Source organism: Choloepus didactylus, chromosome 15, assembly GCF_015220235.1.
Source record: "Choloepus didactylus isolate mChoDid1 chromosome 15, mChoDid1.pri, whole genome shotgun sequence".
Taxonomy (NCBI): Eukaryota; Metazoa; Chordata; class Mammalia; order Pilosa; family Megalonychidae; genus Choloepus; species Choloepus didactylus.
In genome coordinates this window covers 45152847-45297025 of record NC_051321.1, presented here as the reverse complement: position 1 = coordinate 45297025, position 144179 = coordinate 45152847, and the positions used below count along the sequence as shown (strand labels likewise).

Below are 144179 nucleotides of genomic sequence, written 5' to 3'. Positions count from 1 at the left end.
AACTCTCAAATATGAGGAAGACATATGAGAAGTCAATACTGCAGAAATTTTTCTACAATCTGTAAAGACCTGAGAAATTGAACTATATTCACAGAATTTGTACATGAAATCATGGCAACACATCAACATTAACAGTAATAGCACTGTATTTACAAGAATTCTCTGAAGTATCCATTAAAGTTTTGTTAGTAGGGATTGTTTATACAGTCATAAACCTTAAACGATTCCAAGCAAGTCCTCACTTGTATGGCATGGTACTGACAACTAGTACAATTGAGTCCTTCATCAAATACTAAGTGTGTTTGGAGTGGTGCATAACTTTCCACCTGTTCCAACAAGTGATGCACTTTCTTTTATTCCAATTTGATTAATTAGCAAAAGCTTTCCCACTCAAGTGGAGCAGATCTTAGAATTCAGATATGTATGAATAATTCTTTGTTTCTGAAAAATTTGAATATCAGACCCTAACTAATAGAGCAGAAACTTCTGTGTCATGTTGGAAAAGAACCTAATTTTCTCTACTCTTCTTTATGATGGACAATGAAACAGATTCAGTTAATGATTAGTGAAGGAGAAAATTGAAGCACACATGCCTCCATTATCTGGTACTACAGGTGGGGTTTAGAGCTAAATTTTCATCACTGTCTCCTTAGGCATCCATTTCTACCTTGCTTAAGGTAGTAGTTGAATAGTTTGTCAGTTTGTGTCCAACTATATACCAACTAATCAGATAATTGAGATGAAATGGACAAATTCCTGTAAACACACAACTTACCTAAACTGACTCAAGAAAGAAATAGAAGATCTCAACACACCAAGAACAAGTAAAGAGGTTGAAACAGTAACCAAAACCCTCCCCAAAAGAAAGGTCCAGGACCAGCTGGCATCACTGGTGAATTCTACCAAACTTACAAAGAAGAGTTAACACCAATCCTGCCCAAACTTTTCCAAAAAATTGAAGAGGAGAAATCTCTTCTTAACTCATTTCATGAGGTTAGCATTACTCTGATACCAAAGCCAGATAAAGACATCACAAGAAAAGAAAATTACAGAACAGTTTTCCCTTATGAACATAACTGCAAACAACCTTAATATAATACTGGCAAACTCAATCCAAAAGCACATTAAAAGAATTATATGCTATGATTAAATGGGATTTATCCCAGGAATGCAAGGGTGGTTCAACATAAAAAATCAAGCAATATAATACACCACATTAATAGGATGAAGGAAGAATTCACATGATCATCTCAACTGATGTAAAAGAAAAAAAAAGGCATTTGATAAAATCCAACTCACTTTCATGATTAAAACACTCAGAAAAATAGGAAAAGAAGGGAACTTCCTGAGCATGATAAAGGCATTTCTGTAAAACCCACAGCTAACATTGTACTCTTTGGTAAAAGACTGAAAGCTTTTCCCTTAAGATTATTAAAAAGACAAGGGTGCTCATTTACACCATTACTATTCACCACAAGCAAGAAAAAGAAACAAAAGGTATGCAGATTTGAAACAAGTAAAACTATCTCTATTCATAGATGGCATGATCCTATATAGAGAAAATCCTCAAGAATCCAGAAAAAAATTAATAGAGCTAATAAATTAATTCAGCAAAGTCTTAAGGTAAAAGATTAACATGCAAAAATAAGTTGTGTTTCTATACACCATTAATGAGTATCCTAAATGGAACTTAAGCAAATAATTCATTTACAATAGCATCTACAATAATAAAATATCTAGGAATAAATTTAATCATGGAGGTGAAGGACTTGCACACTGAAAACTACAAAACCCTGTTGAAAGAAATTAACAAAGATTTAATAAATGGCAAGACATTCTGTGTTTATGGACTGGAACACTTAATATTGTTAAAATACCAACACTATCCCCAAATGATCTACAGCTTCAACTCAATCCCATTAAATTCTAGCAGCCTTCTTTGCATAAATGGAAAAGCTGATCCTCAAACTCATATAGTCTCACAAGGGGACCTGAATAGCCAAATTAATCTTGATAAAAAACAAAGTTGGAAGTCTCACATTTCCTAATTTAAAACTTACTACAAAGCCACAGTAATCAAAACAGTGTTGTACAGGCATAAATACAGACATATAGACCAATGAATTAGAATTGAGAGTCCAGAAATGAAACCACACATCTATGGCCAACTTATTTTCAACAAGGTTGCCAAGTACATTAAATGGGGGAAAGAATGGTCCCTTCAACAAACAGTGCTGGTAAAATTGAATGTCCACATGCAAAAGAATGAAGTTGACCCCTACCTCACACCATATACAATAGTTAACTCAAAAGAGATCAAGTACCTAAACATAAGAGCTAAAACCATAAAACTCTTAGAAGAAAACATAGGGGAAGACTTTCACAACCTTGGACTTGGCAGGGATTTCTTAAATATGACACTAAAGACATGGGTAACAAAAGAAAAAACATAGATAAAATGATTTCATCAAAATTAAAACCTTTGGGCATCAAAGGACATTATCAAGAAATCCACAAAATAGGAGGAAATGGTTGCAAACCATATACCTGATAAATGTTTAATTTCTAAAATCTATAAAGAATTCCTACAACTCCAAGACAAAAAGACAAACAACCCAATTAAAACATGGGCAAAGGACTTGAATAGACATTTCTCAAAAAAAAAAAAAAAAGACATGCAAATGACCAATAAGCTTGAAAAGATGCTTAACATCATTAGCCATCAGAGAAATGCAAATCAAAACCACTATAAGATACCACTTCACATTCACTGGGATAGCTATTATTTTAAAACACATACACACAACCAGTCAAAAGACTAATGCAAAGTATTAATAATAGGGTGGTACATGGGAACTCTTATTTTATGCATGATTTTTCTGTAAAACTCCAACTTTTCTACTTTAAAAAAACAAAAACAAACAAACAAACAAACAAAAAAACAGCCAAACTCCTTCTGACCTCAGGAGTGGAGAGTCATCTTCTCGATTTAGTTGACTCACTCACACCCCTACATACTCCACTGTTGACACGGCCTTTTCACAAACATTGCTTCATGTGACCCTACTAGTCAAGCTGTGGGTTGGGAAGGCAGATATTAGTATTGGTTTTTGTCCGTCAGGATCCTGGCTCCACATCTGAGCCACTAGTTTGAAAATGTTGCTGAACCCTCTGAACAGCAACAGTTGAAACAACCCCAGTTAAACCATGAAGGATTTGGTCAAACTGGTTATTCGGCATCAGCAGACCACTATTTCCCAACCTGTCAGTGCATCATGGCATTTGATGTGTCAGGAAAACGCCCTGGGAGTGTGTCACAGTTCCGAGTTTCCTCATTTCCACGGGCTTCCTGTCTGTCCCCTCTCTAGCTTCTAACTGTCACTGCAACCATATTGCTTTCTTCAGCCAGATGCCAAAGGCAAAACTTCAGAAGTTCCTAATCAGAAAGGAGTCCTTGGGAAGAGGGGAAGCTCACCTAACTAGGTAAGATCGAGACTTAACCCAACCGCGAGGCAAGATGGAGTGGCAGGCAAGTGTAGAGATATCACAGTGAGGCTGCCGGGGCTCCCTTCCAGGCTCTGTGAACTTGAGCAGGTCTTAAAACTCTCTAAGCTTTTGTTTGTTTGTTAATAACACAGGGATAATACAGTACTACTCTGAGGAGTTTCTGTGAGGTTTAAATAACAGACAGGAAGCATTTAGAACAGTGTCTGGCACAAGGTAAGCACTCCATAGATATTAGCAATTATTGGTTGCAAAGACTTAAAACTTATCTAGCAGTTACAGATATACAGTCATCTTCCACCCTACAGCAAATGTGTAGGAAGTTATTTAACTCCAAAAACAAATTCTGAATTCTGGAAGCCAGTCATTTGTCAGTTACAGTAAAGGCTTTGTAGTGCTAGTCTCCTGCTCATTCTTAGAATAAGAAAAACAATGAAAGCATTTATTAAGAGCTTGCCCCATGTTGAGGGCTTTACATATATTATGCCACTTCATCCTACTATAAAACTGTGAGGTAGGTTATATTATTACTCTAATTTTACCCACAAGTAAACCAAGAGACAAAGCTATGTGCTCAAAGTCAAAAAGCTTGTTCATTGTGAGGCTGGACTTCAAACTCAGGCCGTTGGACTGTAGCTCTCAGATGGTGAGCACGCAGCACTGTGCTCTCGTGGGCCAGCCTTTGAAGGGACGTGCTTATAATCCTTGGGAAGAGGAAGACTGCACGTTTTCATGTACCAATGTAGCCTTTGGGTGTTCACATGAGAAATAGATACGTCACTAGAAGCTGATCAAAAGCTTATGGGTCTGAAGTTTGATGTGTTCATTAATCTTGTTTTTTGTGTCTGGTCACTGGTCTAGCTTAGGGGATAACCCTACCCTGCCGCTTTGCCATGGTATGGAAACTTCTCATCTGAACCTTTAGGTGTTCTGGCAACTCACAGGTGAGCAAAGACTTTAAGTAATTAAAAAACTTAGAGTAAAATAAGACATAAAAAAATGAGCCCCTGTACTACATAAATTCATTTTATTTTAAGGACTGGACTATGTTAAGACATTTTCTACATGGACAAATAGAATAATAGTGCTCCACTTTTGCTTACTGAATTTTTTCCCTTCCACAATTAATCAGCTTTCACGGGGTGTTATTCAAGTTTTTGTTAGGTCTCTATTTTCATTTCATTAATCAACTTTGATGGATAAAATTAATCTGTGATTATTAAATGTTTTATGCCAGGCATTCCCAGGATGTGGCTGCTTCTAGCAACAACGTGCTTGATTTGTGGAACTTTAAATGTTGATGGATTATTTGATTTTCAAAAGGAAGTGAATCCTGAAGTGTGGATGAATATTGTAAGTCATGGAAAATTCCAAAAAGCAACAAATAAAGCAGGATGAATTGGTGGTAAGATTATCAAAGGTTCTGGTATAGCAGAACATTTCTGATAAGAAAACAGGTAAAACATAGGTGGTTTTTAACGTCTCTACAAAATTCAAGCTACATATATCTGCTCTTTTGGCAAGATAAGTAATACAGTCTAGTAATTAAAAAACAGAATTCCCTTCTTTTGAATTAATATTTTAAGAATATTAAGCCATTTGAATGACATATATGAATGTCCTTTACTGGTCTATGGTTTTATTATCTTTAAAACCAAAGTGGTCTCAAAAGACAATTGTCACGAGATTCCAGATTTGTCAGAAGGAATGGGCCAGTACTAAATATTCTTCCCACCGAAAATATATATGTATATACTTGCCACTAATTGACATTTTCAAATATTTATTTTTATAGAAACTTTATGCAGTAAATTAATTTTACAGTTACCTGGGGCTGCAGATTTCAGATAATTCATCCCAATAAAGTTTGTTCTATTTCCATTTGATGTCCTTTAGAGAAGAGGTTTAGCTAATGCCTATATTTTTTTGCTGGACAGAGTGAAATTATAACCTATAATGGCTACCCCAGTGAGGAGTATGATGTCATCACTGAAGATGGGTACATACTTAGTGTCAACAGAATTCCCCATGGACAAAGAGATTCTGGGAACACAGGTACAAGATGAGTGTCTCTAGAGTAGGAGAATTGAATATGCCTGAAGTTCACTGCTGGCTGTTCAGCAAGGGAGTCACTGATTCATCAAAATTGGTTTGGATTATTGGATTAGTCTTTAAAGGGTTAACAAGGAGGCTCACCCATTCCCCTTGAATTCTCTGAAGACATGCAGGAACCTAAAAATACAAAGGGCAAGACTGATCTTGCTGACTACAATCAGGCGGCTCATTCGGGTGTAAATGCAAAGGTGGAGCCTACATTTTGTTAGCTCATGACTGATTTCTCCTGTGAAAAATACCATGTCTCCGGAGAGTGGATTTCCTCACTATTGGAAAGAGATTTACTGGGTTGTAAGAAGTTGGCTGCGGTGTACCCCAAAAGAGCCTCCCCTGCCTGCACTAGAATCAGTGGGCTTCCTCTGCAGGAGGACACATCAAATTAAATAACTGACATTTCTGAAACTTTTTCCGGGAATGAAAAATTTTAATTCATGTACGCTTTAACCCAAGGGACAGATGGATTGTGTCATGAAAGACCATGGTGGTAATAAGTCCTGGACTGTAGAATGAGAAGGAGCCAGCCATACAAAAGCAGGGAAATGACATTCCTTAGAAAGGAAACAATAACTGCAAAGCCTCTGAGGAGGGAAAAATGAATGAGCAAAATATCTGCAAAGGCTTGAGTCGCAAATCATTTTCTGGCAACTGCCTGCCATGTACATGCTGCATCTTCTCTTCCACACGCCACCCTCAATGCAGCTAAAACCATGGTGTTCAACAGTCTCTCCTCCTTAGAAAGAAATTGATAGTAATTCAAGAGTTTCAGAATGAAAAATAGGATAGGGTGAGAATGAGGTTCCTATATAAAATATGGGAAACCTGGTTAAATTTGAATTTCAGATAAGCAATGACAAATTTATACTAAAGAGTTATTTATTGCTTATCTGAAATTCAAATTTAACTGGGCATCCTGGAGTTTTTTGTCCGGTTTGATCTATTGCTAAATCTGGCCAGACCAGGCATGGGAGATGGGGGTTGTAAAATATAACTGGAGAAAGCTTTTATAGGAAAGGTTTTGCTTAAGGAAGGAAAGTTTTAGAAGTATTTGGAATTAAAAACCATTTGCTAAGTGCACTGTTCTAAAAGTTTTCACATGAATTAAATCAGTTAAACCTCCCAGCAACCTCATGAGGTGGATGTTATTCATAGTCAACATTTTACATGTTGAAACTGAAGCCCAACAGGTCCTCGACTGGCCCTACTTCACTCCAACAGCAAGTTACAGAGCTGGGCTTCAAACCCAGGGAAACTGGCTCCGGAGCTCCTGTTCTTAACCTTTGAATAATAGTGCGTTTTCTGGACCTTCCACCCAGCTTTCTTCTTATCTCCCCAAATGTTGTTTCCCTCAGAAAGTTGGGCGTTGGTAAAGGGATGCTAAGCTGATTTTATGCTTAACACTTTCAGATGCTCTCCAGTGGGGAGAACCTGGGAATGTGGATAGAACTTGGTGACAAACTAGTCAGTGCCCATTTATGCTCACCTCCTTTTCCTCTCTGGAAGAGATACAGGATTCCATTAAACATGATAATGTCTGTTTCTTTGTAAGTCAAGCATATATCGTGTATAACATATGCCAATATATAATATATGTACACACACACACATACCGTAGAGTAGAGCAGTTACAAACACGTGCTTTGGCATGAAAACAGAACGCAGAATGAGGTTTGAGTTCCTGCTCTATACCTGGCTAGCTGGGCGACCTTGGAAAAATTATTAACTATCTTAAGCTTCAGTTTCCACATCTGTAAAATGAGGATCCTCAAAACAGCAGCTACTTTATGGAGCTATTCTAAAACTTTAATGAGATAATGCATACAAATCAGTTGGCATAGCATCAAGTACAAAGAATGTGCTCACACCTTTTTAAAGTTATGTGATTATAATTCTCTACATTACTGACAGAGGGAAAAAGTGAACACTGCTTTTTTGCTTTTGCTTTTTTTCTGTGTGTGTGTGTGTGTGTGTATGTGTGTGTGTTTCTATCATGTTCATATTTATCATAAATTATTCTCTCACTCTCTCCTTTTTCTCTCTCTCTCGTTCCAGATTCCCGGCCGGTTGTGTACTTGCAGCATGCTCTGTTTACAGACAGTGCCTCTTGGCTTGAGAACTATGCCAATGGCAGCCTTGGATTCCTTCTAGCAGATGCAGGTTACGACGTATGGATGGGAAACAGTCGGGGGAACACTTGGTCAAGAAGACACAGAACACTCTCAGTGACCGAAGAAGAATTCTGGGCTTTTAGGTAAACTGTATCTAAAAGAATGCAAGACAATCTCTTCACAAATTATAGTGTTGATAATATTAATAATAATCTGAGTCTTGGCGTCATATAGCTCCTTGTAGTTTCCACCAACATCTCGAAGGAGAGAAACAGCAAGAAACCCTGATTATCACTGATTCTCCCACAGTCAAATTTTACCATTTTAACAAGATCATTTGAACACTCAATTCCATATAATCACATTATAAATTTGCCACAAGGAATGTCTTAGGAAATTCTGTGTGACCAAGGCCTGCATTCATTCAAGAACATTTATTGGGTGCCTATTTCTGCACCATTCCAGGCACTGAGCATTCAACAGTGAACAAGACAAAGTCCCCACCCTCATGAAGTTTATGTTGTAAAAGTAATGTGTTTGCAAGTTTTCTCTCCTGAGCAGCCAATCAATTTTGCAAAGATGGTGTGTATTGTACTGTATTTTTTGCAAAGAAACCATGATTGAGACTATACAGAATACCATTTTCAGGCAAACGCCAATATGAGGTTTTAAAAATCTTGTTAATGGGCAATGGAGAGGAATCTTTCGATATATTGACTCTTTTAGTGAGTGTTTTCTGCTAGCATCAGAGGCCAGGCCAATGCCCCCAGTGGACTTCCCTTCCTTGGGTGAAAGTTCCCTGTTTGTTGGCAAGCCAGCTGCTAGAACACAGTGTACATACCTGTCATGTTAATGAAATATTCAGCACCCACTGACAGGTTGAGAGGAGAGAAAGAAAGAATAAATTGTTAGAGTTGAGCTCTGGGGCAGGGGTAAGCATCAGGAAATATTTTGTATCACCTGTGCTTGGCTGAGTGTTTGGAGCTTGCTTACTTTAAGGCAATACAACAATTCTCTTATCCTTGCAAGTATCAATCTAAAAATTTCCTCACATGAGTTTTTTATAACCAGGTCTCTGACCCATGGGATACCTGACTTGACTAAATGTTATGGAGAGCCCTTTCTGTCTTTTCTATTAATGCAAGCTGCAATGGTTCTACAGGGTTTTGATATACATTGAATATATCTCTATATGGACTGAAATATTAATAACAGCAACATTGAATTGAGTGTCTACTGGCAGCCAGAGGCATTTCTTTCATACTAGCCAATCCTATGACAACCCTGCAAGCCAGGCACTATCACATTCCTTACAAGGATAAGAAAACTAAGGCTCAAAGCATTTAAGTAACTTACCGAAGACCACTCAGCTGATAAATGGTAGATCCATGATTTACAACCAGTCCTGTTTCCAACGCTGAGTATTAAATAGCCTTCAGAGTCTTGATGTCTCTTGGGGAAGTCAGATGTGGAGGCATGCAAGCTAGATGGAGAAAGTAGAGAAAATGAAATGTAAGGCAAGAGAATGATGAAAGGGGTGATAAGACTGAACTTAGGACACATGTCTTAAACATCCATTCCTGTTATTAGAAAATAAAGCATATAAATGCAGCAAACTGAAACTATAATAGCCCACATTTAATCAGATAAATAATGAAATATATACTGAATAAGTGGACAGCACAGAATTCTGAGTGCAAAAAAGAAGAGTGAGCAAGCACTCAGGGTTTTAAACTTAGTGGGAAGTATTGATTAACATCTGTTTATTTTGCAGTTTTGATGAAATGGCCAAATATGATCTCCCAGGGATAGTAGACTTCATTGTAAATAAAACTGGTCAGGAGAAGTTGTATTTCATTGGACATTCACTTGGCACTACAATAGGTATGTTTAGAAGGGCAAATGTTATCAGAGTCATGCAAGGGTTCACCTTTAAATTGGAGTAGAGTAACTGTTATCTATAGTACTTTTAATTCTCTAACCTGTGAGGGGCAGATACCCTAGTGCCCTGAGCAGCGAGACAGATACGTAAGTGCCCTAAGTGGGATACCCAGAGACTGTGACTATGTAGAGCAAACTTTCCCTAGTCTGTGGTCACAGAAGCCCATTTGTAATGGTGATGGAAATTCCCAGGAAAAACATAGACCCAAATCCAAAGAAATAATTCCAAAGAGCAAGTCTCTAGAGCCTGTCTGAAAAAGTAAAGCCTAGTGCCAAGCAATATTCCTGGGGAATAGTAAATATACATAAATAATACCTTCCTCACAACCTCCATGTGATTTAAAAAATAAATAAAAGGGAGAAGTTTATACTTATATTTGAATAAATTGAGAAGATATGGTTGTATATTGTTTGTGGATTGGAAGACGAAAGCTCACTATAATAAGTCAACTGGGCTTATCTATTTAGCACGTGATTTAATATTTATGTAAAAGCAGTTAAATATAAGCACCAATGGAGAAATTTTTTATAAAGTTTGAGACCCTGTCTTTGGAAATTTACTTTTTAATGATTGCCTAGAGCTTTGGGGAAGAATTCAATAATCTAGTTCCAAGTGAAAATTAAAAGGAACCCATACTAATAAAAAATGAATTTGCTATTGATTTTCCACTAACATTTTCCATTTTAGGGGATTGCTCCTTGTGGAATTGCACTGTTTTAGTTTAGGTAGAACTGTGCAAGAGACAATAAATATGTTTATAATGTTCCCATTATCACCATTATCATTATTTGCAAACATATATTGATCCATGCTTTATATTGATTCTCAGGCAGCTTATAAGCTTGAAACAGGGAGCATCAGAGAACATATACTATGTTCTCTATATCAACTGAGTATCAACTGACTAATAGGAGACCCCAAAAAATGCCACTAACAGCCAAATAATTATCCCATAGTAGCTAACACTTATTGAGTATTTACTATGCATGAGACTGTGTGTTCAGGGCCTTTCACACACTATCTCCCCCTAATCTTCAGATTAGAAAAGGAAACAGAAGTTCAGAGAAATTGAGTTGCCCAAGATCCCTTAGTGTCTAAGAGTCGAGAGCATAGATTCAAACCAGGTCAGTATGATTTCCCTGATGGGGTGCTTGAACACTGTGCAAAAACAGTGCAAAAACTACACGGGGGAAGAAAAGCTTGAGTTGGGTCCAGAAAAATGGGCAGGGCTTAGATGTGCGCTTATATCGTGCAAAGAAAACATGGAGAATTGAATCATCAGTGTTCTGCATTGCAATTGGAGTATGACGCTTTTCAATGAACACTCTTGGTATTTTGCGCAGGGCAATTTTTTTTTTTATTTGGGAAGGGCCCACCCCACTCTTCGTAGAACATTTAGCATCCTGGGCTGCAGCCCACTAAATATCAATGGAGATTCCCAGTCAGTGTGATCCTCCAAAAACCCACCTCCACACACTTCTAAACACCCCTGGGAGCAGTGCTATGCCTGGTTTAGAGTCTTTGTATTGTCAACCAATCATTTCAGTTTCTTTTTTCTGGCCAGGTCTCTTAATTTTCACAAGAATTTCAGCAAAAAGTCTCTCCTAATGATCTCTCTCTCTCTCTCTCTCTCTCTCACGCACACACACACACACACACACACTCTCTCTCTCTCTAGTGGAGGCCCCTAAAGGCCCATCGGGGAACTAAAATACAGACCCTCCCCGTAGTTTCTCCTGTTTGTGCTGCCCTCCTCCCTCACCCTCCCAAGGCCATTTAAATGGCCTGCGCTGCTATTGATGAAAGGATAGCACAGATGGGGACGCTGGTCTTCACTGTGACCCAGGGCAAGCCCCTCCCCTCTTGGAAATGAGGAAGGGTCTGTGGGGTTGGTAAGCATCTGTGAAGCACTGGAAGCAGTAAGCTCTGATCCATGGCGAAAAAAAAAACCTGTGGAATAACTGGATGATCAGAAAGAACTATTTGATTCCCCTCCATTGAACTTCCGGAAGCTCTAGGACTCATCCTGGCATCTCTGAGTTGGGGTAAAAGGACAATAGTACCAGTTTACCCCATGACAGGGAATGAGACTGCCTACAGTGCACCCTCCATTTCTCCAGCCAGGTTAAATTGTCCATAAAGGGAATAAGAGAAAATTGGGACCTAGAAGGAGAGAAGACTAAAGGTAGCTTATCTCTGCTCGGATAGTTTCCCAACTCACCCTCAAGATCAGGGCAAGAAAAGGATAACACCAAAGCAGATCCCCACTATTGTTACTAAAAACATTGTATGAATATTTCCAATTTTTACGAGATTGTCTTGTCTCCTGTTCCCTCAGGGTTTGCAGCCTTTTCCACCATTCCTGAACTGGCACAAAGAATCAAAATGAATTTTGCCTTGGGTCCTACGGTCTCATTCAAATATCCCACAAGCTTTTTTACCAGTTTTTTCCTACTTCCAAATTCTTTAATCAAGGTAAGCGCCTCCTTTTGCCAAAATTTGAGTGTCCCATTCTGGACTATAGATCCTTATTGCATTAGAATTTATTACAAAGTAAAGGTAGGAAATTGAGGTGAAATTGATAGAAATCAGTCTGTGAGTATATGCTTGTGTGTGGTGCCTGTGTGAGTGCACATCTGTACAATGGTACCCACAACTCGCATCTTCAATTTACCATATTCAGTCATTAATGTGAATTTCTAGCTGGAATGAGGACCACATCGGTATAGGGTATTTTCATAAGTTTTCTTGTGGCATTCAGTTGGGCAGGTCAGTGGATTTACAATACCAAAAACGGAAGACTCTTTTGGAGTTACACATGACTGCTAATGTCCCTGACCTGGATGTTAGAGAAGCCTGAAAGATATACCCCTTCCCATTTGGGAGCTTGCTCTAATTTACCTAAGCTCAGATTCCAAAGCCTGAAGGTCTTGCAGTTCAATTATTCATTCAAATATTTACCAGCTATTTTCCAAGGATTGGAAAAATTCTTTGGCTGCCAATTGTAAATTTATTCACTGAGAGGTATTTTTTTTCCTGTTTGTTTCTGTTTCTTTTAAAATGGCATTGCCACTGTGAATACAGTATTTTACCAAAATTGCTCATTCAATTTGGAGTGAAGGATAAATTGAGTTGGAGCTAAAATAAAAGTCAAGGAGACCAGCTGGGTTCACAGTGATTCATATATAATAAGATGAGGCCCTGGCTATGGGTGGTGGTGGTCGGAATGGAAAAATACACAAGGGAGAATTTCCATAGGACCTGATGATTGATTTGATACTTGTTTTATTGTTTTGCTTACTGTAAGCACAATGAGGTAACTTCCCTTTTGTGTGGCTAATAATTCTATTTCAAAGTGTGTTGCCATTGGTAAGTTTTGAATGCTTCCTACGCTTGGGCAGGTTTGATCAGGCCAATGTGCTAAATTAAATTCAGAGACAGACGCACCTATCTTGAAATAAGCCAGTTTTGTATATGTATTGTTCTGCCTACGTAGTTCAGGGCTGAAGCAAAGAATGCCCCTGGCTTCTTTCAGTTTCTATTCCCCTACTGCCAAATTTCTTGCCCCTAATTCCCCTTCCCATTCCCACACTTTCTTTTTCAGAACTTCCACTGCCCCCAGAAGATCCAGAGATTTAGAGATGCCCACCCTCTCTTACTTGCCAAAATCACAGAATTTTTAACCACGCTGCCTTCCAGCATAACATCAGATCTTTTCTGCTCAGTGGCTCCTAACTTCTGTGCACCATTCTCTACTTTTTAGCAAGAGAGTTAGCTTATTTGAGACACTAGTATAAAGCCAAAGTGCTGATGGGTAATAGGGAAAAGCCTGATTTTCCTTCCTATTCAAGGCAATATCTGACATTAAGGAGAAACTTTTTTTGAGAAATAAGAAATATTCGCCATCTCTGATTGGATAGAATGCAGGGGCGCTTCAACACGGAAAAGTGAATTTAGGATTTGTGAGGGGCCTTACAGCAATTTTCTTATAAATAATGTGTGTTCATCTTCCTCTTTTGGAGATGGATTCATCAGTCACATTCCCTGACTGTCTCGGTCTCCAAGACTGAAACATCAAACCCAAACATATCCCCAAGTATGGTTCATACCTGGGATAAAGGGAATTTCAAGAAGTCTGAAGATGGTCCTTGAAAAGATAATTGTTGTTACTTCTACAGGCTCTTTTTGGTACCAAAGGTGTCCTTTTAGAATATAAGAAAGAGGAGTCACCTTCTGCCAAAATTTGCAACAATAAAATACTCCGGGTAATCTGTAGTGAATTTCTGTCCTTATGGGCTGGATCCAACAAGAAAAATATGAATATGGTATGTATAATGATTATGGGATTATTTGATAATTTAAGAAATTTCAGCTTTCCTTTGATTCATTTTGATGCATTTTTATACTGCCTGTTTCCATATGACATTCTAAACTCTCAAAAGCAGAGATTCATTATGCATAGAGGAGCAGATATATAACAAATCTGAATCTCATTAATTCAGTTCTCCATGACTGTGGGAACTGGAGAGGGAAGTAGGAAGTTTCACCCTTCCATCCCTGGTCAAATTTAGGAGAATGGTAGTTCCATAATGGATAGTATTTTCACATGTTCACAATCAACCACCACTTAGCTATAGTTAATTTGCATTTATAAATAATAGAATGAATTTTAAAAAAACTAGAAAAGGAAAGAAGCACATGCAAGCACTGAACTTATTTCATGTGTGCCTTCACTTTTGAGTGATTTTGGCCTCAAACAAAACTCACCACTTAATCTAGACTATCAGGACAGAATGGAAGGGAGATGGAATCTACTTCTTGTGAAAAAGGTGGAGTCCTGTTTCCTGTTACGTGGAATTTAAAAAAAAAGAATAAAGAGGAGGAGGAGAATAGTTTACATTCACAGTCTATTGTGGCTGAGTAGTTTTCTCTGCCATTTTCCAAAGGCCAGCCAATGAGACTTACAGTGAGGCCCCAAGGAGATAGCTGTTCTTCACTAGCCAAGCTCACCCCCATTCTTTAAGAGGCTAAGTTGTGTTAGACCGAAAGCCAATGAAGAATCGTTATTCAAGTCTGCTTGCTAAAAGCAGATTTTTAATAGTTTCCCTTGAGTGGTTTCATTATATTCTGAGACAAAGAATTACAACTGCTACTATATCACTACAATTTTTCCTCTGTATAATGTTTACCAAGAGTGAAGTACAGTGCATATGCAATTGATTAGTTTTTTTCTTTTGTTTTTCTTTCACAATATCTTATTTTAGCCTCACAAGAGCCCAGCAAGTTGGTAGTGTAATTTTTAGTATATTTATTAAACAGCTGAAAAAACAGACACTCTGAGTTGTTAAACAACATGTCCAAAGACATAAAGCATACAATTAACAAAGTTAGGGTCTGACATCCTGGTCTTCTGATCTACTGGTCTTTAACTGTGCACCTGCACGTGCACGCACATACACGCACTCACATGCAGCACAGTTCCTAGTTGCTTTTCTCCTTGATGTCCACTGCTGCTCCTTCTACTTCAAAATCAGCAAATTGCCCCACAGCTTCGGAGCTGGTGAAGGTTTGCTCTCAAGCCACCCATCCCACTAGCTAGCCCATAATTCACTCATATCCAGTGTCTGATCTGAACATATCTCGAAATGAATCTGTGGTACCATTTTCAAGAACTCAGTATTTATTTACTAGTTCCTAGCATACTCATTCTCTGCTCCTTACAGATATCATTTATTTCATTGGTGATTCTTGCTGTAAAATGTGTGATTTTTTTATTTTCCTTCAGAGTCGAATGGATGTGTATATGTCACATGCTCCCACTGGTTCATCAGTACAGAACATCTTGCATATAAAACAGGTAGAGTCTTTGTTATGGAAAACCATTTCAGTCCTTATTTTCAAGATACATGAAAACACAGAATTGATCCTGTAAACATGCATACTCTAAGAAACTTAGCAGCTAGCTTCCATTTTGTCCTTGGTCACCATCTTTATGCCATGATTTCCCTGGATTTTAAGAAAAAGAACAGGGTACGGTGCAGACTCAGTCGGTAAAACAAATGAATCCCATCTTAAACCAGCCTTGTAAAATAGACCCTGAGCTGAAACAAGAGGTAAGCTGGAGAAGTCCCAGGAGAGCTGAGGCTTCTCCAGAAAGAGAACCATCTGGGATTTCACTTCCTCCTAATGAGTCTTCGTTTTCCATTATCCTTTGCTTCCAACCAAAGGAGGCCATTGCTTCTCCCCCGCTGTTGGACCCATTTTTCTAGTGGTAAAAAGATATTTACATCCTTCTGGTGATTCAGAAGTCTTATTTTATTCCCAGCGCACAGTATTTTTCTAAGGTTTGCTGTTAGCACTTATGATTCTTAACCCTGTCAAAAGACAAATCAGCATTTTATTTGGGACACCAAAAGTTTTGCTGCAGCAAAGACACCTGATCACGTGTCAAAGTGGAAGTAGTTTTGCTCTTCTAGGGATGGCAACAATTTCTATAGCCATAAAAAGGAAGTTGGCTTGATTCCTGTTGACTGGACAGGGATTAGTTCATCTTACTGGGGTGGGTTTAGGGCAGGTAGATTTTATTTTGTATTGGGTTGTACTGGTCAAATGCAAGGGACTAGGGGCTTGATTGGCTATGTGGGTTAGCCACCTTGGTGGGGATTTCAAATTTCAAAAGATATCAAAAGGAAACTCAAGAGGGAGCTCAAAGAAGAAGTAGGGCACTGGACTGGGGGCTCTAGGAGTTCCCCAGGGCTTTCTCTATATAATGTTATCAACCTTATTTATTTCAGCTTTATGGGTCTAATGAATTCAGAGCTTATGACTGGGGAAGTGAAGTCAAGAACATGTATCATTATAATCAGGTGAGCTATGCTATGTGACCCCTAGATAGTGGTTTGGGTAAACTATAATAAATTGAGAGGGAGATGAATCCTACCTGGCAATTAGTGGCATTTGCACTGGAGCTTTAAAAAAAAAAAAAAACTAGTCTAATTTTAATCTTTATTCATAGCAGAAAATTTAGAAAAAAAAAAGAAGCACATACAAAGGAAATTAAATTATTTGTAATCCCTGAGATAACCAGGTGTAGTAATATTTTGGTGTATTTATTCCAATCTTTTCAGTATCATACTGCTTTCACATAACTTTTAATGTTGCTCTTTCATTTACACTTTTATCAAGAGATAACCAATGTTACTGCTGAGGTGTTTTTTAACACAAATGTTAATGGCTGAATAATAATGGAAAATGCTTCATAAAAATCTTGACTACAAGTTTGATTGGTCACTGTCAAGGTATCCCTGAAGATTGAGACAGTGATCAAACAAGAGAGAGGGGTAGCAACTGACAAGATAGGATTTAACAAAAGATTATGAATACTGAATCTTTATATAAATATTTTTTTAAGTTTCTAGGGTACTAGAATAGTTAGAAGAAAATAACTGACATGATGGAACTGCAATATATAACATGCTTTGAAATTTGCTCTATAGTTACTTGTTAAATTATACTTTGAAAGTTATCACATTTCTGTAAATATGTTATATTTCACAATAAGAAAATAACTGAAATTGTGGAACTGTAGCCCATAAGAGTCTTTGAAATTTGCTCTGTAACTACTTGTTGAATCATACTTTGAAAGTAATTACCTTTCTGTATATATATGTTATACTTCACAATAAGAAAATAACTGAAACGGTGGAACTGTAACCCACAACATTCTTTGAAATTTGGTCTCTAACTACTTGTTAAATCATACTTTGAAAAATTATAACTTTTCTGTATATATGCTATATTTCACAATAAAAAAAATGTAAAAAAAAGAGAGAGAAAAAGTGAATACACATTTCTTGATACCAATGGAAAAAAATCAGGATTCCCCATTAAAGTTAAGAGTTATTATCCACTCTTGAAGAGTTGAGTCTTAAAGTATTTTTGGTTTTTTGCCTGTGACTTTATGCACCAAATTTATAGATTCATTCAGCCCCGGACTTCTAATCATTCCTATTGTCACCATTTCTGTTCCCACAGGCAGGGGGCTGGGATCCTACACATTGACTAAGCACATTAAATTACATTCTCCCAATGCATTTATTGGGAGAGAGTGCCAACATCCTCAGGATTTATCACCTATTCGCTGGTCCAAACCTGTTTTGTGGCTGATTTTTATTACACACACACACCCCAAAGTAAAATAACTAATTGCTACAATTTGCCCTCTCCTCAAGTTTCCAGTCCCATTTCGGTTCTCACTTTTTATGTTTTATTGAAAATAAGAGTATTGACTCTTATAAATTCCATGTGGACAGGGATTTCCCTTGGTAATGTTCATAGATATTTTCTCATCCAGAAAAATACCTGGCACTTATGGGCACTCAATATATTTGTTGAATAAAGAAATGTCTTATCTTTCCTCTTAACTACTTCAAAATGTGATCCCTGATTTTCCTTCCCTTTTATGATTACTTCCTTTTTCTTCTTCATGGGTTATGTTTCCTCCGACCACTCTCAAATTGTTGGCATTCCAATCCGGGCAGATTCTTCACCGCTCTCCCTGTTTCTTTTTTGGAAAAACTAGCCATCCATATAGCTTCAATTATCCCCTTCTGTGGACCACCCATTCTATTTGTCTAGATGTTTTCAGCACCTACCTCCAATCTACACCTTCAAGTCATCCAACTGAAGCCAATCCATTCTTCCTAAGACAGAGCTCTGAAAAGTGATCGTGCTTTGCCCTCAAAACTTCTGAAAGATGTCCAAAGACCTCAGTCTGGCATTCACACCTTGACTTTTTGCCTCCAACCTTACATCCTATCATGCTGCCTCACACATTTTGTTCTCTGGGCATTCCAGACAGTTTGCCATTCCTGACCATTGCCTTTATGCTCTTCTGCCTCTTAAGAAGACGTCCCACCCCAATCCCTGCCCGTCAAAATCCAACCATCCTTCAAGAGCCATTTCAGATGACTTCTATTCTTATAAAGCCTCCAGCTGGAAATAATTTCTTCTCTTTACTTTCATTGTGCTTTGGGAGTGTTTTATAGCATTTAACAAGCCCTGCACTGTATACAAATGTTTAGCTATCCTGTCTTGCTCACTCTTTTGCAAGCTCCTTGAAGGTAGGGACCACTGCATGCTTTCTTCTTATCTCCCACGGTGCCTAACCGAGCTACGGTCATAGACAATCATTTAGCAACCTTTCTATTGGAATTTGGTTATTGCTATAAAGACCTTTCTCTCATGAATGCTTTTTCTTTTTTCTTTTTGTGGTATTCATATATTCATTATTCTTCTTGTTGACTCAGTGAATATATCTTCGACATGTTTCCATTTCCATTCCATCTCAAGCTCCAGGAAAATCTAACTTACTAACAGTCAGCAGTGTGTGCTGCAGGTGCCTCTCAGATATGTGCTGTGTCGCCAGGTATCATGTGTGCTAACAGCTTACACCATGGTACCAAATATCTCACTGGAGTCACTTCATATTGCTGTCGAGGTGAATTTTTTTTTTTAATTCATTTTATTGAGATCTATTCACATACCATGCAGTCATACAAAACAAATTGTACATTCAATTGTTCACAGTACGACTACATAGCTGTGCATTCATCACCAAAATCAATCCCTGACACCTTCCTTACCACACACACAAAAATAACAGGAATAATAATTAAAGTGAAAAAGAATGAATGCTCTTTCTTTCCTCTTCCATAGAGTCGTCCCCCACGGTATGACTTGACTGCCATGAAAGTGCCTACTGCTATTTGGGCTGGTGGACAAGATGCCCTTATAACACCCCAGGATGTGGCCAGGATACTCCCCTGTATCAAGAACCTCAGTTATTTCGACCTATTACCAGATTGGAATCACTGTGATTTCATCTGGGGACTTGATGCTGCTCAACGGGTATACAGTAAAATCATAGCTTTGATGAAGGCACATCCCTAAACGCCACACATTTACCTCTCAGTTAAAAAGTTGCTTCCCAGGCCACAAAAGGCTCTAGGAAAAATACTAATCAGCATAAGGTTGCCCCCAGCACCCTCCACCTGTTTGCCATTGGTAAGGGTCTCCTTTTTCTCCAAGGAATGTACACATCTGAAGTCTTAGAATCTCATCCCCCCAGTCAGGGCGAAGCCCTAATTTTCATTCAAGATGAGCTAGTAACTCTTCTTTGCTAAATGCTCAATTGGGAGAGTAGTTTAAAAACGCCTTTTCTTTCTTAGTTGAAGTACGAATACACACATTTCAACAGTGGCTTCATGCAAAAGAAGACACCCACCCCCTTTGTCAAAGGATTGAAGATATTTGCAGGAATACTGGGCTAGACAGGAGGACCCTGTCAGGCAGCCATTTGGGAATGTAATTTGGGTGGTCCGTCACCTGGTGACTTACTTGAAATCACAGTTAGGACAATCGTCATTATGGTCACTAAAACAAGTTACCATAGCCCACATCAACAAGCTGAAAAGACACAAGCTAAAAGAAATCAACATAATGGGAAGCTAATAAAATTTAAGTATTCCAGGAGCTTGCTTATCCTACTGTTACAAGTCAGAAAGAGACAAAATTGGGGATGACTAGGGTAAGCTGAATTAGTAATTTCTAAAATCATTCACTATTGGCCACTGTCTTTAAAAAGTATCTTTGAAAGATAAATTAATAAAGCTGTTGAAATACAGTGCACTGACGCTCATTGACAGAAGGCAACAATCTTGACTTAAATTACAATATATGAGAAATAATTTCCTCTTGTTTTGCTCTAAAGATAAAGTGAACTGATAAGCCTTTATGTCTTCATTATCAAAGTAGAATTTATACTACTGCATTTGTACCCAAATAACATTCAAAACAGCTACCAGAAAACCTAATCTGTAACCAGCAAGGGAAGCACTGGGCATAGCCAACATTTCAGTCTGGACATTGATTCTAGAGTTTACGGTAAAGTTCAAAGAGTAGCATGGAACACTGTCCAGTTTGAAGACGACTGGAATTTGTGTGTCAGTTCCTCCATTCCTCAATGGTGTGAACTTGAACAATCTTTAAACTTCTATGAAGATGTAATTACTGAAAAAAAGTTTATGACTCCCACAGAATTATACCCAAATGATGCACATACATACTTTCAACAGTTTATTTTAACTTAAAACAGGTAAATGTAAATTAGCTCACCATTATTTGAATGTAGGACCAAGTTTTTTTGTATCTTTTTATTTTTATATATAGATTACCTGTTTGGATACAATGTAATTGTTCTTCAAGAAATAATTCATGATTCGCCATATTCAATTTTTAATTTTAGTAACTTTGAAATAGAGTGAGAACTAAGAAACACTTGGGAAACAATGCCTTGTGCAAATCTTTCTGTATATTTCTTCATTAGAGAAGTTGTGGGTTTATGAACAATCATGCATAAAATACAGGATTCCCATATACTGCCCTATTATTAATAACTTGCATTGGTGTGGGACATTTATTATAACTGAAGAAAGCTCATTTTTATAATTGTACTATTAACTATAATCCATGGCTTAATTTAGGGTTAACTGTTAATCCATTCCATGGATTTTTAAAAATTTTGTATTGTCACTATATATACAACCTAACATTTCCTTTTTTAACCACGTTCAGATACATATTTCAGTACTCTTAATTACTGTTCTCGAAATTGTGCTAACCATCACCACCATCCATTACCAAAACATTTCCATCATTCTAAATAGGAACCCTGCACATTTGAAGCCTTTACTTCCCATTCCCTATCCCACACCATTCCCTGGTTACCTATATTTTAGATTCTGATTCTGTGAGTTTGCTTATTCTAATGATTTCACATCAGTGAGATCATACAATATTTGTCCTTTTGTGTCTGGTTTGTTTCACTCAATGTGATGTCTCCAAGGTTCATGTTGATACATGTATCAGGACTTCATTCCTTTTTATGGCTGAATAATATTCCATTGTATATATATACCACATTTTGTTTGTCCATTCATTGGTTGATGGACACTTGAGTTGCTTCCATCTTTTAGCAATTGTGAATAATGCTGCTATGAACATCAGTGTGAAAATATCCATTTGAGTCCCTGCTTTCTATTCTTTAGGGTATATACCTCTTGGTGGGATTGCCAGGTCATATGGCAATTCTACACTTAACTTTCTGAGGAATTGCCAAACTGTCTTCCACAGTGACTGCACTATTTTACACTGGCACCAGCAATGAATGAGTGTTCCTATTCCTCCCCATCCTTTCCAACACTTGCAATTTTCTGTTTTTCTAATAGCAGCCATTCTATTCTGAAATAGTATTTTATGTGAAATGGTATCTTGTAGTTTTGATTTGCATTTCCCTGATGGCTAATGATGTTGAGCATCTTTTCATGTGCTTTCTGGCCATTTGTATACCTGCTTTAGAGAGGTGTCTATTCAAATCTTTTGTCCATTTTTTAATTGGGTTGTTTGTCTTTCTGTTGTTAAGTTGAACGATTTCTTTATATAATCTTGATTTAAAATATATATTGGATATGTGGTTGCCAAATATTTTCTCTCATCTTATAGGCTGTCATTTTACTTTCATGATAAAGTCCTTTGATGCACAAAACTTTTCAATTTTCATGAGGTCCCATTTATCTGTTTTTTCTTTTGTTGCTTATGGTTTGGGTGTAAAGTCTAAGAAAGTGTTGTGTAATGCAAGGTCCTGAAGATGCTTCCCTGTGTTTTCCTCTAGGAGTCTGGTAGTTTTGGCTCCTATATTTAGGTCTTTTCATCCATTTTGAGTTGATTTTTGTAAAAGGTGTGATTGTGAGGTAGGATCCCTCCTTTTTTTTTTTTTCCTTTGGTAAATGGAGATCCAGTTTTCTCAGCACCATTTCTTGAAGAGACTATTCTTTCCCAATTGAGTGGTCTTTTCTGCCTTGTCAAAAATCAGTTGGCAATAAAAGTGGGGGCTGATTCTGAGCTGTCAGTTGATTCCATTGGTCTATATGTCTGTCCTTGGGCCAATACCATGCTGTCTTGATTCAGTGTGGCTTTGTAATAAGTTTTAAGATCTCGGAAATGTGAGTCTTCCAACTTCATTCTTCTTTTTCAATATGGCTTTGGCTATGCGGGGACCCTTATTCTTCCATATAAATTTGATTGGCTTTTCCATATCTGCAAAGAAAGTTGTAGGAATTTTGATTGGGATTGAATTGAATCTATACATCGCTTTGGGTTGGATTGACATCTTAACTATATTTAATCTTGCAATCCATGAACACAGAATGTTCTTTCATTTATTTGTCTTCTTTGATTTCTTTTAGCAGTGTTTTGTAGTTTTCTGTGTACAAGACTTTACATCCTTGGTTAGATTTATTCCTAGATATTTCATTCTTTTAGTTGCTATTGTAAATGGAATTTTTCTCTTAATTTCCTCTTATGATTGTTCATTGCTTGTGTATGGAAATACTACTGATTTGGGGTGTGCTGATCTTTTACCCACTACTTTGCTGAATTCATGTATTAGCTCTAGGAACTTTGTTGTGGATTTTTCAGAATTTCCTGTATATAGGATCATGTCATCTGCAAATAGGGAAAAATTTACTTCTTCCTTTCCAATTTGGATGCTTTTTACTTATTTTAATTGTCTAATTGCTCTAGTAAGAACTTCCAGTACAATAAGAACTTCCAGTACAATGTTGAGTAACAGCGGGCATCCTTGTCTTTTACCTGATCATAGAGGGAAAGCTTTAAGCCTTTCATCATTGAGTATGATGCTAGCAGTGGGTTTTCCATAGATGCCTTTTATCATGTTGAGGAATTTGCCTTCTATTCCTAGTATTTTAAATGGTTTTATGAAGAAGCGGTGCTGGATTTTGTCAAATGCCTTTTCTACATCAATTGAGATGATCACATGATTATTTGCCTTCATTCCATTAATGTGGTGTATTACATTAATTGATATTCTTATGCTGAACCACCCTTGCATATCAGAAATAAATCCTACTTCATCATGGTTTATAATTCTCTTAAAATGCTGTTGGATTTGGTTTGCTAGTATTTTGTTGAGAATTTTTGCATCTATACTCTTTAGAAATATTGATCTGTAATTTCTTATCTTGTGGTATCTTTATCTGGCTTTGGTAAGAGGGTGATGTTGGTCTCATAGAATGAGTTAGGGAATGTTCCCTTCTCTTCAGTTTTTTTGAAAGCATTTAGGAAGAGTGGACTAAAGTCTTCTTGGAATATTTGGTAAAATACCCCTATGAAGCCATCTGGTCCTGGGTTTTTCTTTGTTGGGCGGTTTTTCATTCAATCTCTTTATTAGTAATTGGTTTGTTGAGATCTTCTATTTCTTCTTGAGTCAGTGTATGTAGTTTCTGTGTTTCTAAGAATTTGTCCATTTCACCTAGGTTCTCTAATTTATTGGTGTACAGTTGTTCAAAGTATCCTCTTACAGTCCTTTTTATTTCAGTAGTAATATCCTCTTTTTAATTTCTGTTTTTCATTATTTGTATTCTCTCTTTCTTTCTTTGTCAGTTTAGCTAAAAGTTTGTCAATTTTATTGACCTTTTCTAAGAACCAACTTTTGGTTTTGTTGATTCTCTGTATTGTTAATATTTTCTCCATTTCATTTATTTCTGCTCTAATCTTGGTTATTTCCTTCTTTCTGCTCACTTTGGGTTTAGTCTGCTCTTCTTTTTCTAGTTCTTCCAGCTTTGATCTTAGGTCTCTGATTTGATGTCTTTCTTTTTAATGTAAGCATTGGAGCTATAATTTCCCTCTCAGCACTGCTTTTGCTGTGTCCCATAAGTTTTGGTATTTTGTGTTTTCAATTTCATTCATCTCAAGATATTTTCTAATTCCCTTGTGATTTTTCTCTTTAACCCACTGGTTGTTTAAGAGTACATTATTTAATTTCCACATATTAGTGAGTTTTCCATTTCTCCCTCTGCTATTGATTTCAAGTTTCATTGCATTATGGTTGGAGAAGATACATTGTATGATTTCAGTATTTAATTTATTGAGACTTGTTTTGTGACCTAACATATGATCCATCATAGAGAATGATCCATGTGCACTTGAGAAGAATGTATATTCTGTTGTTGTTGAGTGAAGTGTTCTATATATGTCTGTTAGGCCTAGTTGGTTTAGAGTATTGTTCAAGTCTTGTATTTCCTTGTTGATCTCCTGACTAAATGTTCTATCCATAAATGAAAGTGATGTATTAAAATCTCCTACTATTAATGTAGAACCATCCATTTCTCCCTTCAAATCTTTCAGATTTTCAAATATTTTAGAGCCCTGCTCTTAGGTGCATATATTTTTAATTGCTGCATCTTCTTGTTGAATTGACCCCTTTATCAATATATAATGATTGTCTTTGTCACTTATAATTGTTTTTTGACTTAAAGTCTGTTTTTTCTGATATTAGTATTTATAATAGCTACCCTGGTTCTCTTTTGGTTATTACTTGCATGGTATATTTTTCCATCCTTTCACTTTCAGCCTATTTGTGCCTTTGAAATTAAGGTGAGTCTCTTGCAGTCAGCATATGGTTGGGTCATGCTTTTTTATCCATTCTGCCAATCTGCCTTTTGACTAGAGAGTTTAATCAATTTACATTTAAAGTCACTACTGACAATGCAAAACTTTATTTTGCCATTTTTCTGTTTAGCCTTTTAAGTCATAACTTTTTCATCCCTAATTCTGCTGTTAATGCCTACTTTTATATTTATTTGATTCTTTTTGTATTGTACCATATTGAGCTCTGATATATTTTTCATATATTTTCCTTGTGGTTACTCTGGGATTAAAATTTAACATCCTAAATATACAACAGTCATATTTAGTTTGATACCAACTTGACTTCAATAGCATAGACATATTCTTTTCCTGTACCTCTCACCACCTCCCCACATTTTTTGTAATCATTACCACTTATATCTTTGAACACTGTATGTCCAAAACCATAGACTTATCATTACTTTTTATGCATTTTCGTTTTGGCATCTGTAGGAAGTAAGGAGTGGAATTACATACCACTACACTATGTAATTACAATTTTTGTAGTGAATTACAATACACTACAAAAATTCTGGCATTTATAATTACCTAAATGGATACCTTTACCGCAGGTCTTCGTTTCTTTACACTGCTTTGAACCACTGTCTAGCGTCCTTTCCTTTCAGTCTGAAGAACTCTTTTTAGCACAGCTTGTAGGACAGGTGTAGTGGTGATGAACTCCCTCAGCTTTTGATTAAACAGGAATGTCTTAATCATTCCCTCATTTTTGAAAGAAAGTTCTCACCAGATATAAAATTCTTGGCTGACAGTTGTTGTCTTTCAGCACTGTAAGTGTTTCAACCCGCTGCCTTTTTGCCTCCATGGTTTCTGTTGAGAAATCATCACTCAATCTTGTACATAACATGTCATTTTTCTCTTGCAGCTTTTAGAAGTCTCTCCTCCTCCTTTTCACTTTACAGTGTGATCAATATATGACAGGGTATATTTTTCTTCATGTTTATCATGTTTGGTGTTCTCTGGGCTTCTTCATGAGCATATTCATGTCTTTTGTTAAGTTTGGAAAGTTCTCTGTCATTGATTTTTTAATATTCCTTCTGCTGCTTTCTCTCTTTCCTCTCCTTCTGGGGACTCCCATAGTGCATATATTGGTGCACTTGATGGTGCCTCAGAGGTTATGTGTTAGGCTACTTTCACTTTTTATAATTCTCTTTTCTTTTTGTTCCTCAGCCTAACTCATTCATTTCAATTATCTGCCTTTGAGTTCACTTGTGTTTTTTTTGTTTTTGTTTTGTTTTTGTTGTTGTTTGTTTGTTTGTTTGCCAGCTCTAATCTGCTCTTGGAACCTTCCTGGGAATTTTTCATTTCAGTGATTCTGTTTGGTTCCTTTTTAAAATGCCTATCTCTTTACTAAGATTATCATATTGCTCATTCATTTTTTCCCTGATATCCTTTAGCTTTTTATTTATTTTCTTTCACCTCCTTGAGCAGTTTTAAGAGTATTTTTTAAAAATCTTTGTTCAATATATCCTCATTCTGATCTTCTTTGTTGGTGTTTTCTGGATTTTTATCCTCTTCCTTTGGATGGACCATCATTTCCTGTTTCTATGTGTGTCCTGTACATTTTAATATTTAAAATGTTAACTCTGGGATTTATTCCCTAAGATGTCTGTTTTTTGATTTTGTAACCAGCTGGTGAAAAGACAGAGACTTTCTTGAGCTTCAGTCTCCTTTCAGTGTAGGTGAATGCAATGTCCAGGGTTCTCCCTGTCTTTTCTGGGACTGCTTCTGGGCCTGTGGTTGTGCTTGTTAGTTGTTTTGGAGTCCCTTGTTTACAGGAGTTTGGGTGTGCCCTCTATGTCCCAGGAGGCAGACCTCCCTCTCCCAGGGTGCTTAAAGCAGGCAAGCCCCAGACTGCTTGCCTGTATTGTTTCTTATTCTCTTTTCATTGTGTCAAGCTGTTTTCACCCAGAGGGAAAATTCTGGGAGGGGGAGCATGCTGGAAAGATGTTTCTCAAGTCAGTCCTTCCCAGCCAAGACAGAGCCAGGGACCCACAAAGCAGGTGCAGAGTGGCTGCAAAGTGCCCTGGGGAGGGGATCAGGAAGGGCACCACGGGGTCCGTCCAAGGGATCCTTCCACGGCTCCCACAGTTGAGCTTTCTTGACCCGCCCAGCAAATGCAGCCTTTCAACTGACCGTCCACAGCCTCCAGGAAGTGTAGCATCTTTAAGTCCCTGCCACTGCCTTTTTCCAGGGCAGGTTGGAACAATGGCCACCCTCAGAGCCAGGCCCCCAGAGATCCCAAGTAGCTAATCAAAAGCCATTATCAGTGGCCAGCTGTGCCCACCCCTGGTCTTGGGGAAGAGGATTTTTATGTCCCTTTCTGTCACCAGTGAGCTAGCCAAGTGCTGGACCCCATAGCAGCCTGTCATGAGAGTGGAGAATAGGTGCCAGTAACGGCCATATGGAGGGTACAGTTTACTGTATTTACCATTATTTATCAGTGACTTCCTCCTGCTCTCCCCTGGATGCTGTACAGTGTTCTATAATGGCCTCTGGAGTTTCAAAACAATTGTTTCAGACCTTCCTGCCTGTTCAAGATTGTTTTGGTAGAGGACTGAGTCCTAGAGCTTCCTACTCTGCCATCTTCCCCCAATCTGCCAAATCCTTCTGCATTTTTATAATTTCTATTTACAAAGACTAGACTATCTAATTTGACCACAGTTATTAGCCACAAACTTTTCTTCGAGTCTCTCCAAAGAACACAATGTACTTTTCATACAAGTGATACTTTTTTTTTGGTCTCATTTGATCAAATTTACACAAAACTAATTTAATAATTTAACTGCACAAGAAGGCCAGCTAAACCCGGCCATGCACCTAGGCCTCTGCTTGCTTCACATCTGATAACATGGCTTTGGCTAAAGCAGTTCACATATCAAGCCCAACTTCAGCAGGGTGGGATATTATACTTCACAGGCAGTGACAGGTACTGCCAAATTTTACAGCAAAGGATGTGGATATATAGTCCTATTACAGAGGAGTTAATAATTGGGGAAAATAATCCATTCTACCACACAAATACATAAAATTGAAAAGATCAAAAGGGAATATAATAAAAAGTAAGTCTTCTTCCCCTGACTCCTGATCCTACATTTTCCCCTTCAATGACAATTAAGTCTTTTCCTGTCAGCCTGTAGCACTCCCTTTAGTATTTCTTGTAGTGCCGGTTTCTTATCCACAAACTCTCTCAGTGTCTGTTTGTCTGAAAATGTTTTAATCTCTCCCTCATTTTTGAAGGAAAGTTTTGCTGGATATAGAATTCTTGGTTGGCAGTTTTTCTCTTTCAGTATCTTAAATATATCATGCCACTGTCTTCTTGCCTCCATGGTTTCTGCAGAGAAATCTGTACATAGTCTTATTGACCTTCCCTTGTATGTGATGGATTGCTTTTCTCTTGCTGCTTTCAGAATCCTCTCTTTGTCTTTGACATTGGACAATCTGACCAGTAAGTGTCTTGGAGTAGGTCTATTGGGATCTATTCTATTTGGGGTACGTTGTACTTCTTGAGTCTCTAATTTTCTGTCTTTTATAAGAGTTGGGAAATTTTCAGTGAATATGTCTTCTATTACTCTTTCTGCCCCTTTTCCCCTCTCTTCTCCTTCTGGAATACCCATAACATGTATATTTGTGTGTTTCATGTTGTCACTCAGCTCCCTAAGACCCTGCTCATATTTTTCCATTTTTTTCACCATCTGTTCTTTTGTGTGTGTGAATTCGAATGACCTGTCTTCCAGTTCACTGATCCTTTCTTCTGCCTGTTCAAATCTACTGTTGTGTCCCTCCATTGTGTTTTTCATCTCCTCCACTGTGGCCTTCATTCCCATGAGTTCTGCCATTTGTTTTTTTAAGTTTATGAATTCTTCTTTATGGTCAGCCAGTGTCTTCTTTATATCCTTCAGCTCTTTTGCTATATCTTCCTTCATTTCATCAAATTTATTTAGCATTAGTTGCCTCCACTCCTGTGTCTCAGCTGAGCTATTAGTCTGTTCCTTTGGCTGGTCCATGTTTTCATGTTTGCTGGTATGGCTTGTTATCTTAAGTTGTCTAGGCATCTGATTCTCTTGATTAGTTTATTTTGGAGATTGTTTTCTGTCTTTTACCTAGTGGTTTTCTTGTTGGTTGGCTTTGTTCTCTGGCCTCTGTTATTCAGTTCAACTTATTCTAGACCTCTAACTTAGGTTCTATTTAGTTGATCAGAATTTTTCCCCTCTTGTTTTTTCTGTTTCTTGCTCTGCCTCTATGTAACCTTTTTGTGAGTGGGTCTCCTCAGATATGGTTGACCCTAGTCAGATTTTCCCAGTCTAGTGAGGCCCAGGTCTCATTGGGAGGGTATGGAGTTTTCCTGAGAATGAGACCCTCCTATGAGGCCTTTAGAATTGGTGCTTTTCCTCTCCTGTCCAGCAGGTGGCACTGGCCAGCCCGCAGCTCCCCCAACAGTGTAAGGAGGTATGGAGCCTTTAGTTCTCCTGGTGACTCTGATCCTGTCAGGGGCGTGGCTGACTGAAGCTGGAATCTGAATTCCAGCCCCTGGGGTCTGAATTCCCAGAAGGAGGACTGCCAGTTGAGCTGGGCCTCCCTCCACTCTCCCAATCCTCAGAACTCCAGTTGTCTCTCAGGGGCACTATTCCCTTCTCCTCTCTCCTCTTTGGGGCCTCTCCAGGTAGATTCCTTGGTCAGCCTGAGTTGCCAATTAAAGACGGGGCTGGAGGCCTTCAGTAGTGAATACGGAATTCAGAGACACTGTGGGTACTCTGTCTCCCCTCAAGCCCAGCCTAGTCCCTCAACCTGGGCTTTCCAATAGAAAATAACCACATATATTACTTTTAGATTTAAAAAAAAAAAAAAAAAAAAAGTAGAAAAGAAATCAAGAAAAAGAAAAAAGGAAAAAAAAAAAAAAAGAGTCTCTTTTAAAAGTCTTTCCCTAGCCTGGAAGTTTTGTCAGTGTCAGAATAGAGCATTTAAAGATATGCTTTGGGTTATTGTCTGATAATTACTCTCCAACCGCTTCTGTTCCACCCCTGCCCGGGGCTATTGAAATGCAAAAAGATAAGGGATCAGTGAGAAGCCAGAAGGGACAAAATGTAAGGGAAAAAAAATGGCTTTTTTGGAGTCTGGGAACGGGTGCCCGCTTTTACGTGCCCCCACTTCTTGGAGCCCAGCCCTTCTTTAGCACCCCAGCTCTCAAAGTTAGTTAATTAATTTGTTAATTAATTCTGCAGTTGAGGCTGGGTTGAGCCTCCCTTCTTGCCCTCAGCAGATTGCTGTTTTTTGGTTTTTTTTTCCCCCCTTTCAGGGAGCCGGCAGCAAGACAGTCTGTGAGGTCTGGGTGGGGAGGGGCGCCAGACCCCTGGTCCGGGGAACTTACAATGTTCGCTGCGATCCCAGCTTTTCCTCCAATTCCAAACTTGTGTCCAATGTGTGACTGGTTACTGGAGACCCCAAAAACACTGTTTCATATAGTTCTTGGGTAATTGCCAGCTGCTCTAGGGGAGAGACGAAATTCTGCTCCTCACCACTCCACCATCTTCAATGACAATTAAGTCTTACTAAAGTTTTTGTGTTTCTCCTTCTACAGATTATACCATGCGTTTTCAAATAGAACCATATGTACTTATTTCATTTTTCACCAAATGTAGCATAGTGTACATACTTTTCCACATCTTGCTTTGGTCACTCAATATATCTTGTGGTCTATTCCATATCAGCTCATAATGGAGCTTGACTAAAAGCTATATGGAATTCCATTATTAACAGAGATTTAAATGAAATGTAATCTTTTGCAATTACAAACAGCACTGCAAGAACTATGCTGTACAAATATCATTTTGCACTTTGTATAACTATCATTTATACTTACGAGGTTAAATACCCTGAAGTAGAATTGCAGGTTGAAAGAGCACATGCGGTTTTAATTTTTGAATGAAAATATGTTTAACTTTGCTGTGTGACAGTCTTTTGTTTGAGCCATGCAGCTGCCTTAGGAACTGAGCAAATGAACAAACACAGAAATAATATGTCTGCTGAGACTCAAATCATACTAGTGACCACTGGTAAAAACATTTTTTTTTTTTGTAATGTCCGCAAACGTATTAAGTTTTCTAGTAGAAAGGATCAAGCAGGCTTTTTTGCTCTCCCTAAATTAGGCCCAATTTCCATGATACCATGTCTCCTACAAGAGCCAAAGAATGGAAAGTTATTGCTGTGTCCATCCCAGAATGGGAGAAATGAGCAAAAAGTGATGATAATCCCATAAAATGTCTGGCAAATGCCTGGTAGTTCAAGACAGTCACACTCTGGTCTCAGGCACAGCATCCTCAGTAAAATAGAACCTTTGCATCTCAATATATGTTGTAACTTGATTATGGGTTTCAGTTTGAAGACAGTAAATTAAAACATTAATATAATACTGCCATAATAAGAACTCTCCCAATTCACAATTGGAATAATTAGAAATTTATTACTTCTAAATTTAAACCCTCGAAAGTTTAGGGCTCCATTCTAGAAAATCTCAAAGTATTATAACATCCTGTTTTCTCAGCTTGCACATAGCTGGTGCTCAAAAATTATTTGTTAAAGTAAAAAGACAACCTACAGAATGGGAGAAAATATTTGGAAACCATACATCTTATAAGGGTTTTATATCCAGAATATATTCAGAACTTCTACAACTCAACCACAAAAAATTCACACTACCCAATTAAAAAATGGGAAAAATACTTGAATAGACATTTCTCCAAAGAGGAAATACAAATGGCCAATAAGATCCTGAAAAGATGCTCAAAGTCATTAGCCTTCTGGGAAATGCAAATCAAATACACAATCAGATACCATCTCGCAACTGCTAAATGGCAACTATTTAAAAAAAAACAACAGAAAATAACAAATGTTGGAGAGGATGTGGTCAAATAGGAACACTAATCTATTGTTGGTGGGGATGTAGAAAATAATATGGTGATTCCTCAGAAAGGTAAGTATAGAATTACCATATGACCCAGCAATCCCACTTCCACTTATATACCCAAAATAAAGCAGGGACTCAAACAGACAGTTGCACATCGATGTTCATTGTGGCATTATTCACAATCAAAAGATGGAAGCAACATAAGTGTCCATCAACCAATGAATGGATAAACAAAATGTGGTATATAATGCAATGGAATATTATTTGGCTGTAAAAAGGAATGAGGTTCTGATGTATGCTATAACATGGATAAACCTTAAAGACATCATGTTGAGTGAAGTAAGACACAAAAGGACAAAAACGTATGATCTCACTTCTATGAAATAAGTAGAATATGCATATTTATAAAGTCAAAAACAGGAAAACAGGTTATTAGAGGCTGAATGGGGGAAGAGAATGGGTAGTTAATGTTTAATTGTATGGAGTTTCTGTTTGAAGTGATGGAAAAGTTTTGGCAGTGCATGATGGGGTAGAGACACAACTTTGAGTATGTAATTAACATCACTGAAATGAACATTCAAAAAGGGAATAAAAGGGAAATTTTAGGTTGTATATGTTACCACACACACACACATACACACCCATAGAACTGTACAACATAAAGAGTGAACCCTAATGTAAACAGTGGGCTAATGTTAATAGCATACTTTTAATAAGATTGTTTCATGAATTGTAAAAAGATACCACACTAATGCAAAATGTTAAAAATAGGGAAAACTGTGGGTGAGAGAGGGATATATGGGAATTCTTTGCTTTTTGCATGATGTTTCCACAAACCTACAACTGCTCTAATGAATAAAAAAAGAATAAACTACTAATTCATGCAACATGGATGAATCTTAAAATAATTTTGCTGACTAAAAGAAACCAGACTAAATATTATATACTGTATTATTCCATTCATATAAAACTCTAGACAATGCAAACTAATAGAACTGCCTGGGGATGAGGTAGGGGGAGAGGTGGGAAAGAGGAATTACAAAGGGGCAAGAGGGAACTTGGGAGTATGGATATGTTCATCATCTTGTTTGTGGTGGTGGTTTCACAAATGTATATGTGAACAAATTGTACACTTTAAATACGTGCAGATTATTGTATGTCAGTTACACCCCAATAAAGCTGTTTTTTTAAAAAACAATTGTTATCAGAAAAAAGTGTTGAAGAACAAAATAAATTATTAATAAGAGCTCTAATATTAGAAAGATTACTGAATTCAATATACAAATGCTTCAGAAGCAGAAAATCTACTGGTTAAATAATTAATTATCCCAATTAATAATGTTATCTTAAAGTACAATGGCCATGAAAGGTCAGAGAGATTTATAATGGATTTGCTTTTCTGAGCTAATTCAATTATCTTTTATTTACCTTTGGAGGTATCTTTGCATGGGACCACCTACAAAGCCTTGTGAACAATGACATAGATTAGGCAAAAAAAAAAAAAAAATAGGTAATTTGTTGCCCATTTGGGTTTTATATCTAATTAAATTAAATTAGAAATTTCAGTATATAGAGTGGGGTATGAAAAGTCAAACTTCAAAAGAGAGTTGAGATTCCTTTAAGTTATATGGATTCTCACAGCAATGGGAATCGAGGGGAGGATCTATAACAGCTTTGTGAAAGTTTCTTGACTACCCTGGGCATGTACTAGTTATTTCTTCCTCTCTGGTTATTTTAAACATAAGAAATCTCCTAAGATTCTTCCAGCCAAGCAGTATCCTCCTGTAATCTGTATCCATAATAGAATGCATAGATAAAATCATCCTTACTACAAACAGAAATCAAATGTATGGCATCTGTAGATCAATTTCATTTTATAATCATAGGGAGGCTTCATTAGTTGGCATTCAGCGCCCATTTTATAGGCTCATTCCTCTTTGAGGTGTCTGAATATTTCATGAAAACCTGACAAATGGGAACATGGTAAGATCAAACTAGAGATGGAAACAAAGACGAGACTAGGTAGCAACTGAATGTCTATGTTAAGGATTTTCTTCCACAGCCACCAAAGTATTTTACCCAAATGAAACTCCTTGATGTATTTTTGAAATGCTCTCTCTGGCTGCTGTATAGAGAATAGACTGTAAATAATAAACAAAGGATTCTAGGCAAATTTGTAAGTCTGACCAAATCTCCTAACTCAGGCTGCTCTACACCCTCAGTGTTCTCCAAGAGGGATGATCCTTGGGTTATCTGGAGCCAGTTCAGTAACACTAGCCCTGTTCTGCAGGCAAATCCACAAGCTGCTGTCCACTGCGGTCATTCTTCCCTCAAAGCCAGCATTCATCAACTGAATGGATATGCACTTCTCCAGTGGCCTTTATGAAAACTATGCAGTAATATGGCAACATAGCCATGATACAATATTGTATGAAGAGAAGCAAAATAAAAATGGTACAATTATACAGATATATATAATGATTATATAACTTTATAAAAGATTTGTGTGTAATGAAAACTGAAAGACAATATAAAATGAAAACTAGTTGTGTCAAGATATTCACCTAAAGAGTGATTTATTTTATAATCTTTATTTTTTGTGTTGGATTGATATAATTGTTACAACAAACTGGTAAAGAAAACAACTCAAATATTAATTTTAGATGCATGTGGAATTATATGTAATGCTTGCCTTTGTTTGCAGGGAACACAGGGGTAATGTAATTATCCTTCAAGGAAAATCTCCCAAATGATGCTTTCTTTGTATTAGAAAATGTAGTTGATATATGCCTGCTATATCAAAGGGCAATACTGATATGAGTGCTTGCAGAGGGCTACTTGACAATTAAAAAACAAACAAACAAAACTCTCTTTGACAAGAAACATTCATTTAAAAAATCTAATTAAGAAGTAACCAGTGCTTTTTTAAAACTAAGACACATTACTGTACAGTGGGTGAAAGAATTCGCTTTTCATTAAATGGTGCTGGGTCTATTGGATATCCATATTTTTAAAAGTGATTTCTGATCTCCTACTTCATACTATGCATGGAAATCATAGATCATAAGCCTAAATTTGAAAGGTAAAATGATACTTTTAAAAGGTAACATAGGAAAATAGCCTCATAACTTGGGATAGTTTTCAATATGACACAACTAATTAGTAAATTATACTACATTAAAATTAAGAACTTCAATTCATCAAAAGAAAATGTAAGTTAAAATATTAAAGTGACATGTAAGCCACAGATTGGAAGAAATATATGTATTTTTCCAAGACATTTATCCAGAATATATAAATAAGTCCATCTAATCAATTAGAAAATAAGACAGCCAATATAATAGAAAATGGGCAAAATATTTGTATATCCTCATAAAGGAAGATATCCTCTTGGAAAATAGGGAAAGTGCCCAACTTCATTTTTAATCAGAAAAATGTAAATTCAAATACAATATGATATCATTGCACATTCACCAGAATGGTTAAAATAAAAATGTCCAACAAGTATAAATTGGTACGACCACTTAGGATTATGTACTTGATATTGTTTTTTTACACTCAGACTAATACCCTTGAGATTCCTTCAAGTTGTTTCATGTATCAAATTTGTTCCTTTTTATTGCTGAGTATGGATTATCAGAGTTTGTTTAACCATTCACCCACTGAAGGACATTTGGGTGGTTTCCAAGTTTCGGTTTTCTTTTAACTTTTTAGTGTTTAGCAAGGTGACTTGAAAATAGAAAACATTCAATTCAGATTTCTAAATTTGAATTAATTACTAGTCCCACCAAAAACCAAATCTTCTGTGCTGACACTTTCTCTGTTATATAAACTGCTCAAAAGGGAAAGATCAGTTTCTCTACAAACTTCCAGTGACCTGATTACACACTCCTTCTTTCATACCTTAATCTGACATTTAGAGATTGCAAAACACTGATATGGTTCTCTTTACATTTTAAAGTTCTACTGTGGTTAACAAGTACTTTGGGGTAGGGTAAAATTGGATCACTGGTATCCACACCCTAACAGATTATGAAATATTTCCTCCAGCCAGTATCAAGGTGTGGCAGTGCTTTAGCCCATCAAAACCACCATCAACATCATCACATCTCCTACACAGCCAACACAAATGAAAATAATAATAGTGATGATGATGATGACGATGATGTGTACGGTCATCTTTTAAAATCTTTTGTAAGATATAAATAAAAGCATCAATAAATATTTTTCTATTTTTATTGATATAAACACAAGAAACTAAATTCTGTAAAAACAGTATGCTTTCTATGGAATACAGCTTCAGAAGAGTCCCATGGTTCCCCTATATCCCTTTTCCAACCAAAACACCCCTAAACTCTTCCAATGGAGGAATTCTGGAGCCAAGCCTTCCTTTCTTCTGTATATACTACCCTTGTTTGCCATTTTTAATTTGTGTGTGAATTGTTTTCCTCACTAAAACAAGTCAATTGCCCTGAGAAAGTTAGTTTATGCTGAATATTGTGTGCCCTTAATAAGCTTCATAAAAATAAGCACATTTCTTTTAAACACCCCCAGGTCCTGTCCCCCATCCCCAAGAACAGATCACTGAGTCTATGTGATAGGTAATGAACACCTGCCATTGACTGTGTCAAAACAAGTGTTCAAGGGTGTGGGGTGGAGAAGCTCTGAACTTTGAAAACAGAAGCCAGTCAATCAGCATTGGGGTGGGGCAAAAGAAAAATTACTAGCTCCACAAGACTTGTCACAAGTGAAAATGGAACCTGAGAATGTTTATGTTTTAATCAAATATTTTTTCATATTACAAAAATAACACGTGTCTGATGTATTAGCAAAATGCAAATATAAAATTGTTTCAATACCAAATAACTTCTTTAAATGGTTATATTTTTTGGATTGGCCACATGAATATTTCCACAGTTCTTTATACTTATCTCATTTTAACTTTTTTTCCCATTTTTTTAGCATACTATATATCTTAATCATTTGATATATGTTTCAAGAAAATTTTCAAGGAAGATTTGTTGAATGTTGCTTTTGGTTGTCTGAAAATGTCTTCATATTGTTTTAACACAAAGGGTCAAAATGTAACCGAGAAATTAGGATTTGAGGATTGATTATGGTTACTGAATCATTATATAGATAATTCCTTTTTACTTTCTGGTATATTACATAGACAGAGGGAAACACCTGAAACCTGAACTGTAATTCAGCTGCCTTGATCTCTGATAATGATTGTATAGCCTTTATCTTGTGCCCTAGTGACTGTAAAAATCTTGTGACTAACCTTCACTGGTACCCACTTATCCAGTTTTTCAATTTTGGAGTCTTGTGATCACATAAAGATAGCCCTTAATGTTTATTAATTAAGGACCTTGAGTTAGCCCAGAACTAACCCACCCCAAGTCCAAGGCTATCTTGATAAAGGACACTGGATCTAACCAAAATGGGCTCACCTGACATGAGCAGTAGCTTAGACTTTAACTTGAGTCACCTATACCTCATTATAATACTAAAAATCACGCCCATCATCATATTAAGGCCACCATTTTCTTACATACATTCTGTGACTAAGCATGTGATCAGTCTGCACATGCTCAATAACTAGAACATTTCTAATTACGTCATCTGGGGCCATAGTACTCACTATCCTAAAACCTGCCCACCTTTTGATGCCTTAAAACTGTCTGAATCACTATAGTTCAGGGAGACAGATTTTGGACTGATTGGCTTCATGCCTAGCAATAAACTATTTCTCTCTTTGAAACCCTGGTGTCTCAGGAATTAGTCATTTGAGTGCATCAGGCAAAAGGATCCACCGCTTTGGTCCCATAACAAAAACATCTTGGGTCAAAACATTTTTCCTCCCACAAACTTCTGAAGACATATTTCCATTGTGTTCTGGAATTAACCATTACAAAAGAGAGGTCTGAAATGACCTTGTTTGTATATACATGTAGGTAACCTGTAGTTGTTTTTTTAAGTTATTTCTCTGCTAACATGCTTGTTTTTTGGTTGTTGTTTTGTCTAATCCCTATAATACAAAATTTTTAGCAAGTATATACATGCAAAGGTCTCTGATTTTGATTTTGCAATGAGTTTTTTCAGTCTGCATTTATAAATTTTCAACTCAAAAAGTTTTCTTCTATCAAGCTTTTGAATATTGGTGTGTCTAATCCTTTGCTCTACTCCCTTGTTCTATTCTTGTCAAGAAACCTCATTTATCCATTCATTGTTTCCTAAATTTTTGGTATCTTCTCTCATTGTTTTTAATCTCTTAGTCTTTTCCACTGACTTATGGCCTTGGTAAGCAGGTTTGTTCTCAGGATTCACTAATGTACTTTCCTGCAATTCTAGCAATTCGCTATTTGTTTTTAAATTTCTTGCAATTTTTCATTATCTCATCCATCCTCCCTGGTCACACATGCTGTTGTCTTTATATCATGAAAAATTTCAGAGCTACAAAACCATATAGAGAATAATACAATGAACACCTATACCTACCCAGGTTTGGAAATAAAACATTACAAATAGAGTTTCTGACTCTCTTTATATCGATTTGGAATATTATGTTTTTCTAGGATTTTTTCAGTCTATTACATCTGAATTTATTTATATTCCTATCTATCCATATCATATGTGTGGATGTGTGTAAATGCATATATATATAATATATATGTGTATATATATATGTGTATAACATATATAATATTGCATTAATGAAATGCACCTTCATTTTTATCCTCCCCCCCCCCTTTGTTTTCATGGCATAGTCTTTCATATCAGTATATTTTTATTTTCTGATATTTTCTTCTGGGTCCCACAGAAAATCTTGGAATTAGCTCATCTGAAAAGCGAGAACACTTCCCCCAAGTTGCAAGCATTTTTATCTGCTGCATCTCAGACATGGCCAGTCTTAAGTGTCAATTTTATCCTTCTTAAGTGACCTTTGGGAATCAACCACTTTCCCACCATGGCCTGGTAACCATATTTCTCAATTTATTCCACCTGCTTCCCTCCCTCTCCAGCATAGGACAAACATGGGACTAGGAGTCAGATATCATGATTTCTAAAATAAAGGCTCTAGAGCTGTTTAGTTTACTTGATTTTTTGGAGGATTATTTTCTTTTGTTTTACCTTGAGCAAGTCACTTTCTCTTTCTGGGCCTCAATTTTCTCATCTATAAAAGGAAAGAGTTGGATTGGATGATCTTTTCCTCTCTAAACATTTTTGAATGTAGTCTATATACCACTCTGTTGAATACAGTAGCTGCTAGCCACATATGGCTATATAAATTTAAATTTTTATTAATCAAAAATTAAATTAAATTAGAAATTCAATCCCTCAGTCTAGCCACCTTTCAAGTGCTCAGTAGCCAGGTGTAGCTAGAGGTTATTGCATTCGACAGCACACATACAGAATATTTCCATCAGCACAGAAAGGCCTATTGGTCATTACTGGATGAGCACTTAGGAAGGAGCTACTGGCTGAGAATGGGTGAACTCTAGTAGAAGCAGGATTCATTTAAATAGACCTCAGTTAGCTCAATTAGTTCCAGGCTGGGAGAAGCACTTGTTGGCACATAAGGGCCACTGAGATCAGGTTATTGCAGGGGAAGCTTACCAACATTGCAACCAGACAGCACTGGAATAAGAGATCTCCTACATACATGCTATGTGATCTCAAGCAAGTAACTGAGCCTCTCTGAGACTCAGTTTACACTTCTGTGAAATGGGAATAAATAACAAAACCAGCCTCATAGCTTTAGCACTAGTGATATGAAGCCCCAAGCATAGTGCCTGGGGGGCAAGTAGCTGGTACTCAGGAAATCTTCCTAGTACTGAGGATGCCTTTGCTAAAAGGTTGGCAAAGACAAGACTCCCTCACCCCAAATGCTCCTGGGAGAAATTCCTGGTAAAGTCTCCAGTGAAATGCTACCTTCACCATGAAGAATTCCTTGATCCTCCCCATTCTCACTCTGTCCTCTCCTCACCCATCCTGTCTACTCCCAAGCTGAAAGGATCATCTCTCTGTCTGAACTCAGTACTTCTTGTGGGCCTAGCCTATTTCTACCTTGAATTGCCCTGATCTGTCTGTAGTCCTCTACCAGAGAGAGGCCGCCTGAGTGCAGGGACTTACCCTTACCTTTCAGCAAGCCTGGCTAGGAGATTTGTCCATAGTCAATGCCCAGTAAACGATGCCCACAGATTTTCCATAGGCGATCTGCATTTTTCATGAAGGAGAAGGAAGGAATTTCTCACTGTCTTGTTGGCTCACCCTCTACCCATGTGCAGGACCAACTGTCAAAAGAAGGAAGAATGGAAACTGGGTCACCTTCCCCAAGGGAGTTCTCACGCATAGCTAAGTGCTAGAAAGAAAGATATAACCCAAAGCTAGACTTTCTCCTTGATTGACCCAAAAGGTTGAAATGTGATAGGGAGACTGTGGTAGGATGAATAATGGTCCCCCCAAAATGTGATTAAGTTGAGGATCTTGAGATGGGAAGCTTCTCTTGGATTGTCTGGGTGAGTGCAATGCAAGCCAAGGGTCCTCATCAGAGGGAAGCGAGAGTCAGGAAAAGGAGATGTGACAGTGGAACCAGAGGCTGGAGTGATACCCGGTGAGCCAAGGAACGCAGGTGGCCTCTAGAAGCTGGAAAAGGCGTGGAAACAGATTCTTCCCCTGATGCCTCAAGAGAACACAGCTCAGCCTATATTCGGATTTTAGACTTCTGACCTCTAGAAGTGTAAGAGAATAAATCTGTAGTTTTAAGTGACTAAATTAGTGGTAATTTGTTACAGCAGCAATAGGAAACTAATATAGAGATTAATTCTCACTCATAGGTTTTGATGTTATTTAATCCCATACCCATGTACCACCTAAAATCTCCTATGGCCCCACAGTACACACACCACTCAAGGGGAAACAGTGCCTAATGAACTCCACTTGGCTGACAGGAAAAATGAAATCCAGAGATTAAAGCAACTGCAGAAGAATTTAAGCCCGAGGCAGGGAAGCTTGTTGCTGGGGTGACGGCTGATTATAGGGGAAGCTCCGTGTGGTCAGTGTCCTGCTTCCTTTACTAATTCGACCTCCTTTTGTACTGTAGCATCCTAGCTTGGGAGACATCATCACTCCATCAGTCCTCCTTCAGCAAATGGATTCTGCACTGAGGTAGGTCATCCCTAAGGTTCTTTCTGCTTCTAAACTGCTCTGCTTTTCTCTTAGATTAAAACAGCCATGAGAATAAAAATGTTCTAAAATTGATTGTGGTGATAAATGCACAACTATGTGATGACACTGTGAAAAACTGATTGTAAACTTTGGATGGATTGTATGGTGTGTGAAAATGTCTTAATAAAATTGCATTTTAAAAAAAGGAAAAAAATAGGGGGTATTTTCTTAAATTAAAAAATACGTATATTGTGTTTTTGTTTACTTACAAAAGTAAGAGCTGTTTATTATAGGCATCTTGGAAAATAGAGAGAAAGAAAGGAAAAGAAAAAATAAATAACCAATATACCTACCACCCAGAGAAAACCACTTGATTAATATTTTAGTATATTTCTCTCTCATCACATTTTCTATTCATGTTGGTTTATAATTGAAAAATAACCCAATAAATACTATTTAGTAGCCTTCATTTTTTCCCCTTAAAATATATTATAAACACTTTCGTATTATCTATAACTCTACATATATTTTTGTAATGGCAGAAAAGTTCATCTGTTGTAAGGATGAACTAGAATTTATGTAACTATTTCACTCACATAGCTATTTAAATTGCTTCCAATTTTTCACTCTTTTCCTTATATGTAAATATGTTTGTTCACTGCTGATGGCTCTTAGAAATAAATTTCTGAATTACGAATATTTAAAAATTCTGATACATATTGCCAAACTGCTCATCAGAGTTGTAACAATTTATATTAAACAAATGAATTTAATAAAGGGAGTTGATTGCAAGTTTGAGTGAATAAAAAAGAAGGAAGGGAATGTTAGTCACTTTTGAGAGAGAGAAGAATCCTTTTATTTCATATTTCATGTGATAGCAAGAGAACGAGCTTACTTTCCCCTCGACTTGGCCATCTACTGCAGAAAAGAGATGGCAGAAAGAGAAGCTCTGGAAATGGAGCAACTTCTTAAGGGGGAAAAAAAGTGAGCGATTTTTTTCCGAGGGGCATTAAGATGAACTTAAAAACATTTGTAGTGTCAGTGGTTTCACAGTGTAGTGAGGGTGTAGTGGATGGACAAAAGGTAGATCTTTTCCAAGTCTTTGGCTAATTCAGAAAAATTGAATGGTACCCAATCAGCCAAATAGAATTGATGATTTAACCAATGTGGGCTATCAATCTGTATAGCCTTAAAGTAGATTTCTGCTTTGGCTGTCTACACGTATTGTAAGGTGAAGACTCCAAATTACTCACTTGCTAAGTGTTGCGATAGCAACCCCCACAGTTGCCCCAGCAGTAAGCACTAGACCTGCCTGAACTCTGCAGGAGACCCAGCCCTGCAGACTGTAACCACCAAAGAGCATGGTTTATTGTTGGGATTATGCCTGTCCCAGGTCTTCATAAATTTTAACTGAAAAATGAGGTAGATTTATTTTCAATCTTCTCCACCTCAAGCTCAAAGTTGATATTAATCCCAAGAGTAATAATAATAACAAATAGCAACATCATATTAAGTAACTTCTACGTGCCAGGCACTTCGCTGTGCACCTCACACATATATTTTACTAGGTTTTACAACACTGCAAGGAAGGTGTTGTCATTATTATTATCAATTTATAGGTAAGCAAACCGAAAATCAGAAAATTGTCCAAGGGCAAGCTGGTGAGAGGCAGAGCTGAGATTTGAACCCAGATCTGTGAGACTCCATTATTCTCTATTGTCTCTTCGAGGTTGGACTCCCTACTAAGCATCCCAGTGGCTTTAGGCTTCAGTTAATATAGACCCATAGCCAAACTCACACACTCCTGTACTTTCACCTCAAAAGGTCCTGGGAAACATTTTTAAAAATTAGAAATCTGATGACAGCTATAGTCCTTTCTGATCCCCAACTGTTACATCCTTCTTTAGGTATGTTTCAGGTTTGAAAGAGCAGAAAAAAAATTATTCTTCTATCTACTTAGGGCCATTGTTTTACAAGGTGTTTCTAAAGTTTCTGTATTTTTTTTTATTTCTTTTTATCTGTCTTGTTTGCTGTGTTTTAATATGATTATGGATAGGCTGCACTTTCCCAGTGGAAAAGATATTCTGGGCATATCCAGACCAGCAAATAAACATCCCACAGCAGGCACCAGCATAGGCTTCTGGGAATGGTTAAAGTCAACTTCGGCCCCAGGATCAGGTCGGCAACCAGCTGTTGATTTGAATGCCAAAAAGGAGAGGCAACTTCCCAATACAGAGACACCTCCATTTAACTATTTTAAAGGACAGGAGTGGATGCTGCTAAGATGTCTCCTGAATGCCAATGAGGAGATAGAAGCAGTATCTCTTTATCTTGCTTCCTCTCTCTTCTGTTCTCTCTTTTTTCATTCCCTACCACTCTTGGCAAGCCTTAGCCCTCATTCTGCTGATGCTGATCTTAAACATTTGGGCAAGTCATTTCCCTTTTCTGATCCTGAGATTCCTCCTCTGTAAAATAAGAGAAAAAGTAGCTTATCTCTTTGCCAGACTCAAAGTGTTATATTGCTATAAATGTGATCACTTTAAAACTCAGGGCAGGAAGAAAGCACGATTAAAGACCCTGTATTTCTGCACCCCACCACATAGGGAAATAAAGTGCTTGCTTTACTTCAGAGCCTTTGGGGAACACCTCCCACCTTTTAGTTCCTCTCTCCTTTCTTAAAGGTTTGTGAGGCTTTGTGCTTTTCTCTGGCTGACCACAAACACTAACTTCACAAGCCACCAAAGCCTGACACTCCCTCAAGTGCTCCAGGTCTAAAATAATCCCCAGTCACTTCTCCACTACCTCAGTCAAAAGTTCCCGTAACTCAGAGTGACGATATAAGCAGATACTAGCTACTTTTTTGTAAAGGGCCCAGAATATAACGTCAGAACAGAGAAGGATTAATGAAACCATCTTTCCCAGTAATTTTAAAACATTTTTAGAGGCAAAAGTCTTTTCAAACAAAAGGATAACACAAAGCCCCAAATACATTAGAAAAACAACTACCATTATTGGCCATATAAAATTCAAATTTACAACATTCACACAACATGAAGCAAAGTTTTAAGAATGAAGCTACTTTGGTGAGCCCCAAAATTAAAAATGGGGTTAAAAGGGTTAAAAGTGACAGTACATTAGCTATCTCATATCAATCTCAGCTTACACTTTAGTGCTCTATTTTGTTTGGATTACGGTATGAAAAAAATCTGCACAGATAAGTAATTGAATTCATAAGTGTTTTTAGACAATTAAAAATCTTAAAGAAATTCAATTCTCTTCAATTATAAGATAGCTGAGAAGGCTTTTTGCTAATATTCCAGAACAAGTTAATGAGTATATGGTTGCTAATGGTTTGAAACTTGATATACAATATATACATTTGACATTATGAGTTAGGCAAAGTTATATAAATCGGAAAATTATTTTTTAAAACAAAATTTAAGTCATGTTTGCAGGTTTTTTGAAGCCATTCCATAGAAACCAGACTGCCACGTAACACTGTTTGAAAACTACTGATCTGATTCAGACTGAATTGTATAGATTCAGAGGTCTAGAAAGTGACAGTGACGCCCATAAGAACAGTCAACTTGCTACGGAGGAACCAAAGCCCATACCCCCGACTCCACGTCATTTGAATGCCTTATTAACCAAATCCATTTGTTCTTACTGGAACTTCAGACCTTATGACCAAGCAACAGAAGGAAATTTCTCATGATTAGGGAAAGAGAGAAGTTTGGGGGAAAAGGAATTGATTTAGGAAGCCCGTAACTTACCTGCCTTCTTGGGTAATTTGATCCTACACCTGATTACTATTGGGTTCATTTCTCTGCATAAATTTACTCACAAATCTTAGGTAGTTTACACTTCAGCATTTACACTTCTTTGCCTGCTGCTTTATAACAAGTTTAAAAGTTCCAAGACCCTCCTTTTTTCCAATCCTCTTCTCAAATTGCTGCAAGCCTGCAATCAATAGCCCAGGTCTGCTGCCCCAGAAGCTATTAACTCAGAAGGATCTCCCAGGAGATTCTCCATTCATGGCTATTTGGAGACAATTTTGATGCCCTATTTCTCTCTTCTGGGCAAGTGCACATGAACTAGCATCACCCTTTGGTCCACAGTCACGTTACCTTGTCATGCTTTACAACACCGATGACAGACTGACTGTATACAGATGTCACCAAACCTCTGCAGTTAGAAAGGACCTTAGAGATGCTCTGATCTCTGCCCTTAGCTTTATTTCACCATAATGCACTCCACCAGGGAGTAACTAGCTAGCTCTCTGGAAAAAAAAACTTTTTTTTTATTAGTTCCTCCATCATAAGCATCTCCTTTCAGAGTTTGCAAACACATACTTAATTTTGTTAATTCATTTCAAATTTCTTTCTTCTTTAGCACATCTTTCAGGAAACTATTTTGATAATAAATATAGTGAATCTATTAAAAGAAGAAAAATTGGGCATGCCAAGATATAAAGACTTCGAGATAATCATTTGTTTTTTCCTAACTGCTAAGCGTCTTTAAGAAAATTACTTTGCTATCGCTGAAGCAATGTTGGAAGTTAATTCCTTCACTGCTGTTCTCATATCTCTTTTACTTCTAGGGTTGAGTGACTCTGAATGCTAAACATCTCAATAACCCATGGAAAGTTCGGTCTATCATCAGGGAATCTGCAAAATGCCTCCACAGATGGCATAAGGTGATTCACTGCATTTCCCACTTGGCATCATGCCGATAGAATCCATGTGATCTTATTCTCTATATTTTGCTATATTTGTTTGCTAAATGCAAGCTGGTTTTATGATGATTAATTAATGTTTAAATCCACTTTGAAAGGAAAGAAAACAGAGCCAACATAAACTATCATTACCAGTCATAGAAATGAGTAACCTGCATTTTTGTTTTTTCAAGCCCTGTAGTTTCTCCTTATATATTTGAAAGCCTCAAAGAAGCCATGGTTATTCTGAATCATCATTTTACTACATTTTTCATGCTGGCAATACAGGAAAATCATTAACCCTAGAATGCCCCAGTTTTATTTCTCTGTCTGGAACCAATTTCCTCTCTGGGGAAGGGTCAAGCTAGGACAATTTGCCTTATAAGGACTAAAGTGTCTCTCCCTGCAGGCAGGGGTCCGTGAGGGCTTTGCAGCAGTGGCCCCCAAAATCCAGCTCATCCTCAGAATCATTTCATTCACTTCATAAAATTACAAATGCCTGGGCTGCAACCCTGGAGACTCTGCTTTAGTAGGTCTGGGGTAGAGCCTGAAAGCAGTACCATCAATCAGGTGATTCTGATGATTCTGATTTTCCTGAAGATAAGATGAGCAGTAAAGTCAGGTTTGAAAACTTCAGCCCCACCTGGCCTGATTAAAACCCGTGCTTTGAAAAGAACACACAATTAACATATGCATTTGTTGTCCAGGAGATTAAACAGAACACACAATTAACATATGCATTTGTTCTCCAGGGGATTAAACAGAACACACAATTAACATATGCATTTGTTGTCCAGGAGATTAAACAGAACACACAATTAACATATGCATTTGTTCTCCAGGGGATTAAACAGAACACACAATTAACATATGCATTTGTTGTCCAGGGGATTAAACATTCTGTTCCAGAGTGGGTAAGTATAAAATATTTCATGTCTTGGGGAGCAAGGAGCAATGAACTGACATTGCTTCCAAGATGGTAAATGAGAAAAGTTCACGTTTTTCTCACCTGGAAAACAGACAGCTACTAAAGCAAGATGACAAGCCCATAGGCAAACAAGTTTTGGAGGATTCATCAACAGATACTGAGAGCCCAGATTTTTAAAAACTGATTTAAGGAACATGTTCATAGAACTTTTCTAAGAGAGATATATTTATTTTCCCTCAGGCCCTTGTTAAGATACTGTGATGATGCCAGACCACAGTTTCTCAACCTCGGCGCTACTTACATTTTGGGTCGGATCAGAAAAGTCTTTGTTGTGGGAGGCTGCCCGGCACATTGTAGGATGTTTAGCAGCACCACTATCTTCCACCACTAGATGCCAGTAGTGCCCCCCATTGGTGACAACCGAAAATGTCTCCAGACATTCCCAAACATTCCCTGGGAGGCAAAATCGTTCCCAATTGTGAGCCGTGTCTCTAATAAAATCATGTGATCTTCTGGGGCTTCAGGTTTTTGTAATGTAAGAAGAGAGGGTAAAAGTGGCCTTCATATCAGTGAAACCAGAAAGGACTATATAATAAGTGATCCTGGTAAAATTAAACATCTATTTAGAAAAAAATAATTCAGATTCAATGCCACCCGATACTGAAAATTAAATTTCAAATGGTCTAGAGTTCTAAATAAAATAATTATAAAAATATTGGGAAAAAATAGAATATTTTTTTATAACCCTGGTAGTAAGGAAGACCCGCCTAAGAAAACAGAAAATCCAGAAGCTTAAAATGAAAACCTCAATAGATTCAAGTCCAAAACATTTTAACAATTTTGTATGATGAAATAATAATTAAAGAAAGCCTCCTAATCAAAATTTTTAAAGGAAAAGAGAGAAAATGTTTGCAATATGTATAACAAACTGAAGATTGAAATGCATTAAAAAGGAAATACCCAGACAAATCATTAAAAATTAAAAAAAAAAAAAAAAACACCCAAAAGAAAGCAGGCTAATAATTTGAAAAGACACTTCTTAAGGAAAATCAGATGACCAAAATACACTTAACATTTCTCAATCACATTATACTCAGGAAAACGCAAATTAAAATATGAGATATCATTTCAATCCCATCAGTTTGGCAAAATGAAAAAGATTTATGAAATGCAGAATTGGTGAAGGAAGGTGTGAAGAAATAGTTATGATCTATTGTCAGAAGTTACATTGGTTCAATCTTTTTGGAGGCAATTTAGGAGGAACTATCAAAATGTAGACTGTGCATAGCCTTTCACCTAGTATCCACATCTATAAATCTATCCTGTAGAAATACTATCATATGTGCACAGAATACGTATGTACAAGGGTAGTTGCTACAATATTCCTTGTAATAGCTAAACATTGCACTCAAACCATCCAACAGCAAGTTAATGGTTGATCATATCTTGATACATCCATAGCATGTTTTATGCAGTAGATAACTAGAATGATACAGATTTAAAATAGTAACATGGAATGGCCTTTTAGATGGCAGAAAGAGCTATATATAAATAGGTGTGTGTGTATATATATATATACACATATGCTTTATAATTCATTTATGTAAATGAGTTTACATACAGTTGTGCCTATGTAATTATGTGTATATATAAACATAGAAAAATGCCTGGAAGTATACACATCAAACTATTATCAGGAATTAATTCCAGGAGGAAAAGTAAGATGTACACCTTATTCTATGTGCTTTGTAGTGTTTGACATTTTATCACAAAAGCATATTCTGTGTATTACATAATTTTTAAATAAAAGTGACAAGGTTGCACTAAATGATTTATGAAGTCTGTGATTTCAGGTCTAACACACTATGATTTAATTGAACCTGGTTTAGAAACAAATTGGAAATTTGAAGCTACCAAGCCATGTCCACACCACTGGTTCCTTCGAGAAGGAAAACGAAAAGAAATTTGGATTCTTTAAGCACCTACTAAAAGCTTGCTCCATTTGTATACAATTTCATATTTATCCTCATAGCATCTGATTTTAATATTAAATGAAATGAGGCTCTGAGATTAAGTGGTCTGACCAAGATCAAATGCCAGGGAGAGACAGAGCCAGGATTGACACCTAATTCGGTCTGTGGGGGGTGTGAATGCTGCCTGCTGTCTGCTGCAGATATTTCTTAGTGTCACCAACTGAAGGAGAAACTCAGGTTTATGTTGTAAGCTTCAGGGCAGGCAGTGGTAGGGCCTGGTGGGGGAGCATCTGTCTAAGGGCGTAACTCTCGGAACATGCATGAAAGGAAATTGCTGCTATGCAGTGAGCGCTCACTCTGCATAAGGCACTGCTTTCACAGCCCTCATTGAACCCTCTCAGCAGCCCTGGAGAGAAGGGACCCTCCCTACTCACATCTTGAAATTGAGGACCCTGACGTTCAGGGAATGTAAAAAAGTTGCCCAGACTCACATATATAGCAAGAAACGAACTCCCTGTCTGATTCTACAGACTAGCTTCTTAATTACAATATTCAATGAAAAGTGGAAAAGTTATTTGCTGCTAGCTAGATTTTGGAAAGAAAGAAATAGATACTGTAAGATCTTAATTGTTAAAGCAATGCCTAGGCCAATACTAGTCATCAGAGATGAGGTTACTTGTTTGTGTGCTTACACTGAGGAATGATTTATAATATTTCAGTGCTGGAGTAGCCTCTGAAGAAACCATCACATGTTTATGAATGTAGCCGAGATACCAATTGGAGTCTACATGTGAATCATACATGTGCAGGCAAAGTGGGAGGACAAACAGGGAGGGCAGGTACACCAAAACCCCACTTGCCTGAAGACATCAAGCCTCCTGTGAGATAACTCACATGGCGTGAAAAGGAGTGGGGCACGTGCTTGACTCAGTACAAAAGTTTTGATTATTTGAGCAAAGAGTGATTCCGACAAGAGCACTGGCTCTGCCTTCCAGATTGATTCCATGCCCAGCTGCCTCTGGACTCAGGGCTGTGGTTTATAAAACCTGAAAGCACTGTTTTAATAAAACTCACTTCAACAATGGGGGAAAGAAGCACTAACTTGAGAGCTCTCTAACCTGTGCCTCAAAGGGAAGAAGAATTTTCAACCCTGTTTGCAAAAGGGCTCCGTGCAATTTTGATATCGCAAGAGTTCCAACAATTGATTGGTGGCAGGAGAGCCAGACACACATGGCCTTTCTAACATGTGTCCATCTGGAGACAGCAGAATGCAGGGAAAGAATGGAAGTGGGAGCTAGATGCCCAACAGGAGAGGAGTTCCCAGCTGATCCAGAAGTGAAGAGCAGGCACTCAGGAGAGCAGCAGCCTGTGAACTTCCTGTGAGCAGTGAGATGCCAGACAGGTCACTTTTGTGGGACATTTCAGAGCTTCCTCAATGCCTGAATCAACAGAGGATTTGAGTCAGAACATTATTGTTAACGTGACCCAATTTGTGCCCACAGTTTGTGAGATTGAGATCATGGACAGTAAGAATGAATCCTAGAATCAGTGGCTCAGTGACTACAAGAGTAGACAGTTGCAGAAAGGGGACTAGAACTAAAGTGGGTCATTGGGGAGATAGGCAAATAAAGAGGAAGTATTAGAGTCTCATTCTGGAGACTAGAACTTTGCAATTTGAATCAGGCAGACAGGAAGAGTAGTTACCAGATGAATAGCAAAAATTCCTTCCCTGAATAGAACATTCTCAGAGACAGACTCATTCAGAAGGCCAAGCAAGGTCAGATTTAAATAGAAGGCAATGGCAGTAGAGTGACCAGACAGAGGGGACTGTATCTCCAGATGTGGCAAGATGGTCAGCAGCCTTCTGATCCCGCTCTGGCAAATAGGCACTAAACAAACTTTGATTCACACCCAGAGATAATCAGCTGATTTTAACATGGAAGCCAGCACAGGAATGGAATCATTTTCAGGGAAGGATATCCCTAAGACAGTGGCCAAAATGCTTTAAGCCTCTATCCCAAGTAGCCTATTTCTAGTTTCCCAAATTACCTGGAAAACAAATTACCAATAAGGTTGCTTGGTGAACGTGCACATAAAGCAAGGGGAGGTGATAGCCTGGCAGGAACCATGCCAGCCTGTGGAGCAACCTGGGGATTCACCCCTTCCCAGCAAAATTCCCATCTGAAGAAGGGATTGTTCCATTCCCCAGATACATTCCCACAACTCTGTTATTCTGGTTTTGACCCAGTTTCTATTACACCTAAATTGTCTTACACTCTCATAAATGGTCTCACAAAATCCTTAAAACAAAATAGATTTTAATTCACTTTAATAAAAAATGTTGGAAATCAATAACAGGCAGAAGGTCAGAAAATTCACAAATATATAGAGGTTAAACAATTCTTAGACAACCAGTGGGTAAAGGAAGAAATTACAAGAGAAATTTGTAAATACTTTAAGGCAAATGACAATGAAAACACAACATATCAAAACTTATGGGCTGCAGCAAAGGCGATGCTGAGAGGGAAATTTATTGCCCTAAATGCCTATATTAAAAGAGAAGAAAGAGCAAAAATTGAGGAATTAACTGTTCACATGGAGGAACTAGAGAAAGAACAGCAAAGTAACTCCAAAGCAAACAGAATAAAAGAAGTAACAAAGATTAGAGCAGAAATAAATGAAATTGACAACAGGAAAACAACAGAGAGAATCAACAAAACCAGAGTTGTTTCTTGGAGAAAACCATTAAAATTGATGGACCATTAGCTAGGCCAACAAAGCGGGGGGGAGGGAGGGAGGGAGGGGGAGAGCACACAGATGCAAATAAATGCAATCAGAAACAGGAAAGGAAACATAACTACTGACTCCGCAGAAATAAAGGAGATAATGAGAAGATACTATGAGCAACTATATGCTAATAAACTAGACAACTTAGATGAAATGGACAACTTCCTAGAAAAGCATAAACAACCAACGTTGACTCAAGAAAAAACAAATGACCTCAACAAACCAATCACAATTAAAGAGATTAAGTCATCAAAAAGCTCCCAAAAAAGAAAAGCCCAGGACCAGATGGTTTCACATGTGAATTCTACCAAGCATCAAGAAAGAATTAGTACCAATCCTGCTCAAACTCTTTAAAAAAATTGAAGAGGAGGGAAAACTATCTAACTCATTCTATGAAGCCAACATCACCCTAATACCAAAGTCAGACAAAGATACTACAAAGAAATTCTAGACCAATCTCTTTAATGAATATAGATGCAAAAATCCTCAACAAAATACAAATTGAACCCAGCAGCACATTAAAAGAATTATACACCACAACCAGGTGGGATTTATTCCAAGTATGCAAGGCTGATTCAACACAAGAAAATCAATTAATGTAATATACCGCATCAATAAATCAAAGCAGAAGAACCACATGACCATCTCGATCAATGCAGAAAAGGCATTTGACAAAATTGAACATCCTTTCTTGAAGAAAACACTTCGAAGTATAGGAATAGAGGGAACTCTCTCAATATGATAAAGGCAGTATATGAAAAACCAGTAGCTAACATCATACTCAATGGGGAAAGACTGAAAGCTTTCTCTCTGAGATCAGGAACAAGACAGGGATACCCACTGTCACCATTGTTATTCAACATTGTGCTGGAAGTTCTAGCTAGAGCAATTAGGCAAGAAAAAGAAATAAAAGGCATCCAAGTTGGAGAGGAAGAAGTAAAACTTCCACTGTTTGCAGATGACATGGGTGCCATATGTAGAAAATTCAGAAAAATATACAGCAAAGCTACTAGAGCTAATAAATGAATATGGCAAAGTGGCAGGCAACAATATCAAGACACACAAATCAGTAGTGTTCCTATACACAAGCAATGAGCAACAGGAGTAGGAAATCAAGAAAAAAAATTTCTTTTTACAATAACAACCAAAAGAATCAAGTATTTAGGAATAAAAATCAAAGCCACAAAAGACCTATACACAGAAAACTACAAGACATTGCTAAAAAAAACAACAACAAAACAACAAAACAACAAAGCCTAAAAAAAATGGAAGAACATACCATATTCATGGATTGGAAGACTAAATATAGTTATGATGTCAATTCTACCTAAACTGATTTATAGATTCAATGCAATACCAATTAAAATCCCAACAACTTACTTTGCAGAAATAGAAAAACCAATAACCAAATTTATTTGGAAGGGCAGGGTGCCCTGAATAGCCAAAAATATCTTGAGACAGAGGAATGAAGTAAGAGGTCTCAACTACCTGACTTCAAAGCATACTACAAAGCTGCAGTACTCAAAACAGCATGGTACTGACATAAAGATAGATATACCAACCAATGCAATCGAATTGAGTATTCAAAAATAGATCCTCTCATCTACAGACAATTGATCTTTGATAAGGCAATCAAGTGAACACAACTGGGACAGAGCAGCCTCTTCAATAAATGGTATTTGGAGAACTGGATATCTATATCCAAAAGAATGAAAGAGGACTCCTATCTCACACCTTATACAAAAATTAACTCAAAATGGATCAAAGACCTAAAAATTAGCACTAAGGCCATAAGACTTTTAAAAGAAAATGTCTGGAAATAATCTCAAAGATCTTGTGATAGGAGGTAGTTCCTTAGACCTTATACCCAAAACGCAAGCAATGAAAGAAGAAACAGATAAATGGGACCTCCTCAAAATTAAACACTTTTGTATATCAAAGGACTTTGTCAGAAAAGCAAAAAGGCAGCCTACGCAATGGGAGACAATATTTGGAAACTGCATCTCACATAAGGGTTTAATATCCAGAATATATAAAGACATCCTACAACTCAACAACAGAAAGACAAACAACCCATTTAAAAATGGGCAAAAGACATGGATAGACACTTTTCTGAAGAAGAAATACAAATGGCTCAAAAACATATGAAAAGATGCTTAACTTCACTGGCTATTAGGGAAATGCAAATCAAAACCACAATGAGATATCATCTCACTTCTACTAGAATGGACATTATAAAAAAAAAAAACAAAACAAAACAGAAAATTAGAAGTGCTGGAGATGATGTGTAGAAAGAGGCACACTTACTCACTGTTGGTGGGAATGTAGAATGGTGAAGCACTCTGGAAGACAGTGTGGTGGTTCCTCAGGAAGCTAAGTATAGAATTGCCATATGATCCAGCAATTTCATTACTAGGTATATACTCAGAGGAACTGAAAGCTAAGACACAAACTGACATTTGTAAATCGATGTTTATAGCAGCATTATTCACAATTGCCAAGAGATGGAAACAGCCCAAATGTCCATCAACGGATAAGTGGATAAAAAAACTGTGGTATATACATACGATGGAATATTACACAGCTGTAAAACAGAACAAAGTCAGGGAACCTACCACAATGTGGATGAACCTTGAGGACATTATATTGAGCAAAGTTAGCCAGAAACAAAAGGACAAATACTGTATGGTCTCACTAATATGAACTAACATTAATGAGCAAACTTTGAGAGTTGAAAGCTGATAACACAGGCTACCAGGGGATAGAAAGAGGGTAGAGATCAGGCATTTGATGCTGGAGGAGTATAGAATGTTCAACAGGATTGATCGTATAGATCCAGAAATGGATAGCATAATACTGTGTGAAGGTAGCTCAATATTGTAAGTATACTGGACAAAGATGTCTGAGTAATGCTAAAAGAGGAGGGCTAGGGGCATGTATGACACCAGAAGGAAAGACAGACAATAAAGACTGGGACTGTAAAGCTTAGTGAAACCTAGAGTGGTCAATGATGGTGACTAAATGTACAAATATACAAATGTTTTTACATGTGGGAGAACAAATGAATATCAACCTTGCAAGGTGATGAAAAAGGGATAGTATTGGGGAAAAAATATAATCAATGCAAACTGGAGTGTATGGTCAACAATAACATTGTAATATGCTTCCATTAAATGTAACAAAGGCACTATACCAAAGCTAAATGTCTATGACAGAGGGATATAAGGGAATTGAAATTTTTTAAAAATGTATGTATGCCTTCTCTAAAATACTTTTTGGGGATATATGCTATGAAATTAAACCAGTAGCATTAGAGATATATTCTTAAACTTGTTGGACAAGTTGTCCCTCTGCTCTTCTAATTAAATCTGTCCTCTTTAGCATGCATTAGATCAACAATGATGGGAATGTTCTGATTAGTCCAGAGAAGGACCCAGGGCTGCCCCACCACACCCCTCCAGCCAGCCCAGAGTGTGTGAGGCTGACTCACGTGGGCAGATGCCTTCTCATGAGACATTCTGGTTTCAGGTTCAGCAACCTCATGGGCCACATACATGCCAAGAGTCTACAAACTGGTGTGGCTGCTTTGAGCTTGGTTCTGAAGAACTGATGTAAAAGTGAAGAACAATTTTATTTTAAATAATGATTTTTTTCTTCAATTCTAACATATTCCTTAATAGAAATGGTAACAAGCCTACCCTCCTGGTCTGCTAAATTATAAGCAGGCTAAAGAAATGCTCATATCTCCACATGGTCAACTGAACTAGGACATTCAGTTCATGCAAATAATTAGACAACAACTCTTTATTTTAGCTATTGCAGGCAGTTTCATCACCAGGTATCCATCTAGTCAATCTGTCAGCAATTAATGGGTGATTACAGCCCAAAATGAAATTTTTGTTCGTCTATTTAGTTGAACTAGATAGAAATGGCCTAAAGCATAGAAGATACATTTTATTCCAATTAATGTTCTCACCCATCACTAAAAATAGAAAATGTCCTTAAAAGTTTTGACACTGATCTTCCACCAAAAGACAGTGATCAGTGAAGACCCAGAATGTGACTACATAAACTTGCAATGTTTTCTGCAACTCCCTATCTTGCTACCTATCAAAGAAAGAATAAACTTAAATAATAATAATAACAACAACGAGATTTTCCTTGTGGTCCTTCCCATCTGGTGGACTGTATCATACATGCATCACTCCAGCTTGCATCTATGGAAGTTCTACACACCTAGAAGTTGAAGGATTGGTGACTACATGTTGTATGAGAGAGGAGTGGGAGGAGCCAGATGGTATTGGGACATCCTGGGCCCTGTTTCCAGGCTACTCTGTGTTCTTCCACTCCTATTACTTAAACCTGGTTAATTCGCTTCATATTTTGGAGAAGGAATTGAAACTGGAAAATATATTAAAGAGGTTTTAAAGCTACAGATCCTTCTTCTCACTTTAGAATTAGGTGTTATTCTGCCAGGAAAAAAATAAATGCCGATGTTGGACCATGTCAGAAATCTTTTCAAGACAGTGGATTCTTTCCCACAGGATGGAGATGTGGCTTCTGATTCTGCTGGCACATTTGTTGCAAAGAAATGTGAATTCGGGACAAATGCCTACTAAAGCTGTGGACCCGGAAGCATTCATGAATATTGTAAGTTTTGATTTTCAATAATATTTTCTGAAAATGAAGTGCCTTACATGTTAATGTTTGCATCTGTGTATTATCTGCATTATGTATTATATTTCTAGATGGTGATGATTCATGCTAGCAGAGCATCATGACAAAGTAGCACATTGTACTGGAAAGAATGCTCAAGTGAGCGTCAGTAGACCTAGGTTCTCCTTTAAAAAATTCAAAAAACTTTGGCAAATGACTCAGTCCCCATGGGCTGTGAGCATAATTTATCTTTTCCTGGAACTCTTGTGTTCATCCTTATGAACAGAGAACTCATTGAGGTCTTTTGGGCCAAGCTGAGATGCACATGATTGTTTCCATTTTGTCTGTGCTTTTCATTCTTTTTTCACTTTCTCCTCTATTGTTAAGGTATAAGTCCCAACTTATTTCTCCCAGGGTGCCTGCTTCCCATAGCATTCTGTGTCTTTATATCGTACTCTTTTTATCCTCTTCTGGACTGGTAAATGTCCAGAATAGCAATAATAGGACCCTGAGTGAAAACTAGAGAGGGTATCCTGTGAGCAAAATGCATAAATGATGCAGCATCTCCTTAGGTCTCCCGGAGAATTTTTTTTTTTTTTTTTTTTTTTGGCTTACCTTCAGAGTCTTAGTTGGGTTTTCATAATGGCTGCTGCCACATATTGACACCTGTTTCAAACCAAACGTTTTAATGACAGCTGCATGCATACTATTTAGTTTCATTTCATCCTCACTGCCCTATGCAGTAGATATGATCATCCCCCTTTTTCAAATAAAGGAACTGAGAATTAAAGAGGTTAAGCAACTGAAACTAGGCCATACCACTAGTACACAGTAGAGCTACCATTTAAATCCAGGTTGGCCTGAACCCAAAGCCCATAATTGTAAACACTATGCAATAAACCCTTCCGGGTAAGTAGGAAGAGAGACTACCTTCAGATGAGTAAGATGATTGTGTGCAATTCTCATCAGCTCTGTAGACTTAACTAATACAGAAAGGACTCTCACATGCATTTATACTGATTTAAGACCCTTTTTACAGAAGCCTTCTTGTATGGGTCCTAAAACTCTGACAGGCAATAGAAATGTTATAAACTACATCATGCCAAATATCAGGTTTCTTTGATCATTCCAATGATTGACTGTTTTTTGATGGTTTGTCCAGATAGTCACTAGATTCAAACAGATCTGTAGAGGCAATCCTTCCGGCCCTTTCATGCCACACACAAATTCCTCTGGGTCCTTGGGTGGAGAGATGTATTTAACTGCAGACAGAGCCAGTTGCCCAGGCCTCACCCACTGGGTGTGCTAAGCACCCACACACTCTTGGGGTTTCAGGAGGCCTAAGACTCAAATCCTTTAAATTGGGCTCTGTCACTGAGTAGTTATGCCTACAGAGGAAAATAAAATAGGAGATTCATACAGCTGTTGGTGTAAATTCAACAAAATAAAATAAATGTGGTTCAGAGCCTCAACTGGCTTGACAATGCATGCTGATTTATATGGATGTGCTCTATCTTCTTTGGTATACAACTGACTTCATTCATGTATTTTTCTAGCAAACACTTATTGAGCACCTACTAGGACCCTGATTTTGTGTTATGCACTGAGGTTACAGAGAGAACTAAGAGTATCAAAGAACTTGACTTCATGGAGTTTACAATACAGTAAGAAAGATGGATACTTAATTAGTAATTATAAGACTAATGAGGTCAAAGATGAGAACATGAAACAGGGGAACCTATGCAGGTAGCTTAGGAAAGCTTTTCTGAGAAAAGATTTTTTTTTTTTTTTTTAAATATGACATCTGACAGATGAATAGGAGTTATTTGAGAAAGCAGGGCTGCCTTGGTGGGGGAAGGTGACATTTGAGAAGAATGTTCCAGGCAAAGAGAACTGAATGTGGGATGACTCTGGGCAGCTAAGATGCCATATTCAAAGAGATGAAAGTTGTCCACATTAGCTGGTTTTCTAAACATTGATTTTTTTTTTCTTACTGCAAAAATTATACATGTTCATCATAGAAAATCTGAAAAATGCAAAAGTTTACCAAGAAAAGGACAAAATCACCAACACACTGAGCACCCAAAACTAACCATTGATAATTTTGTCATATGTACTATGTCTGTCTTCTAAATTTATCTGTCTTTCATTATCTTTTAAAGGTAGGGGGTGCCATTCCTAATTTACTGTTCTATAACTCTTTTTCTACTTGATCATATATATATCAGAAAGAATTTCCCATGGCTTTAAATTATCTACAACATCATTTTAACTGCCTGTGTCCTATCGCATTTTCTGGACACATATTTTTCCCAAGGTAGATTCTCTGGGGAGCAGACTCTCTCTGGGGAGGCAAAGTTCACGTGCATGATGTTTACAGGGAACCCTTGGAAACAACAGCTGTGGACTGGTAGGCAAAGAAACAGGAGGGGCAAAGGGAGACATTGATCTGCAATGCAGGCTCAGAAAGAGCCCTTGGCAAACCTCATGGGGAGCCCTGGAGCAAGAAGCCCTTCAGGGTTGTCCCAAGTGGGACTGAGATGACCAGACCTATATCTGCCACACAGAGCAGTCACTTGATGTGGCAGGAAAGGATGTGACCTCAGGGGAGGCAGCTCTCTGCAACTGAGGCCATCCTGAAGGAATGAGAGATGAGGGCTCTTGCCAACAGCACTGCCAGTAGATGGGACAAGTCCTTCATTGGAGAGGGATCTGAATGGTACCTCTCAGAATCCACCAAAATATTTATTTAACCAACCCCCATAATAATTTTTTACAATTATAAATATTGCTGGAAAAAAACATCTTACAGATATGTTTCAATGCTTATCTCTGATTTTTTTCCTTAGGTTAAATTTTCAGGAATGTACAATGGGATTAAAAGTTATAATAGTTTTTAAATATAGATAGATAAACTGCCCTCTAAAATGGTTATGCACATTTGAAAGCCCTTAAGTAATACCTTACCCTTTAAAATGTAATACTTTGGGGCCTACATTTTTATGTCCACAAATGTATACTACTATTAATATTCATAAACCTTCCTGTCAAGTGTTGTCCATTGACCATCTGCTACATATAGAAGGTGGTTACCGTGGCTGCAGATCTTTCCCTTCTGGGATGTTCATGCCCTATCCTTACCACCTTGGCTTTTTTGGGTAACTCCTACTCAACCCTCAAAGCCCAATTCAAATTATCCTTCTTCTATGAAACCATGTCTGACTAGCCCTGCTTACATTGCTTTCTCTGGTCAGAATTCCTTTGCTCCTTCCTCCAATCACCTGCTTCATGCCTGTCATTAAACCTTGTCAGATGCCTTCTAGTCTCGTGTTTTGTATTCTTATCTTATTTCACCAAATGGTCTTTGACAGTGTTCTTGAAGGCTGGTCCTGGGACCACCAGCATCAGCAACACGTGGGAACTTGTTAGAATCACTAATTCTGGCTCCACCCGAGACCTACTGCAACAAGATCTCTGAGGGTGGGATCAGCAATTTGCATTTTAACAAGCTCTCCAAATAATTCTGATGCATGCTGAAGTTTGAGAATCATGGGTCTCTCAAGTCTTTAAGTATACAATGGTGGTATACCTCCGCCCCACCAAAACACGCACATAAGCACACTGCATGCCATAAGACTTTGTTAACTGATTTTATTATAGTATTAGATCATGCCTATTGAGTGCCTACTATGTGCCAGCAATATAATTAGTGTTATATGTGCATTATCATGTTACATTTCCTTGTGACGACCCCATGAAGCATGAATCATTTACAGATGAATGAACTGAATCGCAGGGACGAGTTAACTGAATTTCCCAAGATCACACAGCTAGTTTGTGTATTAGTGTTTGAGCCAGGATTATGATCACATCATGGGACTCCAAGGCCTTTCAGTTAACCACTATGCTATATTGCCCATATTCTACAATGGACATATAGGCACTTGGTCTTCTACTCTCTTGCTGTTTTTAAAAGAGAGGTAATAAAAATATTCCCTCCTTCTCCAGGTGATGACCATGATGGGAAGGAGCAGTGAGAATATTTAGATGATCTCTGCAGCTTCATGTTTTTCAAAGAGTTTCTACATGTGTAAACTCTATAGAATAGGGATTCTTAAACAGGGGTCCTTTAATAGGCAACAAAGAATCTGAAACCCCTGAAATTGTCTGCAAAATATGTGTGTGTCTATATGTGTATTCATTCTTATACTTCTCCTCAAATTCTCTAAGGAATCCTTGAGTCTGTAGTCATATAACTGGAGACCCTTAGGGAATGCATGGCTCAAGAGTTCCCAAATATCAGACAGGTGCCCTACTAACTGCATTAGAATTAGCTGACCCCACTTCCCGAAGTGGGCCTGGAACCTGCATGTTTAAGTGCTCCAGATGATTCTTACCCAGGTTTTGGAATGAGGGTTCTCATCCAGTTGTTCTCAAACTTTAGAGTGTATCAGAATTCCCTTAAAAGCTTGTTAAAAGGCAAGTTGCTGGACCCCATCCTCAGAGTTCCTGAATCAGAAGGTCTGGAGTAGAGCCTAGTAATTTGCATTTCTAGCAAGTTCCCAAAGACATTGATGTTGTTGGTCCAAAGTCTGTACTTGGAAAACTACTGTTCTAGTACAATCTCCATGTTAAAAATTAAGAAATTGAGGCCTGGAACGGGTTGACTGATTTTTCCAAGATAACATGATTAGCTAGGAGAAAGCAGACTTTCTCCTCTACATCTTGCAGCATCAAAGAATCTACTCTTCACCTTTAGATCATTGAGAATATGGCGCATAGAGCTGAACTCAAGAGAAATTATGCTTTCTCCACAGAGTGAAATCATCCAACATCAAGGTTATCCCTGTGAGGAGTATGAGGTCTTGACTGAAGATGGCTATATCCTTTCTCTGAACAGAATTCCTCAAGGCCTAGTGCAACCTAAGAAGACAGGTATGGTTTACTCTATGTCATCCCAACAAGGCAGCCTTCCCTGAAGCAATGATTTCTTGGTGATTTGAGGATGTAGAAGAGAGTCTGCGTACTTGATACAGACAGGGACTCAGTGCTGGGGCCAAGGAATGGCTTCAGACCCCCCAGCAATCGCCTCTACCCCCACTCCATCCATTATCTCAAATAAGCATACTGTATTTGCTTGTCAAAAACACCGTAAAAGAAAAAAAAAGTCCCTTCCTTGCCCCTCTTCTAGCACTTAATCCATGCCCCAAATGCCTCCTATATAGATATTCTAGGACATCCACTAACAGGAGCATCTTGAGCAGCCACAGCAACCCCTGCCCATGAAAAATGCAAACTCCAGTGGGGCACCTGGCACTCACCCCTGCACACCCTATAGTCACCATCCAAAAAGCATTTTAAATTTTTACAGAATTGCCTAGCCTTTGACCAAGGAATTTTAAACAATTAAGCTCTGTATATACATTTTCAATTTTTGATACATATTTTCAGAATTCATATAATCCTATTTTTCATATATGGGATTTTCGGCAAGTGAAGATTTTTTAAAAATTTACCTTCATCACTAATGAAAGCTTACACCATCTCCATTTCTATTTTGACTCTATTCCTTTTAATACTCTAGCTCCATGTTTATAGCAGCAAACACGTTCTCTGTCATGGGTACAGGAAATATAATTTTTATTGTGTTTTTACTGTATGCCAGTCACTGTGCTAAGTGCTTTATTTGCATCTGCATTATTTAATTTATGAAGAAGCTGCTACTCACAATGAAGTAACTTGCCCAGAAAGTACGTGCTAGTACTTGCTAGTATGTGTCAATACCTGCATTCAAATCAAGATCTGTCTGCCACTGTAATCCAGGTTCTTAACTAGAACCAGAAAACGCTGAGCAGGTATATAATATTGGGCTTTGGTAGTAAAGAAGCATCAGTATTTCATTTTATTCTGATTTGTACTTGTTCAGCTTTTTGAAAAATAGGTTTCTGTTTATACCAGCCACACAGCTATCTTATATATGTCCTCATGCTGTCACCTCAGTGCCTTTGAACTTACAGCTCTCCCTCCAGATCTTGATATCATCCGATATCCACACAGCTTGTCCAGGTCCTTCCACAACTACTTTGTCATAAATTCCTTCCCTGACCACCCTATTTTTGGCAACCTATTGAGTGCTAACCCCTTACCCTGCTTACTTTTTTTAATTAATAATTTTTTATTTGAGAAGATATGGGTTTACAGAGAAATCATGGAGCAAAAACAGAGTTCCCATACATTATTAACACTTTGCATTAGTGTTGTACCCTTGTTACAACTGAGGAAAGAATATTATTATAATTGGACTATTAAATATAATGTGTAGTTAACATCAAGGTTCACTGTCTTGTACAGTCCTACTGCCCTACTTTGAACTTTGAGTCTCTTGTAAACAGCATGTACTTGAGTCATGGTTTTTTATCCATTTTGCCAATCTCTGCCTTTTGACTGGAGAGTTAAACTCATTTACATTTGAAGTAACTACTGATAATGTAGGACTTTTTTCTGATATTTTCCTGTACGGTCCTTCTAAGTCGTATACCTTTTTGTCCCTCAATTCTTCTGTTAATTCCTGTTTTCAAATTTATTTGATTTTTTGTAGGGTTCCATTTTGAGTACCTTCTCATTTCCTTCTGTATGTATTTTTCATATATTTTCTTTGTGGTTACCTTGGGGCCAAAATTTAATCCTAAACCTACAACAATCATGTTTGATTTGATACCAATGTAACTTCAATAGCATACATATGCACTGCTCCCGTAGCCCTCCATCACCCACCCTTTTGTTTTTGTTGTTACAAATTATGTCTTTATATATTATATGTCCAAAACCATAGATTTATCATTACTTTTTATGCATTTGCATTTTAGAACCTGTAAGAAGTAAAAAGGTGGGTTTACCAAAAACAAACAAAAAAATTTTTAACAACTAGACTCTGTGTGTACATTTTCAATTTTTGATATATATATCCATAATTCCTATAATCCGGAACAGGGACAGGGACCCACCGTGGGAGTGCAAGCTGTCTCCACACTGTGCCGGGGAGGGCTGGGGGAGGGACCAGGAACGGCAGCGTGAGCTCCTCCTACCGTTTTAAAGCTCTGCTTTCCTACTTTGGCCCTTGCCCAGATACTGCAAACCTTTAACTGCCTTCCGGAATTTTGAGGAAGACGGTTCTGCCAGTTTTTGCTAGCTGTTCAAAGATTCTGTGGGGGAATGACCCTGGAGTGTCAGCTACCATCTTAGTCTACCAGAAGCCTACCCTGCTTACTTTTGTTTATAGCACTTACAGCCACCTGATGTGGCCTAGAAAAGTGCGCAGCACAATGTAATACTAATAAATATATATGGAGTGAATTAACGAATTTCATATAAATAGTTGAACAGCCTGGGGACACAGAAAGAACATCACAAACTTGAGGAGGTCGGGCAAGGCATCCGCTCTCCGCCTTCTCCCCACCCCATGTCAGGTGCTCATCTCTTCCAAACACTTGAGTGGATACTGCAGTTCCTAAGCAGAACCCATTCATGGGTGGAGCTTGTTTTCTCACATTCTGTTTACTTAGGCTATTGACTTATTACCCGGGAGTTCAAGGAATCAGTCTCCTCTGTGGTAGTCCTGCTGAGTGCTCCCCTAGTGGCTGATGTTGTTCCTGCAGCTCCCTTTTGCCTCTTCTTTTCAGCTCTGAAGAAAAGGGCCAGTCATGCTGTGGAAAACAGTTTGGCTGTTTCTCTGAAAATTAACTAAAGTATTATCATATGACTCGAAAATTGCACCAGAAAGTAAGTCTGTAAAGAATCAAGGGGGCATATTAAAGGGACCCAGGAGCCAGCTTGAAGGAGCTCCTATTATTTAAATCTGGGAAAATTTTAGCATCCAAGCAAATAATGGTAGTTATGAATAATTTCCAGGAATAAATTAGGAATCTGTAAGTCCATATGGTTATAAATCAATAAACAAATAATTAGAGGAGAAGGAAAAACTCTGATTCATAGTATAATACCAATTAATAAATATAGAAAGATTGATGGTGTTGTAAAGTCATCAATAGATGCTAACTTTGAATAGAAATGAAATATTTACATATCCTCAAAGTGTCTCCCCACAAATTATTTACTAATTACATAAGGAAAATATTAACTTTACAGTAGAAAAAACTAGCAGATACCACCTTAACAAAGTTAATCAAAGCTAACATCTCTAATATTGGGCAAACCAACATCAGGTGCCTTCTAGTATGAGGCACTAAGAAGGACACAACTTTACTTCTGTGGTATTCCTACCAGAAATGCATAACCTGAGTCAAATAATGAGGAAACATCACACAAACCAAACTGAAGAATGGTCTATAAAATCCCTGTCCAAAACTCTTCAAAAATGTCAAGGTCAAAAAAGACAAATTCTGAGGAATTGTTCTAGTTCATAAAGGAGACAAAGAGACCTGACAACTAAATGGTGTGCGATCATGGATTACATATAATATTTAAACTCCATTTTGTTTATCCGTTCATCTGTTGATGGACACGGATTGTTTCCATCTTTGGGCAATTGTGAATAATGCCACTGTGGATATCAGTGTGCAAATATCTGTTTTTGGTAACTCCACTTTTTACTTCTTACAGATTCTAAAATGCAAATGCATAAAAAATAATGATAAATCTATGGTTTGGGCCATAGAAAGGAATGAAGTTCTGATGCATGCTACAACCTGGATGAATCTTGATGACATCATGTTAAGTGAAATAAGCCAGACATATAAAGGACAAATATTGTATAATTCCACTGATATGAAATAATTAGAAAAAGCAAATTGATAGCATCAGAAACTAGAATATAGGTTACCAGGGGCCAGGGTGTGGGTAAGGAATGGGGAGTTAATGCTTAATTGGTACAGAATTTCTGTTCAGGGCGATGGAAAAGTTTTGGTAATGGATGGTGGTGATGGTAGCACAATTGTGAATGCAATCAACATTGCTGAATTATATATTTGAATGTGGTTAAAAGGGGACATTTTAGGTTGTATATATTTACTAGAATAAAAATTTAAAAAAAAAACAGGTCTGTTCAAAACAGTCAACCCTAATGTAAACTATAGACTGTAGGTAACATGATAATTATAATAATATTATTTCATCAAGATGCCACACTACTGCAAAGTGTTAATAATAGGGGACTCTGTATTTTCTGCATGATTTTTATGTAGACCTACAGCGTCTCTAAAAAAAAAAAAGAGGACAAATCTAATTCATACTGGAAACAACTCTGAAAAATGTCTATAAGCTTGTGATAAGAAGTCTTTTTAATTTTCCTTCATCAAATAATAATTGTTGGCTTCAGATATTCACATCAAGAGAGAAAGTAGGCGGCCATCCTCAGAAATAACAGCTTCTTTCAGTGAGGCACTTACGCATTCACCTGCTGGCTATAATTGAGACATGTGACCATAACTCTACGAGATGTTGGAAATGACATAAACAATCCAGTTCTCTCATAGGTGGATCCGAAGTATAAATGCTCTGTTCCTTTGGGCCAAGCTGGCCCCAATCACAGAAAATGTCCTAAGAACCCCAGAGGAGCACTGATCCAACTAGATGTGATCACCCCGTGTTGACACAACTGAGGTCACATCCCTGAGGGCTAAGAGGATGAACAGGATGATCAGACATCAGGGGAAACCTAAAGTAACACGAGATTCTTTCCTCCTGGTCTTGGGCTCACAGCTCTCGGTGACTACCTGTTCTCTCCCCAGAGGGATAAAATGAGGCAAATGGAATTCATGAATGTTGCCCAGATGCTGGATGAGTTCATGGTAGAAAGGTCTTTGTTCTACAAGGAGATCGTGTACAGATCAGTTCAGAGGTTGATCTTCCCCTTCATGACAATAAAAACAAGAGCTACCATTTCATAAGAGATCACAGTGAGTCAGGCGACATGCTGAATGCTCAGTGCAGGATCTCATTTAACCCCCAAAGCCCGGTGAGGTGGGTGACTGTATCCTCGTTTTATTAATGAACACACTAAAGCTCAAGGAGCCACTTGGCTTAGACAGGTGAAGCAGTAACAGCAGCAGCAGGATAAAGCTGCTCTTCAACTGCAGGCTTACTCCAAGCCAGTGGTGTGATGCGAACATTATGCTCAGGATTTGATCTATCACAAATCCTATCAGGCACATAATTCTTTTTCCTCCTAATAGTGTAGCATTTATATTATTTTTCTGTAATACTTGATAATATCAAAAATTAGGTTTATACCTTATATATTGTCTACATTAGCAAGCCCAAAGCCATCAATCCTCCTTTATCCCTTACTGATTGTCTATAACTTTTTTCATATATATATATGAAATTATATATATAATTTCAAACTTACAGAAGACTTCCAAGAATACTACAAGGGACTCCCCTTTATCCTTTACCAAAATTGACCAATTGTTTACATTTGGCCCCATTTACTTATCATTCTCTCTCCTCCTGCTCCCCCACCCCCACCCCGTTATGTTAATGTTTTTGAAATCTGAGAGTAAGTTTGAAATATCACGTCCATTTATCCCCTAAATACTTTAGCGTGTATTTCCTAACAACAATGATATTCTCTTCTATAAATACAATCCACTTATCAAATTTAGGTGACTAACATTGACCGGTATTGCTATCTAATCCATAATCCATATTCCAATTTTACCAATTGTCCCAAAGTGCCCTCTATAGCTGTTTTTTTTTCTTGGTTAAGGATGTAATCCATGATCGTACATCATTTAGTTGTCAGGTCTCTTTGTCTTCTTTATAAACTGGAACAATTCCTCAGACTTTCCTTTTCTTTTTTGACCTTGATATTTTTTAAGAGTTTTGGACAGATATTTTGTAGATTGTTCTTCAGTTTGGTTTGTGTGATGTTTCCTCATTATTTGATTCAGTTTATGCATTTTTGGCAGTAATGCCACAGAAGTAAAGTTGTATCCTTCTTAGTACCTCATATTATAAGGCACCTGATGTTGGTTTGCCCCAATATTAGGGATATTAGCTTTGATTAACTTTGTTAAGGTGGTGTCAACCAGTTTTTTCTACTGCAAAGTTAATATCTTCCCTATGTAATTAGTAAATAATTTGTAGGGAGACACTTTTAGGATATGTAAATATTTTATTTCTATTCAAAGTTTCACCCACCAATTTTAGCATCTATTGATGATTTTACGACACCATCAATCTTTCTATATTTATTAATTGGTATTATACTATGAATTAGAGTTTTTCCTACTCTCCTAATTATTTGTTTATTGATTTATAATCATATGGACTCATGGATTCCTAATTTATTCCTGGGAATTATTCATAACTACCAATATTTGCTTGGATTCTAAAATTTTCCCAGATTTGAATAAGAGGAGCTCCTTCAAGCTGACTCCCAGGTCCCTTTGACATGCCCCCTTGATTCTCTGAAGACTTACTTTCTGGTGCAACAAGATATTCCAGGCTAATGTTGTACTTTCCCTTCCCCAGTCCTGGGATTAGTTGTTTCTCCAAGAAGGAAGGCATAATTATAACACAGGCACATCTTATGCCAAATCCTGAAACCATTAGAACATATAATATATACATTATATACATTTTACATGTAAAATCATCATACTATACTGCCTCCTTGGGCACTTCCAACATCCTCTAAGGAGTCCAGGCAAGTAACAATAACTACACAAAAACAGCAATGGAAGCTGTATTGATTCTTTATACAGACAATGTGCTCCTCATTCACTATTTTATTAAATAATAACAAAAATCCCATTTACTGATGAGGAAATAGAGACATAGAAAGGTTAAATATCTGGCCAAGATCATTAAGCTAAAAAGCAGTTGAATCAGGATTTGAGCACAGGATTTGTCCGACTTAAAACTCTTGCGCGTTAGAAAAGTGGAGAACATTTCACACAGTTGCAATTCTCCTTTTTGCAGGTGCCAGGCCCGTGGTGTTGCTGCAACATGGCCTGCTTGGGGATGCTAGCAACTGGATTTCCAACCTGCCTAACAACAGCCTGGGCTTCATTCTGGCAGATGCTGGTTATGACGTGTGGTTGGGGAACAGCCGGGGAAACACCTGGTCTCGGAAACACAAAACCCTCTCCATAGATCAGGATGAGTTTTGGGCTTTCAGGTATACAAAAGTCTTGAGAATTGAGGAGGACGTGGATGTCTTTGGGAGAACTGGGTGAAGAATTATAGCTTCTATTATTTGGGTAATTTAATTAGGTTGTTTATTGATTTATAATCATATGGACTCATGGATTCCTAATTTATCCTGGGAATTATTCATAACTACCAATATTTGCTTGGATTCTAAAATTTTCCCAGATTTGAATAAGAGGAGCTCCTTCAAGCTGACTCGATGTCCTCACCTGATAACCTTCCAGTTGTCTTAATTCACAATGGTCTTAACGATGTTTTAGGGGAGAGAGTGGGGAAGATTGGGCTTCCCGGGTAGAAAGTTGGTCCTGGAAAATGGGGTCAGAATGGCAGTTAGTGTCTGGTAATCAGAAACGGAATGAGAGAAGTGTATATAGGCCCATTTCCTTGAAGATGGATATCCCGGAACTAACACTTCAGTGGGTACCGACAAAGGCCAGTTCCCCCAGAAGGACATGAGACCAGGCAGCATTAAATAAGTAAGGGAAACTATTAAGCCTTAGGGACCATCGATTTGACTAACACGTCTCTCACCCTCTTACAAAAGGACTTTAACATTTTTATTGAAATTACTTATTGACATTCAACCTGCTCTTTACACGTTTCATCAAAGAAGGGCCCTAGAAGCATCTTTAATAGTTTTCTTATAAATGAATTTATAAGGCCTTTTGCTGTTCTGCTAACAGTATAACAGAATACTTCGATTAGGAGGTGGATCACATACTCAGTAAATATTCATTGACACATTGATAACCCCGGGAGAAAATAGCCTGACAGCCTGGGATCCAGCCCCCTACCCCACCCCCCATGCATCACAGGTTTGAAACAATCCACTCTGAGTGTCCTGAGGGACGCTTTAACAAGCCATAGGGGCCTGGCCACTCGAGGGCTTGCTTATAAACCTGTGGGGTGGCTTTTGTTTGTTTTTTTTCTGTCATAATTTTTCATCTAACTTTGTCTTTTCCCCTTGTAGTTATGATGAGATGGCTAGGTTTGACCTTCCTGCAGTGATAAACTTTATTTTGCAGAAAACAGGCCAGGAAAAGATCTATTATGTTGGCTATTCACAAGGCACCACCACAGGTAGGTTCAAAGGCAAGCAGGTTTGTACAGTCAGAAGAAACATGAGCAGACGGCGCACAGCTATGGCTGTGCCCGCCTCATCTTGCCCTTCTCCTCTTCAGTGTTTCCAAGGGCCACAAAAAAAAAACAGGGACTGAACGGAGGGAGGCTTCTGGTATGGTAGAAAGAGGAAGGGCTTTGGAGTCAGCAGATGTGGATTCAGACACTGGCTCTGCTGCCTCCTTAGGTAACCATCCTTGAACACATTATTTTACCTCCTTGGTCTCAGTTCCCTCACCTAAAAAATAGGGATAATAATGCTTTCCTCTTAGAGGTGTTTGCAGTATTCAAAATGGTAACATATATAAAGTTAGACTATAAGCTCTGTGAAGGCAGGGACTTTGTCTAAGACACAGCTGTTAGAGCAGTTCCTGGCCCAGTGTGCACTCGGTATGTATGTGTTGAATGAATGACTGAATGAAGCCCTGAGTTCAGTGTCATATTGCCACCTCCAGAGTTATGGGGAACTCTTAACCTCAAAATCCTTCAAACTATAGAAATAGATGACCTAAAGAAACCCACTGTCATACTTAAAGCATATGAATTTAGGCCAATAGTGGGCAAATCACAGGCAGCTTTCAGTTACCTCAAAGGATGCCTTCTGTCCCCTTACTTCAGCAACACACCAGGGGGTGTGTCTTAAGCCATTTGGTTTCTGAGACCTCAGCAGGCCATTCACTCACTTTGGCTACTAATACTGATATGCCAGGTGATTTGATTCTGTAAAAGTTCACAATGATCATTATTTGTTATCAACAAGCCATGAGTTCCCTTTTACCTGGTTTTTATGCAATGAAGTGGCAACTATGTCTCCCTGAAATTCCTCAGGTCTAGACTCTGTCCTCAAGCAAGTAGAGATAAAGTTCTTGCTCTGAGAAATTTCAAGAGAAAAAGAAGCCACCATTGAAAGGGGAAGCCCAATGTGTGTGTAAGTCCAGTGTTTTCTTAAAAAGCCTCTCAGAAAACTATAATCAATGACTTAAATCTCTCCTGAGAGTTACTCAGCTTTAGCATCCTAAAGAAGGATTCTAGACTTGTGGCAAACCTAGTTGGCAAAGACTAAACTATATGGCATGGAGCTCAGTCCACCAACCTTTATCAGTCAGATACCACATGTTGGCTAGCACACAGGATTAACCAAACTCCAAAGTAGGGTAAATGCAGCAGAATATTGGGCTATTTTTGGTTAATTCTCTCTTATTTTGCATAAGTCATAACGTTACTGTATTTGTCTATTGAACAATTAGAGCTTCTTTGGCACTAATTGTGCTACTAGGGTCTCTGTCTATAAAACTTCCCAAGCCTCTTTGCAAAAACTGTTTATGATAATTACTAATTTCAATGTCATTGTGTCAAAGAATCAAATTAAAATATTTATCAAAAATACTAGGACTGTTGGAACTCAAGAGTAGAAGTTCAGTTGAGTCATTTTTAACTTTTACATTTTCTTTTCCTTGTTTTTCAATAACATAAACTGATTCTGATGATGCCAGCTCTCCTTAGGCACTTCACAGGAAGTTGGGGTGTTATGTCTGCTTCTACTCTAGTATCCAGAGGTCTTTAAAATTTTTCTCTACATTCCAAGTCTTCAGTTTGACATAAAGACAAAGGAGCTAATGATGAGGCTGAATGCCATTTCGAGGGGAAAGAGAACAAAAAAGTATAGGATTTTTCCACAAGTGAACCATGGAGCTGTTAATATGGAGAATCTAAATGTGTTCTGCATAAAGAGAAGTATTGCTGGGAGGAGTTAAGCTGGGATATAATCAACATATTTTCAAGCCAGTCCTACTGATGGGCACTGCTGAGAGAGCGAGAAGAAATAACAGGTTACTTTATGCCTGTCTTCGCAAGTGGCTGACCAGATGGAGGAAAAGTAGAAAAGAATAATTCCTCCTTAGTACTTGCTCACCTCTGGCAACTAGACAGAAGTCATGTGGTTCTAGTTTTTCTCTGCCCAGGCCCCTCACCCTCACCCCGACTGCAAATTTCAGCCTAGACAGAGAGTGCACAGGATTTTTTGAAATAGACACACAGTAAGTCAAACATAATGACAATGCCCTAGGCTTAAGCAATAGATTTTTCTCCCAAAGTCTCCTTAGAGATTGTCCCTATATAGTGGCAAGTCAGGGAATTCATCTCCCTATTTTATAGGTAAAGAAACTGAGGCACAGATTGATTTAACTAGGGTCTCATACCAAGTCTATGGCAGAAACAAGAATTGGAATACAGGTCACTAGACAACTTGTCCCTTAGATTACGTTACAATTTGGGTTCCAGAAAAGTTAGGGATCAAGAAAAACTACCAAAAATTGACTGTACATTATGTAACTGAACGTATTTATTAATTAACAAGGCAACTTCTCTGATTCTTAATTTCTTTCTCTGTAAAATGGAGATTTATAAAAAGCTCACGAGTCCAAGAATTATATGAGGTAAGAAACATGAAAGTCCCCAGCAAAGTGTCTAACACATAGTTACACCTCAACATACATATTTTCTCAAAGTCAGTATTATTGGATTTAATTTAATTCAATAATTCAGTGAGAACCTGCTCTTGAAAGCAAATATGCTAGGCAACGTAGGAACTACAGAGGTGTTGTTTTTCCTGTATTCGGCAGGAGGGGGCGCAGGGAGGGAGTTGTGCTTTTACCCTTCAAACTTAAAATTTCATAACAGAGTTAAGACATATTCACACGTAATTACTGAACTATCTTAATAAAAATAGTATAAATATCCAGCAAGTTCTAGGATATACAATATATATACTGATATATTTCTCCTCTCACAGGTTTTATTGCATTTTCCACCATGCCAGAGCTGGCTCAGAAAATCAAAATGTATTTTGCTTTAGCACCCATAGCCACTGTTAAACATGCAAAAAGCCCTGGGACCAAATTTTTGTTGCTGCCGGATATGATGATCAAGGTATGTGACTCCTCAAATAATCCCTTGTTAGAGTCTTCCACTACAGTTTGCTAAAATATGTACTTTTAAAAATTAGAGCCACTTTGCCTATAATGTAATGGCTGTATCTTAACTTCATATTTTTACAGGGACTGTTTGGCAAAAAAGAATTTCTGCACCAGAACAGATTTCTCAGACAGTTTGTTATTTACCTTTGTGGCCAGGTGATAATTGATCAGATTTGTAGCAATATCATCTTGCTTCTGGGTGGATTCAACACGAACAATATGAACATGGTAAGTGGAACCTAGTAAATTCTCAGATTCCCAAAGCAAAGCTAGGAGTTATTAGTCTCACTCTTAGGGTGAGGTAATGCCCCTGACGACTTAGAGAAACAACATACTACCAATAATTCAGCTCTCTACAAATCATAACGATATGAGGGCCATACTTCAGTATGGGCTAAGACAAGTAAACATAAGGGCATTGCCAGGCATTAACGTTGCAGATAATAGATTGAAGGGGTCTAAAAGCAGTTTTGCCACAGTGAATGAGCAGGTGAAAAATATGATTAGAACCTAGCAGTAGAAGGAGAGAATGGTCGTGCATCACCTCTTCCCTCCACTTGGAGCATGCTGGTGTCTTTAAGTCCTTTGATGGAAGGTCTGCGAGTTTCCATGCGGCTTAGGCATAGCTCTCATTTGGTGAATGTCACAGGGTGGGCTCCCTGGGAAGCAGACACCGAGATGTAGATAGTGTGCAGAATGATTTGGGGGGTATGCTCTTGGGATAGCAGCTGGGGAAGAGAAGGAAATGGGATTTGGCAGACAGAAAAGCGGAGCTGTGATACAGTCTCCACAGAAGCCTCAGCTGAACCTACAGGGGTTGTGAAGATGGAAAGACCCTTCATGCGGTCCCAAGTTAGGGTGAGAAGGCTGGGTTTTTATTCTCTGACTTCACTGAATTCAGGCTGCCCCAGGAATGGGGAGACTTTGAGGCAGTTGAGACACCTCCAAAGGGGGGTGACAGGGAAGTGCTATCTGCTAGCAGCATTCCCAGCAGCTGGGGATATAAGTCTTTAATTCCCAGTGCATTTTTTATTTTTTATTAATACGATAACATTAACAGCTATCATTTGAAAAACATTTATTACATGCCAGGCTAAATTAATACCTGTTAAGATCCCTATGAGAGAGGTATTATCAATATCCCCACTTTACAGATTAGTATCCTGTGGTTTAGCGTGATTGAGTAATTCTCCCAAGTTCACCCAAAAATTAAACAACAGAGCCAGGATTTGAATACAGGCAGCCCAATTTCAGAGCCCTCATCTTTAATGACTCTAGTGAAATTTGTTTAAAAGTAGTCAGAGCTCTAATGAGAAGTTAGCCTCAGATGAAAAATATAGGTGCTCAGGAGGACATTGAATAATATTTTTATGTGCATGTGTATATTAATGTCTCATAAATTGTTGCTGATAATTTAATGATGTTCCCGTTTCTTAGTCTGACATCCTGGGGACTTGGACTTGACAAAGTGCACAACTTGTGAGTTTTTCTATGCCCCACAAACCACTCATGCTTTGTTACAGAGCCGAGCAAACGTTTATGTCGCCCATACTCCTGCTGGAACATCAGTGCAAAATATTCTACACTGGAGCCAGGTAAGTGTGTTGAATTTGTGGTTTTTGCTAAAAGTCATTGCCCATTTTGTCTGGAATAGTTTAAAGGATGCCAGAGGTTATTTCACGTTTATTCTGAGACGAAATGCAACCCTGCCTAAGCCGTTTCAACTGTGAATTTGATTGAGGAAATTGAAATTTCAGGAGATGGGAGGAAAAGGCAAGAGTGCCACAAGGACATCTTTAGTGTTTCGTAAATGTGTGAAGATGTCCAAGTGACACCTTTCTCTGTCTCCAGCCACCAAAAGAAGAGGCCAGAGAAGACCTTGTTCCCACATAGTCTTTTTCAACTCCTCTAGCAGCATGGTCAAGTAGCAACCAAAAATGCTAAGGGGGAGTGGAGGGTGGGGGCTAAATGCCCAAAGAAGCTTTCACAGCAGTCATTTGTGCTACAAACTTTGCCCACAATCACAAGAATGAGAGATTACCAATCTAGAGAAGGTGAGGTTGATTTAAGGTAAAAAATTCAAATTTGGATAAAGGACAATGGAATATTACATGTGAATGCTAATTGTTCTTTTGCACTGACCCTAATATTGTTCTTTATAGATGATAATACAGACGATACTATAGAGTGGCCCAAATTGGCTGTGGAAAGAGTAGATATAAGGACAGAGTGCTAGAGAAAACTACCCTTAGGTTCTTATCTCCCAAAAATATTCAGTTTGTAAAAAAAGTTAGTGGGGAGGGCTCTTAACTCAAGCAGAAAGTTTTAAGATTAGTGATAACGACATCTATAAATCATAAATATTGGTCCTATCTAAATATTTAGAGTTTGGTCAAATTGTTCTTCAGAAGCCACTGCTATATTTCAGGGTATGTTTGTGTGGGTGGTGGGGGGTGCAGTTTTAACCAAAACCAAAGAATTCTGAGTTGGATTAAGTTTTGGTCACTGTCTTCCAGGCCGTCACATCACACAACTCCAGGGGGCGCTTTCCCGTGGTAGCCCATGGAGTTGCACACAGACCACAATGGGGTGCTCTTCCTGGAGTGGTATAATGTGGGATCAAGTATTTCTGTAACACATTTTCCTTCCTGAAAGAGGTTCATTCTTGCCCTTGGCCTTAAGGAAGAGTAGTCTCCTTTCTGCCTCCCACACAATTGCACGAGTCCACACCGGCCCCACCCCCGCCCCAATACCACATCCTAATGCCATATACATTTTTCTGTTTCCTTTTAGGCAGTGAATTCAGGGGAACTCCGAGCATTTGACTGGGGGAGTGAGACCAAAAATCTGGAGAAAGGCAATCAGGTAAAAAAATTAAATACCGTCTACTGAAAACGTATCTTTTTGATATGTGTGAGAGGGAAGCAGCAGTGGCAGTTTATTCTAAAGATGGAGGTAAAATACATAATTCAAGCAGAAAATAATAGTTTGGGTTTACTCTGTTTGAAAATGGGAAAGTTCACAGCTTAGCTAAGAGGCCTCCCTGGTTCCGTAATGGAGAAGGAGACATTTTTTGGCTGTCTCTGTGAACCAGGAACTGGGCTTTCCAGGAGCAGGATGGTGTAGATTTAGTAAAGGGAAGAGTGTAGTTTGTGTGGGACACTAGAAGGACCCTTTTGGGCTTAAAAAAGAAGGAGGATAGTGGGGGGAGGTGTGTTTCTTGGTACAGTAAAAAGAGTATTTAATGGCAAGTGGAGATTACTGCCTTTTGCCTTCCTCTAAATTATAGGCTTGTGTGATCATGGGTGGGCAGGTTGATTGGATTCTTCAGGCCTCAGGTTTTCTACCTTTCAAGTAAAAATTATTGGAGTAAGCAATCCCGAAAGATTCTCCCAGGTCACACTTTTAATGGATCTGAAATTTGCAAGTAATAAAATGAAAAAGTATGTTATTACATTAGCCAAGAAAAAATGTTGTCAAAGCTATGGCATAAAATTTTAAATAAAAGTTGCCAAGACTCAGAAGAGGATATTGGTGCCCTTCTGAGCATGAAGTCTTCATTTAAGGTGACTGGTTAGCCTGTGTGAGAGGGAAACAAATATTGACCACACAGACAGAAAGCCGGAGGGAGCAGAGTAGACATAACCTAATCTCTCAAGAGTCTGGTATCACACTTAGCATCCACCTGCCATATATCAAACTGCATGTCAAAGGCTGGGAAATTGGACAGACTAGGTAGTGCCCCCTGAATGCAAACTTGGTCACAGGCATCAGCTACCCTTTTTGATCCTTCTTCACTCTTTCCTAAAATATGTCTCTGGATAAAGCATTCTAGTTCCACAATATTTTGATTATTTTCCTTTATCAACATCTAATGTACCAATTTCTAAAGAAGATAATGAATGCAGAACAGACACTAGAAGATGGTTAAGGAAAAGCAATAAAAAGCAAATGCACATACAAAAAGTGTCATAAAATCACAGAAACTTAGAGCTAGATGTGACATTTAGTTCAATTGTTTCGCCTGTTAAGAAGAAGAAAAAAAAATGTATCACTGGCCCCACATTCCCACCTTACATATCTAAGTTAGGTTATAACTCCAACTTCTTAGGGAGTCACAAACAGGAACAAGGCCTCTGGGGCTGGAGCCTCGGTTCCATTGTGAATTTGCTGAGTAAGAACTGGGCATCCACATTTCTGTGGAAAGTTCTGGGTGCTGAATGACTTGAGGCTCAAACAGCCAGCCTGATCTTGTAGTACTGCTTGGATCAGGGGAACTGCCAGGAACCAGGAATTCCAGACACCCTTCTTTGGGTGACAGGAGATTGAAGCAGGGATCTAATTTTTACCTCCCCTTGCTTCAAATAACCTCAGTTCCAGTGCCATAGGCCAATTTGTTGATTTCTCATGTTTTTGGAGAAGCAGACAAGCTGGGCCTGCTTCACAGGCTTCCTGCGATCAGAACCTCCATGAAAATCCAGAGGCCTTCCCAGTGGGTTCCACTCTTTTGCCTTTCTCTGTAGAATATCCCTAACTCTTGCCTCATGACACATTTATGAAATGATGTTTTAAAAGGACAGGGACATTATTTATCAAAGGCAATTTACGTGCAAAATATTTTTTAATAAGAAGGAAAAGAATTGAACATTATTCAGTGCCTAAAGTGCTAAGCCATTTACATGTTTTCTGATTTAACCCAGTAAGTTATTACAGATATTATCTATATTATTATTCCACAGATGAAGTAACTGAGGTTCAGTGATGTTAACTAATCTTACCTGAAAGTAGGGAGTAGGAAACTAACCCCCTTTGGTAGAACTCTAATGCCCATGAACCTTCCACCACAACTCTTGGGGTACCTATTTTGTCCATTTCAATGTAAATTATGAACTTGGAAATCCCAACGTTATCTAGAGTTAAAACCTATTCCTTTTCTCTAGCCAACTCCTGTAAGGTACAAAGTTAAAGACATGATGGTCCCTACAGCTATGTGGACAGGAGGTCAGGACTGGCTTTCCAACCCAGAAGATGTGAAAACACTGCTCTCCGAAGTGACCAACCTCATCTACCATAAGAACATTCCCGAATGGGCTCATGCCGATTTCATCTGGGGTTTGGATGCTCCTCACCAGATGTACAATGAAATCATACATCTGATGAAGCAGGAGGAGAGCAGCCCTACCCAGGCAACGTGCGAGGCCAGGTTGTTAAGCATCTGAAACTGACAAGTCCCAGGAACAACCTCATGGAAGACAGGGCCAGGGCTCGGGGACGGAATTTTAAGGAGGATGTTCGTAACTGGAAATCTATCAGATCAGTGGAAGGGGGAGAGACAGGACGGAAGAGATATCATACACATTCCTTCAGATTTCCTGCATTTGGTACTAAGACTGACAATTAATTTTTTTTCTCAGTTAATTAAACTATTCATTGGGTGAAAATACATTTCTTGTGCTATTATATATTCTACCATCTTGCAGGGAAAGTCTTGCCAGACAACTTCTTTATTTGCCATATTTTGGAGCAAAGCAAAATGATAAATTGGGATAGATATTGAGGACTGAAATCACTGGATTGTTGTTGACTTTGGCAAAACAAACTAGGCATTTTTACCTTTTTGCTGTAGAGACAACACTACCTCAGAAAACTGAGTTGCTTAAAAAAAAAAAGGTACAATGTGGATGAAATATAATTTAAACATCCTCCGAATAGGTCAGAGTTTTATAGTAGAGCTTCAAGGAAGATAATTTAACTCATATTTATAAGTCTTCCAACAAATGCATTATATATTACATAAAGCATGCATGTGTATTTCAGTATCTAGAGTCTAGTCCAAGCTTGGGAGTTTGCAGCCTAGTGCCAGGAGACCTAATAGCTAGAAATTTCTGGCCCAGTTTTCTGCCCCCAAAAATTAAGAGCTAGGAAGAAAATTTTATAATGCCATGAGGATAATGAAACAAACTGTTACGTATTTTATCCTTTGATCTTGTCGAAGTTACTGTCAGACAATCACCCCAATTCGTTCACAAATCTAGATTTATTCCCTTAGAAAAATTGTTCAAATGCTCACACAGTTTCAAAGATGACAGCTGTAAATTACATGAGTAATAGCACAATTTTGCAGAATCTACTCTGCAACCAAGTCAAAGGTATGCTGGTTTGTATGGCATGGATACTGTTGAAGAATACTGCTGCATGCAGTTCACCTGTTTTTTCCTCCCCCGAAGTCACCCAGTAACTCAGGTCAGTTTTACTGGACCTTAAATAATTTATTGAGTCATTAAGGGCTTCGGAATCCATTTCTACACATTCCTTCTCTCACAAAACATGTGCCTTAAGGGCATGATCATAGTTGAATAAATATTCCTGGGAATGATTTTTATTAGACCTTTGTTTTGTTCGAGGGTGCTGAATTTTCCATATTTAGAATGTATTTGTGATCACATATAGTGTGGCTGAGTCTGCGCCTATAGCTATGGGCCCTTCAGTCTTCATTTGCAAAATTCAGTGATGTTTTTTAAAATGCATTTATTTCTACTCTAATTCACAAAGGAGGTGAGACAGATATTTTGATATTTACAGTCTCTCACTTAGAATTATATTCCAAAGAAGCCCTTTACCCAAATAACTTACAATATTTTTAAATGTTATCAATGAAAATAAACAAGATTAACAAGTAAGTCTAGGAGCTGCCTTGCATTCTCAAGATAATCATAAAGATCTTTTTGAACAGTTTGACAGTTATACTATCATGTTCAAAACCAAGATGGCTTTTACTTGTAAACTGATAGGAAAATGCCTAGTGGTGGCTGGTAAATTCAGGCATGGTGGCGGGGGGGGGCCCTGCCTTGTGGCTTTTGCCAATTTCCGTATGATAAACACTCTCACCACTGACCACTGACATCTTTGTTGAGGTTGTCTCCCCAAAGCAATATTTACATGTGAACTTCTAAACCCACACACATACACCATGCTATAAAAACATACATACTTTGATTCTTCCTCTTAATACTGAAAGGTGCAACTAAAGGAAGAGTTTGTCTCCTAGGGACTCAAGTAGGCAGGTCAGCCTCTTTATAAGAGTGAAACAGCTGGGAAGAGAACACTATCCCAGATAACTCTGATCCTTTCCTGTAGCAGACTCTGAGTTTGAAACACCGTATCTTTAGGCCAAAGTAGAGACTCAGTTAGAGTAATTATGGCCTTAGTGAACTCCTCAGAGCAAAAACCATTATAAATTCAAAACTCTGCAAAAATATTAACCAAGGCAAACATCATTATCTCCATAAAAGGGTGGCATCAGCTTGAATGGCCCACAGTCCAACAGTCCAGGGTGGACATAGAATTCAAGTCCTTTAACTTTGTCTACTTCTCCATCTGTGAGGCCACAAGGATTATGATGCTTTCCTTAGCATTAATTCAATCTGGGGAAATTTTAATCTTCGTGCAATATCCAGTGAACTCTCACCATGCTGAGGAGAAAAAGAAATTACAGTTATTTATGTATAATAGAGTCACATGTCAATACAAAGGGTCTAGTAAACAGTTTATACTCTTCTGTTAAGCTTGGCAAGGGATTTAAATGTCATTTGGTTCTAACAGGAATGGGGTGACTTAATTCCTTAATGTGGATCATTAATTCTGTTATTAACATTGGAGAGAAACAATTTACTTCAACCAAAGACCTAGGTAAGGAGGTTATACTGCTGGAAAAAACTCAGACCATGGCCCACTGATCCTTACCTTATTCTCTATCATGGGGTCTGCATGGGCTTCAAGAAGCAGCGGGATGACAGTCTGGTTTTTCATTTTGCAGGCGTAATGTAGTGCAGTGCAGCCATACTGAAACACAAAGGGCCAACGACACGGCCACTCGTCACTCGGGCTCTCCAGATAGCAGCTCGTCAATGTACTTTTCACATTTGGTAATGTGTAGCTTAGCAAAACAAAAGGTCTGCAAACTATCTATGGGCAACTGTATTTCTTAAATGGAAAAAGAGTTTTCTTCTCTGCCTCAATGAGTCCATTCATGTCCTGTGAGCCATCAGTATCTCTCTTGCTCATCTTCTGTTCTATACTAAAAAATACATCAAATAAAAAGCTGATAAATCACTCAAGGTTGCTTTTTAAAATTCGACACACCTAGGTAATCACTACCTTGTTCATGCTACCGTTTTTTGCCTTGAAGAGTCACCACATGGGTCTTACTGCAAATATCATCCTCTGTGGTTCTTGATCAAAACCCCACTATATGAAGACATGTGGTGCTTACACTGCCACAGCGCACCCACAAGATTAGTGCAGTTCTATGTAGAAGCTTCCCATACTCAGCTTACTGTGGCTTTTAGCATTCATTATGAAATAATGGGCTCATCCCGTTGATATTAATTTTAAACACAAAAGGTCAGAAATTTATGGCTGGATCATTTGTGTTTAAAACTTTGCCTTTTAACCTCATTAGGGGGCATATACTTAGAAGATCCTGAAAGCACGGACATGAATGGACATTTGCACATTGGTGTTTAGGGAGGCAGTATTCAGGATTTGCAATGGATGGAGGTGGCCTAAGGGTACATCGACTGATAAACAGAATGGTGAACTGTGGTGTGTGCATACAATGGAATATTACGAGAAGGAGTGAAGCTATGAGACATGCAACGAAATGAGGTGAATGGATCCTGTAGACAGCATTTTGAGTGAAGTAGGCCAGAAACAAAGCCAAACACTAAAATGTCTCACCAACATGGTCTAACTACAATGTGTAAACTCTGAATTGAATCTTAGAGCACCACTTATTAAGGGAATGCTTATTGTAATGGTCCCTAGATTGTAAGCTCTTACAGCAGTCACATCTATTCCTGAACTGCAATGGCTATCTCCAAACTCTGTGATGCTGATCCCTTTGTGTATAACCTGATTGATTCCCTGGAACTCTGGGTATCTGTGTGACACCTGAAACTCAGAGCTAGAGCTCGGCAGATATAAAGGTCAGTATTAGCACATGCAGCAACTGTTTAAAAAGCTGAAAAAGAGTCCAGACTACAATTAGAGATATGAATGAAGCAGATCTGGTTAGAACTAGGGCAAATCTGGCCAAAGGGTAAAGGATGATACTGACTGTGTTTTAAAACTTCAACTTCCATGGGAGTCGAAGGGAAGAGATGTTTATTTGGTGCAGGATCTATATTTCCTAAACAATTTAACTCGTACAGTATGTTCAAATACCATAATTACATGGAACTTTGAATAGGAAGTGAGACCTGGTAGATTTGTATAGGTTAGTGTGAAATAGCAACACATCTCAAAATAATTTGGGCAGAGCATAAAAATATGTATGCAGTGCCCTCCCCCCCACCCCCCACCAAGGAGCCGGGGGGAAATGTGGAAGTGTTGGACTTCCTCACCTGGATTGTTGCTGATGTTCTCACAAACATTGAGGACAGACGGTTTGGTATACCAAGCCCTCTGTCTTGGGGCTTGCCCTTATGGGACTTGTTACTACAAAAGAGAGGCTAAGCCTGCTTATAATTGTGCCTAAGAGTCTCCCCCTGAGTGCCTCTTTGTTGCTCAGATGTGGCCCTCTCTCTCTCTAACTAAGCCAACTCGGCAGTTGAACTCACTGCCCTTCCCCCTAAGTGGGATCTGACTCCCAGGGTGTAAATCTCCCTGGCAATGTGAAAGATGATTCCTGGGGACGAATCTGGACCCAACACCGTGGGATTGAGAACATCTTCTTGACCAAAAGTGAGAAGCAAAATGAAACAAAATAAAGTTCCAGTGGCTAAGAGATTCCAAATGGAGTCGAGAGTTCACTCTGGTGGGCACTCTTACGCACTGTATAGATAACCCTTTTTAGGTTTTAATGTATTGGAATAGCTAAAAATAAATACCTGAAACTATCAAACTGCAACCCAGTAGACTTGACTCTTGAAGACGATTATATAACAATGTAGCTTACAATCACACAATGTGTGATTGTGAAAGCCTTGTAGATCACACTCCCTTTATCCAGTGTGTGGATGGATGAGTAGAAAAATGGAGACAAAAACTAAATGAAAAATAGGATGGGAGGTGGGGATGATTTGGGTGTTCCTTTTTACTTTTTTTTTTTTCTTCTTATTTTTACTTTTTCTAGTATAAGGAAAACATTCAAAAAACAGATTGGGGTGATGAATGCACAACTATATGATGGTACTGTGAACAGTTTGTACACCATGGATGATTGTATGATATGTGAATATATCTCAATAAAACTGAATTTTTAAAAAACCTTTGCCTTTTAAACAGCTGCCAGGCAAGCATGGTTTTGGTAAGTGAGGACATAATATCCTTGACCATGAAGACTAATGACAAACTGAGTCTTGTTCCCTGGAAATTCTTCTAGGATCATAGGAAAAATTCTGCAGTCACTTATTAAGTAAAGGCATGATGGATACAAGATCTGGCTGGGAAGTTTTCCATGTGAAAGAGAGACCAATTCTCTAACTACAAAATGCTACATCACTTAAACCTAGAAAATGGATTTTTATATTCAGATAGATTGGGGAGAATGCTTTGTGAAAAAAGTATGCTCGTGTGTGTGTGTGTGTAGGTGTGCATATTTATGTGGGTTCACAGAAATGTCATTATCTCTTTCCAGAGAGTTAGACATAGATAGAAAAACATCCTTCAGAAATTTTAGTCAAAGGTACACATTTTAAACCATTTGAATCTAAAATAATAGACTTTCTTGTCCAAGTAAAATCTTTAACAAATCCTTTGCTTAATCTTTAATAATTATTTACTTGATACATTTCAAAGGTATTTAAAGAAATGATGACACATAATAAAGTTTATCAAAATTAATCCAAAAATTCCATTGGAAATAAGAGGAGAGCATATAGCTCAAAAACTTTCCCTCATGCATGTGTGTACATGCACACATACTCACACATACACACACACACAGAAAACTACCCACATTTAAATAAATGATACCAATATGACCAAATAATTAATAGAAACAGAAATGAAGATTTTTTTCTCTATCATAGAACTGTGGTAACACATACACGCACACACATAAAACAAGTCAGGCATAACAAATTGGAAGTTATTTTTTTAACCATATTTCAACTCACCTACTTTTTAAAAAATAAATTAGAAACCCAGAGTTTTATTCAATAAATATGAACAAATAGAAGATCCATCCAAATCAACTTCTGACCCATTACGATCACTTAAGAGAAGAAGATGAGTGCAAGCGTACAGAGGTAGAAGATAAAAACAAAACCTTACGCTTGTGAAGAATGAGAACTTAGCTGATGCTAAGCCTGCCATCTAATCATATCACCATTATTTGGATTTTCTGTGACCTTTGTCCTTATCTTTCTTTAGTTTACAGATGGGAATTCTCTTACTAGTGGGTTGGTATCTGGCTGCACCAGCAGCTGTTACCATTAATTGAGCACTTACTATGTGCCAGGCCCTCTGCTAAGTGCTTTATATGAATCAGCCCTCCAAGGTAAGCGCTATCAACATCCTCACTTTGCAGATGAGGAAACTGAGATTCAACCAAGTTTATAACTCGCCAAAATTTACGTAGGTAAAAAGTGGTAAGCCTAGATTTGCAAATAGGTTTTCTGATTCCAGTTTCTTAACCACCGAGTACTGTCTTTTGTTATTAGAACTCTATTTTCTTTAATTGTTTGCCAAAGTTAAAGCCAGGTCTTTTAAAAATATTCTGTGATCAAGAAAGATTTCATTCCCATGAGTTTCCCGAATATAGATAACCTCAAGATCACTTGACTGGCATAAAAAAGGGAAGGGAAGGGAAGGGAAGGGGAAGGGAAGGAAAGGGGAAGGGGAAAGGGAGGAAAAGGGAAGAGAAAAGAAAAGAAATATAAACGTGAAAGTGTCTAGGAAACAACTCCATAAATGACATTTACATCCGCTACCTACAAATACCATTTTGAATATTATTTCAAAATGGCTAAAAACACAAACTTACACAGTCTGTAGCATTAACGTCGACGCCAGCATCAAGGAGCATTCGTACGAGAGCCTCGTTCTGCTTCGTCTTTGAGACCTGTTACAAATGGCAAGGACAAGGGAGGTTTGTTTACAAACATTTCTCAATTTATGTCTGAGACTATTAATCAACAGGCTTCATTTTAATCACAGCCCCCAGCACTCCTGTGCTTCCATGCATCTTTCTTGAAGTTTCCCACCTTATCACCCCATCCCCCAACACAGATCAGTGAAAACTGTGCTTCTCAGAGTGTGGCCCTGGAGCAGCAGATCAACATCACCCTGGAACTTGTCAGAAATGCACATTCTTAGGTCCCACACTGGAACCAAGTCCTACTGAGGATGGGGCCCCATGACCTGGCTTTCCCTTCCTGCCTCAGAAACTTCCGTAAGTTACCATGGCCCTGAGGACAAAAGTAAACTCCCAGGCATGGCCTCCAACACTCCATGTGTTTCGGTCTCCACTTATCCCTCCAGCTCCCTCTCTCACTCCACACTCCCGAGCTCACCTTGCTCTGGCTACAGGGCCTTTTGTACCGTTTCATTCTCATCAGGCTCCCCTCTGTCTGAGGATTGTGGCACAGGATGTTCCCTCTCTTCTTTGCCTGGTAATGTCCTCTTTCCCATCTCAGCCCAAGCCTCTCTTCCCGCAGGAAGCTTCCCCTGACCCACCTGACCAGGTGGAGTCCTTCTCTTCTATGCTCTTAGAACACCAAGGGCTTCTCTGCACTGCCTGCTTTGTGGTGATCTTATATATGTTGTGTTATTATTTGATTAATCACTCCCTCCCCAACACCCTCTAACTCTCATGAGGACAAGGACTATACCTGTTGTGCTCATCATTGTATTCTTCATAGTAGCAGTTCTCAGGCACATAGTAGGACCATAATAAATAGATGCTGAATGAATGCATGAATGAATGAATGAACTGAAAGGCTTCCTCAGAAATCCATTTGTCCTTCTCGGTCCCCTCAGGCCCTGACTGTGTGCCGGTAGGAGCCTTCCCTCAACATTCCGTTGCCTGAGGAAGCAAACTCTCTGCTCATGTGGACATACCCTGGAGCTCAGCACATTGATCATCCAGGAAGCTCCAGCCAGCTGTCTTATCCCAGCCTCGTGCTGCCCTCCTGTACCAGTTTCCGAACTGCCTCTCTCCTTCTACACTCCTCCGAACTAACATCCTCTCTGGTCTCCCCATAATTTTTGTCTCATGTTGCTTGTCCCTGACACCTCATAAATTTTCATTTTAAGGCCCCCATGAATGAATAGGGACATGCGAACAGGGCTATTCATTACAGTTAGCATTTTTGCCTAGGCCTCCAGCTTCTAAACATTGGACTAGCTTAGAAAATAGGGGTGTGTGTCAACAAATTCTAAATCGGTCTTGCTAAGTTGTGATTTTTTTGTTCAGAACCTCTAAATAAGAAAGTTATGTTTATCGGTGAATTGTAGTCTTTCTCTTTCTCTCTCATAAATCCAAGCATCAAAATCAATAAAGTGTACTTTATTATGATTCCTCAAATTCTGTAATGCATCTGAATACTCAAGGAGGTAATAACATTTCCAACTGGCAGACTTTGTTCTGGAGGTTGTATTAACAGGAATAACTAATGTCCAATAGTTCCAGGAAGGAGGGAGCTTGGTTGTTTAATGGTAGTGAATTACACACGTGGTGAACCATCTCTCAAAGATGGAAGTGGCCACAAGGGGAACCAGAAGGAAAAAGGGGATGCATCAGAACAAACCTGCCACCTTGTCTGGAAAAAAGTAACTCATGGTGCGTCTTCTACTCTTTGTATGATTACATTCGTACACAAACCCACATCTACCTTTTTTCCCAAGAAAATTCCTACATGCCAAAGATTCATTCAGGCATTATTAAGTCCATTAGGGTGAAAGATGGGCTTAACATTCTCTACAAAAACATTCCCTGTTTGTCAGATTCTAAATGCAAATCTCTTGGATTCTGCTCTTTAATTCACAACCAGAGAGAGTCCCTAAAATTCAGAAACTCAGAAATATATGTACATCAACATAAACTCCTCTTAGGAGAAAACACTAGGAAGGGGAAATATTTTCCTTCATGTTCAAAATTTTTGTGTTTTCTTCAGATGACTCAGTCAAAATTGGATTGTTTTACTATGATTACTTTTGCTACCTTTCTTCTTGCTTTACTTCAATCCTCGCATTGCATGTATGTTGGAAATGTCATTTATAGGATACAAACCAAAGGCTTATTTCTTTATTCTTTCTTGACAATCTCTCACTGGCCTATCAAAGCTTGTTGAGTCAGGTCAGTGATGTCCCATATATTTGCTCTCAAACTGTTGCACTCACCATGAGGAAATACCCAATTAGCAGAACCGGCATTAAGAGGATAATAAGTAGATAATCAAAGAAGGTAAATCTTTTCTTCACAGCATAATGCAAGCAGGTTCTCTCCTTCTAAAAATTAAAAAAAAGGGGAACTTTTTATTAATAAATAATTTTATTTAGTATTTTCAGATTACCCTATCAAAAAGTTTCATTTGTGCATTGTATTTTTATGGTACCCATGCATTCTCACTGGCATCTCTTTCTGTGGGTCGTGGTGAGCAATAAACCCAGGATTCCATTGGCTGAAATACTGAGCACAGACTAGCCTAAACAAAAAGTCAGGAAAGGACCACAACATGACAGAAGAGGTGAAATGTACACATCACAAATCATCAAAATGTGGATTATTTGCTTTAGTTTTTGCAAAAAGAAAAAATACCCAGAGATAGAAATATAGTACAGCATCAAGTGTTAAAAGCTATGGCTATCCCTTCAGCATCTATGGTCTATAGATTATCCATGTTGTTGTTTGATCCTAAGAAAATCTTAACCACATGGCAATTTTTCCATGTTACCATGTGCATACTGGCGGTGCTCTAAGTATGCAAATAACTCAATTGAATACTTATATATGTGAATATTCATAAGATGATATTCCAAAGCTTCTAGGGATTATGGGGGATGTAAAGCCAAAGGCCTCATGATCAAACAAAGGTGGACAGAAGCATAACACAAGTAGTATAATACGACCAACCAACTAAATCATGAGAGGAGAGGGAAACTGAGAAAGAAAAAGAGAGGTTCATTTCCACTTGGGGGGAAGCACTGTTCTTAATGAAAACACTTCTGTTTTTCTAAATATCAAATGTTTTGTTTTTTTAAATATCTAAATGTTCCCTAGAAAAAATTTGAAAACTAGGCAATAGCATAAAGATAAGACTTTAAAATCACCCATTATCAAACAGCCTGGAATTAACTATTGACATTTTGGTGTCTTTTCTCTGGTCCCTTTAAATGCATGATGCGGAATTTTACAATGTAGGCTGGTATTGCATATGCAAAGCTATCACTTAACATTTAGAATGTGTGCATTTTCCATGCATTTAACATTTTTAAACATGACTTTAAATAGCTGCATGGCTTTCTATCAAGTGAAGCTCTAACTATCTGTTGGGCATTTCCAGTCTTTTAACTCTTCATTTTTATAAATAATACTGACTGAACATCTTCATTCATAAAGCTTTGTCAACTTTTCTAAATTTGTCCTAAGCATAAGTTTCTAAAAATAAGATTCCTGGCATAAAAGGTGTTAATGCTTTTTATAACATACTGCCAAATTGGGCTCCAGCAAGATGATAATTTACCCTTCTTTCCTCATCAACACTCAATTTTCTTTTTTAATCCTAGTCAACTTGATAGACGGAAAAAAAAAAGGTATCTTCATGTTTTAATTTAATTTGCTTTCTGTTGAACCAGTGTTTTGTTTGTTTGTTTTAATTGGGTACATGTATCTGAATCACCAGCAGAGCCTTTTAGTTTTGTTTTTTTTTTCCCAAGGCATTTGTTTATTTAGTGTTTCTGAAAATTATTCATAAACATAGATTTAATAAATAAGAAAGTACTGGTTCCATCAATGTATAGAAATTAGTATTTGAGAAAAATGAAAAGGATTATCAAAACATTTTTAAAAATAGAATATGTAAACCAAAAACTTCTTCTGATAAAATCACTATTAATCTAGAAGTATCCACTGAAGTTCTTCCCAGGGTTTTATTGATACCAGATGATCCCAGCTGCTGGCTCCAGCTTCTCCTCTGCTATGAGATAAGGGTGCTTTCCCAGCCTGAGCCTTGGGTTGTCAAATATCTCCTCGCCTCAGCTTAACAAGCACGTCCCGGCAAACAGGATATGAATCATCCCACAGACATCTCTTCTGGCACCACCCCTCACCACAACAAGCTCTGTTCTGAGGACATCACCTTATACTCTATCAAGCTGCATATCCGTCAGATTCACCACAGGCATGACTTGTGCATTTATACAAGACAGTCCAGGAGTGATCAGTTTCTGATAATATATTATTACTCCAAATTAGCTGATATTTAAACTGAATTGGAAGGGGCAAGTGGGGCCCACAGGCCTGTTTTCTCATTAAACACACATGAATAGGTAGAGGGTATTCATGATCACTGCAAAAATGATTTTTAAATTTTAGTTGGTCTAACATAAATGTTGCCTTTACTAAGATGCAGACACTAGATGTTCAGGAGTTCCAGAAGGGTGATCACAGCAACACAAACACATACTGCTCTTCCTTGGCCCTGAAGGCTCCAAGGCAGCTAATACTGCATCTTTAAATACATCCTTTATGCTTTGCTGTGGGATTGTTTGAAGAGCTTGCTTGTTCATGGCAACTTTCTCAATAGTAGACAAGCCATCTTGATATTGGGGTATTTGGACAACTTTAGATAACCCACTTTTCCATAATATTTTCAAATGAGAATGGAAAACATAGAAAAATAGACAAGGAAAATATCCATCCGTGGGTAGCTAAGGGATCATAGTCTGTCATAATGGCCTCGTGCTGCAGTTCCCATGCTGGCATCCCACATGTATGTGGTCATTACCAAGGCCATACATTTTCCAGACAATCAGATGGAATAAATTTACTGTGGCACGTATTGGAAGGCACGTCTAACAGTATTCCCAACCACAACACACCTAATTGTTTGCCTTGGGGAAATATTTTAAGTGAATTTTAAATATGTCAAATTGATTGTTGAACTCAGTTTTCCAGAGGTACTGGTAGCCTTCTGTAATGCTTTTAAAAATACAGGTTGCCAGATCCCTTGCAAACCTACTAAATCAAACTCTTTGGGAATAGGGCACAGACCTGTAGATTTAGAAGTATTTCTACAGTGGGTCCTGATATTCACTACTAATATCACTATTTTCATTATTAATGAGATTAAATTTATGGTTTTCCTTTTATTTTGGTGTTTGAAGGGAGATATCCTATTTCTATCAAACAATGAAGAGCATAATGAAAAAAATCCATCGATTGTTTTTTAAAACATTAAACAAAGCAATGTGGTTTATGATTCTTTACTTTTTTAATTAGCAGAAATAAAATATTTGATTATATATTCTGTTTAATAAAGTTGCCTAAAATATGGTCCATGAATGGCTAAATTAGAGTCAATAAAGGCACTTGTTAAAAATGCAAATTTTCCAGATGGTTCTGAAGTACACTAAAGACTGCAAACACCCCTCCAGAGCCACTTTGCAAAGCCCAGATGCCAATGGGAGAAAACCTGGAATCTTTTTTAGACTCTGGGGTTCTCCTAGGGCTTCTTTAGAACATTTACCCCTTGCCCCTTTCAAAATATTCCTATCTCAATAAGATGGGAATAGGACATTTCACCTAAAATCAAGTTGTCTAGAATATCTTACAATTAGAGAGTTGTTCCAGTTTGCTAGAGCTGCTGTTATGTAAAATACCAGGAATGGATTGGCTTTTATAAAGGTGATATATTAGATTACAAATTTACAGTTCTAAGGCCATACAGGTGTCCAAACTAAGGCATCAACAAGAGGATACCTTCACTGAAGAAAGGCTGATGGCATCTGTCACACCTCTGCCAACTGGGAAGGCATGTGGCTGGCATCTGCTGGTCCTTTGCTCCCGGGTTCCGGTTTCTCCAAAATGTTTCTGGGCTTCTCTCTCTCTTACCTTCTCTCACTCAGCTCCTGTGCAACCTTGCTTGTTTTCTAGGGCATTTCTTCTAAGTACCTGGGGTCCTCTCCTAGCTTCTCCAGGGCAAATTCTGGGCCTCATCTCTTAGTTTGATCTCCAAACATCCTTCTGTCTGCATCTCCAAGCATTTCCAACTGTCTGGGTCTGTGTCAGCTCTTAGCTTCTCTGGGGGCAAACTCTGGATTATATGCCTTAGCTTCTCTCCAAAATGTCTCTCTCAGCTTCTTTTAAAGGATTTCAATGATCTAATTAAGACCCATCCAGAATGGGTGGGGTCACACCTCCATGGAAATGATCTAACCAAAAGGTCTCACCTATAGCTGGGTGTGTCACATCTCCATGGAAACAACCTAATCAAAAGGTCCCACCCTAATCAAAAGACTAGTAAGTCTGCCCCCACAAGATTGCATTAAAGAACACGGTTTCATGGGGGACATAATAGATTCAAACCAGCACAAGAGGGAGGAGGTTCCAGTATGTAAGAAGGAATAATTTAACTGCTATTTTTCTGGAAGCATGCATGGTCCTGTTGCTTACAGCCCTTCTGTTCCTGGACCACCACAGGAATAACAGAATGATCCCAGGCCTCGTTTTGTTTCCTCAGTTAGGCCAATTGGCCTCACCTCTGTGAGCTGCTGTCATGTTATGAACAATCTGACCAGATCTTCACTAACATCTTGTTCAGCCCTGATGTTCTAGAAATTGCTGCATTCTTCCATTGTGCAAGCAAACTATATGACGAACCATTTCTTTTCTGACATTGTAGGTAAAAATCTAAGTTGGAATAGCACCACAAGGTCAATATTTCTTTTCTAGGAAATCTTTCCCTTTACTTTGAAATAGTGAGGAAGAGAAGGATAAGAAAGGAAGAAACCTCCCTGCTAAAAGAGTGAGCCATTCTCTTTCTCTTCAGAAGTACAAGGACATAACTGACCAGGAAATATGCCTTACTGATTTAACTATGTTATTAAATATTGCTTTTTAGCCTCATAAAATATCCTTGGTGTGTGTGTGCCAACCTCTCTAAAGTATGTATTTACATACATAGTTACTATTAGGAGCTACAAGCAATGAGAAAATGACGTTCACCACTTCCAGAGGAGAAAGGAATTACTATGGTCAGTTTTTCTCTCACCTGGTTTTTGAGGTTCACATTAGCATTTCTTCTTAAAAGGAAGGAAACGATTCTCAGGTGCCCTCGTCTGCAGGCACAGATCAGGGGGGTGTCTCCATTAAAGCCATCTTGAATGTTGACGTAGTTGTTATCTTTCCTCACCCACCGCCACACTTCGCGGAGGTCATTCTGATAGGCCACCTGGCAGATGGGCTGAGTAGAGAAAAACAAAGGCAGGTTTGAAAATATATGCTTAATTAAACCACTGAAAAAAAATCATTACCCAGTAACTTGAGACATACATGTTTCCAAATTGTAATATATTACTCTGTAGGTCAGATTTTTGGCCTAGGTCATCGTCTAGAATAAGCATTGATCATGAGGGCCAAGAAGCTCTTCAATTTTCCTAAACTGCGAGGCACACGGAAATGTTTGTGGAATAGATGAATGAGTGAATCAATGAATGAAACATTGAAAATTCTACTCAGTAAGAAAACTGTTTACTGTTCTCATGGATAGATGGACCTGTCAGAAAGGTGGGATTTTGCTAAGGATAAGACAGTCATATGGGAAGGAGTTTAGGCCAGGACCAGGGAATGGGAGGCCTCAAAGTTTCAAGTCAGAGACTGCAAGCCATCAAATATTTTAACAAGGATATCTTTGTGACGCAAATAATTTAACTTTGATGTCAGCCCTCACCATCCGGAAACAAATGTCTGAAACAAACATTCAAATGTCTATATAGTATTTACCAGGTGAATTAAAAGGAACTTATTTTCATTCATCTCTATATACCTGTAGCATTCTACATCTTTGAGGAAGGAGATGCTCTAAAATGGTGATTCTGAATCCTGGCCACGTACACCTGGGGAGCTTTCAAAGCACACCAATGCTGGGCACCACCCCAAGTAAGGAAATCAGAATCTCCTCAAGTGACATAACATGCAGGGCTGAACAGGCACCGTTCTAAAAAAATCATATAGACCAAGTACATCAATGAGCCTGAGATGATCATCTTGGATCACTCATAGGTGATTTGAAGGCATGCTGTCACCCTCTCATGCTCTCTGTAGCCCAGCAAGGGGATGTCCTATCACCACAGCCTTGCGAATTCCCCAAGTTTCCTCTTCTGCAAAATGGGGATCATAATTATCCTCACAGTGCTGCTGTGTTCATTCTACAAATTATTAATAAGCACTTGTTATGGTCCAGGTCCTGAACCAGGAACTGAGAAAGCAGAGGTAATGATAGCCTCGTGGTCCCTGTCCCCAAGGAACTCGACAGACTGGAAAAGACAGATTTTAGGCAACTAACACACAAATAACAAATCATGTAATTAACTGCAATTCATTAGATGCTGTTTGTAAGATATGCATTAAACACTCACCCCCTCCCTCATCTACTGGCTAATTCCTACTCATCCCACAGGTGGTAACTTCGTTTTCATTTTATCCAAGAAGTCTTTCTTGACTCCAACACTTAGTGTTTATCTCTCCTTCACTGTGAGTTATAGAACTGTAACTGTTTTCTGAATTACTTATAATCATTTTTGTTTCAGGTTAGCATGAATAAGGAGGGAGTTTAGGGCAACACTGGATGAGGAAAGGCATTGAAGTTCAGACTGTAAACCCCACGTGGGCAAAGTCTACATCCGTTTGCTTCACTACCATATCCCCAGCAGATGACACAGCACTGGGCACGTGGTAGGCAGACACTAAACATTTTTATGCTGACTTTAATTAGATAATGTAGAAAAAGCACTTAGAATAATACATTAATTGTGTTCAATTTATGAAACTTATTATTCCTTATTAAGTCATTCTTTAATTTAGTAACCATGCCAAATTTCTACTGTGTCAGCCACAGTGCTAGGGAAAAATAAGGGTATAAAACAGATTACTCTTACCATGTGAAATTTATCTACCAGGTGGGGAAATAGGACACACACACATGCTCACACAAAGTAAAAAACGAGAAAATAGTTTTAAAGGTGTAGACTGGGTACGTAAGCACCAGTGGTGGAAGAAGACCAGTGAGAAAGTCAAGCGGGTACATTTGCTAATGTGGTTTGCCAGGGCTACCATGACAAATACTGTACCTCACACTGTTTGACTTAAACAATGAGAATTTATTGGTTCCTAGTTTGGGAGGCTGGAAGTCCAAATTCAAGGTCTTGACAGGCTATGCTTTCTCCCAAATTCTGTAGCATTCTGGTGCTGATTTGCTGCAATCCTTGGGGTTCTTTGGCTTGCATCTCTCTGCCTCTGTCACATGGTGATCCGCCTCATTTTCTGACTTCTGACTTCTGCCTTCTACTTCCACGTAGAATTTCCTTAGCTTGTACAAAGACTTCAGCCACACTGGATTAAAGCCCACCCTCATTCAGACTGGCCACACCGTACCTAATAAGAGCGTCTTCACAGGTCCTCATGGGTTCACACCCACAGGAATGTGGATCAAGACTTGAACGTGTCTTTTGTGGGGTACGTGATTCAAACCCCAGTGCTAACCAAATCATGCTCTAACATAACCAGATATCACCTATAAACTTAAAGGCCTAATCATGAAAGAAGCATCCTAAAGGAAAGCAAATAGGAGGCAAATTTCTGTATCCCAAAACAAAATGAGCACTATACATTGGTTCAAACCATGTAGTAAATGAGCATTTACAAAAGCCACCTTTTCTATTACCTTAAAGTCTTCCCTTTACTAGGCTTTATCATCAGTTGGGCTTAGCAGTGTCTCTCAGAACTGTCTGGCTGACATAGAAAAGACTGGTGCAGTTGAAAGAACATTTATGTCAAGTCAGAAAACTGCATTGTAGTTGTAGTTCTGCTAAATCCCTGGGTGACTGTGGACAATTCACTTCCCCTCAGAGTCTCAGGGTCCTCAATCACAAAATAAAGGAGTGAGACAAAAGTTCCCTTGGGTCTCACATTCTATGACCATTGTACATCTGGGCCTCTAGTCTCTCCCCAGTCAATACATCTTCCACATCGTGGCGAGGATCTAAGACCATCCCAACACAAACCACGCTAGAAACTTTCAGTGAGTTATCATTGTCTTAGCAGTAGTGCCCAGTCGCTTGAATTCACTAAGAAGTAAAACAAAACAAAATACAAGAAGACTGACGTAAAGTCACCAACTCTTAATTAACCATTTAAATACATTAGAAACAATACTATCAATTCATAAAATAAAGGATCTTTTAACATAAATATGAAGCACTCCTGAGCATTTACACCACAGAAATGAAAGTATTTGTCCACCCAAAAATACAGACACCAATGTTTCTACCAGCTTTATTTGTAATCTTCCCAAACCAGAAACAACAAAAATGTCCTACAACAAATGAATGGCTAAACACATTTGTAGTAAGAGGATACATCAACACAAAATATATAAGGCTATACTCTCAGGGGGAAGAAACAGTCCTTTATATTGGATTAACTTAATGGGAAAATTCACTTCATTGTCCTTTGTTTTTGTTTTTATTTCATCATAAATCAGTGAAAATTTTCACTGATCAGTACTAATCAGGAACCAGCATTTGGGCTTTGATGGTCAACCATGCCAAACTTGAAAACAGGTGACCATGCAGCTATTTTTTGTTTACTTAAAATTTTAAATTACTCCCTAACATTTAAATTGAAACATTTCATGTAATAATCTGGCTGTCCAGCTTCTCCTTTAAAATTGAAAGATTTGACAACACTGGGCCCACATTCCCATAGGACACCAAGTACCTGACACCTAGTGGCAGCAGCTCCAACACTCCATGGTCCCTATGGCTCCCAACTTACAGCTGGTCCATTCCACACATCTGTGTTACCTGCGTGGTCCCTGACTTCCAAGATACACCCCCCCCCCCACACACACACACACACACTGCTTGGGGTCCTCAAATTCCTTACTGAGAGTTAACTGAGAAGAAAAAAGGGGAAACAGGGAAGGTTTTCCTAAAAGAGTCACTCAGTGCTTCTGACAGCTTTCTCAATCCCATTTGAGCTGGCCATATCTTTCAACACTTCCTAGGCTTCCTATGTGCTTTATAGAGTTTGTTTTTGAAAAGTAAATTGTCTTCCTGGCTCAACTGAGACATACAAGTGATTGGACACATGAATTGTACAAACAGCTGAAAGATTCTAGGATGCTACAACCACCCAGCTTCCACTAGGGGGCAGCTCAGTGCTTTAAAAGCACCTACAGCTGACAGAAAGGAAGTCCAATGGAAAGACACTGGTTGACAAGCTAGGAAAAGGGTATGGGCTGCCCATTTGAGTCGAGGGAAAACTTTTTTGTGAATCCCTGTTGGTCTCCGAAGTTCCTGGAACTTGAAGGAATCCTGGGTGCAGAGGAAACTAGTCAGGAAATCTGGCAAATTATGATAAATATATCCCCTAATAATCACAGAACCCTTCTGTCCATCCTCCCTGTGAAAGACTACTTCAGGTCCTCATCATTTCTTACCAAGACTATTGCAGAACTAGTCCTAACTGGCCTCACTTCTTCTACCCTGGTTCCAGCCTGCAGCCCAGCCTCCAAACAGCAGCCTCACATCACTTCCCTAATGAAAACCTTCACATGAAGACCAGTTAGATCCAGATGTTACCCTCAAGCTGACACAGGATGCCTCAAATCTCACACACCCTGTCTTTCCATTTTCATCTCCTACTACTCCCTCATATGTACCTCCGACCTAAGTAAATGAAGGTATGAGTTACAACACCCAACATAGTGCCTGACACATGGTAGGCATTCAATAGATATTGGTGAATAAATAAGTGAATGAATAAATTATAATGTGAGCTAACATTTATCAAGTACCTCAGTTATTTTGGGGGGGCAGAAAGTCTGAGGTTTGATCTTCAATGCTTTATGCTAATATGTATTTATGATTAATTAATCAACTAATTAATCGCAATGATATTTGAATGGATGAATGGGTTAAAATGGCATAGGAGATGAGATGGAGGCAAGGGTGGATGAGGCTCTTGAGCATGGTGGTGAAGATTTGGGACAGCCATAATGGAACCTGTCTACATGACAGGAATAAAAATATGGCAAATGCTTTACACATGAGGTTGCAGAAACCATTAAGAAGTTGTCACTGCCCGGAACCTTCTGGGCAAACTCATCAACATCCTTCTGGCCATCATGGTTGTCCTTTTGGTCTGTCTCCACGGTGGACAACTGCATAGTTCCCTTCATGAGGACTTGCAACAGGACATTCAGCTCTTCATTCCTCATGGTTTTCATTGCCTTTCTCTGGAAGCTTTGGGATGCCCTCTTTAGCTATGTGGAATGTTTCTTTTCATCCCCCAGATGATGCTGGCACAAGAAGGCAGCTGGTTCCCTACCCTCTGCCCAGTGCGTACAGCAAAGAATTAGACAGCAACTTACCTACTCTGAAGTTATCTATAACAACAGAAGAGTTGAGTGAATCTGTGTACATTTAGAATAATGTTTTTTTTCTTCAGGAGATGCAATTGCAATAGCATTTTTTAGATTTTATCCAAGAAGTTTTGGGGGCAAAAATCTTGGATCATTTTTATGTAGCATGATTTTCCTTGGGATGCAAATCTTTTAACAGTCCTTTAATATAAACCAACAATCTGGAGTACACTGAAGGGCATTCTAAATTGTGGCTTGAATGACTGCACTAAACCCACTAAAAAGATGAGAAAACCTGATTAGGATAAACCAGCCCATCCTAGTCCTCTGCCTTGTCTGGGCTCACCACCTTTCCTGCTCCCAGATCACTGTACTGTGAAAGCCTATCACATTCCTGGATTGTCCTGTCTGTGGAAGGACACATGGATCTCCCTGACTTCCTCACCCATATTGGCCACTCATGCTCACCCTAGAAGTATTACCACTTTTGAACCTGGTCCCTGAACAACTCTGCTAGGATACAAAAGTGAGAGCATCACACCCCACAGGATCACTGCACAGCTCTACTACAGTATTTTGAAGTAGCCCTCTAAATACTTAATTTTAAGCAAAATTATTTGGCTGCACTTCTAAGGTTTGTTTTTTTTTAATATGTATCTAGTCACCAATTTAAAAACGAAAAATCTGAACAGCATACTTGAAGAATGTGTTACTCAAACTCAGTGCTTCCTTATGGTTTACAATAGGATTTTTTATTATTGTTGTTATTATTATTATTGGATTATTATTGGGGTTTTTTTGGATAGAGTTGGGAGGGTCTTTTATTCTTCTTTTGAAATAAAGAAGTGATGTTTTTAAATGGAAAAAAGAAGCTGTAGTGAGCCAAGACTACAATGCAAGTTTGTGACCTTCTTCATTTAAGACTTAGATCCAGGAAGGGTGGAGAAAGTGAAGTGGTCAAAGAGCAAGTGTTAGGAAACAAGTCTGCCAGGTAAGGGTATGAGAGAAGAGTAGCTTACTACGGAATATAGGCCAAATGGGCATTGTTGGGATTTAGTCCTATTCCAACAAAAGACATGTTTAAATCTTACTTTGCTTTCCGGTAGGTGTGAACCCATTTGTAAACAGTATGTTTGACTATGTTAAAGTGAGTCAGGGTATGAGCTCATTTGTGAATAGGACCTTGTGGCCAAACTTAAAGTTTATGACTGGAGGTCTCATAAAGAGAGGAAATTCAGATGCAGAAGTCAGAAGAAACCAGAAGCTGAAGTCATCAGAGACTAGAACAGCAGACCCAAGGAGGAATTACCCTGTGACCTAGGATTCCTGGAACACTATAGACTTTGGGGAAAGCAAGCCCTGCCGATACCTTGATGTTGGACTTCTAGCCGCTGAAACCATGAGACAATAAATGCTTGTTGTTTAAGCCAACCCACTGTGTGTTATTTGCCATAGCAGTTCTGGTAAACTATGACCAGCACCATATATGAAAACCAGAAGGAGACTGGTGGGCTTGCTAAAAAAAAAGAGAGAGAGAGAGACACAAGCAAATAGAAACACGCTGAGGGATGAGAGCAGTTGGTACATGTGATCTAGTGGGAAACGTGACCAGTTAAGACATTATGACAGGAGGTACCAAATTCTAGGCGTTATAGACAGAACTTTGTCCAGGGATGAGAAGTCAAGGGTGTCCATGTTGGGTGGCTGATTTGGAATAGAGATAGAGGTCAAGGAAGGAAAATGAAGACCCGAGGATTTTGAGGTTACTGACAACACCAAGGAACAGAAAAAAAGGGGGGGGGGAATTGTGCTTTAGTAATCAAGGAAGGTGGAAGAGAGTCCTGGAACATGGTGGAAATAAGTGAAAAGGTAGAGAAAGGGGCATAAGCAAAGACTTCAAGTAGGAAATTAAGCCACGGTTATAAAATGTCAATGGAGATAAATCCCCCTCGAATCTGGGGGATGACTCCTGGGGATGAGCCTGGACCCAGCACTGAGGGATTGAGAGGATCTTCTTGACCAAAAGAAGGAAGGGAGATGAAACAAAATAAGGTTCTAGTGGCTGAGAGATTTCAAACAGAGTCAAGAGGTCACTCTTAAGGGTATTCTTATGCACTATATAGATATCACTTTTTAGTTTTTAGTGTGTTGGAATGGCAAGAGGGAAATGCCTGGGGCTGTCAAACTGCAACCCAGTGACCTTGATCCTTGAGGATGATTGTATAACTATATAGCTTGCACAGTGTGGCTGTGTGATTATGAGAACCTTGTGGCTTGTGTTCCCTTTGTCCAGTATATGGATGGATGAATGGAAAAATGGGGACAAAGATTAGACAGAGAATGGGGTGGGATAGAGGGGATGGAAAGATTTAGGTGGTCTTTTTTGCTTTTATTTTTATTTTGGAGTAAGGGAAATGTTCACAAATTGATTCTGGTGATGAATGCACAAAATGTATGATGTTGCTGTGAATGATTGTACACTGTGGATGACTGTCGGGTGTATGAATATATCTCAACAAAACTGTATTTAAAAACAAGTAAATGAACAATGCTGGGGAGGAGGGGAATGGGATGTTTGGATGTTCTTTTTTATTTTAATTTTTATTTTATTTTTTGTAGTAATGAAAATGTTCAAATATTGATTGTGGTGATGAAAGCACAACTATTTGACGATACTGTGAACAACTGATTGTACACTTTGAATGATTGTATGTTATATGATTATATCTCAATAAAATTGCATTTAAAAAAATGGCAATGGAGAGCAAGGAATAGATCGAAGTAGAGATCTCTGAGAGGAGGTGATGATGCCTGGCAAAGCCAGATTTCAGTGAAGGCACAGAAAAGGATGAATTGCACAGGTGAGGAAGAGATTGGAGAGAATGACTATTTGCCAACAGTGAGTGCAAATTCACATAGGAGAATCTATGAATAGAGCACCCTAGAATTATGTTCTGCACAACCTGAAAAACCATAGGAAACATGGGATTAATAAAGCTCATTGATAAGCCAACTTTTCTCTTCAGCCTCACCTATCGCTCTCCCCTTGGTTTACAACATTCTAGCTATTTCTGGAACATTCCATGTTCATTTCTGTCTTTGGGTCTTTACAATTGCTAACAAGCTACATGGCTGCCATTCTTCTAGGTCAGATCAGGTATCAGCTCACATGTCAGCTCACATGAAGAGCTTTCCCTGAACACCCAGTCTAAAGTAACCATCTCCCAGCCAAGGCCTTCTCCTAGCACGTCATCCTGTTTTACTTTTTTTATTGTATGTATCATTACCAAAATGGGGTTTAATGTTCCCCACTTCATAGAGAATCAGGTGACAATGATTACAGCTTCATTTTCAAAGCCCCTCTCTGGGGACAAGCTGTGTATAAACCACTACTCTCCTGCACGATCTTACCTCCCTGATCAGGACAATCTCCTCACTTCCACCTTCTGGGTCTCCCTGCCTGCCACCCTTATGCCTTTCAAATTGTACTATCCTTCAAGGCCCAGTTCTTGGTCCACCTCCAAGAAACCTTCCTTGACCTCTCCTTCCTACAGCAAGAAGTGTACACTGGCTTGAGCTGCTCATGGGCCTCTTCGCAGCGAGTTAAGTCGTCTCCTTAACTAGATTATGGCCTTCCTGAAGACAGACTTCTGCAGTGGTGGGCACCGACAAGGTGCTTGAAACCACCTGTTGATTGACACACTGATCCTCCTGACCTAACTGGGGAAGTGAGGCTAGGGAAGAGGTCGAGATTAGAAGAGGTGGAGGTTTATCATGTGAAAACCAGGTCAGTGTTTTAGCTCAGTGGTCCTCAAACCTGGCTAAGCATTAGAGCATTTTTAAAACACAGGCCCAGACCCAACTACTGGTCAACTGAATTAGAATCTCTGGAAAAAGGGCCAGGGCATTAGTGCTATTTAAAAGCTCCCCAGCAACTGTGATGCACAGTGAGGATGGAAAATCATTGGAAAGGTAAAAGAAACCAGCCCTTACAATGAAAGTAAACCATAAAGGAATACTGCCAACTCTTATATTGTTAAGGAGCAGTCAATGTAGTTAAAAGGGGAAATTTTAGGTTGTATATATGTTAATATACATTTTTTTTTAATTCATAGGACTGTACAACACAGAGAACCCCAATGTGAACTATGAACTTTAGTTAATAGTATAATTATAATAACATTCTTTCAACAATTGTAACAAAGATACCGCACTAATGCAAGGTGTTAGAAATGGGGTGGGAGGTATATGGGAAGTCTGTATTTCCTGCAAACCTATAAATTCTCTAATAAAAAAATTTATAAAGAAACATGCAAAACTCTGGAAACTTGGAATGTTAGAAACAACTTGTTGTGCACCTTAGTCTTACTGGGTATCTTGCTCTAAAAATAGCCAAAAGCAGGGTGCTAAAGCCCCACCCCAATTCCATTTTCCATCCCACTTTCCCAGGCTCTAAAATTTAAGAAGTGTTTCTGGAGAGCACATGATACACCCAGAAATATTCTCTGCATATAATACTGAACATAATCATGTTCTGTACTGCTATTATTTTTTTACTGTAGTGTTATTGAGATATAGTCACACACCATACAATCCACCCAAAGTATACAGTCAGTGGTTCACAGTATCATCACATAGGGGGTATTATTTTAATAATAGAGAAATATCCAACTACTTACACTTTACATTATGGATGTCTCTAAAAGCAAAGCTTCCCCCACCACCCCACTTTTTAGTATTGTTTCCTCTAACGTCTGATGAATCTTCCATAATTCCTAATCTAAGGAAAGATCATTTGGAACTTTCCCTGAGTCTCAGAGGACTTGAAAAGTTGCTTATAAACCATCAATGCTCCACTCACTGAAGGTGTTTTATAGCAATTTCTGAGAAGATCAGGACTCACAGTTTTTGAAGCAAAATGACACAGCTAAAGAATCTTGTGCACTAATTAAATGCCTTCCCAAGAAAAGGAGATATTTTTCTTCCTTTTCAAATTAAGGAATCCTAGGGAATAACAATGAACACCTATTAGGTTTTTACTTTATTTGTGCAATTAATCTCAAGTCTGTTTCTGATGACATACCCCTTCACATACTATGAATTTATAAACTTCTCAGTAAATTCCATCTTTCAGATAAATATAAAAGGAATAAAAGAAAAAAAAATTTTTTGAAGGTTGTCTTCAGCCCACTTAGCCTTTATGCAATGGAAGGAAGTTTCCAGCAGGGCTGGGGTCATGAGGAACGATAGCTACGAAGGGGAAATCAAGGCAGAGCCCACATGTATCTGTGCTTTCTTTTCTTTCTCCAACAAGGTCTGCTTGAGAACACAATGTCGCCTTCCCTGGCAGGAAGCTCAAGAAGCCTGGTAGCTGCACCCTAGACTCCAGAACCACCTCAGGAGCTCTGAGGACACAGTGAGGAAGATCAGGAGGCGGCGGGAAAGCAGGAGGGCCTTCCCCACCAATGATGAGGAGAAAGCGGGGAGGAAAAGTGGGTTCTAGCTGCTAGAATCCAGCAAATCAGAAGCCCTGATACCCCCCTTACCACCTCAGACCACCAAAAAAGTCATAAGTGTACAAAAGAAAGGAAGTTCTGGTGCGCTAGTTAATGTGTAACAATCAGCTCTTCAAAAGGAATAAAAGGAATGAAAATCTTCTAGGTGGCATTTGTTAATTTCAGTGGTGTAGGTACTCCCCTTTGCCTGATTTCAAACCACCAAGGAGAGGTCCAGGTAGTGGTATAATCGGCTCTCGTAAACCGGTTCACACTGGTTCCCGCCGGTTCAGGCACACCACAGACAGGAACTGACACATGCTCCCCAGGCTCCACTGTCTTCCCCAACCTAGAAGAGCGGTGGCCTGGGGAAGGGCCCAGGACTTGAACTCTCAGAAACACACTATGTCTCCCCCAGCCCCCTGCAGCCCTATGCATTACGTCGTCCTAAAACCTACCCATAAATTTTCCGGAAGCATCTATAGCTTTTGGTGGTTTTTACTTTTTGTTTCTTAATTCAGTTCAACAGACTTTGAGCTCCCAGGCACCGTGCTGGGTTCTAGGGATACACAGATGAATAAAACCAGTGAGCCCTGCACTGGGTACCTGACAGCATGCACCCCATTTTATATCATAGTACACAGTAGTCCCTCCCTAGCATTCAGTGGCACTAATAAAATTACCAAAATACCCTAAAATTCATAGTTGAAGAATTTGGATTAGGGGACCAGGGTATGAGTGAATTTATCAAAACCACCTATTTTTTCATGACTGTGTGATAGTGAATACCTGGTGACTGACACTCCCTTTACCCAGTATATGGGCAGATGAGCAATAAAATAATGACAAAAAAGTATATAAATAATAGGGGATATAAGTGTATGGGATGGTTTGGGTGTTCTTTTTCATTTTTATTTTTTCTTTATTTCGGAGTAATGAAAATGTTCTAAAATTGACTGCAGAAATGAATGCACACCTATATGATGATACTGTAAGCCATTGATTGTCTACTTTGAATTGATTATATGGTGTGTAAGTATATCTCAATAAAATTGCAGTTAAAAAAAAACACCATAAAAATTTGGCATACATGAGATAAGAATGCTACTCATGAAACAAAGAAAACATCAGTGATATTTTACACTTTGTAAGGTGGTTATAGAAACAGTGCTACTAATTTTTATTGATTAGCTCTCATTTGTAATTTCAATAATATGCTTGCAGATTGTTTTTTAAGAACAATGTCTTTTCTCCTGGTCTCCTATCCAAATAACCACTAGCTCCCAGGTAGATACCAGCTTCCAGTAGAGCCACTGTTTCTTGGTCTCATCTTCATTTAACTTTCCCAAGGGAGGCTTCTCTATAAAACCTTATCTTGCCCAGCCATCCACTTCACCTCCTTTTCCTACGATCAACTCTGAACCCCAATAGCTTGTTGGTTTTTTTTTTTCAATACTCTGGGTAGGAAGGAATTTTTCTTCACGTACACAGAAATGAGAAGTCTGGAAGGTGTTATACAGTAGATACCACCCCACCTTGTATTAAGCCCTAATGGGATCTTGGATGCCTGCCAAAGGTCAATTATTGAGGAAGCCACTAAATCATCTGTAAAGAGGGCTAACACCTCCTTTTGAGGACTCAGCACGCCTAATCTTCAGCATGTTGGAGAGAAACAATGCCTTTGCAGAAATGTTGGCTTAGTTCCAAAGATTCATGTTGTCCAATCATACTTCAATGCAATGACAGTATGTTCCACCCTTCACATGTTCTTATTAGTGCCACCAATTACCTAGAAAAGGGCATGGATATTGATGTCAGGATCAGTTGGATTATTTTGGTGTCACGAATAAGTATTAGTTGTTATCATGAAATTTCATTCAAAGTAAATTTGATCATAAGAGCAGAAAAATTAAACTGTTGTAAAATGGGGAGTCATCTATAGACAAGAATTTCCCACAAGGGGGATGGACTAGGAGAAGAATTATTTGTATCTGCTCTTATGCTCCTTTAAAGCTCCTTAGAGAAAAACAATTATTTTATTTTTCACATTCTGATAACTCCTGCATAATCTAGTATATTATTTCCTACATGGTGTATGTTTTTTAAACTGATGTTTAGGATGAGGAAGTTATCATTATACCTTCCCCTACAGTATCCAGGAAACTAGAAATCATAAAAATCATAATACTCAGGACCAAAAAAATAAATCATGGTTCATCTAACAAACTAGAAATGTTTAAAATAATAATACTAAAACCCCCAAAATATATCATGATTCATGTGCAGGATTATTCCCTAAAACGCAAAGGAGTTGAACTAAGTCTGAAATCAATGTAGTTTCCACACTGAACTATTAGAAGCTCAAGGACATTTCATCATTTATATAGCCAAAGGAGGGGTGGGGTAGAATGTGTTTTATTTGGGATCTGATGAAAAAATCTAAAATCCTGGCCACTGAGTCACTGAACTGCTGTATATTTTTTTTAATTAAAAATTAGTAATAATAGCTAATATTTGTAAAAGATGCCAGGTCTTTGTTCTTATTATTTCATTCAGTTCTCACTACAACCCACTGAGTTGGGTGTTGCTGTCTACATTTTACAGCTGAGGAAACTGAGACCCAAAAGAGCGATTAAGTAACTTCAACTAATAAATAGCAGAGCAAGGATCAGAAGGCAGGTCTGCTGACAATGAGCTCATGTTTTAATCACTCCGCTATGAATCCCAGAGGTCAAAGAAATCAAGTGTCTATGGATCTGGGAGCACTGAGTTTCCTACGCTTACAGATTCCCTGAATACAGTACTGGAGCTCCCCCCCAGGTGAATTTTCACTTAGCTATAGCTGTGTGTCTCAGTCTCATCTATTAGCATCCTCACCTTGATTCAGCCCCCCAGTATCTGACAGGTGCACTTGGGCTGCTGTCCACATAGCTGCCCCTTTCCTTTGCCATTGCCTCATCTGTGGAAACACAGTGACTGCTGACGACTTTAACCAACATGAGAGTGAGATCATTGCCTCTGCAGACCTTGCAGCTTTAAAATGTGCACCTCCCACGGGTAGGCAATGAAACAACATGTTGGGAGGCACAGGACTGCAAAGGACCAGAGCTGTCTTGAAGTATCATTTTGACCCTCCTGCTGCCAATGAGCTGATACATAGAGCATTAGGAAGTTATCTGAGATGTAAAACTCTTTGGAGAAAGGGTATTAAGTTGATATTGGTAGTGTCTTTTCATTTTTCAGTGCTTGAATAATCAGAAAAATCTTCCTTATTTCTAACTTACATTCTCATTCATCCATTCAACCAAAATTTTTGAGGACCTTCTCTGTTCCAGATAGTTATAGACATTGGCGATGTAAAAAGGACTCAGCCAAAGTCCCCACCCTCAGAGTTTACATTCTAGTCAGGCAGTTAGAAGTGATGAGACAATTTAATGTGCTTTCAGAGAGTGCTAAGGACAATGAAGAAAAATAAAGCACAGTAAGAGCATAGATAGAGAATGATAAGGACTTTTTTCTAGATCTCTTGAAAAAGTGAAGATTTGAGCAGAGATCAGTGATCTACATTAAAAAATGGAGAAAGCCAGACAAATTTCGGGGGGTGGGGTGGGGGGGTGGTAACTTTCAGACAAAATGAATCCAAATGGCTAGGTCTTGAGATGGGAATATGTTTGGTGTGAGCAAGGAGGAGAATAATAGGAAGTTAGAGAGGTAACCAGGAATGAGAGGCATTGGGCCTTGCTACGGACTTTGAGTTTTATTCTATGTTTAATGGCAAGCATTTGCAGAATTTTGACATAATCTAATTTAAGTTTAGAAATATAGTTTTAAGACTTCTCTGTTAGTCAGCATGAAAACCATTTTGTTGCAGTACTCTCTGGGTTCCCAAATAGTTAGCACATCCCATTCTCTTCTGTATTTCAGGGGTTTCCCAAAAGGTCATTTCCAATCTTAACAATTTTAAGATTAGAGAAGCTATACTATTAGAGCTGTTTACCTAATGCAAGTAAGCAGCATAGACTTTTAATTAAACTAATTATTGCTTAGAGTCTATGTAATCTTTATGGTTAAAAGTAAGAAACCTCTTCTAGGCTTTCTTTTCTCATCTCAAATAATCTCCTAGACTGTTCTTTAAAAACACCATGTGGAATTTTTTCAGTTGATTAAAAGCAAATCATTTATTTAGCCAAAAAATTATTTATAATTGCAATACACATAAGCAGACATAAATGAAATGGAGTCTTTATCTTGTAGAATACATATTTAAATGCCTTATTCTCTTCCCCTTAGAAAATAATTTTTTTCTTTTTTCCACTCCTCGCTTTCTCCTTGGCATTAGTAGAGTTGAGATTTGAACCCAAGTCTTTCTGAGTTCAAAAGCTGGTTTCTTAACCACCCCTGCTTTGGGTTCTCAGAAAAGCAGAACTTCTGGGACACAAGCTATTTTGTAAACCTGTCCTTTTACAGGACTCAAAACTTGAGTTTCTCCTAACATACCACGTTTGTTCTGATTGTCTAACTTCATCTTCAGAACTTATATAAGTTCTGACAATTTTCCTCTCTTACTACAATTTGTGCTGATTTAGTTAACTTCATCTACAGAGGTTGGAAATCCCTAAGCTTTTATTTCTAGGAGAAAGAAAGGATTTGGTAAAAAAAAAATAAAAATAAAAATAAAAAAATCTCTTGTTTGACTAAGGTGTTTGTATTCATTGAGTGTTATAAGCCTCAGACAGAGCTGCTCAGGGGACGTCGTCCCTTAATGGCTCCTTCTCTGGCAAACCAAGCCTTCCTAAAATGACCTGTGACTTCTGTTCCTTCTAAATTCTCTCCCTGGCTGAACTTATCCTTTCCCATGGCTTTAAATACCATCTAAATGCAGGCACCTCCCAAATTATTACCTCTTGTCCCAGCCTGTCTTTGGAGCTATATTCCCATATCCATCTTCCATCCCTACCTGGATGTCTCACAGGCCTCTCTAATGTAACATGTCAAAATAGAACTCCGAATCTCACCCATCTCTCTCTCTCTCTCTCTCTCTCTCTCTCTCTCTCTCTCTCTCTCTCTTTCTCTCTCTCTCTCCCTTTCTCTCCTCTCTCTGAGTGTTCCCATCTTACTCGCACCACCATTCCATGGCTTCATGGCTTGCCTAAGGCAGAATCCTGTGTATCAATTTTAATTCTTCTCTTTCCTTCACCCCCCACCTCCAAACCACAGAAGTTTTCAGTTAAAAATGTACCTTAAATTCATCTGCCAGCCTAATACAGCCACCATTATCACTCCCTGGATGACTGCAATAGCATCCTTCCAGGCTTCCAGCTCCTTCTCTTGCATCTCTCCAATTTATAGTCCCTTTATAAACACTAACTGGGTCATATTATTCCCCTTCTTAAAATCCTCTATGGCTTTCCATCGGGTTCAGGATAAAAATCTAACTTGCTCATCTTGGCCTACAAAACCTAAATGATCTGGGCCTTGCTAACTTCTCCAGCTGCAGCTCCACCCACTCAGGGCACCGGGACTTTCCGTCAAACAGTGGGTACCCAAGGCCGGTAGGAGTGGTGTGCCCTGGTGGCAAGGAGAAGGTCAAACTGGCAATGTCTAGAATTACTGGAGAATGATGACAATAAAAATCATATCAACTTTTAGTTAGTTAATTATTTTTAATTTTCCTACAGACAATACATCCTTTTATTGCCAGCACCAAGGTAAACAGCTCCCACAGGACATCCTTAATTTAATACTCTGTCAATTATTACAACAGATCCAATGTTTTCATTTTGGTGCTTCAGATTCTCCACACAGACATTCTGTCTAGGACACTCTTCCTCCGGGCTTTCCAAGACTGGATTCTCAGCTCAAATGTCATCACTAAGAGGAACCACTGTTCAAACCTAGTTAAATACAGATACCCTGCCAATACCTCTTATAAACTATTTCTTCATTGTGTTTGCATCTTTGATTCCTTTTTTCATTATTTATAACTATTTTTATTTGTATGTTTATTTTTTACATTATTAACTCCAAGAGGTCAGGGACCACTTTAATATACCACTATATACCAGCTGCTAGCATGTGCCTGGAATATATTATATTGTCAATAAACATTTGTCACTTGAATTAATGGATGGGTGAGTGAGTGAATGTTTACAGATTTTCAGTTCTGTTTTCTATTTAAACATTCAAGTTATCATATCCTTTTTGAAATATGACTTAGCACTACATTACAATTTGTGTAATTCTTACAATATACAAGGAAAGAATTAAGAAATCAATTGGGGTGGAAGCCCCTTGGTGTTCTTTCTGCATACAGGATAACCAAAATTGGCTCAGGGTTTGATAATCAAACATAGTAGATAAGGAGAGCTGGTAAGACTGTAAGGGTGTTAATTTTTTTTTCCCCAGTTTTTTTGCCTTTCTTTTCTCTATCACAAAATGACATCATGTTAAGTACTGAACTGCATCTCATCCAGCTCTCAGGTTTTCTACACACAGAAACCGTGACCCAGAGAGGTAAAATCACTGAGTTTCTGGCACAATCAGGACTACAGTCTAGGGCTTCTTGAATTCCAGGCCAATGTCTTCCCATCAGTCACAACGGTATCCCTTGTCTCTCCTGAGTCTCCCTCACGTATACCAGCTTTCCCAGTAAGGCCCTCCTCAAACTACATTACTCTCTCTGGACACTATTGTTCAAACCAGTCTGTTTCTTTGTGGAACCAAATGCCCTTTTTCTATAGTATCATTAGCTTCTCTGAAAAACTGATCCATTCTCAAAGGATTAATGTTAAGGGTGTATGTATGTGTGTGTCCATGTAACCATGCTTCCCTCAGCCCATAGATAACCTTATAATTAGATATTCCCCAAATTTAAAGGGATACATCAATACGATCTGATTAGCAGGAAACTTCTTTTGGGGCCTGTTTCCACAGCTGACAGGGCCAAGCATAAACAGAAAAGTCTGCTAAATTCTGTAGGTCTCCTAAACACGAGTTCCTGGGCTCTTTAAATTCTCATACATCTTCATTCTTACCAGTTTTTATGATTCTTTGCAATGCAACAGCTCTCTTCTACCAGGTAGGAATAGCATGTACCCTATTGGAACCTGGATTTAGTTTACCCCATTCTTTATCTTAAGGGCGTATGTGGCATATGGTATCCCTACTGAGATAACAATTAGAAAAAGAACTTAGTGTTCATCAGTTGTGTAAGAATTGCTCCAATTGCACAAGCACAGGTCTCATGTCCCAGCCCCAGGAAGTACTTTTTAGCTGCATAACTTTGGGCAAGTTACTTAAACCATCTTTGCCTCAGTTTCCTTATTTGTAAAATAAGAATAAAAGCAGTCACTATCATGTAAGATGGGTGTCAGTACTAAGTGAGTTAATACATATTGGAACAGGACGGGGTATATAATAATCCCTCAATAAATGTTATTTCAGTAACTATTAAGAGCAAATATGTTTGATAAGGATTTAAATAAATCATACTTGTTTACAAGTCCAGCTTACCTAGCTGGGAATGATTTTTCCAAAGCTAGGTCCTCTCACCGAGCTCTAGGCTTATTCCCGTCTGCAGATTTTGGGACCAACTTTGAGATACTCCCTCATTCTCTACTTCTTTCACAAAAAGTGTATTGCATTACTACTAAAAATGCAACGCTCTAAGGAAAAATGACAATCTACAGGAGCTCCCCACATTCAAGGTGGGAAGTCAAATTTCCTTAAAAGGTTACATAAAAACTAGATGCCTCGAGGCAGCCTAGGACCAGGGAATGGAGAAGGACTGGAGGATTTGCCCGCACCTTAATCTGTAGCTCACAGTCTCTACACTTGAGAAACACGGAGCGACTGGTACATGACAGACGAGAAACTGGTGCTTGGCAGAGAAGTAGGTTATGTTTAGATATTTGAAAGATTACTCCAGAGTGTCTCAACCTCTTTAAAAATTTAGATGGGACAGTCCCTCTACAGACCTTCTGCATCAGAATACCAGAGAGTGGGACCAGACTCTTTACTTCCTTTTGATCTAGAAGAACTCATTCCTCCTCAGTATCTTCCACACATTGCCCATGTCAGATTATTCTAGTCCTGGATGTTTCACAGCACAATGTTAGTTAAAGTATCAAAAGTTGACATCAAGGGGGAAGTTCTGCTTAAGTTAAGGCAAACTGAAAATTTATTTGCCAAAAGGGTACTAGAGTGAGTGGGCAAGTGAGCAGAATCAAATGTAAGGGCCTAGAATCTACTTCCACTTGTGATAGTGAGTTGCCTGGCAACATTTCTTTCACAATACCTTAGATTATCTTTGATTCAATACTGTGAGCTTTGTTTGAGTAATTACCCATGAGCTACTAAGTAAATTAGGTTCGTGTGTGTGTATGTGTGTATGTACATGTGGTTGTTGTGTTTTTCTAAAAAATATCATAGTAAATTTCAAGTTGCTTTGTCCTAGATATATGTGAAAAGTGAAACATTCATCCTACTTCCTGGAATATTCTTATTGAGACTTGGAGGTAATTCCACAACTCTTGCCTTGCCTTGCCTCAAGCTACTTGCCAAATTAACGCCCAACCAACAGACAATTGCACTGCTCTCACCAAGACTTTTTCTCTAAACCAGAGCCTTGCTACTCACAGTGTAGTCAATGGCCCAGCAACACAGAAGGGAGTGGAGAGAGACCGGAAATGCAGATTCTAAGGTGCCACCCACACCTACAGAATAAGAATCTGCATTTAAATAAGATCTTCAGGTGATCTGTATGCACATTAAAGTTTGAAAAGCACCAGCCTAGAGCAGTGTTTCTCTCCAGATCATCTATACCAGAATCACCTGGCCATGCTCCTCTAACAAGGAGGTTTCTGGTTCCTACCACTGACCAAGTGAAACAGACTCTCCGGGGTGGAAACTTTGGAAACTTCATTTTTAACAAGTTCCTCTCCCTGATACTTATGCAATCTAAAGTTTGAGAATTACCAGAGTGGCATTTTAAAACATTACATGTTTGTCATTTTCATTTTTATGACCTCTTCATAAGACAACAGTCACCAAGGAGGACATATTTAGAATTATAAACCAAACAGCACATTTTACCATAGAAAGACAATCTCACGCACAGCATTAAAAATAACTGAAAATGTAGAGAGACTGCCTTTAATATTAGTTCAAAACCATCCTAGGAGGTTTTGTCAAGCATCAGCAATGGAATGCAGACTAACTGGTTAATTGTGTCCAAGAGGAAATCATGAATAACAATGTCATTAAGCCTCTTGTACTCTTATTTTAACATCACTCTTTTGTGCTCTCTTTGAAGCAGTATTAAAAACCCATTTGATTCTAATACGTTACTTTCAATACAGGGAAAAGTACTTTGTACCCATCGGGTGTAGAAAGAATGTTTAATGTTTTACAAGAAGAAACTCAAAAAAATGTCTTTATCCTTCTACAGAGTGATAGCCTTTATTGATAATTGTTAGAGGTGACTTTCTTTCCCTTCAAAAGATGAGCTGTAAGGTGTTATGAACTGCATGAACTGTACAAGCAGTTCCATAAAGAAACAATCAATCTTCTGGGGGTTTAGAAAATCTATTTGGGTACAATTTTCACTTTTCCTCTGGATGTTGACATCAGAAAAACACAATTCAAAGTCCATTTTGCAAAGTCCCAACTATCCCTGCAAACATCTAGACATATATCTACTTGAAATTTTAGAGTCACAAGTCAATTTGCTATTTTAAAAATATCCAAAAAAATAACCATTGAACTTTATTTTTTCTGGCTTAATGTTCAAAAAGAAAGTTGAAGAGAAGAAAATAAGGCACATTAACTGGGATAGCAAATTACATTGAAAAGCATGAGTGGTCTAAAATATCTTTGGAGTCCTTCTTCCAAAAGGTTACGTACCTCAGAGTATAGGATGCCCATGCTGGTCCTTCACAGCTTACTTCACTCTAAAACTTTCTGAATCTTCTGGGGATATTTCTGATTCACATCAAAATCCTTCCCAACGGAGAGAAAGCTCCTAGAAGTCCAGGCAGTAGCAGGCCCTTTCTTTCCACACCTGTAAGGGCTTCTCTAATAAGGCAGGCAGCAATCCACCTGCTAGAGAGCCCAGCCCAGTGAAATGAACACGTTGGTTTACTCTATAATGACCCAAGCGGTGTATTATCTAGGGTTACAACCCCGTAGAGCCAGTTTCTGAGTCATTTTTGCTCTGCCAATGGTAGCGTGCAGGGAAGAAGGAAGCCAAGTGGAAGGGAAGGAAAGTTCTCATGCTAGCAACAAGAACTCAGGGTTCAAATTAGCATACTGTGGTTGGAAGATTTCCTAATTGAAATCTGGTTTCCAGCAGTCATTGAGAAAGGCTAGAGAACAACAAACTCCCTTTTGAGAACCAGGGACATCAACCAAAATGTATGGTTTGACATTCATGAAAAATAATCTTTGAAAATGTTAATATGAACTTTTGGGTATTTTTATTAAAGTACAGATGAGATTATTTATCATTCCTTGAAGTCTTTGATTAATGTTAATTTAAGAAAATGATAAATAATAAATTGAGATTGATTTATTTTACGTATATGTATTTTAAAATATACTCATAATCTCTTTGAAGGGCACCTTTGAGTAACATTAGAGCCACTCAAATGGAAAAATGCTAAACTATTTGAAGAATCAGTCTCTTTTCCATCCGAATTAAATTATCTTAAAATGTTTAAATAACACTGACAAGATTAGTATAGTATATTTAATTTTCCTTTTTAAACACGTCAATTGCCAGCCTAAGTAACCTTTTCCCAGCTACTTAAAGTATCTTTGTAAATCTAATAAATTAAATTAACCAACGTAATAAATCTTAACTTGTCTTCAACATCCCAATATTGTTTGCAAATTTAGCCAAGTTATTTTATAACATTCCATTTAAACACCTTAAGTCTAAACTCAATTTCTCTATTACACATTTTAAGTTGAATCACCAGGCTGCTTGGTCAAACATGCTAATGTGCCAAATTCTCCTAAAGGTTGTAAACATTTTATATACAAAATATAACGCAAAATATCCACATATTATCTCTGAACTTAACACAATCACATTAATATTTTAAAACTTCCCCAGAATTAATACACCCCCTCACACACATCCGTTAAAGAAGCAGTTCAAATATATTGTGTCATTCATAGTCCCAAACACTTGAGGTTCTGTAGTGGCCAGGATCCAAGGTTTATGCCTATTTCTATTCAGGGAAATTCTTCCTACCCATCACTGTTAGACACACTGAGCTATTTCTATAATTGCTATATCAACAAGGATACCATATTCCACTCTAGAGTGGGCTTTGAAGCCAACATCCCAGGAGTTGAAGAATTAGCTAATTCTTCTCTTGGAGGAGATGGAAGCCTGCAATACCCACTAAGTTGGCAGCTGACTTTCTCTCTGGCATGGCTTGATTTTGCATTTCTCTAGTGTCTTGAGACACTCTAGAGTTTTCCTATTGACTTAAAAAAATAGTAATTTTCCATTGGGTACTTCACTATCTTATGCAACTCTTTTGAAATCTCTTCTAACTTATTTGTGCGGACCAAACTCTTCACTCCCACTACCTCTCTGCTAAGGTTGCTACTAGCTTTCTTCTCCAAGCCCTTTCCTTCTGGACAGAACTCTGAAGATTTCTTTAATTTTCTATCAGGACTATAATTTCATCTCTCCCCTGACTGTGCCTGGTTCTAAAGGCACAATATTCATTACAACTGTGAAAAATCAACTGTTTTACTATAGGAATGACCCAAAAACAAATCAATAAAAAAGCAATTAACTCATTGCAATTTTGGCAAAACACTTGCATTTAACTCCAGTGCAGTGGTTCTCAACCGGGGGTGATTTGGTCCCCCAGGTAGGATTGGCAGATTTAGCAAATAAAAATACAGGATGCCCAGTTAAATTTGAATTTCAGATACATTTCCCATATATTTCATGGAACAGACTTTTACTAAAGAAGTATTTGTTGTTTATCTGAAATTCAAATTAAACTGGGAGCCCTGTATTTTATTTGCAAACCCACCCCTAGAGAACATTTGACAATGTCTTGGAGACATTTTTAATTATCACAAGTGACATCTAGTGGGTAGAGGCCAGGGATGCTGCTAAACATTCCGCAGTCCATGGGACAGCCTCTCACAACAAATAATTATAGGGCCCCAAGGAGTGCTGAGGTTGAAAAACCCTGTCTAGGTCAACAGGAAAATTAAAGGTGAGGGAAGTGGACTTGATAAATTATAATGTTAGAATGGAATATGGTGAAATACGGCCAGAATGAGATCTGATAAACAGATAATTTTTAAAGAAGCATTTAAGGTTCACTCTCTGACAAGCGGAGCCTATAATTACAAAGACAGATAAAGAGAAAGAAGTTCTAAGAAACAACTTTCACGTATGAATGTGTTCTGTCAAGAAATAATGTCTGAGTCAGACAACAAAGACTCAAAATTAGAGGCGTCCATTCGATGCTGGTTGTGGATGTGGCTCACCTCGGCCCACCAGCTTCTGCTGCCATGTAAGGAGAGAGGCTCCCTCAAAGTGGATCCCAAAGACTTCCCCCCAAGAGGGTTTCAGTAGAGCATAACCAGAGAGGGATCCGCAGAACCTCACCATTTCCCATTGAGAACTTGACCCTCTAGCATTGTCCAGCGGTTCCCATTGGAGGCTTTTAAGTAAAGGTGTGTCGTGATCAGAATTTCGTTTTATTATAAAGCTCACTGGGCTTTTTTGTGGACAGTGACTTTAAGGCAAGGAAGAAAGGAAACAGCAAGACCAGTTAGGAGGCTACTACATTAGATCTGCTGAGAGATAGCCCTCCTGAAGCCAGGAGAGCAGCCGTGGGGACGGACAGAAGAGAATGAACCCTGCGAATTTCGGAGGTAGAAATAACAGGATTTGATGACTGTCAGTTATTAGGCTACTGTCTCCCAGCTCCAAACCCACTTTTCTATATTTTGTTCTGTGATACTGAACCTGGCTGATAAGGATTGAGTTTTGTCCCCACAAAAGATATACTCAACTCCTAACCCCAAGAACCTGTGAATGTGACCTTATTTGGAAGTATGGTCTTTGAAAATGGGATAGGTTAAAATGAGGCCAAAATGGATTAGGTTGGGCCCTAATCCGATATGATTGGTCTCCTTGTAAGAGGAGAGGAGTCACCAGATGGAGGCAAATGCCTCTATAAGCTAAAGAACACCAACGATTGCTGGCTAACACCAGAAGCCAGAGAGGCAAGGATGGTTTCAGAGGGAGCATGGCTGTGCTGCCACCTTGATTTCAGACCTTTAGTTTCCAGAACTGTGAGAAAATACATTTCTGTTGTTTTAAGCCACCTAGTTTGGGGTAATTCATAATGGCAGCAATAGGGAACCAAGAGTCTTGGACCTCTGCAAGCCACCTTTCTTACAGCTGGCCTCCTGTTAGTTTCTCCCAAAAGGGAGTGCTCCAAGGAGACACTAAGGCTGAAGGAAGAAGAAAGAGACCTGCTCATGGCTACGTAGCTTCAGAATCATCCCAGCAATAGCTCTTCAACCTAGAAACAGCCATTGAGCCAGCCTTTTTCCCCACTCCCAAGACCAGCCTAACCATACCCCTCAGAGATACCAGTACCTGCTGATCACCCCCCACCCTCACCCCCAACCAACCTCATGAGCTCCTCGTTTGAGCTCCTGAGCACCAACAGCAACCACCAGCAAGCAGCAGGACAATTGTCTCTCCTCAAGGCCTGGATTCCAGAGTTTTAGGATCCTTCCCCCAAATATCTAAATTCTCATAACCCCATCCCCTTCTGTTTTCCCAGCTCTAGGGATAGTAGCTGCTCCTGAAGTTCTCTGTATTACCTCAGTGTTCTCTCTTTGCCTTTGCTTTACATTCTGCCAAGATCTATTTAACCAATTCTCTATATTAATTTCTTAATGTTAAAACAACTAGTGTGCTTTTCCTGACTGGACCCTGCCTGATACAATACTCTAGAAATGTTTAGAAGCTAGAAATCACAGGGCTTCTCAACTAATCTGATATAAAATATATGGGAAATGACAGATCAAGGATGACATGCATATTTCTGGCTTGGGAAATTTGGTAGATTTTATTTTTTACCAAAATGCAAAACAATAGAAAAGGAGCAAATTTGGAGAAGGAAAAGGGAGAGAAGTCTAGTTCAATTTTATACCACTTGGTTTAAGGGAGTTGTAGTACATCTATATGAAGATATCCAAAAGTAGGTTTGTTTTCTGGTTCTGGAATTTTAGAATGAGAGTTGAGCTACAGGTAAAGATTTTGAGCGTCGTTAGCATATAGACCAGTGGCCCTTAGCTTAAGAAATGGAAGAGTTTAGATCCCTTTTTAAAGTCTAAGGGTTTTTCCTATAATCATTATAAAGTGCTTGATAACACAGAGTTATTTCTTCTTTAAATAACATAAGGGTTTTTTCCTTTCATTTTAGCACTTTTCAGTGTTAACAATTGCTATCAAATCAAATAGGTACTTTTGCTACTTAGAGTGTTTGTGTTTCTGAGTTATATATATTGGAGCCCTGCCACTTCTTTCTGTAATTCTCCTGCCAGTGAATGTTTTATATATTATTTCTTCATTTCCTATTAAGTCCAGGAGTCAGGCCAAATTGCAGTAAAAATTATTGCTTTACACCAAGGTAGGGTCTTTATTTCTAAGTCATAAATAATCTTGTCAAATTTAAAATCAATTTTGACTTTTCCAGTAAATAAGAAATTTCTGATAATAGAGAAGGAAATGGGTCAGACAGCCTTTAAATAAAAAAAATTGGCATTGTAAGTTAAAATTTAAAATAAGTCATTTCATTGCTAAGATTGCTTAACACTCATGCAACACTTAATTCCATGGTGTATTCTATTTCTGTGTCATCCTCTACTATGTACTTTCAGCATTGGTCATTAGCATGCTGCTTTAATGGAAATACGAAGGGTAAATATGCTCAAGCTTCCATAGTCATTGGAATGCTGTTGATTTGTGTTTCCTAGTTTTTGCAGTATTTAAACCTATTTGAGACAAGGGAGTTTACTTACATCTCTTAGTAAAAACAGAAAATTAGGAAGTGACTATATTATTGACAAACCCTTTTTCGTAGGATGACTGAGGATATAGTAACCTACTTCTACAAACTGTCCACTAACCCTCCAGTGACTCAGGAGTCAGCAGGTGACTTAAATTGCGAGACTCTTTCTATTCTCTAATACAACCAGTTTCAGAGTATAAAACAAGCTTACTCTTTAGGGTGTGACTAAAACATTTACTACTCTGACCTCAGATGGAAGGTTCCGCCCACTTTAAACTATGAATTATAATTTTCTCTTATTACTCGTGCCTCTCAGAGTTTGCAAAAGAGATGAGGTATGTCTACTCCCTCTGGGGGCCTGAATGTTCTTTGGATGATATATTCTGCTCCAGGCCTATGAACTATAGCCTCAAGTTTTTATGGGGCTGGTTTATTTGTTTTGTTCTATTTTATAATACAGGTTTTTGTTTGTTTGTTTGTTTTTCATTAGGGGCTTTGGGTTGACCAGAATTCTACCCTTTCTCTGTAGAAGCTGACCTATTTCCCTAGCTCCTAGTAATGCCCAGACCTTTTCAACTGACTATTTATCCTAGAATAAGGCATGGTCCTAAGGAAGTAGTTTCAGGTTCCCCTCTGTCAAATCAAAATATTCTTTTGTTTCTTCTATCAATCCCAAATCCCCCCAAACAATTGAACAGACCTCTTCACTGGTCTGAAATAAAACATTCAATCATGTTGAGTTTTAAAAATTGCTTTGAAGGTATTAAGAAAAACAACATCTAAAAACTTAAAAACTGGAAGTCAGTACTTCATTCATGACCAACCATTTTAAAGCTACCTAGCACACTAAACAATGGAAGGTTTTTCCCATATTCTTAGCCACTCTTTCCCTCCCAATTTTACACTGCTCACTCTCGGCTGAGTCATGTAGTATTAAATAGAATAATCAAACTCTGACAGAAAGGAATTCTTCATGATATTCAGGGCATAAGAAATATCACACATCTTTATTTTTTTTTAAAGCATTTTTATTGAGATATTCACATTCCATACAATCCATCTAAAGTATATAGTCAGTGACTCTGAATATAATCACAGAGTTGTGCATTCATCACCACAATCAATTTTAAAACATTTTCATTACTCCAAAAAGAAAACCTCACTACCCCTTATACCCTCCGATTGTTGAAACTTAGCTTTGGTGTGGTACACTTGTTACAACTGATGAAAGAATATCAAAACACTGCTGTTAACTATAGTCCATAGTTTGTATTAGGTATTTTCTTCCCATATACCACCCTTTTATTAATACCTTATAATAGTGATATACATCTGTTATATAGTTCATGAAAGAACATTCTTACATTAGTACTATTAACCACAGTCATCATTCATAACAGGGTTCGTTGTGTTATTGAGTTCCATGTTTTATCCTCTAGCTTTCCTTCTTGTGACATACAGGACCCTGAACTTCCCCTTTCAACCCGACTCAAGCAATTCAGCATTGTTAATTATACTCACAATAATGTGCTACCATCACCTCTATCCGTTTCCAAACGTTTACAATCAACCTAATTAGAAATTCTGTACAAATTAAGTACCAGCTCACCATTCTCTACACTCATTCTGTCTCCTGGTAACCTATATTCTACATTCGAACTATATGAGTTCACTTATAATTAATTCATAGTAGTGAGATGATACAATATTTGTCCTTTTGTGTCTGGCTTATTTCACTCAACATAATGTCCTCAGGGTTCATCCTTATTGTTGCATACATCAGGACTTAATTTTTACTCATGAATAATATTCCATCATATGTATATACCACATTTTGTTTTTCCATTCATCAGTTGATGGAGACTTGGGTTGCTTCTGTCTTTTGGCAACTGTAAATAATGTCTCCCTGAACACTGATGTGCAAATGTCTGTTCATGTCCCTGCTTTCAGTTCTTCCAGGTATATACCTAGTAGCAGGATTGCCAGATCATGTGGCAGTTCTATATTTAGCTTCCTAAGGAACCACCAAATAGTCTTCCACAGTGACTGCACTATTTTACATTCTCACTACCAGTGAATGAGTGTTCCTAATTCTCCACATCCTCTCCAACACTTGTAAATTTCTATATTTTTAGTAATTGCCATTCTAGTGAGTGTGAAATGATATCTCATCATGGTTTTGATTTGCATTTCTCTAATTGCTGGTGATGTTGAGCATCTTTCCATGTGGTTTTTAGCCATTTGTATTTCCTTTTTGGAAAAACATCTATTCAAATCTTTTGTCCATTTTTTTAATTGGGTTGTTTGTCTTTTTATTGTTGAGTTTTAAAGATTTCTTTAGATATTCTGGATATTAAGTCCTTATCAGATATGTGGTTTCCAAATATTTTCTTCTATTGAGCAAGCTGTCTTTTCACTTTTTTGACAAAGTCTTTTGAAGCACAAAAGTTTCAGTTTTGAGGAGGTCCCATTTATCTATTTCTTCTTTCACTGCTTGTGTTTTGTGTATTAAGTCTAAGAAAAAATTGCCTACCAAAATATCTTGAAGATGTGCCCCTACATTTTCTTCTAGGAGTTTTATGGTCCTGGTTTTTATATTCAGGTCTTTTTTCCCTTCTGAGTTAATTTTTTTATAAGGTATAATATAGGAACCCTCTTTCATTCTTTTGGATATGGATATCCAGTTATCCCAGCACCATTTGTTGAAGAGATTTTTCTTACCCAGTTGAGTGAACTTGGCAGCATTATCAAAAATCAATTGACCATAGATGTGAGGGTCTATTTCTGAACTCTCAATTTGATTCCATTGGTCGACATATCTATCCTTGTGCCAGTACCAAGCTGTTTTGACCACTGTAGCTTTGTAACATGCTTTAAAGTCAGGCAGTATGAGTCCTACAATTTTGTTCTTCTTTTTCAAGTTGTTTGTGGCTGTTCGGAGCCCCTTTCCCTTCCAAATAAATTTGATAATTGGCTTCTCTATTTTTGCAAAGTAGGCTGTTGAAATTTTGATTAGGAATGTGTTGACTTGGTAAATCAATTTGGGTAACATTGACATCCAATCCATGAACACAGACTGTCCTTCCATTTTATTTAGGTCTTCTCTGATTTCTTTAAGCAATGTTTTGCAGTTTTGTACAAGTCCTTTACAGCCTTGCTTAAATTTATTCCTAGATATTTGATTCTTTCAGTTACTTGTTATAAATGGAATTTTTTTCTTGATTTCCTCCTCAGATTGTTCGTTACTAGTATATAGAAACTCCACTGATTTGTGTGTGTTGATCTTGTTTCCCACCACTTTGCTAAACTCATTTATTAGCTCTAGTATCTTTGTTGTAGATTTTGGGGGACTTTCTATATATAGGATCATGTCATCTGCAAATAGTGAAAGTTTTAGTTCTTCCTTTCCAATTTGGATGCTTTTATTTCTTTTTCTTGCCTAACTGCTCCAGCTAGAACCTCTATGTTGAATAGCAGTGGTGACAGTGGGCACCCTTGTCTTGTTCCAGACATCTTTATTTTTTAAATCAAATTATATATGGCTTGAACCTTAGTTTCTAAGGCTCTGAAAAAATCCAATATTAGTCAAATTCATTGGGATTTCCTCTTCCTTGGGATACAGGGAAACCCCTAGGGTGTGGCATACAGTAATCACTATACATTTTAGCTATCATTGTCATTCATATTCTCCTTATCATTATTATATAATGTGCCTAAGAATAACTAGGGAGCTTGCTAAATTGTAAATTCCCCACACCCACACCAGAGCTGATGAATAATGAATCAATCTCTAGGTAATGGCCTGGAACCTGCATTTTAATAAGCATTCCAGATGAGCCTGAACCTAGAAGGGTGAGGACAGTTTGAGAAATAGTAATATTTGATCTTTCAAGCACAAAAGCCTGGAAAGGAAGTAGTACAGGGACAACTGTAACTTTTTATCTAGCTTCAATTGCAATGTTTTGCATTTATATTTAAATATGATTGAATCATTTGAGTCTTAGATTCTGAAAATTCTTCCTGTAAAATTAATGAAGCTGTATTATGAAGACAGAACCAGGAAGAAAAAAAAACCAAAAAGTATGCAGGGACAGCTTTTCTACCCTTTCCCACTGCTAGTTTCTGTAAACCCCTCATTCCACACTGGGCGTGGCTGGCATCAGTTCTTTGATCCTGCCTTCAAGATCCTTAAAGATCCTTAAATTACTGCTCCAAGGCTGGCAGCAGTTCTGTTTAAGAGCCTTTTCCTTTGTACATCTGGGACAGAATCAGTTCCCCTATGCACCATTCCTTTCTTAGGCTTCACGGGTCTAGTGGGCAGAGAAAAAAGTCAAAAAAAGTTCCTAGGATTGCTTTTTCATTCATTTATTCATTAAATAAATATTAAGTACTTATATTTCGCAAAATACCGTGCTTGATGCTTTGAAGTACATTGCTTTCTCTGTGGTTGCAGAGCTCCTACACATGCCCCAGCTAGATTACAACACATTTGTAACCTTAACGTTTCTGTAACCTACTCTTAACAGCTACCCTCATTTCCCTTTGGGCATTTTTGGAGTCAAGGCTCCCTGCTAGTTTCTATTCTAGGCATAAAGCCCAAAAAGAGCCTTTATTGTAAACAACCCATGAACTAGGAACAGGCTCATGCATGTGTCTGAATTACTGGTACTATGATTTTGACCAGCTAAATTTCCTGGACACTAGATCTTTCTTTCTTGACCTTTTATTTTAACACATGCATTCTCAATAGAGGCATGATTGCCCTCAAGGAGACAAAATTGATTCTTGTGGGGCAAAAAATATCTTACAATTTTTATGAATATAGCACAGATATAAATACAGTACATATAGAGATATTCAATGTATCTGTGATATTAAAATTTTATAGAGGAGTGGCCATTATGAAAAATTTTTTTACAAAAGTTCCTCTGATAAAAAGGTTGAGAAACACAACTCTCACTGATTTTAATTTTGATTTTCTTGTCTTTAAAATGATAAACTTTTCTTGGCTTTTTTGACATTAAAAAGAATAATACATAGTCATTACAGAAAATTTGGATAATAGAAAGGAAAAAACTTCCCAAGAATCCATCATAGATAGATAGATAGATAGATAGATAGATAGATAGATAGATGTATACAACACTCACACATGATGACATCAACAGTATAGATACTGTAGTACTCATTTATGCTGTTGCCAGGGAGTAGTCTAAGCCCTTTACAGGTATTAACTCCTTTACTAGGGTCAACAATCTTATGAGGTAGGTACAATTATCACCTTCATTTTACAGATAAGGAAACTGAGACACAGAGCTGTTAAGTAACTTGCCCAGGGTCACAGACCTAACAAATGGTGAATCAGGGGTTAAAACCCAGGATGTTTAGCTTTAAAATTCATGTTTTTAACCATTAGAGCTTACATTCTCTCTTTTAGTATTTATTCTTCCTATCCTCTTCCGATGGCTATATAAGCACAATTCATTCACTCATTCATTCATTCATTTCTTATTAGTTTATTTATATATTTGCAAAAAATGAGATTTTGTGCACAATTTTTTATCCTACATTTTGCCTTTAGTAGCAAAGACTCATATAGTGAGTCTTTTCCATATTATAAAATATTCTTCAATGTCATTTTTAGCGATTACCTAGCATTTCCTTTTCATGGGTGATAACAGCTGGCATTATGTAGCACTTAGCATGTGCTAAGCCCCCTGCCAGATGCCTGACACATACAGTCTAGTTTAATCCTCCTAGTAATTCCTTGAGATAATAATAAAAAATAGTACATAGCATTTATTAAATGCTTGCTGTTCACCAAACACATCTTAAGAAACTCATCTACATTCCCTCACTTAAGCTCTCTCACGGTAATCTTATGAGGTAAGTACTATTATTATCTCCATTTTACTGATGGGGAAACTAAGGCTCTGAGCCATAGAGTAACCTACTCAAGGTCAGTAGCTGGTAAGCAGCAGAACCTGGACCCAAACCCAGATCTGTCTGCCTCCAAATCTTCTTCTGAACCACTGCACATTCTTGCTACCTCAGAGACTGTTGTTTGTTTAATCCCACTTTGCTTTGGTCCTTAGTGGAAAATAGACTTCTGGCCAGTGTGTGGACTTCTTGTTTTCTAGTCCTTGGCTTTCTTTGGCTCACTCCCTCAGGCACCACTGGACCTGTGACACTCCATATTGCCCATTGTGACTTTGGACTCTGTGTGGGTTGAATTGTGTCCTCCAAAAAGATGTGTTCAAGTTCTAACCCTTTGTGCCTGTGAATGTGACCTTATATGGAAATAGGGTCTTTGCAGAAATAATCGAGTTAAGATGAAGTCACATTGGATTAGAGTGGACCCTAAATCCAATAACTGTTGTCCTTGTAAGAAGAAGAGAAACACACAAGGAAAATGGCCATGTGAAGGCGGAGGCAGAGACTGGAGTGATGCAGATACAAGCCAAAGATAGCTGGGAGCCACCAGAAGCTAGGAGAGAGGCAAGGAACTCTTCCCCAGAGCCTTCACAGGGAGCATGACCCTGCCGAAACCTTGATCTGGGACTTCTAGCCTCCAGAGCTGTAAGAATAAATTTCTGTTGTTTTAAGCCAGCAAGTTTATGATGATTTATGTGGCGATCCTATGAAGCAAATTCAGACTCCTTTACCTTTACTTCTTTTGGCATTAGTTTTTAAAATCCAACTTGACTAGCATTTGTCCTGTTGAATTACAAATCCGGCATTTAATGATCTCTGACCCAATAAAGGGCACAGTAGATAAATCCATAAATCTTAGAATGTTTCTCTTTCAGGGCAAGGTCTTCCTGATATTAAACCCAAGTCAAACAGCATGAGGCAGAATCATTGCAAATGGTCACTCAAGAAGAAGGCCAAATTAGCTAGATGCTAATGTCAGGTTTTCTGTACATCTTCCCAGCCCCTCTCCTCAGGGCTCTTCTTCCCCATGTAGCTCCTGATCACATAGGTTAGGAAGAAACCCCTCATTGGTTCATCTCAGCTTCCTGCATGACTGGGCACACCCAAGGAGCCCAGCAGCTGGCAAATCTCAACACTCAGATGAGAAAATGAGCAAGCCCCACAGATATAGCCATGGATGCTGGGATACTGAATTGCTTGGGTGAGTTCATGTATCAGATGCTTCTATGGAGCTTCAGACCCCTAAATCCAAAATTGACCCTGGTTCAGACTGTGGTATAAAATGTTATGACATCAGATTTCAAGTCCCTGATCTAATTTCTTGCATGAATTTGAATCTATCTAGACTTCACTTTCCTCAACTGAGGTATGAAGGGGTTGGATAAGATGACTTCTAAAGCATTTGAGCTCAAAGTTGCTTAAATTTACGTCCAAATGGTCTCTAACCAAATACTTCAAAATCAAGAGATGTTGCAGCATAATTAAAAAGAACGCTGGCTTTGGAATCTGATAGAGTTTCCATTCCTGGCTCTCTATTGCCACGAGGCTCAATTACCTTGGACAATTAACCCGCCCCTTGCTGAGCATCTGTCCCTGCATCTGAGACGTGGAAGGACAGTCATCAAAATTAGATGAGATGATGATTTGAAGTGCCTAGACTAGAAAAGAGTATTGGAAACTTTTGGCAAAGATAGCAGTCAACAATTCCTCCCATCCCTGTACATGCATTCTGCTCTTTCCATCAATATGGGCAAATCTTGTGATATGTTTTGAATAGGGTATGGCAGCCAGTTCTGCACCTAGGACTTAAAAGCCTGCCAGCTTCTTTTTCAACTTTTCTTGACATTCCACCACCATGCAAAGAAATGCAGGCTTTATTCCCAAATTACGAAGGACCCCAAAGAGAGAGAGAAGCCCAGCCAACCTCCAGTGGTTCCATCCACCTAAGCTGAAGCAACAGACATGGGAATGAAGCCATCTTGGATGTTCCAGCCCCAGCTGAGCTTCCAGCTGAATGCACCCATGTGAATGATCCCAATGAACACAATGTGGAACAGAAGAACCTTCTGGCAGAGCCCAGCCAACCTCCAAAATCATGAAATTAAGTGTTTTGAAACCACTAAAGAAATTTGGGGGTAGTTTGTTACCTAGCAAAAGATGATTGAAACAACAACATTCAATGATTGGTGATGAAATGAGTATCAGTTAATACATTTTTATTGCCAATCTTTTACTACCAGCTCACAACCCTCTAATTTTTCATATGAAATATATGCTTTCTAAGCTAACTGCTTCCCCTGGCTAGATTTCCCAGTCCTCCAACTTCTCTCCATATAATCAGACTTCAAGAGTATAGGGATATGACTGTGGTCCATGTGTTCAGAGTTTCTCCACAGATATAAATACTGCTGGAAACAGAGGGAGAAAAAAACACAATAAAAGGTGCTTAATATGAGCTCTTTGTATTGAAGAAGCTAAGCCTGGCTCAATGTAGAAGGGCCCAGTCTTGGATGGAGTAACTTATTGACTGATCCTGAATGTTCCTTCCAGCTCCTAAGTGTCTGAGTCCTTAAGCCAAGATCTAGGTTACTTATGTGATATAGTCAGGATATTAAATGCTGGGTCATATATGCTTGCTTGAATAACTACAGATAGTGTGTTTTCATCAAAGCATGAGGGATTCAGGGATTCAGGACAACGTTTAGACTCCCCTTTTTATGGATCTCATCTCCTTCCTATCTACATTCATCTCTGGTCTTAGCAGCTCTTTTTGCAGCTTCATCTATGACCTGCAGTTAGGATAAAGACTTTTCTCTTTTCAGTAGTACAGAGTAGAAGTTAATGGCACCTGCTCTGGACTCAGAACTGGATCCACTTGCTATAAAACCTTGGATGTGTTATATTTTATTCATTTATTAATCCTCACAATAAATATGTACTGAGCACCCACTATATGCAAGGCACTATATTAAATGCTCAGAATATAGTTGTAAATAAAACTGATCATATATCCGGCCTCATGGAGTTCACATTCTATGCATCTATTTCCCCATCTATGAAATAGAGATTTTAATAGTGCATTACTCGGAGCTTGTTCTGGGGCTGGATGAGAGATTGAATGTGTAAATAACAGTGCATTACAAGAACTTAGTTAATATTAACTATTATGGATAATATTCAGCCTTGTCTACTCAGAAATATATCAGAAGAACTTGTAAATGTTTGTCTTGCTTGTCTTGTTTTTATTTGCACTTTTTAAAAAAGAAATACATTAAATTAGCCATTTGAATAGAAAAAATATTGACCTATAAAATTCAATATCATTTTTTGTATTTTATGTTCTAAATATTCAGTAGAAAAAAGAAAGCATAGCAAAAAGTTCCATATTTACCTGTGGCTATTCTATGCCTTTGAGGAAAAGGTAACAAAGTACTATTTTCCCAATTGTCATCACCCATAGTTCAATACATGTCTCAAAAACTGTAAGAAAAGCGAAATATGCAAAGCCATTCCCTGAGGAAATTTCTGATGTGGCCAAGTTAATGAGCTGAGTTTCTCTTGGTGTTTTTGAAACTGTTTTGAACCTAATTTTAACTCTCAGTTTTTGATTCTAACTTATGATTATGTAATCATACACAGGCATTTGGGCAGTGATTGAGTGTGGGAGAAGGAAAAAAGAGACAAACAAATCTAGGATGTTAGAATCAGAGTAATGGTTACCTTTCAGGAGGAGAAGGGGATAGTAATAGGGAGGGGGAGCTTGAGTTTCTGGGGTGTTTGCGATGTTCTATTTCTTGAGATGGGTTGTTTTCACAGGTGTGTACATTCTAGGGTAACATAGAGCTTATCATCTGTACATGTTCCTATATGCATGCTACTCTTCAAATTACAAAAACAAAAACAAAACAGGTCCAGTCTTCTCCAGGACAAATGGATTTAAACCTTCAAGTAGTTTCCAACAACAGGCCATCTCCCTGCACAGCTGCCTCCCCCCACCCTAAATAGAGTAGGCACAGGCTTTTAGACAATCTTTCCATCCTCAGTCCTGCCCCTTTTCCTGTTGTCTCAAGTGGCAGCGATTGGGTCCCACCTACAATTGTATAAGGTGGGCCTTGGACACCAGAAGCACCTGCCTCCTCCCAGTCCTGAATCCTCCAGGGACACAGAGGAAACCGTCTTGAGAAGTGTGATAGCAAAAACTGGAATCTTGCTATATCCCTCTTCCTTTCCTGGAAGGATTCTGGTATGTCCTGACTTGCCCTTCCTCCATCAACAGGCCATGAAAAAATATATATATCATTCAATGCAGATAAGAAAGCAGTAGTAAAATTTCCACTTAGAATACCACCTGGTATGTTTTTGCCAAGTAGCACAAACATGTCTGCTAAGAGCCATGGAATTTAAACCCTTTCCCTGAGGCATGGTTATGGATCTCTTGCTTTGGATCTAACCTTTGGAAGGGTCCTAAGGACTCCACTTATGTATACATTTGAGAACTATAGAATGATTGGATATAGTGGACATTAGAATATGTTTTTGGCTTTGGTGCTGAACACAGGATTTTTCCAATATAGAAAACAAAAAACAAATAAATTTCCTAGACTCTTTTTACCTCAGACATGGGCATACAGCCTAACATTTGATGATTAGAAGCACCTGCTATCCTGAGCTTGTAATTGGGACCTCAGAAGGGAAGACACTGGGACTCTACCATTTCCATTCTAAGGTGATTTGCACTTTCAAAAGACAGTAACAGCACTAATTTTAGGGGCAAGTTGCAAGAACTGCGAAGGATCAGTTTTACCCTTCTTGCAGACTAAGTTCACCTGCCACAGTTTCATGGATGCTGATAGAAGACATGAGACCTTTGGTTCAGAGACAAAGGTCACTATTACTCATGGATCAGCAAAGCATATGAACATCAGCAGATACATTGGTTTCCCTTGCCCCAAGTCTCACAGAGGTGATGCAGATGGGCTCATGAGCAGTGGTTGTGTTCCAGGAGAGGAATCCTGATCTTAGTGAACCATAATATTTTATAGTTAGCAATAAGCAATGGTTATCCTTTATTCCAGAAGGAAACAATATTTTTACCTTTCATAAAATCATCCATGAGAAGATAGTCTAGGACAAAAGCAATCAATGCCTCTGCTCACACATTGGGCAGAAGTGCAAGACACAATGGAAAAATGTCTCCTAACATGGGTTCTGTTCTAGTTTGCTAATGCTGTCGGAATGCAAAACACCGGAGACGGATCGGCTTTTATAAAAGGGGGTTTATTTGGCTACACAATTACAGCCTTAAGGCCATAAAGTGTCCAAGGTAACACATCAGTAATCGGGTACCTTCACTGGAGGATGGCCAATGGTGTCCGGAAAACCTCTGTTAACTGGGAAGGCACATGGCTGGCATCTGCTACAAAGTTATGGTTCAAAGTGGTTTTCTCCCAGAATGTTCCTCTCTAGGCTGCAGTTCCTCAAAAATGTCACTCTTAGTTGCTCTTGGGATGTTTTCCTCTCTTAGCTTCTCTGGAGCAAGAGTCTGCTTTTGACGGCCATCTTCAAACTGTCTCTCGTCTGCAGCTGCTCTCTCAGCTTCTGTTCATTCTTCAAAGTGTCCCTCTTGGCTGTAGCTCCTCTTCCAAATGTCACTCACGGCTGCACTGAGTTCCTTCTGTTTGTCAGCTCATTTATATGGCTCCAGTGATTTAATTTAGACCCAGCCTGAATGGATGGGGTAACACCTCCATGGAAATTATCCAATCAGAGTCATCACCCACAGTTGGGTGGGGCACATCTCAACGGAAACACTCAAAGAATTACAATCTAATTAACACTGATAGGTCTGCCCACACAGGATTACATCAAAGACAATGGCATTTGGGGGGACATAATACATTCAAACTGGCACAGGTCCAATCACCAGTGTTGATGAAATTGGATGTGCTAATGGTAGTGACCCAACTCAGCAATGGTGCCAATGGTATCTTCACCAGACCAATTCTGCAGCATAATTTCTGGCATTGACCCTGGCTGCATTGTCTCCAAACCTGAGTCTTAGACCCATCTGGAGTTCATGAGCCAATATTTTCCACTTGACTTCTTTCCACTCACAACTACCAGTCCTGACTGATATGCTAAAAATGCCTATTCATGTCCATTTCTTGTCCTTTATTTTGGTTGGTTTACTTATCCTCTTATTTGGTGGGTAAATCATCTGCCCTCCTATCTACCAAAGCTGGGTGTAAAATCTCTCCTGGATCTGGCATTAAAGAAAAAGGAAGTGGGGATTATAGCACCCAGAGAACCTGGTGTGGGGTAAAAAATCCCCAGATAACACAGTTTCTAGAGTGCTAGATCCCTGGCTTTCAAGTTGCTAGAAACTTAAAGGTTTGGTCTTAATCCAGGATATAAAGAAACTCAGTTTCAGGAGGACTTTTGATGAGTTTAATCATTTATCGATCTCTTCCTCTGCAAAAAGCTTCTTAGGATCATGTTTCACAGTTCAGTTCATGCAAGACACAATTTTTATTCATTGATTTGTACAAGCACATGTATATTGATTGGATAATGACCCAAGTTTTAATATTTCTTGGTTATTGTATACTTTAATTGCTGAGAATTGTAAAAAAAAAAAAAAAAAGGCGGGGAGAGTTCTATTTGAAGGATTGTTTCTCAAAGAGCTCACAACCTTAACATTGACGTTCTTATCTAAAAATGTTATTCATAGTTTTTGCATTGTCCTTGTAGTGAAAAATATTTTCCTAACAACTTCCCAAGAGCATTGTATATATTGCATCATCATCGTCTCTCTAAACCAGCTATTTTGATTATATTCCTTCTTCTGCATTACAAACTAATTAACTATTATGTTGCACTCCCTCTTAATTTAAAGAATCATAGGCTGTTAGGGTGGGAAGGGGCCTAAGAAATCATCTTCTGGTTTACTCCTCAATTTACAGAGGAGGAGGGACTCCCACTTGCTATAAATTATAGTACTCTTACTGCTCTTTTGTAAAAACATACCATTTGTTAGATTTTCTCTGAGGCAATTAACTAATACTTGCCTATTATTTTAAAAATTGGAAAATAAAGAAACATATTTATAAGAAGTCCTCTAGAGAGAATTCACTATTAATACCTGTATGTATTTTTTTTCTGGTCATTTCCTATGTGTGTATTTCCATATACCTTAGATTACAATGTGTATTTCATTTACATCTTGATTATTTTTCCACTTAGCTGAATAACTTCTCTTTTTCCTTCAAAGTGTCAGTGTTTCTAAAGTTCCCCATCCTGCCCCAGAAAGGTGAGGAAAGTAAGCAGCTTCTCAAAGCAATTTTGAGATATTAAATTCATTTTGCACTTTCACATGCATCGCCTCTTGTTAAAATAATCCCTTTCTAAAAGTTAAGTTTGAATACAAGGGTTTTTTTAGGTTTGGATGGGATGATAGTGGTAGTGGATGTGGCTATGATAAAACATGAAGTTAGATTTCACACTGCTAATTAATGTAAGAATTACAACAATGATATGTAATATTGATTGTGTATTTGCAACATTGACTGGAGAAACATGGGCCCATGATCAGCACTTTAAATATATTGCCTTATTTAATCATCACACATTAAAGTAGATATTATCATTACCATTTTAGATATCTGGAAACTGAGGCTTAGAGAGGCTTCATACCTTATCTAAGGTAAAGAGTGTACAGATGGCAGAACCAGGACTCTTGTAGTACCTAATTCTCTGCTGGGCATTTGGTAGTCATCCAGTGATGATTTGTTGGGCTAACATAGTTGGATGTAAAAATTATATTGTAGGAATATGTTTAAATATGTGAGAAAATGTTCATCATACGTTAAGAGAAAAAAATTTATTAAAGAACATAAATACTCTGATACTAATTTTGTAAAAATAAACATGCAGAATGATATATGGAGTATGTATGTATGTTGTATATATATGTATATAAACGTATATATAATGCATCTAAGAACAAATATGTCAAGGAGTTTTTTTTTCTGGGTGGTAAGATCATGGATGATTTTTATATTCTTCTTTATGGATACGGATCTCTATTTTAGAAATATTCTGATTTTATAAGAAGCCACAGCAAAAATTGGTGTTTCTCTCAAAAGGTTGGTTGGGTAATTGGTTAAACGGTATCCTACAAAGCCAGTTGGGCAGAGGTAGGAATGCTTGTCTCGATAGGAGAAGGGAGGTCTGGGAAGCAGATTTGGATAACAAGTTTTTAAGCAAAGCCTCAGGGTCTCCTCCTAGACCCACTCTGCTGAATGCCCACTGGGGCTCTTAGTTTTTATAAAACCTCCAGCAAGCTGGTCTTTCTCCTAAAACCAAGGCTTTAACCTTTGCCCCCGAATGAGTCAGATTTCAATGACAGATTTTATATATATAATATATATTGCAGCAAACAGGAAGAAGATCCAATGAACGTATTAGAGAAACACTTGAGGTTTTATCATTTTAGTCCTGGATGCTTGCCTTCAGAGCCTCTCCTCTTCAAATAATCTTGAACTCAGTGGCCTGATTCCCATTTCAAAATGTCCTTGTATACAGGTGTGTTAGTAAGAAAGGAGATGTATTTCTTTTATAATTTTTATTATTTTCATTATTATGCAAGTAATAGATGTTCTTTGCAGAAAGATTGGAAAAATAAAAAACTTAGAAAATTAGGAAAATATAGGAAAAAGAGGAAATAAAGAGCATGCATAATTCAATGGAATTATTATCCCCATCATCCAAGGGCTTCTAGAATCCAAATCATTCCCCAGGGAATGAGGTAATGCTGGAATAAGTAATTTCTATTGCAACAGCTTCTGTAGACTAAACCAGTATAGATTTTAATCATGCTAAATCAGATAGTAATGGAACATCTACTGATAGATGCATTTTTGTTTCCTTTGTGGAGCCTGTATTATAAAAGTCTCTTCTTTTGGCTTACATCAGGGTTGAAAGAATAACCAAATCCTTACTAGTAGAGCACACTATTGTCCTGGAAAATAAGCTTGGATATTTGCATGCTAAATGGTTGTAAGAACACAGGCAGACTTTGCTCCCAACCACCACCACCACCACCACCTTTTGTTCTTCTGTGGCTAATGGACATGAGGATAGCTCAGGGATATCTCCATCTGCCTCAGCCCTTACCACTGTCTGTTAATTGGGAATTGTCTTTTATTACTAATAGTAAAGATGACCATTGGGTGCCTTCTGCATGCTGATCACTGTGGTAAACACTTTAGTATGCCAACTCCCTCTGAGAGGTGTTTTAGAGATGAGGAAACAGAAATTTAGAGAAGTTAATTTCCTGGCTCAAAGTCACAAAGTTGAAAACAGACAGAACCAAGATTCAAACACAGGTCTGTCTACCCCAGAGTTGATTCTCTTAATAGTTGCATGACATAGCCTCCTTTCTTCCAATGTGGCTCATTCAGGGTTCTAAGGATCCAAGTATAGAGGAATATTCTGGACCAAGAAAGGGCAAGGGGTCATCCACTTAAACCTTGACTCCCTAAAGATTCCACCTTAAGACCTACATTTCAACTCTCTTGGGGTCAATACTTGCAGTTTGGTTGAGTACAGATGTCTACCAAAGTTTTAAATCACCAATTCGGTAAGATAGCTTGTCTTCCAGAGGCACATTTATCTGATAGGATTTCATGTAAAAGAACTTCCTTTTGGGGAAGATACCACCTAAATATCTTTGACTTTACACTTTTCCTTCCATCCTTTCCTTTTGCCTCAGAGGAAAGGAGTGTGACAGGAATGCAATCATACACGTTTGTAGCCATCCGCTCTCTTCTTGAACTTGGCAAGGTTGCAGGGGCGATGAGAAGCTGATTCTTTGCCAGGTTAATCTGGGTAATGTGAAAATAGAAAATTAGAAGTCTAGGGAGTTACACTGATCTACATGATAAACAGCTGAGACAGAGAGGGCGCATGGAAGATCAAGGAAACTGTGCAGACTGTATTTGAGAGATATTTGTCAAGTTTGGAGTTGGGGGTAAAAGGAGAAAAGCCTCAGAGCAGCTGCTATTTATAAGATATTGGAAATGAGAATTTTTAACATTGTGAAAGCACTTCCCTTTGGCATCTTATGACACATAGTGAAGATTTGAATTGCTCTTTAAAGTTTGGGTGCTGAAGTGGTATTTCATGAGTCAAGTTTCGGGCATTCATCTTCCTTCGGAAATCCCCTTGTCCTACCTACATTCTTAATCCCACCCTGTCTGCCTCCTTCATTTTCTCTGTCCCTCAGTCTACCATCTCCTTTTCTCTCTCAGGTCCTTCCCTCTGCACAGGAGGGAGGTTGATGTCGTTCTTAGTACCCTTCAATTCTTGACTTCCTTTTGGATAACTGACCCATGGATGTTGTTACCATTTCTTTCCCAACATTCACTCTTCAATTTCCTTATGTGTCCACTTCCCATCTGAAAATGCACTATCGATGACCAGAGAATCTCAAATGTCCAAATCAAATTACTTTTTCTCAGACTATTTTCTTTGCCATCACTGCCACATGTGGCACTGCTCCCCATCCCCTCCTTGTCAAGATTCTTCCTCCCCATGGTTTAGAGTGCCAGCTCTCATCATGGCTCTGCCACTCAGGTTCCTCACCCATAAAATGGTGATCATATGATCTACCTCACAGGGTTGTGGGGACTAAGGGAGATGATCCAAGCATATCACTCAGCACAGGAGTTAGCACAGAGTAAGGGTCAGTAAAGTCTAGCAGCCATAATCAATACTATTACACTCAGTTATGCTGGGCTTACGACTAAGATCTTCTCTTGCTGGCCCCTGTTCCTTCTGCTGCCCACTACGTGTGGACATTGTCAAGGTTCACGCCTTAGTGCTCCGGCCTTCCCCATTCACTCTCCCTGAGGATTCCATCCGTTTCCTGGGCGTCACCTATCACCACTCGGCAGATGACCCCCAAATCTATACTGCTAAACTGACTTCTCAAGACTACTAGGCATTTCTATTTAAATGCCTGCAGTTATCTCAAACGCATTACCACCTTAGTGTGGCCTTTACTACAGCTTGACTTTTTTTTTGATTTCTGGCAATGATACAGACTCCTTTTGTTGACCAGGCTCAAAAACCTCCTTGGACCCCTTTTTTGGCCTAGACACCATGTTATAAACTTGATAGAAGTTACTTTGATTAATCTTCAAAGGAATTCAGTTGTATTTACTCACTAAAGAACTGAGGCTTAGAGCAATTAATCAACTTACCTTTGAATGACAATCTATCCAACCAAAAATACCCACTTTTTGTGCTCAGCTAGCCTGCCACTTAATGGCCAACTTTCACAAATTTCTGTCACTTATGCCTTTACAATATATAATAGATGCCCATTCTTTCTATGTGGCCTTTGAGTTCATTTTAATTATGATCCTTATTGTCACATGCCTTGCAGATTCGCGGTCTTTTCCTTCGGTTTCTTTCTGCACACCACTTCCTAGAAACATAATCTTTCACCCTTTGACCTAATATGTGTCCTTCCAACACTACAGGGTTGTTAAGGGAACCAACTGGCATTCTGCCTGGGAAACTAATCTACAATCAGTGAAACTAAAATCGAATAAAACTAGCTAGTTGTGCACTAATGGAATTTCTCGACTCCCAGTGACTATCTGTAGTGCAGTCTGCAGTGACCCTGACAAGTCACCATCGATTTCAACAACTGTTTCCTCTTCTGTAGGGCAAGAAAATGGTGTCTGTGGTAACTTCTGATTATAAAACTTGACAATTATGCTTATTCAGAATGAATGCTATCTCCACCTTGAGAAATGGTAAAGATTCCCCTGAAAAAAAAAATTAAAGAAAGGCAACACCAACTTCTTAGAATTTCCCCCATTTCTTTTTTTTTTTTTTTTGGGGGGGGGTTGATGTGGGTGGGTGTTCTTTATATTAACTCAAGTCCCCAAAAATATAATAACATAATAGGGCAGGGTGAATTATGATGGCATAGTTTGACATTTAATCAGAGAGATTGAATAAATGAATATATAAAATGACAGTTTCAAGATTTCAAAATTATTTGACCCCTTGGAGTACAAAGAATCGTCTTGTTTCTAAGGGACTGGTGTGAAACTACCTGGGTGGTACATTCAAGTGACAAATAAACATTACCTACATTAGAAGCACGTGCCTAAATATCCATTATTTTTAATATTTGTCCTTGGAAGAGTCATGTCTTTGTTTATACAGCCATGTATAAATTTAAGAGTTGTATTTTAAGACAGTATTATTCACTCCAGTAAAAACTGTGTTTTTTCTATAAACAGAAGACATTCTTTTTTCTGCTGATGAAAGTAATTTAAAATTTACATAACCAGTATAATTCCATTTTGTGTGGTTTGCACTTTCTCTTTTAAAAGGAAACCACTCAAACCTACTCAGTGGTTGCTAAATAACAGCAAAAGCCTGCGATGAAAGGCTTTTGATTACATCAGAGCAGCCCCAGGGGGATGCAACTGTTAGAGGATGTGTTTTGACTGTGAGGGGCAGAACAGCTACTTTTCCATGACTTCCCTCTGCTACCCCTTCACCCTTCTCTCCTTCACACACTTGTTTTTTATCTGTAAATCAGCCTGCAGAAAAGGTCTCTAAAAAATAGAACACCCCAAAGCCTATTAATATTTTGTTCAACATTTGCCAATGTCTCATGTACCTAAATCCGAGGGTTCAAATAAAATCAAAGAGAGAATTTACATTTACCATCAAAAGTTGGTTTGTATACTGAAACATTTCTTGTATATTGAGACATATCTGCAAAGTACATTTTAGTGTCAAAATGCTTTCATATACATACCTTAGCTCACTGGCTTCATAAATACCATTACGGGTAATTGGAGCCATCATTCTTTTTTTTCAGGGCCCAGGACAGGATGTAAAGGGCAGCAGAGGTCAAAGTTCCAGGCATTCTGAATCCTCTTCCGCTGTACTGGATACAGGGGCATAATGGACATAAAATTCTTAAATCTAAAGTAACTAACATGAAGGGCACACCAAAATAAGTCACTTGAGTGGAAAAAAGTCAGTCAAATGGGCCTGAGTTCCCGCTTTTGAAGCAGTTACTTCCTGCATTTAATAACATAGGCTAATTTACCACTGCTATTGTATAATTCCTCAAATGAAAAATATAAGTTATCCAGAATTTACTAGCTCCTTAATAGCATACCAGTGGTTCTCAAACTTTTTGGTCTTAGGACTGCTTTATACTTTTAAAAACTATCAAGGACTCCAGAGAGCTTTTGTTTATGTGCATTATATCAATTTTTGCTATATTAGAAAATAAACAGAACTTTAAGAAATACTTGATTAATTTATTAAAAAACAATAATATCTCAAGTTTCGGCATCGACCAACAACAAAATAATAAACCAATTTTTACACATTCACCTAAATATCGAATTTTTATCATAACTGTATTTTTCCAAAGTGAAAAAAATGAGTGAGAAGACTGGTATTGTGGACATTTCTACAAATCTCTTTAATGTCTGGCTAACTAGAAGACAACTGGATTCTCAGCTCTGCTTCTGCATTCAATCAAACTGTTGCAGTATCCTATATCATGTAGCTCTGGAAAACTCCAGTATAAACCCAGGAGGGAATGAGCATGAAAAAGGCAGATAATGTCTTCACATTGTTATGAAAATAGTTTGATAACATTCAACATTAACACAATCTCACTGTAAGGCATTCAGGGCTCCCTGGACCACACTTGGAAAACCATTGGTACAAACAATTGCAGAACTCAGAATATAAGGATACATGTTTATAAGAATATAATAATATCTGAGGTACATGTTCAAAGTTTTTTTTTTATTAGAGCAGTTGTAGTGTTATAGAAAAATCATGCAGAAAGTTCAGTTCCCATATACCCGTCCCCCGCATACAGTCTTCCCCATTTATTAACATTTTGCATTAGTGTGGTATTTTGATTACAATTGATGTACCAATTTTATTACAATTATATTATTAACTACAATCCATAGTTTACATTAGGGTTCACTTGTTCTATGGTTTTTGAAAAAATTTTATTCTAGTAACATATATATACAACCTGGAAATAATCATTTAACCCCTTTTGGTATAAAATTCAGGGGTGTTAAATACATTCATAATGTTGTGTTACCATCACCACCATCCATTACTAAAGCGTATTCATCACTGCGAACAGTTACATGTTTTTAAGTACATGTTTTTAAGTAGTACATGCTTTTAAGTAATAGTAACCTCTGAGAAGGACAACTCTTCCAACAGATTCAGCTGCATATTTCAGTTGCTGATTTTCCCTGGAGATATTAACTATACAGAGAGTCCAGAAGGCAGGAAATTTTAAATCCGTGAAACCAAGCACAACGACTCTTGCCCATCTGGTTGCAGAAGGAACCCCCAGTGAAGCGGTTGTTTACCCCAGGGACCGCCACTTTATGTGTGTGTACACCAAAAAATTAGAGTACATGAATGCACTTTTGGTTTCCTGGTAATGTAAATTTGACCCTGCATAATTTCTCTTTGTACTGACAGTTCCAAGAAATAAGATCCCAGTAGAATGTTGACATATGGGCAGATTAGAGACTGCTCTGGGCTCTGGGTTCTCGGGTAACCCTAAGAAGGTGACAGACTTCCATATTATGGCCAGAGGCAAGAAGGGTCTCTCTGTCTTGGATACCAACAGCCTGAGGATATTTTAGCTTCCCAGAACAGATCTGTCTCTGATGTGTGGGACAGTAAAAATATCTAAGTACTGGCTCCATGTTACCCATCCTGTGGGAAAGATATTAATAGTTTGTCAATTGTCATTAACTGGGAAATACTGAAATGCAGCATCACCTAATAAGAGCAATTTAGAAAAAACTAAGATGGTGGCTAGCTGAGACAGGGCGAAAAAAAATGCTTCCGTGAAAAACACTAGCTAAAAACCATAAAGTGACCTAGGATACCAGTTACAGCGATGCGCCAGCTGGACAAGGGCTCCTAGCTCCAGAGGGGCCGTATACTTGGTGAAACCGGGAGTCAGCATTCTGAAACGAGTGAGTAAGCTGGCTGGAAGACCCGCAGCCGTGCGGCAGGCTGGGGAAGCCAGGGTTCAGCATTTGGAGACTGGCTGGCTCTTTTAAAAGGAAAAAAAAAAAGGGAAAAACCCAGGAGAGGCTGCATCTGCGATTGTGGGAACCATGCAGTAAAACACAGCAGGAGGGGGCTGGGCCGACCTCTCGGTGTCTGGCCTGGAGGATAGCCCGCTGCAGATACCCTTGGGTCTGGGGGAATGGAGGGGAGAGCCAGAAGCAGAAAGAAACCCCACGGCTAGCAGCTGGCCCCCCGGAGGGCTGGATAAACTCCTGCCCGGGGCCGTGCCCACAGCCCAGAGCCCCGCCAGTTGTCCTGGAGCTGGGAAGGAGGAACTGTGTGAGGAGAGGGGTGTTGAGACGCCCCATTTGGCCATTTTTGCCTCAGGCTGAGAGCATGCCTCCGCACGGCCTGGTGGCCCGGGGCTTTCCTTGTGGGATGGCGCACACTGGTGATATAGCACGGCATTCCCTCGGCTGAGCTCCTGGAGGAGCGCGGCTGGGAGGGGGGATCTGCTCGGAGAACCCAGGGACACTACGCCAAGTCCAGTGGTTTGTGGATCAGTGAGAGAGAGGGTCTGGGGCTGAACTGAAATGAAGGCTTAGACTCTTGTGGTGGCCTTGAATCTCCACGATCCTGGGGGATTTGAACATTAAAACTGCCGTTCCTCCCTGGCCACCTGTACACACGCCCCACATACAGGGCGGATGGCTCCAGCAACACACCCAAACTGAGTTCTCCAACTGAACCCACAAGAAACATTTCCCCACACACCGCGGGGACAAGGTGGAGAACTGACTTGAGGGGTATAGGTGACTCACAGACGCCATCTGCTGGTTAGTTAGAGAAAGTGTACATCACCAAACTGTGTTCCTGAAAAATTAGATCGATATCCCTTTTTCTTTACAACTTGAAAGAACCCTATCAAGCAAAACAACTACCAAGAGGCCAAAAACAGAAGAAAATCTTAATGCTTATGATAAAACCAGAAGATATGGAGAATCCAACTCCAAACACACAAACCAAAATACCAGAAGATACAGTATACCTTGCAAAATTAATCAAAGAACTACAATCGAGGAATGAAAACATGGCAAAGGATTTAAAGGACATCAAGAAGAGCATGGCCCAGGATATAAGGGACATAAAGAAGACCCTTGAAGAGCATAAAGAAGACATTGCAAGAGTAAATAAAAAATACAAGATCTTATGGAAATAAAAGAAACTGTTGGCCAAATTAAAAAGACTCTGGATAGTCACAATACAAGATTAGAGGAAGCTGAACAAGATCTCAGTGTCCTAGAAGCCCACAGAACAGAAAATGAAAGAACAAAAGAAAGAATGGAGGAAAAAATTGAAAAAATTGAAATGGATCTCAGGGATACGATAGATAAAATAAAACGTCCAAACTTAAGACTCATTGGTGTCCCAGAAGGGGAAGAGAAGGGTAAAGGTCTAGAAAGAGTATTCAAAGAAATTTTGGGGGAAAACTTCCCAAACCTTCTACACAATATAAATACACAAAGCATAAATGCTCAGAGAACTCCAAATAGAATAATCCAAATAAACACACTCCAAGACATATTCTGATCAGACTGTCAAATACTGAAGAGAAGGAACAAGTTCTGAAAGCAGCAAGAGAAAAGCAATTCACCACATACAAAGGAAACAACATAAGACTAAGTAGTGACTACTCAGTGGCCACCATGGAGGCAAGAAGGCAGTGGCATGACATATTTAAAATTCTGAGAGAGAAAAATTTCCAACCAAGAATACTTGACCTAGCAAAACTCTCCTTCAAATTCGAGGGAGAGCTTAAATTTTTCACAGACAAACAAATGCTGAGAGACTTTGCCGATGAAAGACCTGCCCTACTTCAAATTCTGAGGGGAGCCCTGCTGGCAGAGAGACAGGGAAAGGAGAAAGAGATATAGAGAATTTTGACAGACATATATAGTACCTCACATCCCAAATCAACAGAACACTCATTTTTCTCTAGTGATCACAGATCTTTCTCCAGAAGGGACCATAAGCTGGGACATAAAACAAGCCTCAATAAATTAAAAAAAAAAAAATTGAATATACTCAAAGCACATTCTCCAACCACAATGGAATACAAATAGAAGTCAATAATTTTTGAACTGTAATTCCACTATTTACTTCCTACATGATATAAAATACACAAACTCTAAGGACAAATCAGTGGTTTTGAACTCAATGTAAAATATGTAATTTTAGACAACTATATAAAGGTGGGGGAATGAAGGAGTACAGGAACAGTTTATGTGTCCTATTGAAGTAAGGGGGTATCAAAGAAAAACAAGCTTGATATGGATTTAAGAGGTTAATTTTAAGCCCCACAGTAAACACAAAGAAATTATCAGAGAATATAACCATAGAGATGAAAAGTAGAGTATGGGTTAAGAGAAATGGGGGAAGGGGCAATGGGGAGTTAAGAAATGAGTCTAGGGTTGCTGTTTGAGGTGAAGGGAAATTTCTAGTAATGGATGGTGGGAAAGAGCATTACAACATTCTAAATGTGATTAATCCCACTAATGCAAGGCTAGGGAGGGGGTGGAATGGGAAGATTTAGGCTGTATATATGTTTCCACAACTGAAAAAAAAAAAAAAAAGACAGTCGTGATGACAATTGAATGCTAAGGATGAACTTGGATGGGACTGGAGGATAGAGGACAGGTGGCTCAAAGGGACACAGTTGAGGCATAAGGAAAAGGAAATATAGAATGTAAGCTTTGTATCACTGTTGAATCTATTGTACTTCTTAGCTGCGCTTAATGGGATTGCATAAAAGAATGTTCTTGTTCATGGGAAGTGTATATGTGACTTATAGTGCATGTTCAAGAATGTGAGCAGCTAGCTCTCATATGTTCAGAAGACAGAGCAATAGATGATGGATGATAGATAGGGAGGGAAAGAAATAGCGATGTGACAGCATGTTAAAGTTGGTGGATTGAGCTATCGGGGGAGGGGGGTCAGGGTATGATGGAATTCTGTGTATGGGGCTAGTATTGTTTTTGCAACTGTTCATATAACTTTGAATTTATTTCAAAATAAAAAAAAGGGTTATACATTAAAAAAAAGTGCAATTTAGAATGTAATACCCAGTTTCTACATATATCATCAACTAAGCAAATGACTGCAATCACAATCCCTTAATTCATCAATCTGTCTTGAAAAAATGTGACCCTACTGTCTTATCTCCCACATTTATAATGTACTTATTATGGATGAGACACCCTGATAGATACCACCTCTGTTATATCTGGTGATCAATTTTATTCATTTTTAATTATTAAATATTTGTATTTCCTAAATAAAAGCAAAGCATGCCCATTATAGAAAATTTGAAAAATGTAGTGATGCATAAAGACGCCAACTATAAGAGTCTATAAGTAATCTCCAGGGGATGATTTTAATAAATTCTTCTAGATTTTTTTCCCTGTATTTTTACCTACTTGAGTTTTTGTGTATATGCATTATGCATCCTTCCTTTTGCTTAACATTTTATTATAAGCAGTTTCAATGTCATTAAAAACCCATCCTATCCTAAGCATCATGTTAGTGCCCAAAGCTGGTATTTTAGTTATTATAAATAACACTGTGATATATATCTCAATAGAGAAATCTTTTTTTTGTCATTTCAGACTTTCTTAGGGTAAATTTCTTCCTAGAAGTACAGTTGCTCCAAAAATGGTGTGTACATTTTATAGCTTTTGTTAACCTAATGGCAAATTCCTTTCTCAATAGTGTATTAAAATTACCCCCCTAGAAAAGAGGGCCCATTTCATTGCACCCTCATCAGTACCGAGGGTAATATTTATTTATAAGCCATCTTTGCTAATATGATTGGTAAGGGGGAACATTCCTATGTTTTTCAAAATTTTCATTTTTTATTAATATTGAGATTGAATCTTTAGAAGCTCAAGTAAAATTATAGAACACTTTAAAATTCTTTGAGATAAAAGTTACTTAAATACATTTGTGCCAGCTCTTCATTAACTCAATTAATGAAAAGGAGGCTGAGTTTGGATCACCCCAAAAGTCACTATCAGAGTTCTTGGTGGCAAACACTAAAACCAATTCCGACTAACCTAATCAGAAGAGGATTTTAGTGGAAGGCCATCAGACAGCACAGCAAAAACTCAGGAAGGCTGGGGAAGCAGGCTTGGCAAAGAGGCAGAGAAGCTTGGCAGCCTGAATCAGAACAGAGGTCATAGCACCCAAACAGCCACTTCAGACACCACCGGCACTGCCACCAGACACACCACCTGTCGCCCCTGGCACTGCTGTTCCTTGGACACAGCCGGCACTTCACAGGTAATGGAATTAGCCCTAACACGACTCTTTGAATCACAGGCTCCACATTTCAAGACTTGGAGAGGAGCCTCTGATTGGCTGAACTTTGGTCCCATGACTGTGCCCTCGCTGCCAGGGGGCAGGATAGAGTTTAGTCATTTTGGCTTTTATGAGGATTTGGATGCTACCTAGCCAGACATTGGTTAATGACCACTATAAATATTTATATGGAAATTTTTGTTTCATAATGCCTTTTAGGAGTCTGGTTAACCTTAATTATCACTGAATTTTAGATTGTCAGTAGGACATGAGATTATCTAGTTTAGAACTGCAAACTCAAATGTCAACCAGAGCCTCAAATATCAGTGAGGTGAGGCGTAAGGGAGTGATGGGGACTGTGAAAAACTGAAGATCATCTTCCCAGTCAAAAGAGGCACCTGATACTTGGCTCCATCTGATGGCTGCCAGAACCCACCATGAATCAAATGTCTCCAAATCTTCCAATTTTTTTCAGAAGACACCAAAAGTCTGAATTTTTGTGAGATTTCCTGATTTAAAAATTTGGGTCATATTCAAAATTAGAAAAACTATCACACTGTTTCTTCTTAAAAATCGAGGCTGTAGGCTGCCAGACTGTGACCTCCAATAGTCAAGCCCCCTCATTTTAAAAACTGATGTGGATGAGGCCTAGGAAGGCGAAACCCCTGAGGTCCAACAGTTTAGCTGGTGGCAGAGCCAGGGCTAGAAGTGTGGTGGGAAAACCAAACAGCAAAAGCCCACGTTCCACCATGCCACCCTGCAGTTACTTCTCTCACTGGGAGGTAATCTCCCAAACTCAGGAAAAGTGCCTGTGTTTCATTCAGCGGCCACAGTGTGTGTAAAATGTTTATGAATTTATAGAATTTGGCCAATAGAAACAACTTCTGGTGTCAGATCATGGTTCAAATCGTAGCTCTTCTACTACCTTCTAGATGGGTAACCTGCGGCAAATTACTTTACTTTTTGTCTCAGTAATAGGAATAATAGGAGT

The 144179-nt window shown here is 38.4% G+C and overlaps 3 protein-coding genes across 3 annotated transcripts; 2 read left to right on the top strand and 1 right to left on the bottom strand.

Annotated features, from left to right (window-relative positions):
* The first annotated feature begins 4749 nt into the window (after positions 1-4749).
* LIPN (lipase family member N) lies at positions 4750-19617 on the top strand. Its single transcript, XM_037803894.1, has 9 exons — positions 4750-4857; positions 5442-5559; positions 7669-7867; positions 9499-9608; positions 12005-12141; positions 13845-13991; positions 15452-15523; positions 16461-16532; positions 19384-19617. Exons 1-9 carry the CDS (start codon positions 4753-4755, stop codon positions 19615-19617), a joined length of 1194 nt encoding a protein of 397 aa, XP_037659822.1. The 5' UTR covers positions 4750-4752.
* A 36593-nt stretch (positions 19618-56210) lies between these two features.
* Positions 56211-77850, top strand: LIPM (lipase family member M). Its single transcript, XM_037803893.1, has 9 exons — positions 56211-56357; positions 61181-61298; positions 68307-68505; positions 69508-69617; positions 72448-72584; positions 72713-72859; positions 74155-74226; positions 75425-75496; positions 77572-77850. The coding sequence occupies exons 1-9, from the start codon at positions 56211-56213 to the stop codon at positions 77848-77850; spliced, it is 1281 nt and encodes a 426-aa protein (XP_037659821.1).
* Positions 77851-78649: 799 nt separating this feature from the next.
* On the bottom strand, positions 78650-112876 carry ANKRD22 (ankyrin repeat domain 22). Its single transcript, XM_037804605.1, has 6 exons — positions 112620-112876; positions 91849-92040; positions 86978-87085; positions 84621-84698; positions 80375-80473; positions 78650-80103 (listed from the first exon to the last, which is right to left on the bottom strand). Exons 1-6 carry the CDS (start codon positions 112638-112640, stop codon positions 80026-80028), a joined length of 576 nt encoding a protein of 191 aa, XP_037660533.1. The 5' UTR covers positions 112641-112876; the 3' UTR covers positions 78650-80025.
* Between the last annotated feature and the right edge of the window lie 31303 nt (positions 112877-144179).

Excerpts from the sequence above, each read along its gene's own strand:
- LIPN (XM_037803894.1), top strand. The coding sequence starts at position 4,753 with ATGTGGCTGCTTCTAGCAACAACGTGCTTGATTTGTGGAACTTTAAAT. Across the intron at positions 7,868-9,498 it reads GAAGAATTCTGGGCTTTTAG|TTTTGATGAAATGGCCAAAT; the intron begins GTAAACTGTATC and ends TTTATTTTGCAG. Across the intron at positions 13,992-15,451 it reads ACAAGAAAAATATGAATATG|AGTCGAATGGATGTGTATAT; the intron begins GTATGTATAATG and ends ATTTTCCTTCAG.
- LIPM (XM_037803893.1), top strand. The coding sequence starts at position 56,211 with ATGTCAGAAATCTTTTCAAGACAGTGGATTCTTTCCCACAGGATGGAG. Across the intron at positions 68,506-69,507 it reads GATGAGTTTTGGGCTTTCAG|TTATGATGAGATGGCTAGGT; the intron begins GTATACAAAAGT and ends TTCCCCTTGTAG. Across the intron at positions 72,585-72,712 it reads TGCCGGATATGATGATCAAG|GGACTGTTTGGCAAAAAAGA; the intron begins GTATGTGACTCC and ends ATATTTTTACAG.
- ANKRD22 (XM_037804605.1), bottom strand. The coding sequence starts at position 112,640 with ATGGGCATCCTATACTCTGAG. Across the intron at positions 80,474-84,620 it reads ACGTTAATGCTACAGACTGT|TATGGCTGCACTGCACTACA; the intron begins GTAAGTTTGTGT and ends TTTGTGTTTCAG. Across the intron at positions 80,104-80,374 it reads ACCCCATGATAGAGAATAAG|CATGGTGAGAGTTCACTGGA; the intron begins GTAAGGATCAGT and ends TTTTCTCCTCAG.